A 123,233-nucleotide genomic window follows, 5' to 3' on the forward strand; every position below is an offset into this window, starting at 1 on the left:
GAGAGAAAGAAGAACGGAAAGCAAAACGTGCCTTTTGGTTAGAGCCCAGGGCAGACAGGCAGCTGTAAACAAGTCAGATACAATGATTTCAATGCTTGTGTTTGCTGGTTGGGGTTAAAGGAGAGGAGTGTGCAGAGGAAAAGACGGAAGAGGGGGCTGGCCAGTATGTGCTTGCAGGGAACTTGGCACAGATCTCTACAGCAGCCTGTTGTGCAGGGAACGGAGGGAGGCTGGAGACCTTAGGGGAAAAGAAATGACTAAGCAAGAAGATTGCTGCTTGTAGGACATTAGGGTCAATGGGCATTAAACATGAGGGCTACAGGAAGGAGCTGTAATGGATAAAAGTGCTGAACCCAGGTCCAAAAGTAATGTTTATCCACATGGAGCCTTCATACAAATGATAAACAAGTAAATCCTCTTGTAGATACTGTTTCTAAGTAATGACCAAGGTGATAAGAAATGTCTTGGGGTCCAGTAACAGAACTGTCTCCTGATGCCAGCGATGGAATAGTCAGGGCAGACATGGTCTGTTTTCCACCATGTCTTGGCCTGACCTTGGGAGAGAATAAAAACTGAGTCTCAGCTCCCAACACGGTCAATAAAGGACAATTCATTTCTGCCTGTATCCCTGCTGTTTGTGCATCTTCAGAAGCAAGGAAAAATGTACATGTCTCCAGAACTGGGCTGGTGGAATGAGGTTAACTGGCAATACAGACAGATGAAGTCAAATGCTGATAAATCTGTGACAGTGCTGACTGGAAGGAATTCCTTCAAGTACTCCTAAGGATAATAGATACCATCTTTACTGTACCCACTCAAGGAAAAGGCCAAGGCCTCACAGGAGACAGCTGACTGGAGACAGCTGTTCATTGCATGCTTGTATTCCAATGAACTAACGAAATACAGGACCTACAGAAGACCACCAAATAATATAATGATGATTCACTATTTAATAAGTAGTGTCTCACCATGCACAAAAAAACATAGGAAAACAAAAATAAGTGATTAAAATGTGAATGAAAAAAACACTGGGGGCTTATAAAAGCATCTAAAAAATTTGACTCTTCCACTTTAAATTGGGAAAATACAAAAGTAAAAAGGAAGAGACGTGTAACATAAAAAAGACACAACATGTGTTGTAAAGAAGACACAACAAAGATACATAACTAAAATCTTTATAACTGGAAGAGTCATTAGATTGGATATTAGGGAAGAGTCAGTTAAATCTGATATTAGGAGAAATTTCTTCACTAAAAGGGTGGTCAGGCATTGGAACAAGCTGCTCAGGAAAGGGGTGGAAAAACCATCCCCAGGAGTGTCCAGAAAATGGTGTGGATATGGGACTCAAGGATATGGTTTGGTAGTGGACATGGTGCTGGATTAATGGTTAGACTCAATGATTTTAGAGGTCTTTTTCAACATTAATGATTCTCTGATTCTTGGATTCTAAACAAACGGAAACATAATAGACTGCTAAGAGTAATTTTTTTTTATACAGACAACACATCTTGTTACCCAGACCCACTAATGACAATATATTAGCTTCTAAAATGTATCATCCTGCATCATAATGAAAAACAGAAAACTATTATGGGCATCAACACTAGTTAGAAGGGTTCTTAGAAAAAGATACAAAAAAATACAGAAAGAGATTGCCATTGTCATACTGTGCTAGTGTAATCACCTAACACTGCAATAATATTCTCCTTAAACAGTTATAACTTCCTGAGAAAAAACCAATTACTTTTAGTAATAATTTTTGTTATTGAGGAATCTAGTGTCTGCTTTCTTCTAAAAATACATGCACTCTCTTCCAAAATGAGAATTCAATGCTTTCATTTGTAGCTGTACACATCTAATGTAATTACACTCAGTTTATCGTTGTAGTACTGAAAGCAGAACTTAGCTGTGTATTTCCCCCTTATTTTTACACTTACGACATTGTAAAAATAGCATACACATCTCAGGAATTGATTCTGTGACATTTACCAAGTCCCACTGAGCTGGGAACCAAGCCTGCAAAATCATACTCATGAGAATACACTCCCCAAGTCAGGTCAGCGAATAAAAGCTCCTCACATGAGTAAGGCTACAAGAATAGACTACAGGAGATCAAGGTCAGTGGTGAGTTTTGGCTGAGTCAGGCTTGGAGCATAAGGCCCCTATGAATCCTATAAATAGTTCATTGTTAAAAGAGGTCAGACCTAATTCTGGAAGTATTTTGGGAGAAGAAACCACTGCGTGACTGATGACGTACACCTACCCAAGCCTTGCTGCTTATTAATGTGACATTTGTTTGGAACCAACATATAATAAATAAAAGATATTTTTAGGATGTGCCAGGGAAATGCATTCAGACTTTCAGAGAATAATTTGAGTGTATTAAAAGTGTTGCACAGTATCAAAGGAATGGTTTTTAGAGTATACAAATAAGGTATTAAAAACTAGTGGTTTCTATTGATCCTGATGGAAACAGAAAAGCAGGCCAAGGAGGCTAAAAGGTAGGATTTACTCACCTGACTTCGATCAGCTAAAAGCTCATACCTAGACTCCTTTTACTGTAAGTCAAGGGAAGTAGGTGCCCCTACTACCATTAACCACATCCTAAGGCTGTAGTTTGGCTGAAACTTAACTGACCTAAGTGAGCAGCAACATCAGGAAAAGCGGTTTCCCCAAGGTCTTTTGCCCAGAATGAGTGGTTTATTCCCAGTTCTGTAGAGTAACTTTGTTTTTGTTGACATAAGGGTTCAGTAACCTTGATAGATAGCTGACATTACTGAAACCATCCTCTTCCACATCCTTCTTTCTCCCCTCAAGGTTACTTTTCAGTTGGATCAGTTCTCTGGTCTGGAAACTATGCCAGCAGTAGCTGGGAAAAGGATCAGAGCAATGCTGGGCAAAAATGACCGCTTCTTTCAACTTGAACGTCAGAGGAAGGCATTTGGCAAAGGGTCTGAATGAGCCATGTGGGTCTAACACTTCACTGCTACCAGTACAGGGTGGTCTTCTATTCTGTTCCCCTCCCTGCTGCCAGCTGCACACAACCACCTCTTCCCTTTGCAATGGCTGTGGACTTGTAAAAGCCTTCTGGAGACACCTTCAAAACCTGGTAGAAAACTAAACCGTTAAAAAAAAGTAAATAGATTTTAGTGTGTTAGCCAGTACAGCTAGATCACAGAGGTGTTAGACAGACAGGAGAACTGGCAAAAAAAGAAAGAGACTGAGTGATCTGGGGATGAGGAAAGGAAAAGAAAACAAGAAGGGAACGAAATCTGGGTCCATCCTTTCAACAGTCATTTGCTGTTAGATCAGCTGCTCATCAAACTGCACCCTCAGGCTCCCTTCCATATTACATTGGATGTGATCTAATTGGAGGCAGACACGGGAAGGGACAGTCCCACTTTCCTCCAGGCCTTCAGCTGCACATTCCCAATAGGCATGTCAGCAGAGGCGAGGGGACAGGAGAACCAGCATCCACACTCACATAAAACGCACCTTAAATTAGCTGCTAAAACCAGGTGGTATCAATTATCCTCTGGAGTTCTTACATTTCCTCATTAACTAGAAGGAGCCTAGACAAAAAACCTCACACTAGAACCCTATTTTCAAAGCAGCTGAAGCTCAGTGAGACAAAATTCAGACTGATGTGTTCATCCTGTGCTGTCCCTGTCTACAGTCTCCACTCTACAGTGCTGCAACCTTACATTTTGAAGGAATGCTTTTGTGCTAAATATTTCTTTCATTTTACAATAAAAATGATAATGGAAAGGCATCTAAAAAGTGAAAGAAATTGAACTGATCTGTTAATTTATGCATCATTATACCAATTCCCAAGAGAGTTGCAACTCTGTTGCAAAGTATTGACACAGTCCTCTTGCAATTCAAATGAAGTCAAAACTGAAAGATCACAAAGGAAAAAAGGGCAAGTTTCTAAACCCTACTGATGAATCCCAATCAGGCTGGAGCTGGAAGAATAAACATAGAGCCAAGAGCTCCTCCAACAGCTGTTGAGACAGTGTGTGCTCACAGGGCTTTCATCAGCGCTAGCAGGGGTTAGTCTGTGGAAAGAACAAAGGAGCCTCAGAGCCTGGGCCATGGAGGGAGAAGCAGCGGAAACAAAAAGGCCACTTGGACGACAGTCAGAGACTTCCCTAAGTCCCATTCTCTTCCCCTCCCTTACTTTGAGGAATGCCTTAACTGTTTCACTCAGGTTACTGGCTTGAGCATGGTACTGACTTCAATGAAGCTATTTAAAAGAAGTTGCTGTTCAACATGAGCACGAATAGCAAGATGATTTTTTTTTTTTTTTTAGTAGTAGTTGAGAGACTCTTTCCTATGATGAATTATTAAACAAAGCATACAAAAGCACCTCCATGAAGCACTGGCTTCCATAGCAGATGCTGACTGATTTCACTGAAGTAACTCCAATCTATGCTGATATTCAGCGATTAAAGAGACTAAAAAAAGGTATTCTCACACACTGAAATAAAGGTATTTTACTCTACCAACTCTGAATTGCACACTTTAGTACTAAAACATTGATTTCAAATTGCATCTTATTTGTGTTGCCAAGAGGATTTAGTAAACATATTAAGCACCAACTTGAGGAAGAAAACTTATGCATATTTTTTGTGTTTGACTGGAGGAAAACATTCTTCAAGGAAACAACTGTCTAGACATGATGACAATAAACCCTCTATTACTGGAATGGCGGGAAAAGAGGTTGCCCTCAGTAAGCAGTACTTCCCAAAAATTCATGAACTGTTTGCCAGGCTGTCATGTGCTTAAATAATTATTTCAGACACTCATTCTTCATAAGAAGCCTTATGTATTATTTCCCAGTGTGGAACACATTGATGGTTTACGGGTTTTTTTCCATGAACAAAGCTTTGTTCTGTTGAGAGAGCTGAAAGGTACATTACACCCATCACTGCCATGGCAGGGGGCAATGCTTCATCACACTTGTGTCATGGTATAATTTTGTAATTCTTGCCATATGAACTGTGTGAAAAGGGATTATAGGCACACAGGAAATTAGCACAAAAATTGTTGTTAGCAGTAAAATAATGCTGATAATGGTTACAATGCAATCAGTAAGGCCATTACTGCTCTCTAATGATTTCCCTGTGGTCAAGACTCAATCCAGATAAAAATTCAAGGGAGATCCTCCCGTTACTAAGGCAGGAACAGATTTCTGATTAAAAAGAAAACAAAAACATTTAATTTGTCCCTTTTTTAATGAGAGCTTTAGTTTCACATCCGGGTCCTGGGAGGTGCTCCATCGGGATCACCTCCTGTGCCTGCACAGCTTCAGATTGGAACTAAAAAACCAAAACTAACCCAGTCAGATAATCAGAAAAGGAAACTGAGTATAAATTGAGAGCAAAATTCACAATTTGGTTTCATGATGCAAGCAAAAGTGACAAATGGGTTACAACATTAATTCCACCTGACAGAGATAAGAAATTGGGTAGTTTCTTTAAACCAAGAGCTTCTTTCTACATCTTAGAAAGTTGGGAGATGTTATCAAGAATACATCATGTTCCATCTTAATGCAAAGACTGCTGAAGAAAGACTAAGGGGTTTTTTAGATGCTTACAGCTTTTGCACCAACTTTTTAACTTTATGTATCAGTTTTAAGGTGGCCTGATACACCATACTGAGTTATTATTTGAGGATCTCTGAATGAGTCAGCTTTGTGGTTTCTGAGGAATGTGTTGTGCTTCTAGGAATTCAACCAGGAGCTCCTGGTCTGTAGATAAGGCCTCCAATGTGCATAGCCAGACTGATGGCTCAAGGAATATGGATAATAATATTTACATAATAAGGTCTAAATCTGTGAATTAGTATTTATGGTTGTGAAAGAATTAGGTATTAATTAATGGAGGAAGTGAAAAAAAACCCCAAAAAACAACAGATAAAAATTGAAACACAGGAAGAGAAAGAAGAAATACCATTTCACTTCAAAGCCTTAGGTGCTACTCAGATGACAGTAGCAGTAGCAAACACTTAGTAGTATCTTGAGGTAAAAGAACAGCAATGGATTAAGTTTTTTTCATAGTATTACAAATTCTTATGCAAGACCATTCATTTTTCCTTAAAAGTAGGACTGTAAAGACCCAAACCTGTGATTGTCTCTTTTTACTCAAAGATTGGCTTTGATAAGTAGGCATTTTGTTGAAGGCAAAGTTTAATGCTCACATCAACTGTGAGTGTTTTATGATGTTTCCTGTGATAATTTAAAATTAATCAAGTAAAATTAACCAATTTTGAGAAAGTACAGATAATTACACCATGGAATCATAATGACCTTCCCAGGGTATCAGTTGTTTTGGACCTTTAGGAGTCACAAGGAAACCTTTACATTTGAGCCAAAGAAATTTGCAGAAGTAATAACTGTCTGTTTATTGGATAAGCCACTGGAAACTAGTGATTTCAAATCAACTGCTGGACTACAGGAAAAATTAGGAATCCTTGCTGCAATTCTGGGAAGATTGACTTCAGTTCTATGTTGGTTATAAACCTTGGTCTCGTCTTTCCAGATTCCCTCGTCCTCATTCCCTTCTGTTCTGACTCCTTGCTCCCATCTATTCCTTCAGTTTCTGCTGGTATGCTGGTCTTTCCCAGATCTACATGGTTGCTCCTGTCATGTTTCTGTATCTCTACACCCTGATAGTAATCATTAATCACCTCATCCCTTTCTGTTTCTCAGATCTCTTCACCTGTCAAGCTACTACTTCCTTTTTCTCACTGAAAAGATGAGGAAACTTCTGTGAGAATTTCTCCTGCCTTAGTTTCAGGGACTAACATCAGAGAAGCTTCCAAGTTCCCAGGATGATGCACTGGAGATGAGGTGCCACTCTATGGCTTGAGTGAGGAGTGCCTAGGAGTGCCCAAGAGTCTTGAGAACCTTATGTGAAATAATGGAAACATATTTGGCTTACAAAAGTAATGAAGAGTCCTTTTTAGTGAAAGCACAGTCTGAGAAAAATTGTTAGCTACTTTCACAACAAGAAAAGCTTTTCCTACTACACACCTGACTGTGATGTCTTGCACAAACTCCTCCACCAACCTGTACAAATCCTTCCAGTTCTTTCCCAAACAATGACTGTAGGATGGATTTTACGCACAGGCCACAAGTGAATGGCTGTCCTCCACACCCAGTTGTCCCCACAGCTGCTTACCAGCTCACATCATGGCAGACCCAGCAGTCTGCTGGGTAAACTACATGTTAACAACATGCAGCTCCTATTGTCCCAAAGGCCTTTAACATCCTGTGTAAGATTCTCTAAGGGACTGTCATATGGTTCTTGATCTGTAAATATTAGAGAATAGTTCATCCATCAGTTCTGTTTGCTCTCTTTCAAGAACTATAACAAGTGGCATGGTTGACACTGAAACAAAAGAACAGTGACAGTTGTTTTGTTTGGGGTTTTTTGTTGTAATCCAGTACCATTGTACTAGTCAAACATACCTAATTTTCTTTCTCTTCCTTCTGCACTTGGAGTCCTTGGAGCTGTTAGAGGCAGACTCTTTATTACCCATTTCCATATTTATTTCTGTTTTGCTTTACAGCAGAAGAAAACTTCTGTCAGTTGACCTCATCTGGCCTTAAATGAACTCCAGATCTGGGTGCAGGAGACTTTCTCCATGTGTAAATCTCCCCTTTTGCATATACTTACAGAATCAGTCATTTCATCGGCTGTTTTTCACTCCTTTGCTTGCCTCTCCAGTTGTGTCATTCCCAAATACTCATGAATTAGCCCCATCTCATCTCTCCAAAATTACATCCATTTGGGAGCTCTTGTCTGTTTTCTACTTTTGCATCCAAAATAAATATTCCAGACACATTTTCAAGCTTTATTTCACAACGGTGAAAATATAAGCTGAAATTCTTGCCCAACCACTTGATCTAAGGAGCTTTAAGAAAAATGCTGATTACAAAACTTGTGGTAAAATTGTAAAAGTTGGCAATATGGAGATTGAGAAGCAAAGCATGTCTGCTTTCATTTTGATTATCAACCTGCTTTTCAGCCACGCTTTGCAGACATACCTGATTCTGATCTGGCCTTTTTATAGCTCCAGGACTTAGCAGTGGTGGGGAAAAAATTGGTACAGGATTAGCTCTTAGAACAGGCTCAAGCTGTTCTGTATTTGGGTACATCAAGCTTGGTGTGTGCCCTCACAGGCTCTCCACTCATATGCCACCTTTAGCTGGCTGATATCAGCCAGCACATTTCAGAAGGGAAATGGTAATTACAGGCAGGCTATAGATAACCATGGAGTAGTACCATATCAGTGCTACAAATACTTTCAACAGCTAAAATAACCCCAAGCAAACAAACCACAACCCCCCCCTAAGATTACACGAAGTTTTACCTTCTTTGCAGATGAAAAGCAGGATCAGGCCAGGCCTAGTCTGAGAGGACACCCCAACCCAAGTTCTGCCAGCAGTTTACAGACAGAGACTCCATCTATTCAACAAGCAACTTCAGAGTGCACAGCCTCAGAAAACAGGGATGCTACTTGAAGTTCTGGAAAACAGCTAATGCTGCCTGGGGGATCACAACCAGGGCAACCCATCAGGGGGCCTCCTGATCCTGGTGAGCACCAGGTGACTACAACTCCAGGCCTCACTGACAGGCTGCTGTCTGAGGCACTTGGATTCACTCCGTGATGAAGCTTCCAAAAGGATTGCCCCATCTTCTCTCTGGTGACCAGTGACAGTAAGGAATTACCTGCAGCCGTGTCAGGGAAGGTGTAGGTTGGATATTAGAAAGAGGTTTTTCGTTCAGAGGCTGGATGGGCACTGGAACAGGCTCCCCAGGGAAGCGGTCACAGCACCAAGAAGCGTTTGGACAATGCTCTCACGCACATGGTGTGATTCTTGAGGCTGACCCGCGCAGGGCCAGGAGCTGGACTTTGATGATGTTTGTGGATCCCTTTCAACTCAAAATATTTTGTGATTCCGTGATTCTTCCAGTGTGCCCGAGGGGGAGCCTGGGCGCCCGCTCCATGGGGAAAACGAGAGCCTCCGAGTCCCGCGGGTCACCTGCACGGCGGCCGGCCGCCGCGGGAGGCTCGGAGGCGCTGTCCCGCCGCGGCCGTGCCCGGTAGGAAGCGGAAGGGCCGGCGACGCCGGGAGCGGGCCGGGAACCGCCGGAACACCCGGTGGGCGTCCCCCCCCACGGGGCGGGCTGAGGGCGGCGGAGTCGGAGCGGCGCCGGGCCGGGGCGATGCTGCTGCGCCTGGCGCCCGAGTTCGAGCTGCGAAGGGACGTGGTGCCCTGGCTGGCAGAGCGGGGCTGCGCCGCGGCTCTAGGTAACGCTCCGGGAGGCCGAGGAGAGCCCCATCCCTCAGGCCGGCCGGCCCTTCCTCTCTCCGGCCGCCTCCGTGCCCGCCCGCCCGCGGAGGAGCCGGGCTGCGCGAGGCCCCGGGTGCGGGTCCCCAGCGGGACCTCCGGCCGCGGGGGCCGGGCGATGGCGGCGGGGGAGCGGCCGGGGCTTGAGGGAGCGACCCTCGGGTGCCGGGGGACTTGAGGCAGGCAAGTCTGGTGTCCTCAAGGAACTTCTCACATGCCGAAAACACTTCTAACACATCTGCTACACTCCACAACTTGTTTCTTCTTCCTGCTTCTTCACACGTTTGGGGCTTTCTCTTTTTTTCCTCCCCTCCTCCCCCTTAAAAAAAAAAAAGTTTTACCATTACTCCCTCTCCCACGCTACTCCCCTTTCTGGGAGGAAAAACCCCACAGCCTGAACACTTTCTTGTGTCTGGTAAATGAGTGCTAGTTTAAAATTAGATGCAGCGTCAGCACCGTCACAGCACCGTGCGATCGCCAGCATAGCGAGCGCTCGGGGTAGTGGTTGGAAAAAAGTGACCTCCCGTATTCTTGGCACTGTGGCTTTTTGCTTGTTATTAATCTGCAGAGCAGCTGGCTCAGTTCTGCTTTTCAGAAACCGATGAAAACCTTATTCTAATAAAATAATAACACTGTAATTGTTAGTGCTTCCATAGAAATATCATCATGCACAGTGTTGATGAGCTTAAAATGCCTTCAGTTGCTTTTACTTTACTCAAAATACTTAACTTACTTCCCACATTGAGGGTCTGTTATGAAATAAACTCCCAAGATTTTGTTTGGTGACAAATCAGAAAGTATCATCTTGGAAAATAAGAGAATTATTTACCAAGCCACCATTTACAAAATCTGTTAAAAAGTACTTTGCATTTTCTACATTTACTGAACAATTGTTGAAATGTGTACTGGAGGGATCTGAGGTACAATTCTGAAATTCTCCATGCATAACTGATTAATCTATGAATTTATTAGTTCATCAGTGATTCATTCAAAGATAAATCAACCTATATGTTAATGGCATAAAGGTCTCAAAATGCCACTTGACTTCTTTTTGGGAAGGGGAAAATTGTAATGAGTCTTTTAAAATGTAATTGAGTCTTCATTCAGTAATGTTCCTGGTGATACAGAATCATAAAAATCTAGTTTGGAAGGTGCATCTGATCAAATACCAGCACTGCTGTATTTCATTTTAACTCATCTCTGTATAGTGACTTCTTCCCCCTCATGCAATGCTGTCATATTAGGAATGTGAAGGTGGGAGGTAGGGATTTGAAAAGATTAATTTAAACATCAAAGAAATATCTAATCACAGAAAGCAAGTAATTTTAGGAGTCATGGTACTTTTGTGTCAGTTTTCAGATGTTAGGTATTCATATTTATTATTTTCTTTCCTAAGGACTTGAAAGCACTTGATAGCATGTGAGAACTGCAAATTGCATGAGAGCTGGGAGTAGCTGTGATGAGAGGAAGGGAGCGGCAAGTGAAGCAAACCAGCCTTGTTCTCTTTATTCCACTTACTTTCATATGAGCTGCATATAATGGCCTTCAGGAAATCAAACTCTGCACTCTCCTGATTATGTTGATAAAAGCTGGGTGCTGGGCAGGCAGGCTGGGTTGGTTCTTTTGCAGCCCTTCATCTGCTGGTCTCGGCTGTGGGCATGAGGAAGGAGTTGTAATTCTATGTGAAGGGTTTTACTGCAGGACTTTCCAAGGGCAGAGGCCATTTCCACTTCTTTGCCTCCATATTCCCACTGACTGTTCAGTGATGTGAAACTCTCTTCCAATTCAGAACTTTTTCAGCACCTTTAAAATGTCTGTGTCAGATGATAGGGAAATTTATTGACATAGAGATTGCTCATGGACCTTCTTCTCTACCAAAATTCTGTTCTGAAGAAGTATTGCATGAGGAAATATGGAGACTGTAGTACTCATCTTGAAAGTTTGAGGTGGTGGTTAAGTTCCAGGAAGCTTCTGATAATAAAAAAAAAAGAGTATATTGTTATCTTAGACTCTCCCAGCTGTCACCATCTAGCCCTAATGTAGTGGTATTGTAGTGTACTTCGAGTGATCTGAAACCAATAGAAAGTGATGTGTTGCTCAATGTACAGGAAGGATTTTCATTGTCATCCCACAACAAAATTGAAAATTTACTTCCTTCTGATAATACTTGAAAACAGTTTTTTCAAGTTTTATCACTGCAAACTGTACAAGCCAGTTTATAGTATCAGGCTTGTTAAAATAAGTTTCACTAAGTGTCTTCCTTCTAGCAACACTTTGTGATAACTGCCAAGTAAATAGTGTCAGACTTGACTAAATGCTTGCAGAGGGTTGTGGAGAGTTCTCTATATTGATGCTTACTGAACTCTAGGCCACTTTTATTATAAAATTAAGACCAGTCATACAGCTTCAACCTTACTAAGGGCAAAATCTCAGCTTTTAGTAAAAATTCCATCAGAGATGCATACATTTTTGATGGCTGAAGTGATTACAAAACAAAAGCAGTATCAGGAAAAGCATGCATTTTTGTCACCTTGAGTACAATATTTTATCCTTTTTTCTGGTGGTTTTCTTTTTATTTTGTACTGCTTTGTCTAGATAAGATCTTTTCTTTCTGTGTCCACCTTAGCTTCCAACTTGTTGCCATTTTAACTGTACTCTTTCATTCACATCCCATATATCCTTCATTGTTTAGTTCCCTGTACTTGTAGGTAGGTTGCCTATCTCTCTGTATAGTATTTAATGTTGTGGTTCTTTGGTTTTTGGTTGTTTTTTTTTCTTTACTTATTTCTTTTTGGAGGAGGAGGAGAGGCTAAGAATGACACAGAAATGTTGGTGTTGTAGAACTAATGTCTAAAGATGTAGTTTGTTTTCAGGTTTTTCTTTGAGATGCTGAAGGAGCAGGTGTGAGCAAATGATACGTTCCTCAGGCTAGCTCTGGCTTCCTGTAGTGTGTGAAGAACTGGAGTATGACTGGACTGTTTGAACCCCATGTTGTGTATAATGAATATATGCAAGGGGGTCTTTTGGTTTGTTTTTTTTTTTATTCTTTGAAAAAGCACATTCCATTTTCATAACAAAAGGTACTGGCCATTAGAATCACAATTATAATGAAGAGGTAGGAGTTTACAGAAATAATTTTATTTTTGCATGTTTTGAAATCCCGTAACTATTTGTGTTGTAGTTTATCAGGTTTAAATCATGATGTAAGAAGTACTCTCTTTTTCCAGAAGGGAGTAATTTTGGGAGTAATAAAATGCAAATAAGTATTTACATGTAAAAATATATTTAGCATATTTGCTTAAAATGTGCATAAATTATATGATGAACCATCTGAAATGAAAATCCGGTGCCTTTTTGTACTTCTTATTTCAGACACTTCTGAGAATTCATCAGCACTCTACATTGTAAATATTGAAAGAAATGGAAAAATTATTTATACCTGGAAGGTAAGTCCATCTTGGAACTTTATAAAAATATAGTTGAGAATAATACTGTATGTGAATTGAATTCAGTTCTTGTAGTTTAATTGGTTTTGCAGTGAGTGTTAGAACATGGAAACACAACTGATTACAACCTGGGGGGTTGGGCAATGGGAAAATACCCGTCTCCACTTCAGACAAAGGTTAAGAATGATGAAATGGAGAGTAAAGTACTTACCTGATTAAATCCATAGGGTTTTTGCCCTTGAGTTTTTGTTGGCCCAGAATCTCCCCATGAATGAAATGCAATTTTTTAAAATCACTTCATAAGCAGCACATAATTTCATCTTCAATTTCTCGGCAAAGCCTAGCTATTAAACTGTGAGCAGTGTTTTAGTTAAATATTTTGTCCTACTAAGATGTCTTAGGATACCATTTATCTAACCCTATTTCTGCACATACCTTTCTTTAAGATTCATCCATAACACTTTATTGCAAGTAGTCTGAGGTAGCCACTGTTTATTTGATGTCCTGAAGTATCTAGAGCTGACTTAACATAGGATTTTGCTCTCCATATATTTTTAGTTTTACTTCCAAGTGGGTTTTCTAATGGTTTCAGAAGGTGAAACTTCATCTCATTCCCATCATTTCCTTGATGAGACAAGCTGTGCTCCTTGACTGTGCAGCTCAGAGGAGTCTGTAGATCCAGCTGGATTCTGGAGGATCTTGTTTCTTGAGGAGTGCAGATATGAGGTGAACTCCAGTAGAGTAGGGCTGCTTTCATTCCCCTCTGGCTCAACAATGCTAAAACTCTCCAGCTTCCCTAGGGTTAAGGGAAGAGGTGAGGCCTTCATCAAGGTGTAATACACGTTAACTGTGGGTGGATGTTTCCTTTGGTACAGGCATAGGGAGGGGAGTCTGTACAAGACAATAGTAACCATAAAACCAATTCTAAAGTGTGTGTCAAATTTTGTGATTTTTTCATTGCTCAAAACTCTAGAAGACAATCCAACTAACCATCTAGCTCAGAAGAAGATCTGGTACTCTGTGTGTGTGATGTTGCTGCCTTTTGGTACCTGTGGAATCTCACACTAAGCTTTTCTGGGCCTCTGACAGTCTAACTGCCTTGTGTGCTCTTCAGGCTCTTGCAAATGGCACAAGGGATGAGTTGTAGCTCAAGGTTCACACATCTAAATGTAGGTGTCTGCCTGCATGCTGGGTGTCTAAGCTCCCACTGTAGTCTGTAGGGATCTGGTCAAAACAGTTGGTGGAGCTTAGGGAACTGGCCACTTGTTGCCTGTTCTTTGGGAAGAAGTGTATGCCACTCACACAGGATGTAAACTAGACTGAGCTGGCCTGGCTTGTTCCCCAATAGATACAAATAGAAAACAGCCTTTGTCTTCTAAGTGAGAGACAGTTAAGTGTATTCTGTGTGAAACCAGGAGAAGGTGGAGAATGAGTTTTATTTTCAAGCTTATTTTAGAGTATTATGTTGTACAGGGGCTTTGACGGTGTCTGTATTTTGTAACATTAATAGTGTAAAGGAAGATATTTTTAACAGAAGTGAATTCTATTTGCAAGATAATGCAAGAATCTTCAGAGTGCACATGAAAACAAGTATCCTAGTTTATGCATGGCCATGGCCATTGATGTAGTTCTGTTACCAGTTTTGTAAAGTGTATTTTTCAGTATCTAAGTACAGAAGGTGTTAACGTTTCAGACACACTTGAAAAAAAAAGTTATTTGTGAAAGCACTTGCCTAATCTTAAATTAGGAAGCCTGGAGCCTGTGTCTTAATATAAAGACATTTTGTTTTCCTTGTTTAAATCAGAAGTCAAAGACTTTTGTCATTGCCACAACAATAATGAGACACTCAGAAATAGACCCCTTAGGAAGCAAATACTCAGGCTTTTGTTTCAAATTCACAAAGACACCATAAATTTGTAAATAACCACAGATCTCTCCCCTCTCCCCCTAAGCAGTTGTTAAAAACAATGATGCTCACTGTGTAAGTAGAAGCCTGTGTGGCTGGATTTAATTTCAGCAGTTTAGCAATTTAGTGCCTATACCCAGAGTACATTAATAGACATCAGTTTAATTTGCTATCCAGTGTATGCTGCAAAGCAGAATTTTCTTTTTTAATATATTTTGAAAAATTAAGGCATGGTAAAAATGAAGAAGTAGTAAAGTTGTGATTTGTAATCCCAAACATTTGTAAGTGCCCCAAACAAAATCATCATATGTGAATTATCAATAAGCTAGAAAGGGTATGAATTATGTTACTCTTCAAAGGCAGAGGCTAATGGTGAACTTGTAAAATACTTAGCCTTCAAAAAATCACTTCCTAAGACAGACCTGAAATCCTTTTTCCAGGCTACAGCCAGATCACTGGGAGATGATTTTTGGTGATGTTTGATGTTTCTGTGCTCCATTTTGGAGCAATGACCCACCAAGTTGGTGAAGTTTGGAATACCAGCCTTAAGTCTTCAGGGGCCATAGCACCCCTCTTGATTCTTGTATAGACATCTCTTTTCCTGGCCTTACTGCCTATAACTAAAACCAGTTTAGAAGCAAAGTGAGAGAGAGGCACTTGGTTTATGCAATGGCTTGTGGGCTGTGGATTGGCCACATTTCAGCTTTATCCCATGGGTTAGTTCTAAAAGGAAAAAATAAATCTTTGTTCTCTTGGAATTAGAATTTGCTTTCTTGGAATTCGATAATTGACTGCCTGTTTATATGTAGGACAGGGAAGTGTGTGAGGATGTGTGACAAGGGGCAGGGAGAACAGGGGGAAAAAAAAGAGCTATGTTTAACTTTGTGTATATTTATATTGCTAGTGCTAATTTGTTCTCATCCATAGGGAAATCAGAGAAATACTCACATTGGATTGTACGATCTTCAAACTAAACAAAATGAGGTGAGAGCAATGCCAGGTTTCTCTCTGGTGAAAGTGCTGTAGTGTTTCAGATTTTGATGCTTTGCAACACAGTATGTTATGTCCTTAAGGAGTGTATCCTTGTTTGAAACAGAAAAGATACTGGAGAAGGTATTGGTACAATTCTCAATAGTATTAAAATGCACCACATTGCAGAACGTCTGAAAGGCTTGAGAGTAAACCATCATGTCTGCAATCTTTATTTCTAAACAACCTTCTAAACAACAAGTCCTTTCCACTCCTCTTCACATTACACACATGTGCCAAGAAGTAAATGCTTGGGGTTTTCTTTATATGTGCATTCTTGGTCTGTTTGATGCTACCATTTTTAAGAGATTATTTTATTCTAAAACTAAATATACTACAATTCAGTAACTAGAACCATGATAACAGGCCTTTGCAAGTGTCCCCATAATAGTATGAAATGAGTGAAATTTTGTATTTACATAAAAGTCTGCTGTACTGCTCAAGTGGCAACATAGAGCTTAAAAGAACTCATAAAAAACAAACATGAGAGAAAGGAGAGCTGTTACAACTGAGCCTTGAAATATGGTTCTTCTGGACATGAAAAGATTTGGTTTGAAGACAGAAGCTGTGTACTGGACAGCAACATTTTCCTAAGAAGTAATTAGATTATTTCCTTTATGGAGTTTAAAAAAGCACAGTTATTAACATTACCATGTTTCTCTGTAGCACCTCTATGTGTTTGACAAGGATCTTCACATAATCAGCTGCTCGGTCAACAATGAAAGGACGTTATTGGGTAAATATATGTTTTATCATTAAATTTTTTTGATAAAGATTTAGTTTAGTAGGATGATTCATTTGTGTCTAGAATTACTTATATCTATTTTGACCTATGTGTTGCCCGCAGCAGTTTATGAATTTCAGTGGATCCATCATCAGATAATGTAGGTAACAACATAAAGACACAGCTGTGACAATATTGCTGTTTTATTAAAACATCTAAGACACACTGACCCCTTGTTCACTTCCTCCTCCTGCATTCATGCATGCCTCCTACATCTAGAAGAGCTTCTGTTGTTCCTTTAACATATATGGTTTTGGTAAAAGAATTGTGATGCTCATTTTTCAAGGATGTTTAGTAATATTACTATCAAATATGAACACTCACTGTGGTTGTGTTGGTTTTTTCTCCTCCCACAGCAGTCAGCTTCTGTCAATATACAGAGGAAGAAAGAGCAAGTCAGCTCTTACAGTCAGGTACTGCAAGTGGATTGTATTATATTATTTGAAATATTCAACCCTTTTGCTCTCTTTGTCATGTAATTTCTGTTTGGAAAACAAACTTGTGTACATAAGAGACAGTTATCTAAAACATATTGTTTTTGCAGTATCCAAGTATTTAACCTTGCTAATTGAAGTTCATCCCATTAATAATGTGAGAGTCCTAAAGGCTGTGGATAGCTCTGTTCGAGTACAGGTAAGTTATTCACCTAATCTAAAGATAAGCCTTTTCTGATATGCTGTGCTAGGGAGAAAACATGGTTTAGTGCAGAAATACCTCATTTTATCTTGCATCTGTTACAGAGATAATGTTACCCTGTTTCTTCACAGAAATAAAAAAATGAATCTTAAAATGTTTGGTGTACAATATTTCTCCAACATGAAGGCTCCTTTTTTTTTCTCTTCAGTCTTCCACAGTTTGCAGTTATAGTGACTGATGACTATTAATATGTAATAATAGCTATTTTTATTAATTGAATATCATTAGTGTGTCTGATTTAACTTAAAAATACATAATTATCAGGAAAAAAAACCCAAAACATTTTAGATAAGGGTTCTGAACTACTTTGGTTTTTTACTTACTTTTGTGAAACTTTCTGTGTAGTTTCTTTATCCAGTTGAAGGCAGAAATTCTTCTACAGAAAGTCGTCTCTTGCTAGTTTCAGAAGATAAATGTGAGTTAATATTTTCAAAGTACATTGTTATTCTTTTCTTGAAGATGATTGTTATAGATTATGTTTTTGGCATACTTCAATTGGGGAAAAAAAACAGGAAAAAGAAGGGTGTGAGTTATTCTAGGTATTCCAAAGGTCTTTCAAAAACTGTATCATTTACTGGAATTTTTTCTATGTTAACAGAATGGCCATCTTTGTCTACAATTAGTTGCTTAGCTCATGCATTCATCAGTCATCTTTATTTCTAAAAAAGCTAAAATAGATTTGTTATAGCTGCCTATGTAAATTCAGAGCAAATTAATTGACTGAAAGATGGGCTGTCATTTAACATGTGAAGTGGGATAGGAATGGGACAATAGTTCCTTGTATTCAGCTAACATTGCGTGTTGAACCTAATCTAATGGCAGGGAATGGATAAAGATGGGCTCTTGGAAAAGGCTGGGTTTTTCCTTCTTATTGTAGAGTGAGGTTGCTTTTCCCATCCCCTTGGAGAGGCCCATCTTCCCTGAGCTAGACACCAACCCTGGGTAGACTGAAGTGGACAGAGCTAAACAGAAACACAAGATCTGCTGGGTGAATCTTGCACTTCTCATGCAGGCCAGCTGTGGATAACTTTAAGGAATTTTGTGTTGGAAAGGAATGTGAGGGGTATTCATGATAGGAAGTGAAACAGGTCAGGGATAGTCTCAGACATGGGCATGCAGCTCTGCAGACCCTTTCTTTCCGTGTGTGCTCCTTGGCTTGGTTGGGCACATTCCAGTCATTGCTCTTTGTGCCTGTGCTGTACTGATTTGGGCAGGGTACTGTGTCCACAGGGTGTTATGGCTGAGGCCACTCTCAGCTGAGGAAAGGAAGACAATCCAGGTCTCTGTCTAGGCACCTGTGCTCATGTATCACAGATTTCCTCTTACACTGAGTTGAACTTTCCTGGCCCTAAAGTGTTCTTACAGAATTCTCAGAGGTGGGCTTGTGTAATAAGCTGCATAAAAGCATTTGAAAATGTTTGTTTGTAATTATTTTTTTAATATTTTAAAGATATTGAACAATTTGACATTCATGTTGTTGCAGAAGAAGAACACAAAGTGGTAAGATTGAAAAATCATTGGGTATGAGGTTTTCTACTTGAATTAATTTAGCTGAAAGCTTTTGTAGTTTTATACTTGGGCAACACATAGTTTATAAAGAAAACATTGATTAGTATGGCAACTTATGCAGGTAACCACAAAGCTGATTGAAAAACTTTACACCTTGTAATCTATGAGGAAAGTTATTTATTTTATTGGTTTTTTTATGTGTTGCTGAATGCTTCTGTATGTTAGAAGTTGGGAGTAAACATAGTGTTTATTCATTTTTAAACCATTTAAAATATTTTCAGAGTCACCTTCCTAACCTTGTCTTTTGTGAGTCTGTGTGAACCCAGTAAAGAATTCACTTAAAAAAACAAATGAACAAAATATGTAAAACTTAGATACAGTCCAAGTACAGTGAATTTTCCAATCTCTTTTTCCCCTCATCTCTTTTTCTGTTTGTAACATGAATTTGTCATCAACTAATTGTGGATGCTCTGCTTGAAAGACTTACTATTAATAAACATTCATCTAATATAGTAAATAATTGTGTCCTGAAAGCCTATGTTTTGCATTATGGAGGTGAATGTAGGCTTTGAAGGAAAAGTTAAGGACCTGATTTTGGTCACTTTACAATCTTTCATGGTTTTCTCAGTTTATCATGACCTTTAAAGCAGATGGGTTTTATATGCTAGACTACAGTAGTGGAGTAAAGACTTAAGTATAACCAGAAAACAGATTGATCTGATGTCCTTCAGACAAACAGATTTGTTTTGGTTGAAATTAAACCTCCCTATATCATTCAAGTGTGCATGTATACAATTCCAACAGTTTTCCATAGTTCTAGTCATTTCCTTACTTCCAGTCCTCTCTCTCACATGGCTGAGACTTTGGATAGAAATCTCTTTTAGAGCTGATACATCTCCCTTCAGTAGTTAATGTAGCTGATTCTGAACTGTGGTATTTCCCTCCTCTCTGAGGAAGGGTGCCGCTGCTATTCTTCATTCACTTTGAGTAGTTTAAGTGGTGGATTTCTTGCAAGCAAGGAAGCCTGAAAGAAAAGATTTGTTAGTAGGTGTACCCTGAAAACTGTGCTTCTGATCTCTTTAAACTGAGCACCTTGCACACAACAAAGGTGGACTTCATGCTGCTGAGAAGGAGCCTGTTCCTTCCAAGCTCCTTACTATTTGTGCCTCTTCTCTGACTGCTTTTCTCTTTAATGCACAGACTGTGCATAATTTTTACAAAACCTTATTTGATGGTTTCTAATATTTTTATTCTTTCTCTCTAGGTGATTCAAAAGTCAGGTCAGCTTCCAAGAGTCAAAGTTGTAGATGACCTGGATATGATGGAACAAAGACTCTTCTACATTGTTCCAAAGGTGAGATGAAAGTCATTCTTGCAGATTTGTTCCTGCCTTTCTAGAGACAGTGAAGTTTTGAGTGTGTGGGGTAGGAAGTAGGAGTTTGTTTTCATTAGGATGGTCTGTCTTGTTCCTGCCTCAAATAACCCAAAGCAGAAGCCAAACTTGCCTTAGCTGCTATTGTGCTTAGTAAATTGCAAGAAGACTTCTGGTCTTAGTGCTTTCTATAAAAAAGGTGGGCTTGTAAAATTTTTTTGCTTTAGAAAAGTCTATTATTCAAAAGTATCTAAATCTATCTAAAACTGTTGTGAGTATAATGCTTCTGTTCTAGAGAATTCACATCTAGAAAGTATTTTGTATGCAGACTTACTGAGTGACCAAATGAGGACAGGTTCTTAGCAAGAAGCTCTGAAACTCTTAGGGTTTGGGTTTTTTATTTTGTCTGAGGGACTATTTGCACCTGATGCATTCTCTGTAAATAAAAAAGGGGTTTTATTTACTCTTCTTGGCCATGAAAAAAGTGAATGTTAGGAAATAACAGGAAGTGAACTGTGATGGAGAAATGTATTCATGTTTTTGTTTCAGAGATACCCTTTTTGAACTGACCAAAGTAAGATACAGTTCTTTTTGCCATATAGGTAGATATGGAAAATATTTTTTAAACTTTCTAAAATGTGTGAGACGTGTATTGCTGTGTTTCAAGTGAGAGCCCACGCAATTATATATGATTGGCAGATAATGATCTGGGACAGGAAGGAAGCATGTGATTGTGCTATTGTGAGGGATTATATGTGGTTTTTAAATTCTTTTGTCCCCTAGCTTCTGCATATCTGTTAGCAAAGCAGGTTGAGTGTGAAGAATGGTTCTGAGTATCCAACCACTTTTCAGTCTATACAATATGCTTTCTTACTTTAAAAACATGTCCTTTTTAATTCCAGGAATCAAAGAGTACTTTAAGGTGTGTCCAGTTTTATCCTGATGAAAATTTTAACTCAATAGTAAGTTATGAGTATTTTATTATATAATGGTTTTTAGTGGGATGTAATTATGTTTTCCAGGTACTGGTACAGAGATCTGTTTGCCTTTTTTATCATTGAAACTTTTTCATAGGAAAACCAGGGTTTGTTTTTCTGTTTGTTTTTGGGGATTTTTTGCATTAGTTTCTTATCAAGAATACATTCAGTCAGATTCAGATTTTGCCACAGTATGGTAACTTTAGTGGAATTGCACTTTTATTGACCTAGAAGGCAGTAAGTGACATTCATGACACTATTCTGATCTAATACTCATCTTTTGAAAAAGCAGACTTATCAAGTGCACTAGACAAAGAAACTATGTACTGATTTTTTGTCAGTTTTAAGTGACAGGAACGTTTGTTGCAGTTAAAATACAAAGAACAGAACATAAAAACTACAACATGTCATTGTTACTAGACCTTTGTCCCAGTGGCTGAAAATTCCTACAATGCAGTGATTTTTTTTCTCTTTTTAAAAGAGAATCTGTGTTATGGGGGTTTTTGAAGTGGCTGTAAGGATTAGAGGAGGATAAATAAACTTGTTAAAATGTTGAACCTGGTGAAATGTGACTATGACACATTTTACTGGTCTGAAATACTAAACAGAGTATATTGACCTCTGTAAAGAACAAGTTTGTTTTCTTTTTTGTTTAACAGCTGGAATCACACCTGGACATTGCTGTAAATGACACACAATTGAAGTAAGTTGTTTGGTTTTTTAATGTTTTGTTTTGCTTTCTTTTTAATATACATGGTAACATTTTACAAACCCATGTAAAATTTGTCCAAGCCACAATATCTTTGTTTACAGTTGCCTGAATGGTACTGGAACATAAGAATAACATGAAAACTGTGTCCAGACCTCCAGTTCTTATTTTCATCAGGGTCAACTGTAAAAAGTAATTTAACCCTTGACTGCTTCTTAGTGCCATTTTAAAAATTATTTGTCTGAAGAGCTATTTGTCTCTAGCTATAGGTTAAATATTCTGAGTATGCTACACCTATTTAAATGAATTTGTTTTAACCTTAGGCATGTTGTAATGGTGATGTCGAAATTTCTGTCAAGGGAAGCTCTGCATTTTTAATTGCTATTGCAAGTTTTATTGGGCAGTTAACCAAACCAGTAGCTCCTTTTTATAGCCTGTGAAGACACTGCCTGTATTCTGTTCTCCTCCAGCATGCTCTTTCCATCAGCCTGCACTTTTAAAGATGAAGATTTGTCTGATTCTGTGTCTGCCATGCACATGACTGCATCTGAGCTTGTCTCCTGAGGGCTCCCTTTTAATTGAGGGAAAAACCTAGTCAGGATGGTTTAACTCTGTCATAATCCTCATTGATCTTTACATTCCAAAAGGGCCTGTGTATTTTTGTGAATAAAAAGGGAGGCCAGAGCTGTTAGGTCAGGTATCAGTAGCTGAAGGTAGTTGAGTTTTACCCTGCCCAAGCTGTGGCTCTCAGAATTCCTCAGTGCTGTGCATGAGGTCCAGTGTGGTGCTCCTGCATGTGCAGGCTGCCCTATAAAAGGGCAGTGTATCCTCTTGCAGCTGGTGCTGAAAGAACACAGCTCCTGTAAGAGCTTCAGTGCTGTATTTTACTTTATTTTATTTTTTTCAAAATTACTGCAGAAGACCTAGGGGAAAATCCCTACAGGATCAAAATACTTTCTGGAAAAAAATACAACCAAACAAAAAACCCACCCAGCAACACAAAAACTAAAGTAGACTGACTACAATCTTCTGCTGTGTGTTCTGCAGGGTGGAAATAGGCCTTGTAAATTTAAAGATATGTAAGACCATTAAAGCACAGGCAGCATGAGACTGAAAATGTAATGGTATAACAAATTCCGTGTGAGTGTGATTTTGTGCTTTTCTTTTCAAGCATTTGCACTGAAAGTAGTGTCCCTATCACAGATTAAAATGTAGCTTTACAGACATGGGCTGTAGAGTTAGTCTGCAAAACCTTTGAGTTATCAGTGTCACAAGTATTTGGATTTACAGTATGTCATGAGAACTTGCTTTCACTTCAAAGTATGGGAATGGCTGGACAATGCAGTAAGTGAATATGAAGTTGTCAGGTATGTTATAAATTGTTGGATAACAGTGTGCAGTTTTGGGATTCTTGTTTCTAACAGCGTTGAGCAAATTGGTTAAAGCCTAATTTAACTTTCATTACAGAACATTTGATTATAATTTAATTAGTATATTTTGATTACATAGTGACTATTCTGGTGATATTTTTGTTGTGATAAATCTCTGTGGATGAAGTGATTTACTTAGTGATCTTTATTTGCTCACAGACTTGTGAATTTTGGATATGATTACTGTCAAGATCAAGATGTTGCATCTAAGTCTTTGAACCTTCAAGTTTTTACAAGTAAAGCAGGTAATGAACAAATACAAGTATGGTCAAAATTACCTCCACTAGTAATTATCATGCAGTATAGTCCTAATTGATTACTGAATTTCTTCATACAATATTGAAAAACACACAAAAATATAAACATTTATAATGTGAGTGTGAGATTTGTGTTCCTTTAGAGCATACTTGACAGATAACTGTGAGGAGAGGGAGAAGGCAACTGTGCTTTATTTGCCTTAATAAATTTTACCTTCTGAAAGCTGCAGTGAAGTTGAGCTGAAGTACCCAGGGTTTTATATATCAACACCAACAACAAAACAGTCACCATAAACTTTTTAGTAGCCCAGCTTCAAAGAGCTGGTACCATGCTCTCCTCTAGTGAAATATCTCAGTCTAAGAACACCGTAGCATTTTCCAGTCAGTTTCAGAACACCAAAGTATGGTGTTGTGTGTTACATTAAAGCAATCTAATGTTAAAGCTGACCAAAATTGTGTTAGAAAGTGAATTCAAGGAAGGTTTTGTCTGGGTTTCTGATCTAGTATACATTTGTGTTACAGAGTGGACATGTGCAGAGCATGTGCAATGCAGGCTTTAAGAGCTTCATATTGCTGTTAGTATGTGGTGTTTAGAGGGTCCAAGTATGTGATACTAAACTTGGTATGTGCTACTCAAGGATTTAGTATATATATATGATTCTTTAAACTTAAACCTAACAGGTTTGTTAAACCTTTAGGATTTTGGAGTTTCCCTCCATCCTAATGTATGCCATGAACTTTTTCGGATTAAAAACTGGTCTCCAGAGCTGTGTTCATCACAGCTTTTTCCAGCTTCTGAATTAGACCACACAGGCAGGCAGAGATGGTATCTGTTTAACCTTTGAATAGTCAGCAGAGTTGTACCGGGAAGTGTTGCAGGAGAGGCTTTACACGTCACTCCCCAAGGCCTGCTGTGCACACCAGTGAACTGCTGAGCTGTCACTTGCACTGAAATGACCATTAATGCAAATCAAGTGAAATACAGCTTCTGTACATGGGTTTTTCTCCTACCAAGGCAAACTGCACACTTATAAGAGTAGAGGAAAGGAATTAGAAGTAAGAGAAAGACAAGTTTCTATCTTTCAAATGTAGATTAGGCTTTTTCTCTCTTAGCAAGGCAATTTCTTATATAAACAGCCAGTCCAATAATGAAAAATATTATTGATTTGTGTATATGTTTCCTTTTAAACCTGAAGTCCTCTGGAGTTTATTCAGATTGAAGCACCTCCTTGAGTTTAGGATGAAATTCAGTCGTCCTCCAACAAGACTCTTATTTGGTTACTCTGAAATAAAATGTTTTTTTCTGTCTGGTGACACAATATTTAAAGTCTGTGTGGAACCTTTCACAGGTGCTTTTCACTGCACTTACTGTAAAACGCATAATTTGAAAATTGCACTGACTAAATGAGTTTACTCTATGTGGCTTTTCCTTGAATGTTGTTTGAAACTGAGGATTACCTTGCACATGTCATTTTGGGTAACTAACAGTTAGGAGCAAGTTATTTTGGTGCTAAAGCCATACCTAGTTGCTGAAGAACACTGTGGGTAATCACACTAAAGTTCCCTTTTGTGCCTCAGTGGTGATTTGCAAAACTGGACTGCAAGTTCTTTGTGGTGCAGACTGTACCTTCTGCAGGACTGCTAGCACACCTCTGATATTAATGCCAGTATCCCTCCTTGTACCACTCGGCCATCCCTGGCAAAGCATAATTGGCAAAACTTCAAACTGGAATATTCCATGCAATTTCCCACTTTTATGAAACTGTTATTGGCTCCTGTCAATCTGAACTCTGAATTAACTCACTTTTCCTTTCTCACTTCTCCGTTCCGCAGCAGAAAAGTAACTCTGTTCCTTACACTCAGCACAGATGAAATCTCTCCAGATAAATACCCCCATGTACTTCTTGAGTAGCTGAGATCAAGCAGCTCCAGTCTCAGAATTAACTTTGCATGTCCAGAATTCAGTGGTTGTTAAAGAAACACTGGGCTGTTATGTTTTCTCTTAGTGCTTTAAAAATATTTTTCTTTTAAATTTGCTCAGTATTAAAAAAAATGCAGGCAGTAAGAGGTTTGGATTAGCACTGGAATAGGCACTGGATTACCATCACCTAACTATCTGCCTGAAAGTTAGGCATCTGTACTATGTTTCTACAGAGAAATAGGCATCTCCAGAGGGTGATTGTTTCAATCCTTATTTCTTTGTTAGCTGTATAGGAGTCTAAATGAGAGATGTTTGGATGGCTGAAGTGAGGCAAGTCACTTCTAAGTCAGTACAACTAGACAAAATGCCCTGGGGCAATGTTGTATTTGAGTTGTGGCACTTGGATGCCCTGTTGAGATGCTGTTACAGCCTCATGTCTTGAGTTTTTGCTTGAACAGAAATGAAGAATTTAAAATTAAACTTTCCTCGGGAAAACTTAATGTCTGCATATCATAGGTGACTCTTAGAGTCCCAGTGGGGTGACTTTGTTGAGTGCCAGAGCTGTAACTGCCATTTCCTGAATAGGAGTAGAATTTAATTTTAAAATTCTTCCTTCTTTTCTTTTCTTTTCTTTTCTTTTCTTTTCTTTTCTTTTCTTTTCTTTTCTTTTCTTTTCTTTTCTTTTCTTTTCTTTTCTTTTCTTTTCTTTTCTTTTCTTTTCTTTTCTTTTCTTTTCTTTTCTTTTCTTTTCTTTTCTTTTCTTTTCTTTTCTTTTCTTTTCTTTTCTCTTCTCTTCTCTTCTCTTCTCTTCTCTTCTCTTCTCTTCTCTTCTTTCTTTTCTTTTCTTTTCTCTTCTCTTCTCTTCTCTTCTCTTCTCTTCTCTTCTCTTCTCTTCTCTTCTCTTCTCTTCTCTTCTCTTCTCTTCTCTTCTCTTCTCTTCTCTTCTCTTCTCTTCTCTTCTCTTCTCTTCTCTTCTCTTCTCTTCTCTTCTCTTCTCTTCTTTCTTTTCTTTTCTCTTCTTTTCTCTTCTTTTCTCTTCTTTTCTCTTCTCTTCTCTTCTTTTCTTTCCTCTCCTCTCCTCTCCTCTCCTCTCCTCTCCTCTCCTCTCCTCTCCTCTCCTCTCCTCTCCTCTCCTCTCCTCTCCTCTCCTCTCCTCTCCTCTCCTCTCCTCTCCTCTCCTCTCCTCTCCTCTCCTCTCCTCTCCTCTCCTCTCCTCTCCTCTCCTCTCCTCTCCTCTCCTCTCCTCTCCTCTCCTCTCCTCTCCTCTCCTCTCCTCTCCTCTCCTCTCCTCTCCTCTCCTCTCCTCTCCTCTCCTCTCCTCTCCTCTCCTCTCCTCTCCTCTCCTCTCTTTTGTTTTTTTTGGCCTTTAGCGTCAAGATCTTTTTTCCCTTTTATTTCTGGAAAGATAAATGTCCATCTAAGTATATTTTCACGTGTCTTCTCACCTCGAGACATTCAGCTACAGCTTTTACTGTTTGCAAGTGATTTTGAAATGGGTAGTGTGGAAGATCTGGCTTTTCACACTGAACACTTACCATACAGGTGCAACAGGCTAACAAGCTTTCCCTGCAGCAGCACAACCCAGCTCTAATTTGCACAGAGCACTGCTAAGGGTAGGAAATGAGTCTGTGGTGTATTCTCAGTTTCTGGCTGCTCTACTGGGATTGGCAGAAGTGTGTCAGGTGTAACAGAGCTTGGACACTTGCTGGTCTGAGGCTGCCGTGTTTCTGCCTGTACTAACGAAGCACCATTTGTTATTTCCGGTTGTTTGTAGTTCAGCTTGTTGACACATGAACCAATATTGTTGAGTTGAAAGATGCACATCCTGTTAATAATCCCCCATAGCTGCTGTTTCTGTGGTCAGCTTGCATGTTACCCACTGACACTTGAGTCTGAACACTCTCGCTTGCATGTTGTGCCATTTATAGAGCAGTGTACACAGTAGCCTCCAGCGTACAAGAAAGAAATGTACGGTGCTGGAAGGGAGCTGTTGATAATAAAACAGCCTTGTGGGTTGCTGGAGCTTTTCCAGTCTTCCTCATGAGTCCTGATGCTGCTACTTTAAAAATTATGCATGTTCTGAAAGAAGCCAAGTGCTCTGGCAAAATGCCCTGTCTGTTGTCTGAATGAATCAAATATCCAAGCAAAACTGTATCAAACAACATTCAGTCAGCTAAGAATAAGCAGAAAGAAAAATTTGGTCTCAAGAAAGTAGTTATGTTCCCCAGAAGGCAGAAGTGTGAAGTGTCTCAGCCATATCTGTATCACAGCTATGGTACAGCCTTGTGGTGTGAAATACCGAGGCATTTAATCAAATGATATAAGTTGGTAGCTGTGCTTTTTTTGTACTTGTGCTTTTTCTGTACTGTGTCATTTTCTGTATAGCTTCTATATGCATCCTTATTTTTTTACACCACAGTACCTGTATTTGTATTACTTTCTTTTCTTCTTTTAAATGATAAACTTTCAATAAAGGTAAAAGGTGAGTGGTCATATTTGCGGATGAGCTTTCCCAACTGTATTCAGATAATGTGGTTTGGAAGCTGCTTCTAACATGAATGCCAAAGCATCAGAGTAAGGGGATTAAAGTTTTTATAAGAGGTGAAGGCAGGTTTACCATCCAGTGGGGTCAAAACAGGATCAGTCTAATGTATAATTAGGCTGGGAGTGAGAAACATTCCTGTGTGCAGTACCCTGGCTGAAATAAACTTGTCCCAAGGACTGACTTCTCTCCTGAAAAAGGAACTAACAGTTCTTTGGGCTGGAAAGGGGAGAAGTGACTATCACTTCTGGTGTGAGAAAGCTCTAGTAGTGTATTCATGCTGCTGCCAATATGAGATTACTTGAAAAGCAAAGAAACTGTGCTTCACTATGTTGTTGAGCATATCTGACAGCTCATGAACAGAAGATATCTGGATTGAGGCAGTCTGTGGAGAAAAAGGCTTGATCAGTTTTCTGGCTGCAAGCACGATTTCTCCTGGGAAGGGCTAAAATGTACTTCCCCTAAAGGGAAGAACTGGCCATGTCAGGATGTCAGGACCCAGGTTTCCAGCATGCCAGACTGACTTCTCTGTTCTTTCTTGATTTTGCTTCATTAGCTAAATGATGTTTAGAGTCCATAACAGATATTCCTGTAATCTTTACCTTTTTTGAGAAATTATTTTTAGTTTCTAATTTGAAACAGTCTTGCTTTAGTTTTGTACAGTATAAAGATGTCTAGATATTCAGCTGGACAAATGAATTTTCTTTCCTTATTTTGTCTTTTTAGGAGGCCTGTGTGTGTGTTGTAGTCTAGCCTCTGATATTCCTCATGAGATCATATACTCCATATATTTTTTACATAAAGGTAAGACTAACTTGTTAACTTAGTGTGCTTTATTTTGGAGACTGTCAGTGTTCTGAAAGAGTCACAGAATGCCTTTCAAAACAAATAACTACCAAAGTCTGCAGACAATAAACTACTGTGGCTGGTGTTTAAAGACAGCAGCTGCCTTTAGCTGCAGACTTGACTTTCCTGCTGTAGACTTCCTGCCTGATGCTGAGTGAGTAGCTTCAAACCAGTGGCCTTGTAAATGGTTATTAATTTGGTCCCTTATTTCTAGCCAGACTTTCCGGCGTGCTGAGCACAGACATCAATGAAATCTGTGGGAGCTTGCAGGTGTGTTGTACTTATGCCATAAGGCATTTGTATGGGAAATAGAGCAAACAGCTCTTAGTTTGAATGTCTGTTTAGAATTCCAGTTCAACATGTCATTTTCACAGCAAGAGGTGCAACACCCAACTCTAAGAATAGTTGCTGTGTAAGTGGTGCTCCAGCTCTTAAAGTTAAGACCTTTGTTTTTGTTGTAAAATAATAAAGGACATTGTTTTATTCCAATCAGAATAACAATTCTCATTATCAAGATTTTCTTATTTGATACATGGACAAGAGAGGCAAATTATTCTCAGCTGAGAAGCTGCATAGTACAGAGTAACTGTGTTCAAGTGCACGATGTGTCTCTGTTCTACCTTAACTGTTTGCTTTCTTGTGCCAGGATGTTTCTCGTGTGTCAGAGCTGCACTAACATGTTGCTTTGCTGATGGAACATTGTGGGATTGAGTGAACTACCTTTTTGTGTTCTTGAAGGCATTAACAAATTGGAGAAGTCCTTTTTGGGTGTGACACACTGTGCATTGCACTGCTGTGAAGGGCTGATTTCCCCAGACGCACCTGATGTGTAGCCAAAGGGTTGTTCGATTGCTTGGAGCCAGCCATGGTTCTTGTACATCCTGATCTGTACTAGAAGGAAACTAGGATAAATATGGTGACATCTGAAATGACCTCTGTGGAATGGAGTTGTTTGTGGTTGCAGAGCTGTTTGTGGTTTCATGTAAGATTCATCAGTTGTACAAGAGAATTGTAATAATTGTTCTGCAGTGACCCACAGAAGTAGGGGTGTATTGGGTCCATAAGCCATATTTTGGAGACATGTAAGGAATTCCGTTTGTTCTGCAACCTCTGTAATCTCGACTGGAAGCTTCCCACCCCTGTTAAAACAGTCACTGCAGCATAAACAGAGAAGTCACGATGTTGCAGTTGAATTCTGCAGTGCTGGTTTTAGCTCGCATGTGCTCATGCTGGCAAGTAACAAAGTGATGATGGAGAGTATACTGACTCACTGCAAGCTAACTTCAGTCAGTATTTTGTATGAAAAGCTTTATCTTTTGACACCTCTTCATCTGTAGTGTTGCTGTTGGTGACTTTTTCCCTTGGTGGTCCTGGAAACCATGGATCTTATACTGAATTTCCACGCATTATTAAGTATGATGATCATGACATCATTAGTTACTTTAATCTCCAGCTTTTCTCAGAGACAGAGGAAGTTTGATGGCATTGTGTCATTCTTACTGAGTGCCAGAAGTGTGGTACAAGTCTAGATTAAAACAACAACTGTGCTGATGCAAAGCCCATGCAAACACAGCAGGTCTGAAATTGGCTGTTGTATAAACGGAGCTGAACTAAATTAGAGCAATAGGGCATGCAGATAAACAAAGTGGAAATTCTTTAAAGCAGTTGAAAGACCAAAATGTGAAACACAGCTATGTAAAGGATTTGTGTTTGGATTTTGTTTTTGGGGGGGGGAAAGGTATTTTTACACAAGCTTGCTCTGGGATGGAATGCTTCTTTAAACACAAACATAGGCTGTGCAGTGCATGGCTGGTTTTCACACACTAAAGAATGGCACTGTGTAGGTGCCAGTCTACTAAGTGTGCAGGAACTCTGTTTAGGATGATTAAATCTGTCCATGCAGATAACCCCATAAAACAGTGTAAAATATCCCCGTTGAGTCTATGGGCACTGCCGAAGTTTCTAGCTATAAAGTCATAGGTGGATTGTAACAAACGGTGTTTATTGTTAGAGGTTTTTAAAATATTTTTGTTTTTCCCCAGGTTACAACAAAACTTTTACAGTTTCTCTAGAAAGAACAGAATCTCATCAATTGAAGGAAGTGGCTTTTATGAATCTTGGTGGGTTACTTGTGTTACTTCCCTGTGTGATTGCCATTCTGTTTGCAGTAGGGAGACAAATGGCGAACTCTTCTCTGAAAGGAAAGGATTTTTTTTTCTTAACTTTAGGTAGCAGTGTTATTTTGCTGCTTTTCTTCTGCATGACTTCTGTATTTGGCATTTGATATTGCAATACCTCACTATTAGTAGGCAGCTTCCTCTGAAATTGCCTCAGAATCTGTGCTGGACACCAGCTGCTGAGTTCTTGAGTCTCCCAAGTCTCTTGAATCCTCGCCTGGAACCCCAAATGTACTGCTAGTGTTTCCTGTGTTAGTACAACAGCAGCTTGTAATTAACTCCTTTTATATTTCCTAGATATAATCAATTCCTCACAGAGAAGTGGGCCAGGATGAGAATCATGTGAAAGAGCCTCTTAAGGCAAATAAGGGATCAAGTGCTAAATTGACCACTGTTGTTTCTTTAAATAGACTATTATGTGGCTGCTTATTTGCCTGGCCAGTTCCTGCACCTCCTGAACATTCAACATCCTGACCTGCTGTGCTATAGTTTATTTCTGACAGGTATAGTAAAACTGCTTTAAGTAATTTCATTGTTGTGGAAACTTGTTCATATCTCTTTACATGAAAGTTGTATTTCTCAATGTTTCGTTATTGCACAGTGTTCTGACGAAGGAAGGATACTGAAAAAATAAGAATGACATTTTTGCTACTTTTCATTTTAGACAGAATCTGAACTGGCATTTCATACTTTATATATTTCATACTTCATGTATTTCATATTTCTTGCTTGTTATGAAATGGGAGAAGACCTTTCACTGAATTTGAAATTCTCTGCCCTGGTTTCATAGTTTCCCTTCCCCCAGCTTTGCACATGGTTTTTGGTCCTCCACTGTTTTCAAATTTCACATGGACATGTAAATTTGATTTTACATTTCCTTCCTCCAATTGAGTTGCTCAAAATGTGTGTGTTTGGAGGGTGTGGGGAAAGGAAATCTGTGTTTCCTTCACCTGATCAGGCTGATGCAATTTAATTTAGAGTCTCATCTGAGATGTGTGTTACTTCATTTCCAACAAACACATCTTTGTGGGAAGTGGTTTATTTTTGAAAGTGGGGTGCCTTTGTTTGGAAACAGAAATCTGTTGTCCTGATTGGGTGAAGGAGACATAAATTGTGGAAACTGGTGCAGGGGCAGCATCACAGGAAGCTAATACCTATTTTGTATGCATAATGAAATAGTGTCCTGCTAAAAATGAGTGGAAAGCATCACTAATGTATGGTGGGCCTGATTTCTGATGCAAACAGTCTGAAATACAGTATCTGTATTGTACCATGGTGGTGAAGAATAGTACTAGTATAAATGAAGTGGTTTTGGTCTGATGCTTCAGTGAGTAATCATAGAGCAGAACCTTCCTGTTCTGGCCATTGGGATTGATGGCAAGAGATCCACCAATAGAAGTTTGTATCATGATTCTACAGATGTACATGTACATTCTACATGTACAGACCTGTACAAGCTGTACCAGTAGGTGCTAATTCTGGTGTTGAGCTTGTGCTACTGTCCTTGTGCTCTGCTCTGTTCCATCACATGTACTCTGATTTGCCTTGGGGCAGCATTGTGAGCCTCAAATCTCTACACCTTCTCTGTGTCAGCAATAGGGAAGGAGAGCACTGAGTATGGACTGTGCTTCTTGTCTGCTTTCCTTGTCGAGTCAACACCATTCCTACTCCTCTTCAGCATAATACCAGGGCAGCTAGTGTAAGAGGCAGACTCTTTCTTACTGCTGGGGGTCTAGGAGTCTTAAGAGTAATACTGGTAGCAGGCAAATTTTATGTTCTTACTCCTTTTTGTTCTCAAACCAATGTTCTTCAGGTGAGGATGCAAGAATTGACACATTACAAAACTGTTCCATCCGATCCCCATGGGTGTCAACAGCCCTGGATTGTGAAGCAGGAAGTCTGTATGATGTGAGCATCAGTGACAGTGCCTTGCTGCAGTTCCTACAGAAGAGCAAACAAGACTATGAGAGATTGGCAGCTCTTCACTGTGCCCTGCTCTACTTCCAACACACAGAAGACTTGGAAATGCAGGTGGGAAAAGAATCTCCTCTAAATTATTTTCCAGTGACTGATGTCATATACAAAGCAGGGGCAGGGCATGAATGATATCAGCCAAAAAGAAGTCCTAGTTCACCTGGCAGTGCCAAAAGTCTCATAAGCTGGGCTGCCCTAAACCCCCTTATTGGTCCAGACTGTCCTGAAAACATTTGTGTCTCTATCACTACTCCATGCAAAGTGTTACTACTAAAACCAAAGTTTCTATACTCTCTTACAACGCTTGCTTAAACAAAGAGAAATGACAAGCTCCCTGTTCTCATTCTGACAGATTATTCGGTGGATTTCTGAGAACATGTCAACATGCCATTCTTTTGATCCCATTCAAGAATTTATCATAGGTAGGTATTTCTTTTCCTGCATACTGAGTTTTCCTGCTTACCCCAGTTGACACTGAGGAGAGACCATGGCAGTACAAACTGACCCTTACCTCTGAACTTTTTGGTTATGATTTATGTTAACTAATCTTCATTTTGTGGCATTGAGAGACAGTATCAGTAGTTTAGAAGATACATAGACATCTCAAAATCAGACTGGCAGTAAAACTTTTCAAATGCATTCTTCTGTCTAATGGAACAAATGGATTTATCATTATTTTAGGTCGCTGGAGACTGGTTCCTCAGCTCCATTCTCCCCTAGCTATAGCCCAAACCATTTTTTCAAAAGGATTTGGCTTATCATGATACTCTCTTCTAGTAGCTGATTCCTCAGTCTAGCCAGTGCACAGTCTTTGCACAAAGGACCCCTGCAGTGCTGAGCTGTAGCCAAGCAGCTGACCTGGCCCTGCAGCCATCTGGACTTCTCTTCCTCCTTTTGTGCACAGAATGGGACCAGTTCCACCATGGAGGAAGCTGTTTCAGAGACAGCAGCAGGATTTGTCCCTAAAAAAGTGTCAGATAAGGAACTGTGAAGCCTACTCTTGTTAACTGATAGTTTATACAATCTTGCCCTTATAAATCTTTTTACATTACATTCAGCCTCCCTGTACTGCAGAATGTGTCCAGAAACCCAGAACCTGGATAAACTCCTGCCCTACACATCACTGCATGACTGGACTGGGGTAAGATAACAGCTGGTACTTTAATTAATAGCTAGAGGGTCTGTTTTTTATCCCTTAGTACAGTCTATAGCTTGTGTGTTTTACCTTTTCATAGATATGCTCCAAATTGATACCTGTGCTTTATGCCTATTTTAGTTTGCCAAGTCTTACCCTCTGTGATGTTTTCCATGAGTCAAATTTTTTGTCAATAAATAAAAGCATTTACAAAACCAAGAACAGTTATTATAATTGAATGGATGGTTAAATATCTCAGTTTTCTTAATGAAGTATTCATTTATTCCTTATCATATGAGGTTTATAATGAATACAGAATACATTTAACCAAAAAAATCATGCAGTTATTTCCAGGACAAAACAGAACCAGTAGAGTTAGGATTTACAAGTAAGTTTGCAGAAGTAAAATAATTTCAAGCAAGACTTTACAATTAGAGCAAATAGTGTCTTTTAATTTCTCTGCTGTGACACTGTTCTATATAAATATTGGGGTGTTTTTAAAATGAGGGCACCGTTTTGGCTAGGTAGAGAGTTTCACAAAGGAAATGGGTGATGGGATTCATTTGGTTGCCCCATGTTCTCTGCTAAATTATAAGACTATAAATAATTTTTCTGTATTTATAGGTGGTCCCTGGAGTAATATGTGCCACGGACATTATTTCTCTACCTGTGTTAGAGGTAAGTTCCAGTATAAAACCACATTTGTATTTGGAGATTAGTAGCTGCTTTTTTTGTGGGTTGGGGATGTGCTAAATATTAATGATGCAGCCCTATCCAAAAATAGTTGTGAACAGAAAATTACCCTGTTGGAAATGTTTATGCATGTACTGAAATATCAGTTAATCAGACTCAAAGATGGTGGGTTTTTTTTCCCTTTCTGAAGACACCTCTATTCAAGAGGGAGGATTATACAGTAATTAATTATCGTTAATCAGATTGGTACCACTTCACTTTATGGCTTTGGTTGCTGAAGGCAGAGGTGGCATAACAGACAAGTAGGATTTCTACATATGTCTACATATGCCCACTTTGAGGCTATTTCATTGTGCTGCCATTAGTGTGGATGGTTCGTGACCCTCTCTTTTTTTTTTTTTTTGTCCAGAGCATCCTGTGATTGCACTTATGTCAGGGCTTTGGCTACTAAATCTAGACAAATTCCTGCACAGCCTGGAAAGGGCAGTGGGCTGTGTGGGGAGAGCACATGCTGTTTGGGTAGGAAATTGCACTTTCCGTTGAAAACAACATGAATGATTCTTCCCATCTTCCCATTCCACTCCCTCAGCTCCAGTTTAGAGAAATACTTGAAATTTTCCTAAGTACTCCCCTACAAAATCTGAAAGAGGATTTTAATAAGCAGTTTGTTGTGGAGAGCTAATGGGAAGAGTGAGGAGTTTAAACACACCAGCAACACATAGGATTAGACTCTGGATACATGACAATGTTGTTCCATATAGGTCTTTAAAGACGTGCTTATAATTAGTCATAAAGATTGAGTGTTCACAAAATCTTTTAAAATCAGTGGAATTGCCCACTGCTCTTTCACTCTGCAGCAGTGCTGCACACATTCATAGGGTTTCTGTCAAGGAATCGGGCTTTGCATTCTTTGTTTGGAAAGGCTGCCCTGGGACCTGGGACACCTGGGAAAATCAGACCTTGAGAAAATTTGTTGCTAGATGATCCTTGTAATTCACTAAGGTCAAAGTTAGCAGGCCTTTAATTTGTCTGAGATTGAACCTCAAGCCCCTGGGGGCACATGCCTTTAGCAGCTATACTTCCTGATTGTGGAACTCATTTCCTATTTCTGTCTGAAACCTAAACAGATTGAAAAGGTCAGAGTTGAGCTAAAGACAAATATTTCCTGCTACTTTTGATGGCAAATTGCTCTGACTCCTGCATGAGGACAAAGATGCTAATGCACAGGGTAAGGTTTAATGCTCTGGCTGTTTTGTACCACACCAGTGTCACAAACCCACCATAGCTTGAGTTTAAGTGGTCAGTTGGTGTTTCAGTTGGTGCATGTTATTGGAGTCAGACCCTGGTGACACATCTGGTCCTACAAGTAGTATTTCTTTTGCAAAGATTTTATGACATTTCACAATGCTATAAACAATGCTGAATTGTTACTTTGAGACACTTTTTTGGAGTTCTCAAGTCCATGAGGTTTTGAGAGCCTTTGTGGGGCCCATGTCTATATTCACAAAAAAAAATTGTGCTATTTGGGTATCAGGTGTTTTTATCACTAAATTCCTGGTCATCAAGATATACTGAGAAAGGCGGAACAGTTAGTCCAATTGTCCAAAAGCTCTACATAAGGATTGCAATAATATGTCTAATTTTTTTCCCCCTTTTTAAGCACAAACCAAACTTGCAGGGGCGCAAATAAGTTCAGTCAGAAAGGGAGAAGGCAGGAGGAAGAAGGGAAATAAAGAAAATAGGAGGAGGTCCAGGGGAAGAGTGAAAATATATAGTGCAAGAAGTTGTCAGAGAACAGGAGAAGAGCTTCTCCCTCATGCTGTGCTGAACCCCTGAGGTGCAGAGTGATGTTTTAAGGAGTAGCTGCCTGTGCAGCTGCCAGGTTGGTTACAGAGCTCTCTGAATGCCATCACTGCTGGGAAGACACAGCACTACAGTCCAGAGAGACATGGGCCTCTTGAAAGCAATTGTCACCCTACATCTTTTCAAAGGGTATAGCAGAGAGCCCTCTATCTTCAGTCAATAACCCACTACTTATGAAAGGCTTCATGGGAGCTTTTCATGGATTGCAAACTGATAAGGCCTGGCTTTGACTTCTGGTAGTGCAATGTCTTTTAGGTGTTCATGCTTAGGTGTTAATTTCTGACTCTCTAGAAATGTCTCCCGAATAAACACCTAAGATGAAGAAGCCTTCTCTTTCTAGTCCTTGTCCTGATGATCCTCAAGAAACAATATATGTAATTAAAAAAATCCTTTACTTCAAGCTTTTGACTTTTTAAATGAGATCTAGTACAACTCAGCTTTTTGGGATTAAAAGCAGACAACACTGAAATCTACCACTTCCTGTTAGACATTTCATATATGAAAGAAAATTGCTGTCTTGCTTCCCTCTGCCACATATCCAGGTCCGGTGTGGCCTGAACACAGTTTTGCGGTGGTGGTGCTGTTGCATGGATTGGTCACTAGATGATACCCTTATGCTGTATTTAATATTTCTCTGGTTTCATATTGGTAACATTCAGGCAACATTCTGCAGTAGTAGGTTGTAGATCTCATGAGTTAGGTCCAACAGAGTGAACATATGGTGCCATATGTGCTCCTAGTTTGCAGCTGCTAAATATAACTAACATGAAGCAAAACCCAAGCTGCAGCTACAATAATAAAGTGACAATAGGCACTGGCAGCAAGAGGAAAGTGGCTGGCAGGATTGAGTCTTGGAAATTTATTTTCCTTGACAAATTATAGTTTATAGTAGGAAGTGTTTTCCCCCTTTTGAGGTTTTCTTTTAAAGTTACTGTTCTTGTAGAATAGTTGAGAAGAGAGAGCAAAATTCAATATGTTAGTGCAAGGTGGAGGCATATTGTGAACTCAAACTTCTCTTTATTCAAATGTCATTACTGTAGTGTCTGTGTTGGGAGATATAGTATATTAAGAGGGGCAAGAACAGCTTGTACCATCTCTTCTTTTTTAAAACTGTCAAAATGAATTGCCTTAATTTCATCTCTTCCTCAGCAATGATCACATCTCACCCACCTTATAAACAGCAGCTTCAAATTTTATACCCAGTCCAAGAACTAGCTCGGGAAACTGGTGTGGTTTTGTTCGGATTTTGTTCCTCTTGCCTGTGCACAGCTGAGTTTAAATTAATTGTAGCATTAGAGTCAAATGCTTTAGAATTGCTGTGGAAATGTTTGGATTTTGTTTCTTTTCTAGGAGGAAGCAGTGTTACTTGAGGTTGGTAAATGGATGTTTGCAATCTAAGTATTAATGCAGCTTGAAAATGGTGGCAGCCTGCAGCTGTCATGGCCATGGTGGTATTCCTCTTTTTGGAGCTACTAGAAACCTGAAATGGGATTTATTTGACCAAATGTAAAAACATTTATATCTAAGTTAGTAGCCTAAGGCTCTTTTTACAGTCAGAGGAAGTCTAGACAATATGGCCAGTGTAGTCTGTGGTGCAGACTTCCCATCTCAAACGTGTAAATAGGTCAGATGAATTGTGACCCAGAAATACTCATTTCTTTCCAGGCACCAAATCTTGATCTCAAGTTTGAGTAAGTGCTACCACTGCCATGCCATCAAGAGAAATTAGCTGAAGCGCTTTGGTTTAACTTTTTTCACTTAGATTGTTTTGAAGCTACATTAATCACATATCTTTGCAGTCACTTAGTGGGAGGGTGATGAGGTATTTCTGTAAGAGATCAGGTTATATTCATGCTTCTTCTGCAACACTTTGCAGTTCCAAAACTCCAAAGGCTTCTGGGAGAAACTCAACTCAAACTTGGAGAGTGTGAAGTATGCAGAGCCACACTTACACTACCAGAGTAACGTGCTCAAGAGGGAATGGCGTAACCTTTCAGAAGAGGTGGGTGAGAGGCACTGGAACTGAAACACTGGAACTCTCCAGAGCTGCCTCTGAAATGGGTATTTTGAAGTCAAGCATGGATGAGTTGGCTTTTTTATTTTGAAGATAAATAAATGGGAATCTGATTATGAAAAGTGCAAAGATTTGCAGTAATTTCACCTAAGGTGATTGCCTGTAAATTTTGTTCTCTTAAAATAATGGAAGAAATTAAGCAAAAGCAGAGCTTGCACTGTATTATCAAGAGGTTTACACGTGTGTGAATGCCTATGAGCATGGGCACTTGGAAGACGGTTTGAGGCCCCACTGTGTATTATTTCCATTCAAAGGGAAAACCAACTTTATTTCTCATCTTCATTCTGTCAGAGAGTATTTTATTTGGTCTTCTGTTCAGTTCATTTTGTGATTTTTGTTTGTTTACAAACCAGAGAGAGGAGAGAAGAACCACAGTGTATTTGAGGAATATTTTTGAAAATGCCAAAAAGTATGTACTGGTTTCTATTATATTTACCCTATCTTATTTTGCACAAGTGTGTTGAAGGATTTAATGTGCCATTTAATTAGTTGATTAGGTATCTGATTGGATATCTTTAAAGAAGATTATCCTGGTGAAAACTGGTTATTGGAATCCTTGTTATCACTACAGCATGATCTGAAACATACACAGGGCTCTAGAACTAGGGAATTCATGGTAGATATGAAGTTATTCTCATGCAGTCTAGACAGATAGAATTTTTTTAATGCTATCGAGTATTTTTACTAAATTTAGTCATATGTACTGTTCTCAGATTTCTTTAGCTGTCTTTGAAAGATCAAAGGCTCATCTGAGTTTTTAATGATCTTATGAAAGCCTTTAGAGTATTGCATATGAAACACACTGATTCTTGTTTCAAACCCCAGGGTGCTTTCTCATCTGGACACTTGGGACTCTGGTAAGTAAAACTTTTCTTGATGTAGGCCTTAGCTGTAAGACTTTGGTTTATTAGAATATTTCCATCCAGCTGTTGTTTGCTAAAAATAAATTGCTATGTGTGTTTTCAGCACAGAAGAGTTTGAGGATTTAAGATGAGAAGAAAACTTTCACATAGTGACTAGGAAATGATTGAAAATAAAGCCCCTAGTTCATACTGGGTGTAACAACATAAGCAGTAAAACTTAGTCTGCTAAAGAATATCTTCTTCAGGATTTTTCTTGTGGAGCAGAGTATCAATGACACCATGTTACTGTTGAGTCTTGTCCACTTACAGCTGCCTTTGCAACATCAGATCTTCTGCAGGAGATTAGGGCTGGTGAAAAAACATGGTGTAGAGAGAGCAGGTGTAATGAATTTCCTTAGGCCAGAAACACTTGAGATTTTGTGATGCCCAGTTCCTCTGTCACAAATAAGTAAAACTGAATTTAGTAGTGTATTATGTTCCTGCTGTTCACACATCAGTGCCTTCTGTGTGCCTTGCCACTGTGTGCTGTGAAATGATGCTGATCTAAGTGCTGCTCGGTCCTTTATTACCAAGCATTTTCAGTGTACTCATTTGCAGCCCCTAACACCAGTCATCCGTGTCGCTGCTAGTTGTTGCAATGGGCTCTGACTTTCAGAGACTTTGTATCAACTTTGTGAACCTCAGCTTCATGTTTTCAAAGGTGCTTATTGATAAAGAAGTCAGATGTTTAACTGTTACTAGAGAATTTCTAAATAGCTTCCAGTCAGTAACAAGCATCAATGTAGTGTTTCCCTGTAGATCATCCGTGAGTCCTTTAAAATCAAGCAGTACAGGTCTCTGTGCTGCTAAGTGGGGGTGTAAATATATTTCAAGGTGAGCAAAACCAGGTGGAAATATTGTAAGAATTCAGCACTTGGTTCCATAAAGTGTTGAGTTGGTTTTATCTATATCATGAAATAGAAGATTGTTTTTCTTCCTTTGTTTTAGCAGACAAGAAGCACTGATTAGGAAATACAGGTTATTAATTCCAGTAGACACTACAATTTCCTTCCATTTAGTTAGAAAAGTTGTGTTCTTTTCATAGTGGTCTGCAAATCTGAGTTACAGAAGCAGCCAGACCATGGGAGAGAATCAGTGGGAGGTGATTCCCTGGACTATTTACTTTCTGTCTAGCCATTTCCTTGGAAAACTCATGCAGCTGCTATAGTTCATTTGTTTGTAAATTACAAGGTCTAAGTAGCACATGCTTTAGCACTGGTGTTACCAGAAGGTTCTCTGTGCCTCTTTACTCTCTTGAGTCACCACACTGTGATAGCTCTTACTTAAATATCAAAGAAAAGAAGTAGTGGATGGCAGATAAATGGTTATTTTCATTTCTCAGTTCTCTCATGCAGGCCATGGTTCTTCACTATCTTAGTTTTGTAGCTGAGTAGATCAAACCACAACTTCTGTTTGCTTGTTTGTTCCTAAGTACTTTTGAAGCTGGTTGAATTCTGGTGATGTTTCTGTAGTGCCATGTCCTTAAATGATTGTTGCTATGTTTATTTCAGAGGCGAGGCTGGCACCTCTCTTTGAAGAGGAGGATTATCAGCAGCAGTTGCTCATGGGACTGGTATGTGCTTTTGTCAGTATGCACCAGAGGACGCACACGCTCCACAGATGTGTGAAGAGTCACCGTCTAAGTTCCAGTGCTGAGTGGAAGCTCACTCAGAGTAGCTATGGGGCAAACATGGCATTTCCTAAGTTTTAGAGTTCATAGTCATTATATCATCTTAGCAGGTCATCATAAGGCATAGGGCAAAAACAGGAATAGAAAGTTGATTTGTCAAAATGCTTTTTCCCAGTATAACTTTGGCTAGAGACTGGGAGGTCATCTTAATCTGTCAGCTATTTTTGGACTACTTTATGCCTTTAAAACATATAAAAGTGAATTCCTCCCCCACACAGCTTTTCTCAATTTGATGAGCAGATATCTTCTTGCTCCTCGATTTAACACCTTTTTTACTGTTTCTTTTTCCTTCTGCCTCACTTCTGAGACAACTGTGGCCATTCTGATGTCCCTTCCTCTTTTGCACTGTTTTCACCAGTGATCTCCCTAAAGGATCTATCATCTATTTGCTTCTGGGCAATAAATCCTGTCTCAAATCTGTACCTGTCCTCCCTCTGTCTGAATACACATCTTGTCTTATCCCTTGTTCTCTTACCTTTAAAACCATCTAACTCTTCAGCATGCACTAGAAGGTCTCAGCAGTGAAGAGTAGATCAACACTGTCCTGTCTGTTCACATCTGAGGCAAACTTTCCTTCTTTGCAATCTTGTTTCCCTGTTTCCAAGTTTTGCCTCTCATTCTCTGAAGCTTCTCTACATTCCTTCCTCTGTTTATTCAGACAGATCCAAAAAGCAGGTCACTGCTGTCCTTTGTCTATGCCTTCCTCATACCTGTATTGCTGTCTTGACACACTGAGATTAATCTACGTGTAAGTTCCTTCAGACAGAGATTTTTATTTGCTCCAGTTTCACTCTGAGCTTCTTAGTAATTCTCAGCAAAGAGCCAACATGGACTTGAGTTGCAATCTGAAGCTGCATGAGGTCAGCGAATATTTCAGAAAGGAAAGAGTAGGGAGTGGCATGGAATACATGATAACAAACACCCAATTTTAATGACTTCACAATTAATGTTTAACCTGAAATTGCCATTAATCACTCTGATTCTCAGGTTCTTGGCAACTACAACAAATTGTACTTGTGCTAGTTTTCTCTATTATAAAATCTCAGGTTTATTTGTTTGTAACAAGTATTTCTGTTCTCAGGATTCAATATTTATATTTAAATCCTTCTTTCACCCTGTTCCCTTGGCTTTACAAAGAGGGGTGTGAGAGCTGTAAGCTTTTTCTCTTCAGTATCATTGAAAGCTCAACTTTGCGTTCATTTTGCTGAATTTACACCAAGTAACCATTTTGAATATTCACATCTGCTGCTGAGTTTAGCAAGATTGTACAGTAGCTTGGGATCTCACTCCAGAGTTTTGTAATGGGGAAATGTTTTGTTGAGCCAATGCCTATTGATCAGGCCCTGCACCTGCTGCAGCTTTTGTGTCTCTTGGAAGATGCCCAGGGATACTGAATTGTTGGGTTTTTTTTTAGATGGTTGCTCAGCTGAAGGATCATCTTATGAGACATCTACAATATGTCGGAAAAAAGAAGATTGACCAAATAGTTTTGGAGTATGTTGCAAACCTGGTTAGTTTGATTTCATAGTCACTATTCTGAGCAAGTGTGTATTTGTTGGATTGTAGATCCTTGGGTGTGCAGCAGTTGTATATAGCATATATTTGGTGGGAAAAAAAATTGTTTTTAAGATGTTTAAATATATTTTTCAGCCTAATATTGTATATATTGATAAAGGAAATTAATATTATTTAAATATTATTAAAAGAGTTGTACCAGTCACTCAGAATACAGAAGAAATTGTTCCCATTACAGCTTGTACAAATATGTTCTACTCCCAAAAATACAATGGGAGCTCATCCTGAAGGTTTAAAGCTGTAAGATCCATTTGATTTCCTGTAGAAAACATTGCTGCAGGTCTTGAATAATGAAAGTGCCACCAGGGGAAGTAACCAATGAACAGAAAAAGATGTCACTACAGTCTGACTTGTGGGTAAATCAGCACCACTCCTACACAGTGCCTTTGGTGGGCTTTGCATGTGACAGGAGACAGTTTTGTGTGAAGAAATCTTTGTAAACTACTGTGAAAATTTGCTTTCCAAATTCTTATTTTTCTGTCTTTTATCCTCCTAAGAGACCTTAAAAAAAAAAAAAAGCTACAAAAACCATAACTGTTGTATACAGAAGTTATGTACTTGGTTTTGTCTGTCTCAGTATCATGTCCTTTAAGTGCAGAATGCAGAGTTCCCAAAAGCTTGCACGACAACTGCAAATCCTGTTCTTTGTGCCATCCTTGACCCAGTATTCAGTAGAAACTCCCCACAGTGCTGTTTTCTAGGGATGAAAACCTTGTGAAACTTCCTTGAGGCTACTGATACCTGCATCACCTCCAAAGTCCTGTGTGAGTCAGTGGCACTGTCAATGTCACAGCGTTCTCTGAACCACTGCAGCCCCACTGCAGTTCCTGACTTTTTAGGCCTCACTCTAACAACTTCACAAGTTGTTTCACTGGTAATTGGCAGACTTTTATGTATCTGTGTAGGAAAGAAACTAAAACTGGTGGCTGATTAAAATAGGAACAGTATGTGAACCAAAGATTTGTACCTGAAAATGGTGCTGAAAAGAACACAAGTGGAACATTTATTCTCCTTTCATTTGATTTCTAATAACAGTTTGTTCATTTTTAGTAAAAACTAGGGTAAAAAATCTGAAAACATCTATTCAACCTTGATCTGCAAGGCTTAATTATTGTAGACTAAGTCTTGCAAAACAAATCTTAGTCCTCCCCGCAAGCAAACTCTCAGGACTAATTCTCTCAACTCAACTGACAGCTTATTCTTAGAAAAGCTACTGTAAACAAAGATAATGGGCCTCTCGAAATTGCTTCTGCTTTTGCTGGTGCACCTTAGATACTGTTTGGAAATCTTTAGAAATTATTTAATTTTTAAACTTAAAAAACTATTAAATTTTTAAACTCATCCTAATTAGAAACTCTTACATCTCAAACATTTCTATATCCTAAATGTTTCAGAGTTCTTCAGGGTAATTAACTGGTTTGAATCTTCCCACAGATCTCTGTACCATCAGTAGTGAGTAGCAGAGCTATTGAAACTAGTGAAACAGAAAGAGACTTGAAATTTGTCAGCTTTCATAAAATATTTTGCATTGCATTCAGGAGCCCAGGAGTGGCTGAGATTAGGCTCCGTGGTGTGTAGTCACTGTGTAAATCAATTGCAGCAAAAGTCAGAGAAGCCAAGACTTGGGAGCACTGAGTGTTTCTCATGAAACAACAGGCAAGGGCTGATTGCTTTCCCAGAACAGAGAAATAATGTGGGGAAGTGTGAATGACACATCTCGGTGGGACTTCCTTGTTTACTGAGGAGCTCTGCAGAGCTGGAGCGTGTCTGGTTCCCAATCCATGTGCCACCTCTCCTGCAGTGGTTGTTGTATGTCCACAGGCTCTCTCTCCTCTCCAATCAGTTTATTTTAGCTTTACTCCATATCTGTTTCTCTCACTCTTTTGATTTCAGTGAGGCAGGAAAGGGGAGAAGTAACTTACCGAAGTAGTGTGACATTTGCTGCCCTGGCAGCAAGTGGAAGGGGAGGCACGGTGAGCAGGCAGCCTTTGGCACGGGAAGGAGGCAGACCTGAATAAATTGCTGAAATGTCTCTGCAAGTCACTTCAGGAGCTGTACATTTTCCCCTGATGTCTGTGGCCAGCTGTCCTCTGATGTGGGCTCAGCTGCAGAGGAATAGAAGACAGACACCATTTGGATTTGAGTTTCCTCAGGAGGAAGAGGACTGTGTCATATTCCTGCACAGGAGGGGATCTGAAAGACAGCATTGTCTCACTCTCTTTTCTCCTTTGCTCCTGGTTCTTTTCTTTGACCGCTTCAAAGTCTTTCCTGTAGAAACAGCTATAGGAGCTGAGCACACAATTCCTTTAGTGGAACTTCAGTTTCCTTGGCACCATTGCCTGGAACTGCAGATGTTTGAAGACAAGGTGACAGCAGCATCAGCCAAGGCCCTCCTGCATGTGCTGTCTTGCTACTGGTCATGTGTTTTCTTATTAGTTTAGAGCACTCCAAGGGAAATGGCTTCATGTATGAGCCCCAAAAAACTTCATATTGTGTATCTGCTACTCAGTTACCTTGCCCGGTACGGGTGTAGCTCTTAACTTGGTTCCCCCAGACACCCACTGCTAACCTCGGACAGGATGCTGCCTGTGCCCCTTCTATCAGACAGATAATGTTGCCTTTCTCTCATGCACATTATCTTGTGTGTTACTTTCTGAAAAAAATGTTTGAGACACGGCTTATCTTTCTGTATGTATTTTCTGCAATGGCAAGGATAGATATTGACCTCCAAAGTGAGATGTGCTGTTAGTGAGGATGTCACATCACAAACATTCATGTATTTATGATTCAAGTATTTTGTGATAGCTTGGATGACTATGACTTAAGAAGCTGTTAGCTTTCTGTGCCCTGTGAAAGCTGTACAGTTTGCTGTGTTGTTAAGCAAAAAATATTCATTCTGGAGTAGCATACTCTTGAAAAATGTTTGTGTTGCACAAAGAGTAATTGGTGATTTTTGCAACTTGTAAGAACCTTCACTTCAACACTGATCCTTCAAATCCAGCTGCAGCCTGAGGCCTTAGCTGCACCCTCTGTGCTGGCCAGAGGTGAAATTCATTCCAGCAGCAGGTGTGGTTCTTGTGACCCTTCTCTGGAAACTGGAAATCACTAATTTCCTAGGAAACTTGCCATATTCCAGAAAGATTAAATTGGATCTTTCCACTGCATCTAGGAAGTGTGGAGATGGCAAGTATTAGGTAGTTATTTTGCATCAGGCAGCTGTGCAAGCCTGGCTCAAGTGCTGGTGGAGGGGAAAGGTGCTACCTTGTAGAGCTTTCTGGCCAAGGAACATTACTGAAGATTAATATTCCAGTTCTGGCCTTTGCATGTGGACCTCTCCTGCGTGTCCTGTTTCTCCCTTGCTCAGAGCCTGTGACAAGTCAGACACTGGACAGGGCAAAGCCTGTGAGGGGAAAAGAAAGTGGGGAAAAAACATTCCTGGATTCTGACCATCTGGAGGGAGAAAAAGGGTCCCTAACTTCTTGTGACACCTCTTTGCAGAACAGGGGTCAGACTCGTTTCCTGAGTTTCCTGGGATTGATTGATTGCTGTGCTTTGAAGGCCAGAGATAAAAGGTGCAGAGGAAGTGTCTCAGTTGTGTTACTGAGATGTGGAAGTGGTCACACATGACAACAATGAGGAAGTTATTTCAACTCTTTCATGTGTGGTTTCTCTTTCAGCTGCAGAAGCTGAGATGGCCTAAGTGAGAACAGGGCTTGTGGCTTTGGTATGTGCTGACTGTGTGTGGTGGCCGACAGTTTGGGAGCACGAAGAACAACCACATGGGCCAAGGGATTGTTTCACTTCACTGGGGACAAAAAGGAAACTCAATAGATGAGGAGAGGCATTTGCTTGTCTCATCTTTCCTCCTTGCCAGGACTAGATCTGTGATTCCTCCTGCCGACTTTTCTTAGCAAACTAAGCATTCTACTGTCTCCAACATTATCCACTTTTGCTGAGCCTTTGGGACTGTTCCTTGCCAAATGCTCCGCCACTTGGACATGCTGGTTTTGCTTTGATGGCAAAAAGATCTTTGAGAACTTGATGCAAGAGCATGAGACCAGTTATCTCCAAGAAGCAGAATGTGTTCAGTTGCTGTATGTCTTGCATGATGCTTTGATGAGCTGGAAGAACTTTAAACTTCTTTAAAGTTTGGGCAATTCCATTACAATTCAAATTTTAATAATTTTACATTTTAAGGTGCTAGGGGAAAAAAAAGTGAAGACTTAGTAGGAGTCCCATGAGAAGTTTTTAACAAACTGGTGTGTGGAATGAATGAAGGGCAAGGGCCTGCTGTACACAGGCTTCTGGACACTGTCTTCTCTTTTTTGTTTTAGCTGAATCTGGTGCATCGAATAATGAAAGAAGTTTGGAGGAGATACCAGCTTCACTCCTGTGTCTTCTGCTTGTGAGCAAGTGATTTGTTAAAGTTTTCAGCCTGCCTTTTAAAATATGGGCATAATGATTTTGGTCATCAACAGTAGTGCGCCTTTGAACAATCAGTGCCTGTGCTGCTGTCAGTGTCAATGTGACTGTCACCTGCTCTTCCTAAGGATCCTGCTGGCCCTCCCTAGGCCAGTGTGAATATTAACCATGCAGGCAGTGTTATGGCCGGAGTTCAAAGCTGCTGAGTTTGGAGTGGTCCTAAGCTGGATAGTGGGTGTTAAACACCTATAAAAGCCAAGTCACTTATACCAGCACCCTTTCACCTGTTGCTGCTGATTTGAGGTGCTGCTGAGAGCCTTGTAAATGTGCAGCAACGGGGGGAGGACACAGAGGCTTTGTGTGTCTGCAGCACTGGGCAGCTGGTGCTGGGTGAGACACCACAGTACACAAGTCAGCATCCCATGGCACTTCATCCTAAAGGCAGGCATTCAGTGCACACCCAGTATGGCAAATTGACGCTCTTTCCAGGACAATGTGGGCACCTTAGGTTCTTAATGTGTTGCTACTTTGTTAACTACAGTGATGAGAAGGGAAGTGCAGGAGAGTTTGCGGTGTTCCACATCATGAGTCGGATTCTGGAAGCAGCAAATGGCATGTGCATGCCTTTACCTCCTGGTAAGTTCTGTGTTTTACTGTTTTAATCATAAGTGAGGAGAGCAGTACTATAAATTCTTCCCAGCAGAGCACTGGTTGCAGCATATGTGTCAAGCTAGCTTTGGCAGTATTGACATCTATTCAAGTCAGTTATAGAGGGGAAGGCCCTTGATAAACCTGTACAAGTGAAATGAAGCAAAACTAAATAGTTACTAGAAACAGAGAAAACTAAACAGAGGTTCAGTGGAATGCTTGGGTGCAGTCTTATCTTAGAACTAAGATTTAGACTCTTTTCACATATATGTATTTTTAGACAACTGGACTTCAGTGTCAAGGGCTACAAGGGAAAATCCTATCCTGTAGCAAATAGAGTGTTTTTTCTCATGCTGTTGCCCTGCTAATAATTTTCAGTTTCATCCTGAAGGGATTACTTCCAGCCTTGATGGAAGAGCTGGTCTGATAGTAGACTCACTTCCTAGAGCTCCTCATAATTGTTTACAGCATTTTCAAAGCACTTGCTTATTTTCATTAGGGCAAGACATCTTGACATCTGAACATCTTAATGCTTTCCAATTCTGTTTGAATCTTTCTGGGTTTTATTTCCTGATCTGTCTTCAGTCTTAGAAACTGCTTTTGGTATGAGTTTGTCCCTCAGTCTGTGTGGGCACAAATGCTGCCACACAGTAGTGTTACCTGATAACAAGACCATCATCAGGCTGGTGTTAAAGGAGAAGCTGAAGTGTTAACACTGCCCGTGGGAGTGCCTGGGTGGCAGCGACATCTTGAGGGTGGTGAGGCCTCAGGTTTTGATTAATTAGGAGGAAAGAGGGAGATAAAAACCAAATTATTGGAATAATTCAGATATAAAACTTGGAGACATTTAGTGGCTGTACAACTTTAATGACTGTTTTCAGTCTCCTTAGCATTCTTCTTTCTGACAAGCTTGTGCTTGAGAGGACTTAGAAGATGTCTAAATAAGACTACATGACTCAATAAATTGATTTCCTCACCAACTAGAAACAATCAGAAAGTTAAGGGAAGTTATGGCTTTAGCTAGAGTAATGCCAGTCTCTAATAGAGAATTAGAAAAAAATATGTATTGTACTAACAAATTTGTCTCTTTCATAGGTTTTCACACTCTGCACCTGGGTCTTGGTGTTCGATGTCTCCCTCTGCACACCCTCCTGCACTATATTGACAATGGGGTCTTGCAATTGACAGAAACGTGTGTCAGGAAATTGCTGAAAGGTACAGTGAACATCGTGTTTCGTTTGTTACCAACAGCTAATTGGGAGTGTTGTCCTTGGAGCCGCTCCCCTTGGACACAGGTTTTACTGCCCAGGACACTCAGCTCTTCTTAGAGTGTTGTTTCAGTGAGGGCTGTAGCTGATGGTGTTGCCTACCTGAAAGGAGAAAGTTAGGGCTCAGGCTATGTGATTTGCCTTACCATAGTGCACAAAGAAATATCTCTGTAGAGAGAATTTGAGTTTGTAGTTTTTCCACTTGAGACTTCTTAGAAAAGCAAATGCTAAAGATCATCATAGGATTTGTTGGGGAATTTCTGTGACTCTATGAAATTGCACACCTGTGTGTGGGGAAGTGTCTTGGTTTGAAAGACAGATTCCTGCTAAGGAAGGGAGGAGTCTCCCTTGGAATGGCAGATGCAACCCCTCTTCCCTCCAAGTTATTCTAATTTTGAAATCAAGGGGCTTTTAGGCAAAGATGTAGAAAATAGGAATAACAGTTCTTTACTATTATATATCTATATGTGTATAACCAGTCAAACAAACACCACTAACTGTGGCAGTAACAGCAAACAATCACAAACCCAGTCCCAGCCTTCTCGGCTGTCGGGCCCTTTCCCCTCGGGTGCAGTTCCGCTCGCAGCCGGCAGGGGCGCTGGCGGCTCCCGGTGAGCAGGGCAGGTGCGATGGTTCCCCCGCGGCTGCAGGGGGCGCTCCGGAGCGAGCTCGGGGAGCACACGGCACTGGGGCCCTGGGATCCCGGGGAAGGGTGGAACAGAAGCTTCACAAACCCCTGGGCAGCCGATCCCGGTGTCCGGCCGGACCCTCGGGAACAGCAGGCTGGAAGGGCAGGGACAAGCACAAATCCCGGGTGGGAGATGAGGTGTATCCAAACAGGGAACCCCCCAGAGGTCGGGCAGGCAGGGCAAGCAGGCCTACAATGTAGCGAAGGCTCGAGGCAATGGCGGGGGCAGGGCGGCCACAGCTCGGCTCCCGGCGGGGCAGGGAAGTCGGGCTTGGGATCCCAGGGTTTCTCTGGCAGAAGGAAATAAAACAGCCCAAGAAGCAGCCTCCCTCTCCGTCCAAACGCCGGAACCGACTGTCCACACACCCAGGTGAAACAAAAGAGTAGCCAGATGCACCACACCTTAGTGGCCAGGTCTTTTGTTTTTCTTAAATAACCAGCAATTTGTCCCCCTAGCAACACATATGGGGAAAATTCCTTTAACAGAAAAAAACCCCAGGAAAACTCCTAAAACCCCAACAGGAAGTTAGTCTGCTATCTAGCCCTCAGCTTTTGCTTTATGTTTGGGACAAGAGGAACAGGCCTGTCATGCTGACCTCATGTCTGGGGAAGATTATGGAACAGATCACTTGAGTGCCATCTCATGGCATGTGCAGGACAACCAGGGGATCAGACCCAGCCAGCATGGGTTTGTGAAAGGCAGATCATCTTGCCCAACCTGATCTCCTTCTATGACCATGTGACCCACACAGTGGATGAGGGAAAGGCTTTGTTTGTTGTCTACCTGGACTTTACACCATTTGACACCATTTTCCACAGCACTCTCCTGGAGAAACTGGCTGATCATGGCCTGGATGGGAGCACTGTTCACTGGGGATAAAACTGGCTGGACAGCTGGGCCCAGAGAGTGGAGAGGAATGGAGTTACACCCAGCTGGTGGCGGGTCCCCAGTGGGGTTCCCCAGAACTCAGTATTGGGGCCAGTCTTGTTTAATATCTTCATCAGTAATCTGGACAAGGGGATCGAGTGCTTCCTCAGCCATTTTGCAGATGACACCAAGCTGGACAGGAGGGCAGGAGGGCTCTGCAGACAGGTGTGACCAGGCCACACTGATGGGCTGAGGTCAACTGCGTGAGGTTCACCAAGGCCGAGTGCCAGGTCCTGCCCTTTGGTCACAACAACCCCAGGCAGTGCCACAGGCTGGGGCAGAGCGGCTGCAAAGCTGCTTGGTAAAAAAAGACCTGGGGGTGCTGGTCAGTGGTGGCTGAACATCAGCCAGCTGTGCCCAGTGATGTGCTATTTCTCCAGTGTCCAAGAAAAGGGACAACAAAATATGCTGTATCAATCTGTGCCTGGTCTTTAGGAATGAAATATTATAAACTTGCGGAGTTGTATACTTAGTCAAAGTACATTTGAATTACTGTATAAATTTTTATATAAAATGGTGAAGTTATGTACAAATATACAGAAATACATTTGTATAAATTATATAAATGTAAATAACAGCCCTTATTTATGTAGTATAATGTAAATAATAGTCCTTACTTTAAATTGAAATTTTCATTTCACTACAGAGGTGATGTTTATTCAGAATGTCTTCAGTGAAAGTTGAAAGTTATGTGATTACTATTTGTTTGATATGGTTTTTTTGCCTCTTGCTTATAGATTTGGATGACACTGAACAGAATGAAAAGCTGAAGTTTAGTATTGTCATGAGGCTTCCTGAGGTAACTAATGGCTTTGGATATAATTTCTTGGATTTTGGAATTGATTGGAAATTCTTCCTTGTATATAGGGTCCAACCAATGAAAGATTCAGCTGTAATTCAAATAGAACCTGATTCAAATATAACCAGAACATCCATAGTTTCTTCATCTGCTGCTCCTGGCCTGTAGGATACCCTGATAACTTAAATTATAAATTTGTCCATAGTGTTTTACCAAACCTCCAGTACCCTACAGGAGTCAACAAGACTGACACTGTTCTGCTGAGTACTCATCTGCATAAAGCAATGAGGGTTTAAAAAGGGTTTATGGGAGTTTTGTGTGGGTTTTTAGCATCCACAGAGCCTTTCACACTTGTGGCCTCTGTGTTTGGTTCCATACACTTAAAAAAATATGTTCAAAAGCTGGTAGAGTAAAAGCTGTAAAATCGTACTGTACCACAGCTTTGTGGCAGGGATGAATTACAAGATCTCCCCTCAGCTAAACCTCACAGTCTCATCTATTCACAAGGTGACTTGTGTAGCCACAGGCTAGAGCTGATTACTGGTGCTTCATAAAATGTTCTAGCAGAATGGGAGATGCACTCCTCCTTCTCCCCTTTTGCTCTGAGTGCACAGCACGGGACTGCAGGGGAAACACAAGATGTCAGGGAGCAGAGGAACACCAGGGATTCCCCTCGGGGAATGCCTCGCTGCAGAACAGGCTTTTGTCCACATAAGTTGCCCATTGTTTGCTCGTTATTAAGCTCGTAAGCTGTCACTTAGAGTTCAAATGGCCAGAAGTGCCGCTGGCGTTTTCCTCCAACAAAGGCTTCTTTATTTGGCAGCCTTTCGAAAAAGGGTAGAGAAGGAGATCTCCACAGGATGTTCTTTGTCCTCTGTGTCTTGTTTTGGGCCAGGGCTGGTCAGCTGGGGTCAGCACAGGGCTCCTGAGCTGCCAGCCCCAGGCCTGGTGGGTGGGGAACTCCATTCCAACCACGCTCTGACGTGAAGGGCTGAGCTGGGAGAGATTTAGGGAACAACTACTGCTAGCTATGCACAGTAGACCAGTGCTTTATTGTATCTATTTACAGCGTTGGGAAAAAATGCTGGGAATAGTCTGTTTGCCAGAAAGGTCACTTTGGGGTGACTCAGACTATTTTGAGCAGGTTACATGCAGTGGATGATTTCAATTTCATCAGAAGCAAGGATTTAAGCACCATTAAACTGTACAGCATTTACTAAAATGAACAGCTGTCTGCATTGCGGTGCAGCTGAAGGGGAGGGACAGGGGAAGATCTACACAGGGAAAATAGCAGAAGGTGGAGCTAATTTCAGTGTGTTCCTATTCTTTTGCTTATTGGTTGGGATTGGAAGCTTTGGGAAACCTGGTTCTGAATCTCTTTTGGCTCTGGGAATGTAAGTCAATGTTATCAGTTTCCAGGATAACAGGATCGAAACTTCCATTCCCAGTATCTTTCCTTGTCAGCATTCGGCTTGTCTAAGCTTCCTTAGACTGAGCCTGAGAAGTCCTGTCCTGAATGAGCCTTGAGGAATGGGGCATCTACATTATTCTCTAGGGGAAGAATAGATTCAAATCAGTCACAGTAAAGGATAAGGATTCAATTAATACTTAAGTACACAAACAGTGGCACTGGGACAGACCAATTGAGGTGAGGACTGAGTGACGAGGTTTTGATTTCCCACATTTTGGGAGCATACTGTGATCTCTTAGTTACTGGCTACAAAAGGAAGGCTCCACGGCTTCCTTCCATCAGAGCATGATAACCTCTTTGTCACCAGGGTCTGAAAGCAAAGCACATCTGCATTACAGGGTGGATTTTGTGTCAGGTTTTTTCTCCATTTTCTTAAGTTTCCATTGTCTCGTGTTTATGTTCTCAGGTTTTTGGGGTTTCTTTTTGCTTACCAGGCTCTTGGTCAAAAGGTCCGCCAGTACTGGAATCATCCAATAAATGCAAATTTAATTGCACGGAAATATGTGAAACTTTTGCTTGAGAAGCTGGGAAACAGGCAGGTAAGGGCACAGAGGCCGTGTTTTTAAATCTTATGCTTTGACAGTGTTGAGATTCGTGAGCTTTCTGTGGACTATAACACACTAAACACTGAACCTTGGTACTGTGTGACTTTGTGAACTAACCTGAAATGGTTTCCCTTGTAGTGCAGCAGGCCTGTCCCTGAGAGACTCTCAGTCCCTGTGGAGTTTTTGCCACTGAACTACCTGGCTAATATGTTGACAGAGATAGAGAATCAAGGTAATGTTAATTCTGTACTTTGGAAGACCAGTGATCGTTACCCTCTGATGCTCACTCAGATGTGTTCTGCTATAGTGACATAATTGAGTTATTAGAACTCCAGTGATGTCTGAACACATAGGTTTTGTTGTCTTTCTACTGAAGGAAAGTGTCAGGGGCCAAGATTCTCCATGTATGGGGAGGATATGTTCTCCATGTATTCCTCCCCGTGCTATCTGGGGAGGAAAGAGAGTTAAACCATGTGGCAGTATATGAGCATATGTCCTGGGTCATTTAATGCACTACCACCAACACAGCCACTGTGCTTCAGTCTGGGTTTGGATCTCCAGTGTCGAATTGGTTTGGAAGTCCAGCCTCCAGAGAGTCTTCCCTCTGTGTTTGGTACAATTGACTTACCTCCCACTCATAGGACAGTTTTTGCCATGGATTAGCATCCAAAAGGCACCACTGAAAGCTGTAGGTATTTTGGGTACATGAAAACACCATCCTATTAGCCCTTATCTTTTGGTATTGTAGATGAAGCTGTTTAATAGACTGCAGGACTGCAAGTGTACAGGAGCATGTACAATTTTGTAAATACTTCCTCACCATGTTTCTCTAGGTGTGCATCCATGTGAAAAACAAGACCATGTAAATGCAAGATTTGTAGAGGAAACAGCACTCAAGCACACTATGACACTTCTGGGCCTCAAATATTCCTGAAATAACGTGCTGTTGAAGAAGGCTGTCAAACTGTGGTGCCTCCATAAAAGTATTCATTTAAATGCAACGTTGTTTCCCAAATAACCTGCAGTTTTGGGTAGTTGCCAGTACTGACATGAGCTACTCAAAATGGTGTTTGGTCCAACATATTGAGGTTGAAATTACTGACTTCTAGATAAATCCTAGAGAAATGCATTTGACATAACCTCAGGTTTGAAACTTATCTGTGGTTTCATTTTGAAGTGGTCAAAGAAGTGGAACAACAGCGGGTACCAAAACACTCTGTGAAAATTGGTATAAATGTCACTTCTTCTAACAAGACAATGCTAGAAAAGGCAGTCCAGTTGTACAGTAACAAGAACCAGTAACTGTTTACTTGGATTAATAAAAGGATTTCTTGGTGTGTTTGTGTAAAGCAGGTAAGAATAACAAATGACTTTTTATGTCAGGCATGAGTAAGGAGGTATTCATTCCTTGTGGTGGTGTCTGTTTCCTTATGGTACTTCTGCTTCTGGAGCTGCATTCTGATATTTTCACTTATGTAATTAGCACAAAATATAATCTCCTTAAAGTGCATGTGACAGATTTTGTTGGGAGTTTGTTTGTTTGTTTGTGGGGTTTTTTGTTGTTTTTTAAAGATATGTATAATATATTGTAAGCAATATAGGATAAGAAAAAAGCTTTAGAAATTTATTTTAACAGAGGCTTGGACAGAGTTTTACATAATTCTTTTTTACAACTTCTAGTGTTACAGTTCAAACCTCAGCTTCAGAAAGAAATTAGGTAGGCTGTTTTTCCTTTGTTTTCAACTTCTGTTCATATGTAACTGAGCCAGTGTTGTTTGTTCGTTTTAAATTCTGAACTGTGACATTAATTTAAAATGGTAATAGCAATTTGCTACGCAGAGAAAATTGCCAAGTTGTGCCATGCAGGATTTCTGCAGCCTTTATTGGATTTTACGAAAACTACAAAATTCCAGACTATTAAACTGGAGAAACTCATTAAATTGGATATATTTGGGAGGTTTTCAAAACAACCTCTGATATTCTCTTTGAGTAGTTTCCATTGATGCTCCCTGTTCCTTACCAGTGAAATAAAAAGATCCAGTTCCTAGGAGTGACTTGGCAAGTTCATGGTCACTCCCTTGTCATTGCCATCCATGAAGGTTTAGCTGTCTCAGTGACTGCAGAGTGGGAAGGAATATTTTTTTCAATATAATTAGAATTTCTCTGGGAATTGTAAATTCCAGTCCCAGACTGCAGAAAGCCATGTTGGTTGGTGTATGTGTATAAGTGGTGGTTACTTTGTATTATATTAATAACAAGAGAAGATTTTCTAGCCTGTTCTTTTTAATGAATGTATTACGACATATCTTCAAATGCAATAAAACTTCACCTAGAAAAAAAAAAGCAAGCATAGCATGAGGATCACTCACTTTTCTTAACACTTGGAAATACTGCACTGCATTTGGAATACCAGGAGAATGGACCCTGGATTGCCGACTAGTTAGCTCTGCTTTTGGCATGAACAAATACTTTGTTTTCAGTATGGAATTTGGCTGAACACCTACAGATCTCCCTTCAGTGCAGTGTAAATGCTGCTGACTCTTGTGATCCAGCAGCTGGTGCTGGTCTCCTGCTTCAGGTGCTGTCTATTCAGATTTCAGGTAGCTTTGCAGGAGGCTTTTTGAAATGTCTCGGACTCGAGCTGGGCTCACTTGGTCTGAGGGGAGCCACGTGGGGCTGCAGCAGCGGGAGCCTCCCCTCCTCCGGGATAGCGGGGCCATGGCGGGGTACTGCACCTTGTTCCTCCTCTGCAGGGTGCTGTCAGAGAAACACAGCTTGGTCACACAGGGGTTGTGTGCTTTAAAACTCCAGTGCTCTCCCGAGCCAATGTGCAGAAGCCATGAAAAAGGAAACACCATTAGTCTAATCCCTGGCAAGGCAGGAAAGCTGAAATGGTATTAAAAGGAAAGCATGAGGTTTTGACCTTGCAGATGTGAGTTTGTCCTTTTAAATAGTAGACAGTGTGAGCCTGTCATGCTTTTGTTATTTGTCAAGAAAACAGATGAGATGAGCTATTAAAAGCTGTAATAATTGTGCACAGAACATCTGAGGAACAATTCTGTTCTTGAACATAGTTACTGCAGTGAGCCTTTATCCACAGCACTGAAAGGAAACTTGAGTCACAGCATGAGAAGATGTTTCATGACAGAAGTTTCTTATTCTAAACCATTATTATTCTGTAGGAGCTCTCTGCTCTGGGATCACTGACCATCTCAAGGACAGAGGCAGTGTCCAGCCGGGTAGGGTTTGAAGCACTGTTTGCCGTGCTGCCCTGCCTACCCTCAGTGTCTTACCCAGCAATCCAATTTCTTGCTGCTTCTGATCTGATGCTCATTGCATCTTATATGTGGGAGACACTAAACTTACTTCTCCTGAGCCCTACACTCCACATTTTGCAGCTTTACCTTGAAATCCAATGAAAAGTAGTATTCCACTGATGGCTGTCCTGCCCTTCAGCCACAAGATAGTTACACAAACTACTTTTATAATCAAAGGTGAGGCTTTTAGTATATGATCTCCTCAAGATTCAATGACCAGCTCTAAGCAGTGTTGCCAGACTAGTGTTAAAACTCCACAAGCCCACAGCAGTAGTTGTCTCTGTCTGTACCGTCATCTGCACTGGCTCTTGGAGCTCTTGCAATGTATGACAAAAACTTACTTTAGCTCTGGCTTCAGCTGCTACTTTTTGCATCTTCTCACTGTGTACTATCTTCCACCATTTCTTTTCTGCTTCTTTAGGAGGGGGAAGGCCTTGACTTATTGTCAATGAAGCAGTCATCACAAATTGCTCTTTGTCTCTGATTTCCTGCTGGAGTTTAATGGCAAGTGCTTGCTTCATGGATAACTCTGCAAAAAGAGCCCTTATCTCCAGGGTTTTGTCATTTATCTTCTTCTGCAGTTCATTGGTCTGCAATGCAAAACATCTGCACTGTAGTTAGGGCTTCTCTTTAGGCACTCACTGGGCATGACACTTGGGGCAGCATTAGGCACGTGAAAATAAGTCCAACTTGACAAGGTTTTAAATAGTAGTTGAATACTTGAAAATGACTTAATTTTTGTGATCACTTAGAACCAAAGAAATTGGCTGCTCAAGAAGTCACATTTACTCCAATACAAGAAAAGCACATTTGTCTTTGCTTGACCTTTTCAGCTGGACAGTAAAGCTCCCCCAGCCCCCAAAGGCTTGGGATCCCAATTCTCTTTGAGTTTATGCATAATTAACTTTGTAATAAAGCTGGAATAAGCCAAATTACTATGAGATAATTGAGTAATAACGCTGATGCAGGGGCTGTGGGTTGTGACATTATCCTTGGAAGGGGGACAAACAGAAAAGGAATGTGACAAGAATCCTTGAGTCTCACTGAAGATGATTTTAAAAAACCAACAAAACTTAAATATCTTTAAGTGATTAATAGGGAACTGGGAGAGTCAAAGCACTTGTGAATGTAACTTTTGGCACACTGCCATTCTTACAGTAATTTATTAGCCCATGGCCATCATTTCACAAACACAGTTAACAACCATGATATTTCTGTGTGTGTTTAAAATTAGTTATAAAAAACTGTTTTGAGCTTTCATGTGTGCCAAACCTAACATCTAAGGAAAAAAAATTATACTCTAGCCTTGTTTTACATTAATTACTGAGCATTTTTTTTCTGCCTTTCCCTCAGCTCTGCTCAATTTGCAGCTTTTTCATTAGGAATATGGGGGCTGGGAGCATTTTTGGTCTTTCCCAAACAATATTACTGGCAGTTAAAAGCAAATAGCTATAATTATATTTTTAAAACTGTATTGGAAACCATGTTTCCTGTGTGATTCTCCCTACCTGAACAACAAAAGTACTTTGAACAACAAAAGTACTTTGAGCCAAATACCAAGTTCATCTTTTTGTATGTTGGAGTAGAATTTACCTGGCCTTCCTTTATTTTTTTTCCCTTTATTTTCTTTTAGCCTTTGACATGTTTTTGTAGAAAAGCTGTTAAGTATATTTGCAAAAGGAGGATCCTACAAAGTTTCTAAGCATCTACTTCAGAAAGTACTAATCCTATATTTGGTGAAAGGTGCAACTTTCTTTTTAAAAGCAAGGACATTCACTATTCATGTCTGTAATTTCTGAAGACTAATTTATGATTTGCCTATCAACATTGCCAGCCACTTTAGTAATTTGCAAGTGAATCACCTCTGCCCAGATACTGTTTCATTCTGTACAGGCTGGCAAGCAGAGCGTGCAGTGCCCTTCTTACCCTCCTGGTGAACAGCAGCATGTCCTGCTTGCCGTTCTCCACCATGGCACGGATTCTGTCCGTCAGATCAGAAATGTTCTCGCAGAGAAAATCTATCTTCAGCAGTCTCTGCTCCTTCTGCAGCAGCTCTGCCTCAATCTGCAGCAAGAACAACGATACAGTGTAAGGAAAGGACAGGGGAAGGGGCAGCACAAAGTGTTCTGTGATTGCCTTGAGCTGCCGAAATAATACCAGTGAACAGCCATAAAAAGACACCTTCACCATTAGTTTTCTCAAAACTTATGCCCTCCCTGCCAAGTAGCAGGCCCAGATTGGTTCAGTTGGTTACTGTCAGTCATACAATTCTTCCATATCAGACCGTGCCCTTTTGGGGGCAGAGGTTTATACCATTGTCACTGCCTTGCTGTGCTTTTCTTGAAAGCAATGGAGCTTTTGTCTAGTCTTCTTTTTTTTTTTAATCTTCTGGTTCCTTGAGTCACACCATAATGGAAGGTTTCAGCTCTTGCTTTAAATACTTTTTCCCTCCTCATGTTAAAAAAAAATATGGGCTCCATAAACAAATTACAACTACAATGATTTTAAATCTCAAGGAGATTGAAGTAGACATTTAAAGTTATCATGACTCCAAGAAATGTTTCTTTTTAATGTGCAGGTTGGTGATAGCAGGCTGTGTTGTGGCCTGCTTGGCTATGCAGAGCTCCCTCCTGTCAAGTAATATGGGAAAGTAAAGCAAAAAGCTCAGGTAATTCAAGCAGCTATGCTCAGGGTCTGTCTTTACAAACTGGATTTCAAAAGAAGGACTCTGAGGTGTGCTCAGAGCTTGCTGCTACTGCCCTCACACCTTCAGAACCTTTTGCGAATCCCCTCCAAACACTGAACGCAGCGGGAGGAGTTTTGTGCTTATATAAATGGGACAGACAAAACTATAAAAGAAAATGCTGTTCCTTTACCTTCTTCCCCTCCATACCAAGGGCTCTGAAACTGGCTTTCCATTGAACCTAATGCTTCCCTTTGAAGTCTCTCAGGGCAGTCACCAGCAGTGCTGCAGTCAGGTGTCAGCTGCTGGGCTGGCCTGGCTGCTGCTTCCACCAAGCTCTGTTCGGTGGTTCCTTCTTCATCAGGGAAGCAAAGCAGTAGAGCCCAGCCCTGGCAAGGGGGCAGTGTCTGATTCTGTGCCACACAGGCAGACTTTGTTAAGAGGCTGGCAGGTCTGCCTCCTGCTCACAGCCCATGGATAGTGCTAGAACAGCTCACTGCCAATTACCAAAGACTGTTAGCAGTTTATTATTCTGCATTTATCTCCCTCTGCTGCCTTTTCTGTGCCTTCCCCTAGTGAGGTGGGCCTGCACTGAAGTGCCAATGATGTGAATGGAGTCAGCAGAGGATGCTGCAGAGTCAGGGGCACCTGACAGACCCCCGCCCTCCTCAGCCTCTCCTGGAAGAAGTCAAAATGTCCCATGTCCAGTTGACCTGGAAAGCAGACACTGGGATGGAGTTCCAAATAGCCAATCATGACTTTAATTCCTCTCATAGAAAATTTATTTTGAAAATAAAAGACACTATTTGCGTTTTGTAAGAGGTCAAGCACAGCACGAGAGCTCAGGATGTGAGAAGTGACATTACCTGTTCGATCCTTTTTAGCAGCTCAGGTGGAGATGGGTCTTTCCCTCCCATTTCTTGCTTTCTGCTCTCATTTGTGGCATCACCATGGTTTTCCTCCAGCCGTTTAATCTTGTCCTTGCACTGGGAATACTAGCAAACAAAGAGCCTCAACAGTTATTTATTCCCACCAAACTCATCATCAGACCTTGGTTTAGAGACTTCAACAGACAAGGTTTTCTTGTACTGGGAAGGAGGGCAGGTAACACAGAAAATTATGAATCATTTTTACATTTTCTTTTAAAAGGGAACTACAGTGTGACAATTGCAGGACAGAGGAAACCCTGCTGTTTGACAGAAATTGAGTTCCACCTGTTTCTTGGTCCTCGGGCTACTTTTGTTTTTTATCCTCAGGAATACAATAGAAGGCCCTGCTTCCCTGCTGGTTAGCACTGAAAGTCTCATCCCTACAGGCATCCAAGTTTTCTCCACTAACATTCCCAGGCATTCATCCTGAAGTGACTCAGTGGTGACACTGAGCAGTGTGGTACCCCCGGGACTCACAGCGGCAGGTGTTGCCTGACCTTTCTCGTGTGAGACCTTCCCATGGAATAACACTTCCCAGGACATGCTAGAGGGACATCCAGGGTCAGCATAAATACTCGCTGAAGGAGTCACTGGGGCCATTTTTTCATGTTTGGACTTGCAAGACTGACAGTGGCAGGGCTGTGTGCTCTGATGTGCACCTGGCTGTCTGTCAGTGAGCTGACATAACACTACCCAAGTGTAAATGTTAACCATACACTGCAGGTGATGATTGATTATGGAAATAAGCAGTCACAGGCTCTCAAAGTTATGAAGAGTCACCAAAATATAAAGTAAATGTTTAGATGTTGCCAGGATGAGGTTTGTCACTGGAAGCTAACAAGTCATATTTAACTACAAAAGAGAAAACTGACAGATATATTCTCAGGTGGCAGTGGAACATTACCAGAACTCTTAAATATTTCTTTTCCTAGTAAAAAAGCACCACACAACTCACCCCTGTACACTTTGTCTAAAAGCAGCTAAAGTAAAAACCTTAGATGAGTGTAATGAACAATTTCCTCAGCAAACCATGATTCTGAACATAGCTAGGTACTGAAAGTTATATTTTGCTAACAAATAGCTAAAACTCAAGCCCAAAAATACACAGAGTGGAAGAATGTAAAAGCAGGGCCAGTACAAACAGCAGGATGCAGTTATGTTTCCAGTGATCTTTTCTATCTGGGTCCAAATTTTTCAACCACTAACTCAGGGGAAAATGCCTTGTTGGAGGCAGTGGTATCTTAATGAGATTAGGGGCAGCTCACCAAGGAAAATTTTTCAGGACTGAATAGTTAATTTAGAGAAGGACTATTGCAGCAAAGCCACTGCCCAAAAAGCCACAAAAAAATTTCATGTTAAATGTAAGTACTAGCCTTACTTTTAAATGCAATATGAATTGGAACTGATCAGATGAAAGCCAATCCAAAAGTATCAAAGTGGATTTAGAGATAACCATGTTATTCTCTGTCTGCTTAAGTAACATGACTACAGTACAGGCCTCTTTCTTTATATTTTTCCTAATTTGTAGTGTTTTCCTTGGGCAAGACTTTATCTAAGTTATAAGAGACTCTAAGTCTTAAATTTTTAAAAAATCCTTTCTTTCTTTTCTTCCTTCCTTTCTTTCTTTCTTTCTTTGAGTGGATTTGATACAGGAAAAGGCTCTAGAAGAGAGGCTACTTGGATTGTAATCAGTCAGGAGGAATTGTTGAAGGATGAACACACAGGAGAGAACACTTGTCTAGATAAAGCAACTGGTCTGAAAAAGTGGACATTGGGTGTTTTTTTTTAAAATCTCAGAGAAGGTAGGTGAGGTATGTACAGCACTAGAAAAGGGCAAATACAAGACCTATTTTTAAAAAGGGCAGGGATGGAGCTATGAAACCATAGATCACTTTCTGAAGAATAAATCTGGAACACATAATTAAGTTTTCGTTGTAGATATTGAGAAGAGAAAAAAGGTAGGGATAACAGCCAACATGGATGTGTTGAGTCATGCCAAACCAGACCAATGTCTACTATGATAATTTCACAGGTGTACGAATGACAAATAGTCATTCTGATTTTTATACAGCTTCAATATTTCATATTATATTCTCATAAACAAGAAAATAAATGGATTCTTGATGAAAATATGCAGTAAATACCTCATCAGTAGAATGAGGTTAAGCTCAGAGAGGTTGCAAGTATTTTTTGAAAAGATTAAAATTCAAAATTACCTTGGTCTTAAAAAAGGTCTGAACCAAAAAGATAATAGTAAATAAAAAATGTAAGTTGCTACATGTAGGCAGGAAATATTGCCTGTACAAACACAGAATCAAAGTCAACTGGTTGGATGCTCTTTCTTTAAAAAAGGGTCTGGTTGTTACATACATTTACGTGAAGATGAATCACTGTGTTGTGTCAAGAAAGGTGCCACCATACCTGGATGCATAAGCAGGAAGGTAACCTGCAAGATGCCTGCATGAATCCTTTCACTGTCAGCCACAGGTACCAGGTACTGCACCTCTAGACAAATAAAGACCATATTGCCAAAAATAAAAGAAATGCAGGACAAGAATGAGCTAAGGAAAATCTCTGAGAGCTGATTGAAAGAAACAAGGTTGTGTAGCCTAGCAAAAGGATGGGAGAGGAACATGATTAACATCCTTCCGGAAAATGAAATGTTGCAGGAAGGAAAAGAATGGCCCGTTTGTCATGTCCCTGGAGGACAGAATACAAACCAATATTCTTCCACCACAGCAAGAAAGATCCAGGCTAAAGGTCAAGAAAATCTTTCCACTGTTAAGTGGAAAGACTGGGATAGCTTGCTGGGGAAACTGGTTTGCCAGTCTTGGCTTGAAAGCAGAGCTTAGCCCTCTCAGGAATGACAGGCAATCCAATGCTGGTGTCGGCGCAGATTGCGTAGACAAACTCTTTACCTCTCTATTAGTCCCATTATTCTATTATGATGATGATGTAGTCTGGAGATTTTCATGGGATCGTGTTAAAACCTGGACAAATGTTGTTGCCAAATGCCTCAAATAAACTGACAGTCCTTGTACATTGCCTGAACTCTAAGGCATGAAAGTTCCTATCTACGGCACTGTGACAGCTCAGCAGGTCTACGTGTTGGACTAATTAATGATTAATGCTAAGTATTTCCCATTGATGGATGAAGGCAGATTAGTTTTTATGGGTCACTTCAGTCAGCAGGACCAGTCCCTTGATTTGCAGTCCCAATTAAAAGTTACATACTTTTATGCCCAGTCAAAACCACCTTACAGTCTCACCAGGTACTTTTTGTGTAAAGAAGTGCCTGTAAATATTCCTATTTTTAAATCTTTACACTGATGGTAACAAACCTACCTAGTCCATGTTACTAGCTCTTGCTTAGAAGAGGTCTGGTCCTGCTTCAGACGATGGTATATTTTTAGCTACACTATTCACCAATGTTTTGTGGAAATAGGCAGCTTCTGATGAAAAGCATACAAGTGGAACATATATCACTTTGATGATTAAGCAGCTCATATGGAATATAGGAGACCCAGGTGAAGTGTTTGTTCTTGCTGAATTGGCACACAGCCCTGATCTGGGCTTTTCCCTTTCTCAGTGGGCACTACAGCTGCTAAGATTATGGGTCAGTTTTTGCAGTCTGTAAATATTTCTGATTTCAATTTTTTCATTGATATTAATGAAAATACCTAGTCCATGTTACTAGCACTTGCTTCAAAGAGGTCTGGTATTGCTGAAGATTGAAGGAGGCAGGAAGGGTAGGAAAAGGGGAGGAGAAAAGAGGCACAGGTACAGGATTCAGCCTGCCTAATCCAGATGGTCTGTGGCTGTGATAACTGAACAGAAGCTGAGTCAGATTTCAACATGGGGTCAAGTCTGTAATCAGAACAGGAACTAGCAATTTGAATTTGGCAACCAACACCAGAATTCAGATTCGGGCTCATGGTTTATTTAAATCATGGAGATAAAGCCAAACAATTTGAAACTTCTCATTGGACTTAATTCCTGTTGGCAGTGGGAGTATTAATACTGGAATGGTTGAGCATAAGGACATGAATGAGTTAACAGCCAGTTTGAACCATGTAATATTTAGTAATCACAGCATCTAGTTAAATTTTAAAGGTTGATAACCGATTATTTGCCATTGTTCACTGGAAAATCCCTGACTTGGGAACATTTATTAAGACTACTGCATGTACAATATCACACCACCCTGTATTTTCCTACTTTTTACTTTTATGTCAACATTGCAAGAAGATTTAAAGCACCTGCAACAATAGCGTCCCTTTAACAGTGATTTTAGGTTTCACATGAACTATCATCATGAAGGAGAAAGTTGCAGGAATTCAGAACAGAAAAAGCAAAGTTTCATGATTGACCCTGTCAGTTCACAAAAATCATCTGTATTTTGCTACTACTGTATTTGACGCTGTGACCCTCAGTCTCGTTTTAAACCTTACCTGAAAACTCTGGTGGTTTTTGGATTTTTTTTTCCTTTAGTCTTCTTTTTTTTTTTTTTTTAATACTGCCTTGATTCATTGTTTAAAGCTGTGATGGCCCTGTAAAGTCCTTTGGGGCATGAATTGCATGAGGTATTGGACTATGTTTTATTCTTGTAGCAGAGCATAACATTTCTTCAAAAGGCCAGAAGTAAGAGAATAGTGCAAGCACTATTAAACAGTGAGTCACAGCTCCCATTGATGTGAGTTTGAAAGGCAATGGTACACCCTAATTTGTGATTTTGTGCAGGCACTAACAGAGTATGTATGGGAAAAATTACCATCTGGAGATAAGGTCAAAAGTAAATGAGCCATTTCAGAAAGCAAGGAAAGAATGTCCCAAGCACTGCAGTTTGTTAGCTGTTTAATGCTATTTTGTAACTAGAACTAAAACTTACACTGTTTTTGTGTAGAAGAAAATATATGTGGATTATATCATTGTAGGCAGCAGAGTTTCCAGAGTAGGCTCAGGGTCAAGTGTGAATTGAGTTATTATTTTAGAAATTTGATGGTCTAAGTATATCTCCCACCCCTCCACCTACTCCATCAATACAGTATTAACAAATTTTATCTACAGTCCCATTTATCCCCCATGACTCCCATTCTCCAGCTTAGTCACACTGACATTTCAGACTATGGGGTGGGTTAGCTGGGATTCCATACCCAGGAAACATTTGGCATGTGTGAAACAAAGAGCATGAGCCTCTTTAAATGTAGAAACTCACATATGTGAAGTTAAAAACATCTATCAGTGTTTTGCTAGACGGGTGTATTGTTAAACTTGCTGTTTTAATAAACCTTGTACATCCAGATACATCTTTTTCTATGAAATCACCTTAAATTTTAAAATACAGAATGATAGTAAAAAAAGGCTTCCTTTAACACCAACCTGTATCTGAAGTCTCACCAGATGTGCATCCAGGGCATTCCTCACTGGGAGCTCTTTAAAAAACAATTTAATCTCTCTTTTTTTCTCAGCTAACTTCAGCTTCAGAAAACTGATCTTTTCATCCATAACTTGCATCTTAATATCTCCATTTCTACACAACATCTCTTGCCTCTTTATTTTCTCATATAAAAAGCCTAGTTCTTCTTCTCGTTCTCTGAGCAAAAGACCACTGAAATAAGGCCAAAATTAAAACATAATTTAAAAAAATTACTCATATTCAGTGTATTCCATTCAAGAACACAAAACGTGACCTTAAAAGACAGTAATAATCTGTGAAAATATATGCAGCTTTCACAAATATTATTTTAATCTAATGACAGCATTTTAAATAAGTAACAAAATAATTGCAATGCTAAAATCAGGAAACAAACTCTTGGAAAGGGTACTCTTTTCTCTCACATAATTTTTAAGGTCTTCTGGCCTTCCACAACATTTAAAAATGGATTAAGATCAGACAGATTTAGATAATCTGCATTTTTGCAGATACCTAATCTGTGCATAATGCACAAACAGAGCAGGAGGCTACAAGTTCTCAAGGCATTCAGTAGCCAAGTTACAGTATTTTTTGAATAATAGTTATAAAGAATGAGCATGGTCACCAGTGGAGAAACATCCACATAATGCAAAGCAGCACCGGCAGTGCAGTGAGGGGGACTGGTCAGAAAACATTGCAGTGCCACAGACATTTAGCATTCCTAATGAGGAGTTCTCATAAGCTGAAAAATATTGTTGCTTCATGGATGTCAAAATTAAACACTACCTTAGATCAAATTTACAAATGTACCTCTCATTTTGTTGCTGAATAGCCCTTTCGCATTTTTTGCGTAGTTGCAAAATTTCCTCTTCCATGTGTGTGGCTATAGTGGTAAGTCTGTCAACATTCAAATACTTTTCCTTTTCTTTATTCTCTAGCATCTCTTGTTCAACTTTGCAATAATCCTTTTTGATCAACTCTGTCATTCTCTCGTTCTTTTTAATCTTCACATACTCTTCCTGCAATTTTCTTTAACATAACAGAAATGTGGGAATGTTTTTAGTCCTTTCAATTTGAAACCAATTTCAGCAATTAATAGCAGAGCTTAAATTTATTTCTCAAGCACACAAGTGCTCCTCTATATCTCTGTTTCACAGAAGCTTTACAACAAGAAGAAAGGCTCTCCGAGAGCAATTTTTCTTTGCAAGTTTTTCCAGCTTGAAAAGAACTAGATTCTGGCTTAAGAAAAAAAATGCTATATAGGGAGCACTGCACTACAGCTCTTTTCTTCTCTACTAGGTAGCCCAAGTAGCCATAAAAATAAAGTTCCAGAGCATAGGCATAAACTGTGATGAAGTCTTAATGTGTAGAAATCCTGCCCTTCTATTTAAAGAACAATATTTAAATTATTTTGTGGTTGCAATTCAAAGTTCTCCAAATCTACTGTTTATAAAACAATGTGTCACAGCATTAACACAAGAAAGAAAATTATCAGATTGCCCATTTGACAGATGAAAAAAAAATCATAGTGGAAGATAAGTGACAAAATCACATAAAAAAAGAACAGATCTCATTATTTCCATCATCCACTGGATGATGGTCCTTCACTTAAAAGACAGATTCTTGTCACCAAATGGACTATTCACTATCTCACAACACAGAATTTAGAGTTATTGCATTTGATCTGTGGTATCACATCTGGGTCGAGACACAACATTTTCTAAACCAGGAAGATATTTGTGTCAACATACAAAAGAGGTAGTGAAAGGAGAAGCACAGTCTCCTGATAAAAAACAAAACAGACCTGCAGATGAAATATCCTTCCCTCATGAGCTCCATCATTAAATTGCTGAATCGCTGCGTACAGGGCAGGGAGCTGCTTCCTTTCATTTCCCCCACATGTAGAACACTTTGAGTACCACAGCGTATTACTGAATTGAATTAAACTTCTGTAAGTCAAGTTTCAGACTGAAAGTATGACAGTATTTCAGAAAGGCAATATGTTTTAAATATTTTCTGAAAAATACTTGTCTTACTTGGACTGATACTCTGTCCTCCAGACTGTATAGGTTGCAGTGAAGTCAGTGGTAGTGATACTAAAATGTACTACTGGGATTAAAAATATTTTTCATAGGAAAGAGAGTTACTGAAAATTCAATACCTCGGACTAGTTTTAAATCTAGGTTTGCAGAACTCAAAATATTTGTTGGATCTGTACTGAGTAGGGACATCAATAATAATTGTATATTTCTGATATCTATATAATATTTATGTCTTATTAGCCTTTCCCCCCTTCTTTCATCACCTGGGAAGGCCTCAAAAATTTTGCCACGAAATGTCAGCTTGTACATCTTGACAAAAGCACTTCAATCACTGAAGTTTCACTTCTTTTTTAGGTATCTCTAGCACGACTTTGAAATAAAACTGCTAGGAGATTCACAATAAACACTTAGTGTATTCTTTCTCTGAGCAATTTTTTGGCACCAAATAATGAAGTTTGGGGAAAATCAAGTTATTTTTATCTACTCAGTTTTGGTTTTCCTATTCTGCTCACACAGTTGGCTATTCACTGTCTCCATATTTGCCCAAGTACGGATTTCCAAGACATTGTAATTCTGTCTATATTGCAGAATTTCATCACTAAGATGACAGAAATATGGCAAAAAGAGAGTCACACGCACCAAGTATTCTGCCTCATTATCCTTGTTGTGAATGTAACCTTTCTTTTTGTCTATGATTGCTTGGAAATTGAAACCACATTTTATCTGAAATAAATGTTATCTAATAAACTTCAATGTGAGTTTGAACCAAAGTCCCTAATTTGTTCTAATTTCATGATTAGACAGCCACATTCCTAGCTGGTGACTCCTTTAATAGTCCCATGCACGACTTCATTGGGGAATCAAATATGTCAGACCTCTTTTTCTCTAAGGACAGCAAATATGAGTGCAACGGTGTTGCTCATATTGAATGAAACAGCATGATAATGCTAAACCTGAGAGGTGCAAGAACTGTGATATAAAGGATGGGAAAGTGAGAGAGTAGCCAGACAAACTTCAAAACTAGTTTCTGCCAAGTAGTGATGCCCAAGCTAGTTGTGGAGTGTTATAAGGGATAAGAAATTGGAACAGGTTATGGAGGGATGTTTCTAAGTGCCTTTGTTTTAATCAGATTTTAAAAATCAGGATAATAACTATCAAGGATGATATGGACATAATTGAAGATGGAATAGATTCTCTCCTAAGATTTTTCCCAATCTTACATTTCTATAATTGTGAACTACAGTGTACTGTAAACTCACCTTTCCTTGTTTGCAACAGCATTCCTTAAATTTTCTATTCTATTTTCTAGCAATTTTACCCGGTTTTCAGCTTCCCTCGCTTTCCACTGAGCAGTACGCATCAATTGTATACAGTTTTCCTTTTCAATTTGCATAAGGTCATACATTGTAGCAAATCCTTGGAGTCTGAAGAAATGAGATGTGTGAAAGAAATAATTGTTAGTATTTTATGCATACATTACCTGGATAAAAGTTGCTTTAGAAGACTTTTTTTAGATCATGTATTGTTATTATTTTCTTACTCTTTTTGGTTTTCTTTTTTCATCTTTTTACAGGTGATTAGTTCACGATCCTTTCTTTTTAGTTCCTTAACAACACTTTGGAGTTGAATCTGAAATTTAAATAATATTTAGTGAGCACTTTAGATATATTAAAGAAATGTCTTCAAAGAAATTACCCAGGACAACTCTTAGATAAGAAAAAGATCATCAGGGGACATCATAAGAACTTTTTCTTATTATAATGAGATGTTTTTATTACATAAAAAACAACATTAAAAAGCACAGTTTTTCCATGTATATTAAGCTTACAATTACTATTAGCAATGTAGATAATCTGATGCTGCATCTTAAATGCTTAGTTCCCTGTATCTGGAGTTCCACTGTTTCTACTGATCAGCCTGTCAATTCCACCACGATATAATTATTTGGCGTATGAACCATTGAAACTGCACCTTTACAAATAAAATTTCTTTTTAATCAATTCTGACTTTTAAGCAATCACTGATGTTTGAGCAGAATTGGGTTCTGTTAAGTCTCTGGATCTTTTGATTCCAGTTGTGTTCAGTCCTCATAGCATGGGCAATCAATCTTAGATGGACAGGCCTTTTCTTCCCTCCCAGTGGTATCAGGAGGAGGAGCTTGGTATTAGGGAAAGCTGGCGGATGATGGGTTGCAACTTTTGGCTTGTCTGTGTGTTCCTAAATTTGTATTATTTTAGTTGTTTTATTTGTTTATGGACTGATTTTTATTGAAGGTACAAAGCCTGACGTTTATTTTTATAGACAGTCAGAGTTTCCCAAGATGGTAGAACAGTTGTTTATATAATTTATCTGAATACAGACATACATTTTGGAAACATAAATACCTTGTTCCCATATAGAAATTTGGTATTTAGTAAATTCTATGTGACATCACAGCACATGTCATGCCAGCAAAATGCAGGTAGCAAATATGACTAGTCATAGGAAAAGTTTTCTTTCCCTCTTTCTCTAAATCAATATAATTATTTATGCCTTGAAATGTAACAGGAAAATAGAAATTTCTGCCTCTCCTGGGAATGAGTAGTAGTTCAGTTTATCTTCTAATGTTCATATATTTGTAAAATAAACCACACAGTTTTACTTCTGAGAATCTCAGGTGAGGTTATCTGCTTTTCTGCCTCTTTCTTTCAAATTGTTCATTTTATTCTACAAGCTTGAAAGAAAAATCACAGAATCTCAGAATCACAGAATGTGCTCATTTGGAAGGAACCCACCAGGATTATCAAGACCAGCTCCCAGCCCTGCACAGCACCATCCCCAAGAGTCACCCCATGTGCCCAAGAGCATTGTCCAAACGCTTCTTGAACTCTGTCAGGCTGGTGCTGTGACCGCTGCCCTGGGGAGCTGTTCCAGTGCCCAACCACCCTCTGGGGGAAGAACCTTTTTCTAGTATCCAACCTAAACCTCCCCTGACACAACTTCAGGCCATTCCCTTGGGTCCTGTCACTGGTCACCACAGAGAAGAGATCAGTGTCTGCCCCTCTGCTGCTACTCACAAGGAAGTTGTAACTGCAATGAGGTCTCTCCTCACTCTCCTCTTCTCCAGGCTGAACAGACCAAGTGCCCTCAGCTGCTCCTCACCCAGCTTCCCCTCAAGGCCCTTTACCATCTTTGTTGCCCTCCTTTGGACACTCTCTAAATGTCCTTTCAATACCTTGTTTCAATTATGGAGTGATATTTTAACATACTGAACTGCACCACAAATTGCCAATAAAACACCACAGTATTGTGAGCTTCCAGTGTTCTGATGGAACTTCAAACCTAGGGTGGGAAATGAGTCCACAGGGCTCCCCTCACTAGTAGTTTAATTTCTCCCTATACCAGCTTATACTTTTGAACAGCCTTCCAAATATGCAATTTTTTACCTTGGCTTTCTGAACATTCCTGCATTTCAGTTGCTTCTCATCAGCTCTGAGCCAAGTCAGATGTGTAAGTGTGGATAACTCATTTCTGCATTTTTCCTGCTCTTTAAAAAGCAAGCGTTCTTCAGCAATGCATTCTTCCAACACACAGGCATCCATATCTGATATCATTTCCTAAAGAACATGAAATTTAAATCCTAATGCAACAATGCATCAGTGTTGGCAAACCCAAAGCTGGAAATACTTTGGGTTTATCTGCAATGTAAACAGACTACATAGATTTAAAAACATAATAAATTATTGCTTTAAAACACCATGCACAATCCCTATAATAACATTTCAAAATACATTATCACCTAGGAGCATTTCTGTTCTTCAGTCTAACATCTTTCAGCTGTGGTCCATTGACACAATGGGTCTTTATAGCTATATAATCTTTAGGTAAGTTCAGTGTCAGATCCTCAGGAGGAGGTGAATGGAAGCTTCCTAGGCTCCACTGACTATGGAACACAACTTATGTATCCCAAAGAGTGACACGTAGGTACTGGAAAGCATATGTATCCAAATAGAAGCTGATTCCCACCTGATAATGTTAATGAATTCAAACAAAACACACAAAGAAAATGGATATAAGGGTAAGAAGACAAGGAGGTTTGATCTTAAGAATGTATGCCTGAGATAGATTGCTTCTTATAAAGTCATTTATGTAGTGGCAAGTACTAATGCTCTCATAATGCAGACATCTGCATTTCCACACTCCATATGGCCGTCCTGAGTACAGACAGACATCCACAAATGACAGAACTGTGAAGATGAAAAATCATAATGTACAAATGCTGAATTTTTGTTGTTGCAACAAGACACGGTTCCATATCCAAAGGAAATACATAACAATATATTTCTAGCTGCAGTGTCATTAACAACATTCAGAAAGACTTAAACTAGAAAGTAGATTTGCTTTCTACCTTCTAGTATATGGCCAGTAACACCAAAAATGTTTTTTAAAATGAAAGACGACTGTTCTTTAAAATTGAGCAAATACTACTGCATTTTCTCACCAGAAAGCTGCAGCTAGAAACTCCCTTTCCTTTTTTCCTTTATTCTCATGATAGAAAACCAACTGTTAAAATGAAAAAATATGAGAAAGCAGGACTCAGCACCTGTTCAGCTAAACCTCTCTTGATCGTTTCAATTTCCTTCTGCAGTTCTTGTCGTCTTTCTAATAATACTGCATTTTTTTTGGAGTTAATTTCTGCCTACAAAAATAAACCAAGCACAGAGTGATGCAAACAAAAAATGAGGAAAATATAAACTGCAGATACTCTATTAGAAGTAGCTACTCAAATTAAGAAATTAATTTCCTTTCCTATTGTAATAGCTAGCACAAGAATCCTTCATTGAGTAGAGTTCCTCTGCCACTTATTGGAGTTTCTAGAATTTTTCTTTCAAGAACTAGGAACACTAAACTTCACAAATTTAGAAGGGTTATGGTTTTCAGCAACTAAACTGTCATTAAAAAACCAGTAATCACAAAGAGAGTATATGAAACTGTCACCTTCTAAATTCACAGAGGATATTCAGAGTGAAATTTTGAATTTACTAAAGGAAAAAGAATAGTTCGCATCTACGTAGAATGGATATCACATTTTTTTCTTTTTGCCACTACAGTAGGATTTTCATTAGGCTCTAGAAAGCCAAATCTAACAACACAAACATTTATGTATTATTTTTCATTATGGGAAAATTAGTTTATTCAATCAGATTTTAACATTAATTATGTGAAGAAATACATATTAAAATATATCTGATCAATCTCACTACAACTACTTACATGATATAATTTCTAAGACAAAAAGTTGTTTTGGTCTCACTGTGACTAAATTCACTTAAAAATTCTTAATGGCTATAAGCAAATAAGAAATAAATGCATTAGGCTAATTATGCAGGTGTATATTGCCTCTCTGTAATTGATGGGGACAAATATTTTACCAGGATCTGTTGTGATAGGACAAGGGGAATTAATTTTAAAATAGAAGAGGGATGATTAGATATAAGGAAGAATTTTGTTCAACAAGGGAAGTGAAACACTGGCACAAGTTGCCCAGAGGGGTGGTTGATGCCCCATCGCTGGAAACATTTAAGGCCAGGTTGGACAGAGGTGTGACTAACCTGATCTAGATTAAGGTGTCCCTGCCTATAGCAGGGGTTTGGATAAAATGACCTTTAAAAGTCCCTTCCAATCCAAATGATTCTAATTCTAATCTGTAATTCATATGGGTGGGGAAAAATTACATTTAACAACACCTGGAAGATATTCAAAGATAATACACCCAACCCTGTGATATTTTGCTCAGATCTCAATCAGATGTTAGAGTTCAAAACACTATAAATCAATACTGAGAAATAAATGTTTTGCAGTTGTGATTTTCAATTCTGTGATAATATTGTAAAATTAAATGCTGTTCATTTGCATTAAAGGAAAGGGGAACAAGAGACACAGTAAATGTCTAAGTGTGGAGTTACTTTGGTTGCAGCTCCCAGCTCTGAGATTTGATTTGACTTAGGTTTACTAAAAGATCAGTAAAGCTTGTCCTAAGAAAGTAACTTTTGCTCTTGTGGTGGGAGCAAAAATAGCTTTTATGTGGAGCATATATTAGTTACCACTTTTCCGGTGTAAAAGTAAAAAGCTCATATAAACATCTTTAATCCATTAAGGACTTTTGTTCATGTAAGACAGGGTTCAACTTAGGCACTTTTGGCTGTCTCTGTGTTGGCCTGCCCGAGGAGAAGGCCCTCATGGAGAGGAGCAGCAGTTCTGCTCCAGGCTGGAGACAGCAGGAGCAGCAGTTCTCTTTCACACACAACGTCGGCATTTAGCAATAGCTGACCTTTCACAACTTACTAACAGGAAAAACACATTTGAAGGAAGTGTTCCTGTAATTTCCTTATTCTACAAATCAGTCATTCTGCACTTAGCATATGATTCAAAAGAAGAACCACACTGATGTACTGCTGCTTCTGCAAACACATATTTATACAAACAATTAATTCTTGTGATTTTTTCACTTTGAATCACAATGAATAAATGTAAATCTGGGGGTTTAAGTAGTTAAAGAAATTTTATCTACTTAAAATACTGTTTTTTAACTTTTTCTAGGTGTGCTCCCAAGTCTTACAAATTAAAATTGTCCCAATATAGCAAAAGCCAAGCAGAATCAAGCTTGCCACTTGACTCTGCCTTACTGCAGTGCTGCACTTGAATTTGCCACGCTGCATAGGAGCAGTGATTTCACATCTGCTCTTCCAACAGAGCCCGGAAAGGAATCAGAGAAAACACTGAGAATGGGAGGATGGGCTAAAACAACTCTATTGCTGTGGCCTGTTTGCATTAGAGTAGTATCCTGCAGCTGCTGGAGTAAAATCCTGATTAGAATGCCACTTCTGTATCCCGTGGCATTCCCTTTCCCCTACTCCTCATGATGATACTATTTGTAAGACACATACAAGGTCTTGTCCTTCCACAGGGTGAAGGACTTGGGCTGAGAAGGGTTTGGATCTCACCCCAGACTGTGGACTCTAACCACAGCTGTTGGTGCGTTATGGCATTTGATTTTAGCATTACATGTTTTTGAACAATTGTGGTTCTTCATCCAGAAACAGCTCCTCAATGGGAACACAAGAAAAAATACCATCTCCCAGGTTCTCTTAGCTGATACTGAACAGAAACTCTTTAAGCTTTAAGATCAAAGTCTGGAATACGAGTCAGCCCTTTAATCATTATTTCAGGAAATTCAATCCAAAACTCTGTTGTGTAGTTATAGAGCTTTCCTCCCACCTCCCAGGTGAGCTTATATTACTAGGTAATACACACATGAATTGAGAAGGAATTTCAAGGGAGACAAAAAAAAGTATTTAATAATATTAAATATTATCAAGTAATATTTGGAGTTGTTTAAATAGAAAAGCTAAGTATATATGAGTTTTGATACATACAGTTATTTTTTAAAACTTTGAAATTATGTAAGACTCTTTTCTGCCCTGAATTGCTCAGAAGGACCAAGAAAAATTTCAATGACAGTGTCAAGGTGGGAAACAACAAGTTCTGTGAAAAAATATTCACCTGACTAAACAAGATTAATTTTATATGACTCAGAATCTAGACTAAACACGGAGCAAGTACAGGAGAAAATATATATAAGAAAGAGAGAATGGAAGAACTAGTGATGAGAGGAAGAAAATATAAAACATTTATAGACAAAGTAAATTTTTAAGAAAGAATTGGAAGCAGAAAAGAAAGAAGATGCTTTGAATACACAAGCAGAATGATACTTCCCTTTAAACTACTATAGTCAAAAGACTAAGTAAAACAGAAAAGAGTAAAGCATTATTGAAAGAGGAATGGGTAAAATACTAAAGCAAGAGGAAAATGAGGAAGGTGAAACAGCAGTCTTCCCCCCTTTCCCCTATTAGGACTGTCAAGAGATTTCATAGAAGTATTTCTTACAAGAACACTTACAGTCTTTATGATCAATGCATTCATACAGACCTCTGATTTGAGTCTTTTATGCTTTGCCTTATCTCGTTCCAAGGAATCACAAATCCCTTTCAGTTGTAACTCCAACTTTTTTAAATGTTTCAATTCTCTGTCTTTCTGTGTTTGATGGTGACTGAGAATATCTTGTTGCTTTTTGTTCTCCAAGATACATTTATTTAAATTATTGTCCAGAATTTGTCTATATAGATAGACACAGAATTTTAGAAACAGGTAACCTAATTAAGACATATATGTAAACAGGCACTACTATTTTAATGGGTTTTGAGTACCTCATCACTATGGCTCAGCAGCGAGACAAACTTGTAAACTACTGACAAAAATCACACTAAAAAGTTGCATTTTTATAACTATAATCAATTATAATACCCTAATTATGTCCACGAGGTCTCACAGTCTGTTCTAAATGTGTTAAAAATTCCAGGGAAACTAATACATATAGGAAGAAGAAAACACATTTTTTAGTCTGATGGAACATTTCCAAATAAGATGCCATGGGCCTTTAATACAAAGCTTGAAAGGCAAAAGCATTGTTGCTGAGCATATGGCCAGAATTACAACTATACATCCCCCTCTGCAAAGGAGGAATTATTTGATGCTTGCCTTCAAACTAACAGTTTATTTTACTTTACCAAGTAAATATAAAATCATAATTGAAGGGATTATTAAAGAGATGATTAACCAATCCCCACTGAAATTCAGGAGTACGTGAGCACAGACATCTATCTCATTTGAAAATGAAGATACTGACATATTTTTTCTTCTTCAATTTGCTTTCAGTGGGTTATGCAGGAAAGAAACCATGTGCACTAAAGAGAGAAACCCTCTAAAATATTTCACTTTAAGAGCAAAATCTCACAGCATTTTATCAAATGCTTATGCTTTTTCATGTTCTTCTTCAAGCCAGACCCTAGATTCCAGATTCCAAATTTTTATGTAAACATTCCTGAAGTCAATACCAAGCCTGATCATTTCTGATTTGCACTGGTTGCAGCATAAAGCTTGAAAATAGAAGCAATAAAACAGAAAAAAGAAATAGACTTTTGAGAACAGAAAATCATTCACTCTTTCCATGTGGCTCATGTCTCTTACTCTAACCTGTCTGATAGGACAGCTAATTCCTTCTCTGTGCTCATTTCTAGTAATTTTGTCAAAGTAATGCATTCTCGTTCACTGTTTTCTATCAAAGTTTGTCTCTCATCCAATTCCTTCATTACATCTTCTCTTTCTTGCAAAATCTCTTCAATCCTTCTTTCAGTGGCTTTCAGGGTTCTGTTCAATTCTTCTATTTGGTCATTTAGGCCTTCATTCTTCTTCTCTGCATCGCTGTGGATATATTTTAACAAAGCAGTAAGGGTTAACTTTTCCACATGCATATTTAGAAGACAAAATGTAAGTTGCCAGTTTCTGTGGACACACAAAATAATTTCACAACAATATATGTTTAAAAGCAGACAGTGAAAACCTTCAAATTCCAATATAGTCCAAAAATAAAATTGCAGCTAAGCCATAGGGTTAACTGACAGCTTAGCACCATGAAAGTGTTAAAAAGAGTTCTAGTAAGCTGATTTCTGTCAACATTACTAGGTACATGGGTGTGACACCTCTAAATAGTCTTCCTGAGACTGGGAAATCTGGTTAGTCTATTCTGCAATGTGACACAAATATAAAGACTCATTTAAATATTTCATTAATAGCCACCTGCACAATGTAGGTTTTAGAAATTGCTTCTCTGTAACACAATAGGGCAAACTTCTTAGATTTATGATGGCAGAGTTGCATTAAGCAGAGTAGCGAGGAAAATGTAGAAGAAAACCATCACACAAGTTTTAAACCTGAGAAATTTAACACAGTTGAGCAGTTTCTGTATTACAAATAGGGATTGGAAGCAGGAGATACAAAAACTTCAGTGTAACCCTGTGCACAAATGGTACAAACCCCATAATTCCTCTGGATGGCAACTGGGCTGCTGGGATCTGTGAGTGATGCGGCTGAAACTGCACAGCGCTAATTTGATTTTACACTTACAGAAAACAGCACACGCCATGCTTCAGAGGAGAAGAACCCCAGCTTCACAAGAGACAAAAAGAAAAGGCTTTCTGCTGGCTTACATTTTCCCTGATGAAGTGTTAGAGACTGCAATTCATGTCAGGACCTTACAGCAAAGCACCTGTGACTCAACAGCAGGTACAGAAGGACCAAGGGAGAAAGGGCTTGTAGCTCAGGCCACACTGGCAGCTGTGGAAGTGTTAGTTTAAATGTTGATCCTAACTTTAATCAACAACTATCCTCAATCTTTTCTATAACCAAGGGATGAGAAGAAGTCATACATATATATATTAATATATATAGAATTATTTATTAAAAACATACATTTTTTTCTGATTCAACTTCTCAGTTTCTTTTGCAAGTTGCTTTGGAACACCAAGGATCCTAACTAGCTCAGCCTAGTGATAAAACAGAAAGGTTTGATTAATAGCCTCAAAACCTGATGAGTTTTCATAGCAGTAATATTCACTTAGAACTGCTGTGAAAATAGGTAGGAAATATGTTTTTGAATTACTTAGTTTGTCCCAGAGAAGTGTAGCTGCTACTTTTGAAAGTAAACATCGATATTTACAGTTTTAGTATGTCTTCAAGACAGAAATTATGCTTGAATATTATGAATACATCTTACAATGCTATTTATATCATGGAAAGAAGTAGACCCAAGTATGTTTTTAATTCCCAGCATAAATCTGTACAAACTGTAATCTGAGCAGCCTACAATAACACAACATAGCTAAGATGTCTTTATGGAAACCACTTTTTAATCAAAACCATGACTATTATTATTTCCTAAAGGAGTAATAAGGATATGGCACAGCAGCATGTTTCATGCCTATTGAAAAATGGTCTGATATTTAATGTAAGGACATAATGAACTTGGAATGACAAACAACATCAAGAAGATTCACTGCTCCTTTGGACAAAACATGTACCCATATACACACACAGGCACTCACAGATATATAGGCACAATTAATTTTGTGTTACTTTTAAATAAGTCTGCGTCTCCTGAAGCTTTTCCATTTCTTCCTCATCTGTTAGTATCAGCTTTTCCTTGGATGAAACAGCTTCTTTTAGTGAATCAATTTCTGCTTTCCTCTGGATTACTTCTTTGCTGAGCTCATCACAATTTTCTTTCAACTGTTTAATTCTATCGTCTTTCTTTAAAAATCAAGTAAAAGTCCAGATTAATTGTATTTTCCCTTTTACATTTTGCAGGCTTCTGACAACACAGACTCACTAACATTGAGTGATGATAACATTTTTAGTGACAAGATATGAAATGTATTTTTTTTACCAGATGTGTGTTTCTTCTATCAATACTATCAGAATGTTATTTCCAACAAAGCCACAAATATTCCTCAGGATTTATGACTGCAAAGGTATTTTTCATGTTCACATTTTAGAACCAAAAACCTGCAGCTATCTTTACATGGAGTATCCATTTGCTGAATATAGTAAATATTTTCTTGAGTAAACAAAAAAAATTCCAGATCTTTTCTGAATCAGTTATTTATTGCTTGCCCTAGAGTTATCAAAACAGAATGATATAATATAGCCTATAAAATCTGCTTCTTTTAAAATCTATTTTTCTATGTATTCTATTTTAAATAAACTCTAAAAATACACCCTGTGAAAACATTTTCAGTGATGTTTTTATATGTTAGATGACATAACAAAAAACATTGCTTTTCTCATGTTTTGTACTTACCTTTTCTTTTAACATTCTTTCATATTCATTTTCCAGAAGATTTTTTTCTTCTCGCAAGCTACAGTAAAAATCAAAGCAGAACTAAATGTATTAGTAATATAATAACCATTACTGTAATATAGTAAATGGTAAGAAAGTATGAAAGCCTATCCTGTGTTAGACTAAAACACACAGTGAATTATCATGAAAGGTGCTCAGATTTAAAGGAAGTTTGCTGACTGGTAGCTGAAGGGGTCCTGAAGGACTGAGTGCATGTATGGAGGTACACACATCTTTTTCTACAGTGCACACATCTAAACATTTGAACCTGATTTTTCTTAGTCTGACCACCTGCAGGGGTGCATTCATTCCTCACTCACCCTTGCCTTTTACTAGTGGCACCCTACACCCACAGTTCCTCCCAACCTCAAAACAAAATATTAACAGAGAAATGTGGCAAAAGGAAAGAGGAGTCGGGTAATAAATAGCCACAAAGACATCACATATCAAAGAAAGTGCAGTTGTTATGAGAAACCTTCTTCCTATGAATGTTTTCACATACACATTTACTCTTCAGACAACTGTAAGTGAAGCTCCTCACATCTGGACTGGATCCTGTGAAAAAAAATCCTGAAAAGCGGCATCGGTTATAGGCTAAGTCAAAGGAGTATGGTAGAAAACTAAATTGAATAGCCACAGTGATCTTAACCTATATCCAAAACTAAATTGCAATTTAATTTCAGGCAACAATAGGGATAGATGCTAAAGAAGTGAAGAAGGAGGAAAGGAAAAAATAGGAAAGCTCTTAGAGCTTGTGGATGTTTAATAACACTGCCCTGAGAAGGATGAAGGAATGATTAAAAAAAGGGAGTTATACCAACAACCTTGTTGGATTTACAGTAGGGAACTTCTTGGTAGCAGGTAGGTAAATACTGCCAAATACAAAAGATTATCCATACTGAAGGTACATCTGTACATCCCCAGTGCATGCACAGGACAGGTCTACACCTATAGTAGGTAAAGGGGCTACAGCAGTCTGTATGCCATCACAACCAAACTGAACTGAGTCACTCTGCTATTCACTGGGAACAAGGAGGCAGGTTCCTGCAATGTAATTGGTACCCACAGTGACATTTCAGAGTCTCAGTCTATAAAGAAGTAAAGATTGCAGCTAAGAAATAGGTGGAACAGACAAATCCTCTGTCCCAGGTATAGCAAAGAACTAACTTCAGTGCTTAAATTTGTGTTTATAACTCCAGTGGGAGGATGTGCTGGTCAAGTTTTGTTGAGATCCAAGGCAGTCTGGTAGAATAAATACCTCTTTAAATTAGGGAAACATTAAGAGAAGGGGACAAACTTCCGTAAGACAGTTGTGTCACTTGGAGCTGAAAACAGTGGTAAGGGACTCCTGGGCAGCCCCACCCACCCAAAGCAGCTATTACAGTTACCTCATAATGTGGCTGATACAGAAAAGAGGCAGCTAATTGTTATTTCTTTTTTTTCTTCTGAAACCTTCCAGCAGCAGTGTAAGATTTTGCATGGTGGTGGTGGTTCAGGTTTCAGAAAGTGTGTGGTCATGGGAAGAGAGATCAGTCTCCCAGCAGCCAACCTCATGGAGGACCATCCCTAGGACCTTATGCTCAACCCTTTAGCAGTGCTGATTTAAGGTTCTCTCCCCTACTCCACCACCCCCACCCTCTCAATAAACTCCTTCTTACATTTGAATCCTCCAACAAAAGGAGTGAAGCTTATACCTGGAAGTCTTAGGCAACATACTTCCAGTTAAGGAAAGGAAACAATTTTAGAAAAAGAGAACTGGGTTGGTGGCGTTGCAATATAAACAAAACAAAACAAAATCTATCCCATGAATAAGAAGCTCTGGCTCAGATGAAGAGCAAAGAGAAAAGAGATGCAGAGTAGATGATGTTGATATACAGCATGCATGATATTTGTATGGGCAGAGTACAAGTATGCCTCTACAGGGACTGGTAAAGTCTAAAAACTAATTTGAATGCCAGTGTTTGAACACTCACAGAGTGAACGAGTTTGCAAAACAAAATCTTTTAAAGAAAAAAGTTGAATTTAAATCAATTGTCCACCAAAACTGATAAAATTGATTTTAAAAAAAATTCCAAAATCATATTCCAAACCCATTTGGCAGTACTCCAAGTTGAATTCCTTGGGACTGGCATAATCACACTAAGGATAATGGACATCTACTTTGTACAAATACCTGTAACTGACTGCTACAAAATATTATTAAATAAGTCCTGTGAAAATGATTAAAGAGGTACTACTACATGGCTTGTGGTTAGTCCATGCTGTGCCCTCTTTCATCTCACGCTGGATGATCAAAAGAGCAATACCAAAGATGAGGAAGGAGAGCAAAGTTGACACTGTTTTCATTTTGTCACATTCCTCACTCATGAGGACAGATTCCTGTGGAACCATTCCAGTTTCACAACAAAGACTTCTCCATCCAGCAAAAGCAAAATGATTTGAACACCTCATTTTCTGTGACATAAACAAAGGCAACAGTGAACTGCAAGGACCAAGCTACCTAAATAGCCAGCTGACCAACTGTTTCCACACAAAAACCAGTGGAAGTGTGAAAAGAAAAAATGGGTAAAAAGAAAGAAGTTAAATCTCTCTCTTTTGAGCAATGAGTTTGATCCAGTTGCGCATACCCAGAAGTCAGACAGGCAGCCCTAAGCTAACATCCTGGGCTTCCTTACTGTCAGGGATAAAAACCCAAAGGCCAGGTCATCTGGCATCCCAGGTGACTGTTTTAGGATGACATAAATTACCAGTTGAAGATAACCTACATCTCTCTGTGGACTCTAAAGGGGAGGCAGGATTATTAACACACATTTTGAAATCAAATTAGATTCTTCAAAGAATTTAAGTTTAGTCTCTGATTTAATAGATGAACACAGAAACATAATGTAAGATAAGCAGAGAAATTTTGGTCTTTCAATTTAGCATTTGAATCTTTTAATCTGTGTTATATGGATAACAACCCCATGACTGTTTTACTTAGACATGAATCACAACAACAAACGAAACAGCTGCAACTGGCATTAGGCATTTAAATTTCCCATTATTTTATAGCTCTTCCCTGATGGATGTATTTTTCAACATCATGTGGATTTTATTATTATCATTATTATACCTCTAAGAACACACACAATGGAAAGAAGATAAACCTCTTAAGTTTAAGCATTAATGTGTGCAAATGTTTCTAACATCGCTCTCTTCTTGTTTTCATGAAGCCTAATAACAGCATTGTACATGAAAAGTTATCATGGATGCAGATGTAATGAGTTAAAAAAAGGCAGTTGGAAAACTGGGCCATTAATAAAAAATACATTCCAGATTTTTCCCTGAGAGACATTTACAGCTGCAAGCTGACACAGAAATAAAAAAATTAAGACAGAGAGATTAAGAAATGCAGTGGCAGGTGTGAACAGAGGTCCATTTCACTTCCTCAGCTCACGAAATAACCACAATGCTATTATCATTCAAAGTCCCATCAGGCAAGAAAGTGAACTCCTTCAGCTACTCTGTCTCACAGCTGGGATTGCTTGGAAAACCATAGAAGGTGTTTGGCACCTCACAACTAAAAACTAGTGACCACAGGTAGAAGTTATCACAGCTGACAAGCTGCCAGCATGAGCTTCCTGTAAGGCTCTGAGCTGTAATTAGTTTGTAGGTACCAGGGAATGCAGTCACAAGACCAGCTGATAACAACTTCAGCTGTGACTCTATTTATTTTACTTATGGCATGAAATTCTTTATGAGAGAAGCTATGGACAAAAGCTTAAATTTTCAGTTTTTAATTATTGAGTGACTAATACAGAAATAATTACAAGCATTGAAATAGTTTTCCTTATTTGCAATGCTTCTACAAGGACAAAGTCAGTTTTGCAATCCTGACTTCCATGCAGTTGCACAGAGTACTTCAGTGACAAGCCATTTTGCTACCTGCACAAATCATTGTGAGAGCTGGAGATTGGACCTAGGCTTTCAAACAAAATTGTTTTCAAGCATAAGGGACCTTTAATCTCACAAACTCTTGTTATAGATAAATTTAGTACAAATTAATTGCTTTATTTTAAATGAATTGTTTAGATGATAGATTTAGATTTAATATTTATTATTTCTCAACAATAAACTACTGTTGATATCATTGTGTAATAAAGAAAAGCAGTTCTTCTTTCTGTTGTCTCCTAAACCAGAACTCCAAGCCTCACATGAACATTAAAATGAAATGTCTCCTCGAGCCGGAACAAATCCTTGCTGATCACTGATTCTTTCTCTCTTGTTCTGCTAATTTGCTTTTTTGCTCTATATTCTTACTTACTGGGGCTTCTTATCAATTATATGAAGACATTTCATGGCTCTGAATGCAATTTTAGCAGAACTGAGTGGAGATGACTGGTTTTCCTTTTACTTTATTACCCTTGCCAAGTAGTTATTGACAGGAAGAATACTCCCAGAGTCAGCTCTGACTTTGGGATAGTGGCCCAAGCTTGATAAGCTCAGTAAAATCCTCCCAACCCTTGTTCTCCCTGTGTGCTGAGCTCTCAGGCAGACACACCAGCAGTGAGCCCAGTACATCCATTTGGCAGAACAGGGCACAAACTGGAAGAGGAGGCACATATCTACAGTGGGAACACACCCCATCCATGCAGTCACCCTCAGGGTGACTTCCCTGACAGCTGAAGTGTGTCAGAGAGGCTTCTGAATACCTCATGTACCTATTCAAACTATGAAAAAAGTCACAAGATTCCTGAAACCCTGATGATACTACAATGCTGAAAGCAATTTAAATTTATTCTGGGAATGTTGACTATTCATTGGAACAATAAAGAATTAAAACAGAAGGTGAAATATCACCTTCAGCTGTTAAAAATGTCTGGTAAAAATTGTTTACAGAGGCAAGCAAATAAGAAAATAAATAGGGATAGAAGAGTATGGAATAGTAAGAGACCTTGACACGTTTAGTAATGTTATGGCATATCTGCTGTATGACTCCACAAGAGAGAAATGTCATTGTTGTCAGATTTGAATCTGAGTGCAAAAAAGGTGCTAAGTACTCATAGCTATCAGAGAAAGTGAATTAAAGCAGGAAACAAAGGTATCAGAGATAAGGGGGATGCTTCAGAGGAAGAAAGGTTTACAGAAACAGGGGAACAGGGGAACAGAGATCTGCAGAACCAGGGAAAGAAGATTAGATTTCTCACTTACAGCTGAGCAGTAGGTCTGAGTAGACATTCTAAAAAAAGGATAAAGCCGTAGATAAGAGACACAGATAATTCCTTCAAAACCTTTCCCCCTCCATTTTCCCTGCCTGCTATACATACAAAGGTAAATAAACAACATGTTTGTTTTCAGACTGAACAGGCATTAGTCATAATTCCCAAGGCAAAATTCACTTGTAAGTGCCAAGTACAGCTGGGACTGTATTAACACAGTTGGACAACAAGGGAAACTCTGTTCCAGAGAGATCAAGGGCCAAGAGAGGTTGGACCATGACTTTTTATCCTGAGAAATGAAGGAAACCAAGCAGCGACCTAACAGTAAACTGCTAATATCCTTCCATGCAGCTTCCCTCCCCTCTGTCTGTGACATTGTCCATGCACACAGATACTTCAGAAAATGTTGCTTTATTCTTTGGATAAAACCACAAGCATACAGATCTTCATTTTATATCAGTGTGACTATTAGATCACCTGCTACTCACAACCCTATTCTGGACATTAATTTTCACTGTCTTTCACAGGCGCCAAACTCATCCCTTCATTACAAACATATTCATACCCACTATCTGGTTTTCTTCACAGTCCATTTCTCCACTACATTCACTCAACCATTCCTCACACATATTGTGCTAATCCTGTCCATTCTACACTAGCCCAACTCAAAATCTGTATAATTTCTTGAATATTTCTGGAATTTCTCTCCCAGTAAGCAAATCCTCACATAACTAAGGCACATCCTTCTCACTTCACACCCACAACACGCATAAGACCCAATACTGCCATCAGGCATGAAACAGATTCCAAACAAGGAACAATTAAATAATCTGTAGCTCCCAAGTTTGAAAAATCAACAAATTAAAGGGGGAAGGGGTTGCACAAAAGAGATCTATCAAACCATTCTACAACAGTGAAAATTAGGACAGGATCAGATGTTCATTGTCTCATCCAATACAAGAACTACAGGGCACTAAATGAAGCTGTAGGAGTTGGGTTAAGAAAAGCAAGGAGGTGGCAGCTCTTACATAGTTAATCTGTGGAACTCATCGCCCAGCATGTTGCAATGTCAGAAGTTTGTTCTGGAGGAGATGGGAGAAGTTCAAAGGAACAGGGGTCAACTGAGGATTCCTAAACACAGAGGACTGTATTTGGCTCATGAAATCCCCACATCATGAGTGGTTGGGGCTGCACTTTTGGTGTCCATTAGATAATGCACCTCATGTACCTCTGGTCAGACTGTACAGCTGGGTTTGATCCCAGGCAATACATAAGACATAAGTTTCTTACTACAGTGAAGGAACATTTTTTACAGCATGACTGACCCAAAAAGTGGGTTTTTTATCTTCAAAACATTCAGTTCGCATATAAAGATTAATCCAGTAAATGTTCAAGGGTAATTGAAATAATACCTACACTTCATTTTGTATAGAATAGAATTCTACTTTTGACTAGAGGTAGAAAATAGAGAATGGGAAAATATTCCCTAAACATACAATTTTTTTGAAAATTGATGCAAAATCAGTAAAAAATGTTCATAAGATATGAGGGCAAACAGTTAAAAAGCATAATACTTTTGAAGACCTCATTTCTGGACTTCTTGGAAATTGCAATAAATTCTGTATTTAATAATTATTTCAGGAAATTTCATGTTTCTTAGTTATCTCATAGCAAATAATTTTTTCCAGATGCTTTCCATGTTTCTTTCCCACTCCCAATTTGCTTCATTCTCAAGTTTCTTTTTCTCTTAGAGCAAACACTTGGCTCTAAAAAACCAGAAAAAAAATCAAGAAAGAATTGCCAGAAAAATCTGTTCCATGCAGTGTGTACAGTGTTCCTGATTCCCTTGCAGAATAATAACCTTAACTGCTGAGATGCTGACATTGTGTGTTTGTATTATACACACACCAATGACACTACAGATGGATTGAAGATGGGTAAAAATAGAAAGCCCCCCACAAAATAAAAATCTGATTTCATCTGCCTAGGTACATATATTTTTACAAATACAATACTTCTGCTTGTAATTTTGCTATAAAATATGAAGATAATTGAAATGTATACAATACCAAGCTAATTCTGGACTGTTGTCCTTACAAAGAAATGTTAAGATTTCACTCCTCTCACAGCAAATTTATCATTTTTCTGACATTAGAATATACAAGTATTTCTTCCCCTTTGAATACCTGAACAGAAAAACTTGAATGCACTGTGCTACTGATGTTAAAAATAGCACTGGGTCTATTTATGATATCGTTCCATAAAATCCAAGCCAACGGGTCTCTGAGACGCTTTAAACACTGGTATTGAAGGTGTCCTAGACTAGAATTGTTCATGTTAATTTTGCCTCCCTAAATATTATTCATGCAATGTAGTAAATTTTAAACAGCATTTTAAAGGACACCATACCATGTTCTAAATTTAAAACTATCTACAAATCTCTCACCATGGTAAATTTATTCATTGCTGACATGTTGCTGTTACTGGGGAAACTTTGTGGCAATTCGTTTAACAACAGCCATCAAGAAATGTGGCCATGTAAAATGTAAAGGAGATTGAATTTTATTCCATGTTAACATCTTTCTAGATTAGCTATGATGAAATTAGCAGCATTTGACCACTTTCACCTACCATTCCACCTTCAACCGATTTTCATACACTCTTCCTTTAACAACATTGTATTCACTTCTGCAGCTAAGAAGTTGTTGCCTCATTTGGGAAGCTTCTCTGGAAGCTTCACTGGGGAACTGTTCTGCTCTTTCCAGTTCACATTGTTCCAGTTCTGCACTCAGGCGTTCGGCTTCCTGCAACAGCTGGGTCTCAGATTCCTGTAAACTACATTAAATAGACAAACTTAGAATGAGTCAATGAGAAGCACAAGTTTTGTATTTATATTTCTTTACATACCTACAATATTTAATTCAAGATTTTCAAGATGAGATGGAATTAAGATCTGAATAAGCTTGTCTGACCTCCCAGGTGACCCTGCTTTGGACAGGAGGTTGGACCTCCTAAGTTCTGCTCGAACCTGAATCATCCTATGGTGCCATGAGAGCAGTGGACTCTGGTCTCAGGGGTTTTTCTCCACATACCTAGAGCTGGAGTGAGATTCATCTCATCTAATTTTAACCAGATGACAGATGGTTACTTAGTCTAATTTATCTTTCTAGCACTTCCTAGACACAAATTAAGAGACAGGGAATCCATTTTATCCTAAGAAGTGCCAAAGGCTAGATCTGATTCAGTGTGGAGACCTATAATGGTGAAGTATTCACCAGGACAAAGCCCAGTCTGGCCTATATGACAACTTTCTTAATAAACACTGAGACATCTACCCAGTGATGAATTACATCTTGCTACTGCTGTAGTGCTACCAAGATCTGAAATAACTCATGTAATGATACACAAGCCAAAAATACATTTGTGGACATCTGTGGAAGCCTGTAGATCAATGATCAGTGATCTGATCTGACTTGTATTACCAAAGTGTAGCTCCACAGAAACAACAAACTAGCTCCAGTCAGTGTCAGGAAACTGGTATTCAGAATATACTTATGAACCTGTGTGGTGACAGCTGAAAAATATCCTAAAGACTGTTAGTAAAATACATAGATTATTATGGAAAACTCTTAAAGGGAACTACAGTATGAAAATTCATATACAATGCACCACACATAAGCCTATACTTTATGCCATAGAAATCATTGTGCATGCCTCCTCAGTATTACTACGTTATGATTTTTATATAATGGCATGCTAAAATTAGTCACAATTATGTAGAAGAATAAAGAACTCTATCACTTGCCTTTTACTAATTAAAAATATAGTGCAATTTAATTTCTTTTTAAAAACAAAGGAACTTAGAATTTCCCATATTGAGAAACTCCAGACATAAATTTTGGCTCAAATTTGACATTTATGGCTTAGACAGAAAAACAAAATTACATATCATATAAAGAATAGAGATGGTAAAATGGTGATAAAAATACAAAATATAAAACTGACTACACAGCAAAAAATAATGTAGCCGAAAAGGTTTTGATTCATGCAACATTTCTCCCCAGATAACCACTTCCTTTTTCTAAACTAGAAAATAAGAAAACCACAGACTTCAACAGAAAACAGTGTGTACCTTTATAATGAACAAATAATTTCATGTGTGATGTATTTACACCCATACACTAAGGGAAAAATAAACTGAGTTATTAACACTTCATTCTGTATGATATTTAAATCTTCTTTAAATCTAACAGAATTTATGCAGTTGTAGGAGAAAATACAATTGGTTGTAGTAATACACAGTTTCAAACAGTTCTTTCTTAACACATACATTTTATATGCAATTACATGAACACATAAGCAAATTAATAAAAACAAAATTCTAAGCATTGATTTTTTTCAAGATAATTAAAAAAAAGAAAAACAGAAACAAGAATTGAGTGTTGAATCTAGATTTTGCTCTCTACAGATGCCAATGGTATCTGCCAATTTTTTCATGTGTTGATTTAAATTTAATTGATGACAATGAAGAAATAACTGCACATCTACACAATGTACACATATAGAATGACATGACTGCAAAAGTAGGTTTGTGCAGTCTGATGTGGCAGCTTTTGAATTTGTGAAATAATTATTAATTTAGCAGAGGCTTAAGAAAATAAGATTCTCAATCTGCCAATGATTCTTCATTATTACCTGAGTATATTCTAGTTTGGGTTATCAGAAATTCATACTAGGTTCCTAAATTGAGATAATATAAATAAAATCTACAGCAAGGCCACATAATTGAGTGACTAAAAGGGTCTCCAGGGGCCAAATACAAGCTCAGATACTTCAACTTTAGATGCAGACTTATTGCAAAGCAGATGGTTGAGACAGCACCACAGTGGGATGACAGCCTGTTTCAGCAAACGTAAATTCAAAAGCACTTAAGACTTTGAAGAAAAGTATCAAAGATGTTATTTGCCAAGTGACATCTTTCAGCATTTCAGAATGCCAGATTATGCCAAACTGAAAGCAAGAAATAAAGGACTATTTGCCACTAAACAGAGGACTGCACTATACACTTACAGCTCTGTGTACACTGGCAACAGCCTTGGAAACTACCTGCACAGAGACTAATTGCATTCATCATATTAGACAAATTTGTATTGTGTATCAGAGAGATCAGTTGCAATAGTTTGGCACGGATGTCACAGGGAACTGTGCTGCTTAAGATGTATAAGGCTTTCTCCTTGAGATTTTTATATGCTAACAAAGGAAAGAAGAAAACACACATAGCTTGAAGACCTCATCCTGTGTCATTTGTCTTAACATGGCATTGCAACAACAATAGGACAGATGGGCATTAATTAGGAAAGGAATTGAATTTGGAAGGGTGAAAAAAATAAGTTCTTGATCCACAGAACTGTACTGCACATGTTAGGGTGAAGAACTAACCGTTAAAAACAGTATTGATTCTGTGAAGGGTTCTTTGCAGAAGGAGAACATACACACATACTGCACTTCCCACCAGGACAGTGCTTACAGCTGATGGAGAAAACCAGACCCTTGCAGATGTCTGTATAAGGAGGAAGTGTGTGGTCCCTATCTCTTTCTATTGACTGTTAAGGGACCCTTGGTACCTCGTTCAGATGAGCATGTCTACTGATTTTAACATATGGACAAGTGAATCTCACTTTTGATGTCTGAACCCCACTTTTGATGTCCTTAAAATATACTAGAAATCATGATAGATTTTGGGTAATTGATTTCACTTGCTTTCTTTTAGCAGAAGGAGAAATATATCCATGGGAATTAGTGCATGTTCACACATTGGTGTTTTGCTTTGACACACGACTACATCTAATAAAGAATGTGACACAATTCTCTCTGATCCACTCTCTTACAGAAGGCCATTTCATACTCCTGTGAGAATGATGGAAAGAATGAGAGATGTAATCTACCATCTAATATTTTCATGCTTTTGGTGCATGCTGTTAAGGGTAGTTTTAAGTGTGACAGAAAAGACAGCTGAGTCCTGCTTACACTGAGGCCATATTCCACTTGCTATACACACAAAGAGATTGCCTTTACAAAAATAAATGTCCCATATAAAAGAATATTGTATAAATACATAAAACATGTAGCAATATGTTTGCATTTTTCCAATGAAAGACAATTTTCAAACTAACATTGGCTAAAAATCAACTAATTAGCAGCTACTGGATTTCTGCTTCAGCTCAGTGAACACCAGTATGGTAGAAACCTTAGCAATCAATTAATCCAAACCCCACATAGTATGTTTGATCTGAGCAGTTAGAAAAGTATTTTTGTATTTTCTAGGAACCTGGACTGATTTAGTAATGCTGTTTTTAATTTGTCTTCTCAGAAAGATTTGCTATCTCAGTAATCTGAAATAAAGTCAGATGACATTTCCCAGAGTCAGAGCCATATTCCAATTCCCCATTTTATTAAGACAAAATTAGAAGACTCAGATATCCTCAAGAAATATTATTATTTCAGTATTTTGGGAACCCTTTTTAAATTACTTTACATTACTTAGAACTTGTTGCTATTCAGATTGCCAGGACGCACAGCAAATCCCAAATAAGCAGGTATAACCTGAATTAGGTTTAGAATACTTAAATTAGGCTTTAGCTTCAATGACAGAATTGCCATAAAGGTTTAGATGTGGAGTGTCAGTGAAAGTGGGATAAAATATTGTTAATACAGTGGATATTATGGTATGTATCACAAAAATGGGACAGGATTATCATGATGCTGATTTTACTGATTACAGGTATGCTGTAATATAAAAATTATTATTCATAAATACTACGGTAGTATTGCCATATTTTCAGTAGGACTGCTCTGTTCTGGGACACCCTGTTCACCTGGTACAGCTGTAGTACTGTGTCCCACTTTGTCCCTCTCTATTTCTCTCCTTCCACCCACAAATGCCCTGCCCAAGACTGGCATCGGGCCACGAGCATGATCTCTTCTCTCTTTCCAGGATGTACTGGTGCAGGGCAGACTCACAACTGCTACACCTAATTTCCAAATTTCATTTAGACTTTGAAGCTTAAGCTTTTAATCAAAATCTATTATCTGTCTAATGTGACTGTCAATATTCTCAGAGGGTAAATTCACACCTATTTAGGAATGACAGTTTCATTTTCCTTCTTAGAAATGAGCCTTTAGCTTCTTCAGTTGCTCTCTATGATGTCAGCTCAGCAAGTCAGTCTTTTCATATATTAAAATTCTGGCTACATGATCTTCAAATACATATTTATTTTAAACTTGAAAATTGTCTGTTGCAGTCTGTATGTCCATTCCCAATATTATTATGTTTGTATTAAAAACAAAGATGTTGTTCAAACAAGTATTTAAGTGTCCCAAATTACCTTGAAATTTCCTCTTAAACAATACTGGTTTTCAGCCTTGTGTTCTGGCTTCCTGTTTATGAACTCTAACTGTAAGAAAGCCTTAAATGATAATTAGGCTTCAGCACAAGCAGAAAATTACTTTAAAACCATAATGCTTTGGCTACTGAATGTTTAGAAAGGACTATTATACCTTATCACAGCCTTATGCAGCCGGGTGTACTGTTCCTTCAGCTCGGCTACTCTGGTGTCTGTAATTTTTCCAGCAGAAAATAGCTACGGAAGGCAAACAGACAGTTATGAAATCTCCTAAGCACTAACATTTTCATTCTGCTGCAACTTTTATAACTGTAATTGGCAGGCTTTCAGTTTATACAGACTTTGGTAACATAAAAAATTAATTACACAACCAAATCAAATGCACAGAAAAAACCCGCTTATTTACATAAAAATTCAAAGCATAAATATAAGAACATAAAGAATGTGACTGTCACAACTACAGTGCCCCCTGTGCTGTACCATTTCTTCTCTGACTTTCTGTCTGTATTAATATTTCATGATAATTCTGTCTTGACTTTGAACTCAGGCTCTAAGCAACCTCTTTTCCACATTGCTTAACTGAATCAGTTTTGGTATAAACCCTCAGTTTGGTCTGCACAGGCAAAACTGAGGCTTAAAGTGTCTCCGTAGGCAGTAGGGTTGTAAAAAAAAGGAGCTGGGCTAAAGCTGGATTATCCTCAGGCAACAGAACACATTACCTTACATGCCTGTGCAGGTCTTCAGCAAGCACCAAGATCGAACAGGTCTTTTAAATACCTCCAGGGAGAGTGACTCAAACACTTCCTTAAGCAGTCTGTCCCAATGCTTGACCACGCTTTCAGTGAAGAAATTTTTCCTGATATCCAATCTAAACCACCCCTGGTGCAACTTGAGGCCATTTCCTTCTGCCCTATCCCTTGGTACCTGGGAGAAGACACTGACTTCCACCGGGCTACAACTCCTTTCAGGCAGCTGTAGAGAACAGTAAGTTCTATCCTGAGCCTCCTTTTCTCCAGGCTGAACACCCCCAGCTCCCTCAGCTGCTCCTCATCAGACTTGTGCTCCAGACCCTTCCCCAGCTCCGTTGCCCTTCTCTGGACATGCTCCAGCACCTCAATGTCTTTCTTGTAGTGCAAGGCTCAAAACTGAATGTGGGATTTGAAGTGTGGTTTCACCATTGCTGAGTGCAGAGGGACCACCCTGATCCTGCTGGCCACACTATTCCTCTGTGATATTTCTTTAGAAAACCTTTCTTCCCCTCCTTTGGTCACAAGTAAGGAGAACCAGGTTAAATCCAATTAAAAAATGTAAGGTGATCCAGTCCATGGCTAGCCTTGTGCAGCAGCAAGTCAAATCTGCAACTTCTATGGGACCCTGCCAAGAAATGTGATTATGCAGATCTCCTGGAATAAGAAGTGAAATTACCACAGCACCAAGAAAATCCCAGAAGTTATAATTCAACCTTTAGAATATTCACAAGAAACCATCTAGAACTAATCCTATGATCAAGATGCAGAATACAAGTTAATATCTCAAAGGAAGTATATATTTTCTTTACAACTGTTTAAGTATTTTTGAAGATCTGTTTCAAAATATTTCATGGTAGCAAAGAGAATCTTTGTTCCGAGATGCTGAGAAAAGAACAGAAGGTCTGCCTTTCATTTGCTTGCATGAGAGTAAAGATAAGCAGCTCTCAAATATTTATTTTGGCATTCTCTATGAACAAAGATATTGTCCACTTAAGTTCAAAATACTATCTGGGTCTTCTGTGAGAAAGAAAATATTTCCCTTTCTCAACCCATTTATTTCTTAGCTTCATATGTAGATATAGTTGTCCTATTTGTGTGGTATCTTACTAAAGTGCTTTCTCCATACTCCTCTGATCTGTACCTGTGAGTTACAATTTTTTTTTAACTGCTTAGGTTCTCACTGCAGATCTATGCCATGTTTTCCAACACTTCCATAGAAATAAACTCTTGGCCTGGAGGCTGTGTCTTCTTCTTTACATCCATAAACTTTTTACAGATTTGACACCTAATTTCTCAGTTCAGTTCTGCGATAAGAGCTCTATTTCAGGAAGGTTGGTCCTCCACAATGTGAAGACTTGCAGCATTGAGGACTATGCAAGACAGACTGTATGGATAGCATACCAGCATGTCAAAGGCAGTGAGACCTCCTGGAGACTTTCATCACCAGATAGTTCCCATTACCACAGCATTATTGGGAAAGCCATCAGAGAAACAGCACTGCGCCACTCTGGCCCCAGGATTTGCAATTAAAGCCTGTTTTCTCCAAGATTCTTGGGAGGGCAGAAGGGAAAGATGCAACTGTTTGAGGGGTAGAAATAGTTTGTGGAAGAAGGGAGGAAACATGTGATCCTACTCTAGAAAAATAGTATTAATTGTAATGATAAATTACAGACAAGAGATGATGCCCCTGATATACAGATGTGTAAATCTTTCAAGGTGGCCTGTCCCACATTAATGATAAAGTAACCAACAGTATTTATGCACTCATAGTTCACTTAATTGCTCAGAAGGTCTCGCATTGCTGGGTTAAGTGAAATGTAGGTCTCCTCAGTGTAACTAATTACCCTGCTACACTGAAAAATAAAAGAGTGAGTGAAAAGATGGAGTAGTGAGGAAAAAAAAGGGCTTGTAAATGACAATTGAGGATGACTTTTTTTTCAGTCCTGTGTTAACCATACTGCCCTGGAAAGAACTGAGGTAATTATACTGTACTGGTGATCTCAGATCTAGAGTCTGGAATATAGTTGGATAAATATTCTTGTTGAGTCTTCCAGTCCCATTCCATGTCAGTTGTACTTAGCTGTATATTGCTTTTCTCAGATTTTCTCTCTCATTATATAATGAACTGGGACCCCATACATGTTCAAACACACTCAACATTGATAGATCATCTGGATAAACCAAAATAATTTTTTGTTATCTAAATGCAGAATTACTGGAAAGTTGGATGAAGATTTGTCTTTTAACAGATGGTTGCCTGGAAACTTCATGCTTTCCATTACCCCATACTCCCATAAATGCAATTACATTGAAAATAGGGAAGTCTGTGTCTTATTCTTGCATTTACTTGCATCTTTTCCTTTTAATTTAAAATTTCTGTTATGTTTATTTTACCCTATTAAGTTATCCTTAAGTCCCCCTATTAAGTCACACTTTTGATTTTCTAACTTTGTTACAATTTTTTATATTGCTTTGCGATTTGAAGTCTGGCTTTTCTACCAGAAAAACAAAACAAAACCAAATCCAAACCCAAGTTCTGAAGCAAATTTGTTTCCTTCAATCAGTGAAAAGTCACATGAAGTAAAGTGCTGGGTAATTCTGTCTTATTGCAAAAAATGTGGAGGAAAATTTAGCTGAAAAGGTGAAAGGGAAGGACATATCCTTGATATTTTTCTAGCAGGAAAAGGTAGATTTTCTGGTTCTGAGCAGGAATCCTTTAAATATAGGAGTCCATGAGAAAAAGAGAACATACTTATGCTCAAATAGCTGTACTTACACCTGAACAACTTTTCTCTCTACCCATACAAGTAATAAGTTCATATTCACTTGCTACAAACAGTTCCCCACCAGACCTGTCTTCAAAATCCCCTCATGAAACTTCCAAGAAAAAGTGAGAACTATGTGAGGTTACACACTGTCTGAGGGACCTCTTTTATATCCTTCCAGCTTGACTTCAGGCACACTAGCCCCTGGATCTAAGACCACAATATTTTCTCCAAGGTTGGAAGATGGATATAGATAGATACTTGTAAGGAAGAGAACATGTCAGAATATGAATGGGCATTAAAACCACAGAAGGGAGAGGACCCACCTGATAAATGAGGTACTCATCCATGTGAGCAAAACTAGTGAAATCTGGCCCTAACTTTATCAACGCCTCCTCATTCTGCATTAAGTACAGTGGGCATTCCCCCTTTTACCAGATTATATTCAATTCTTTCTGACAGTCAGCTCAAAACAATGCAGCAAGGAACTCATCTAAAATTCCAAAACAAGTTTTCTGTAACTCAAATGTGATATAAATAAGAACTCCAGGAACATTTCCCATTTCAAAGCTCCTAAAGTTCTTTTGGGACTCTCCAGAAATGAATAAAATTCAGCCAAATCTTAAACATAAATAGATGATGGAATCTTAATATTAGTCTAACTCTTCACAGTCTTTTGATGAAAAAACCCACACAAAATAAGCACAGAAAATAAATAAAGTCACCGCCAAGTAATTACCAATTAACATCAATTACTTACAATCATTATTAAAGTGAATCACGTGAGGCTTCTTAGGAAAATCTCAATTTCAGCAGTGCCCAGGATCTCTGCATTTTGGAGAAATGATGTAGCCAACACGTGTTTCTAATTATGTTTGCAGTTACTGCAAAACAACTAAAATGTATTCTAAGCTCAAATTGAATAATAACACTTTCCCCTTCTTCATGCTAAGTTGTAGGTTTTGTAACTGTAACAAGACATTATGACTAAACTTAATGTTACTTTAACAGATAGAATGTCTAACATTTTATATTCACTGGCTATTTCAAACATCTGAAAGGTCTTGTCAAACAACGCTTTTGCCTCCTAATAGTCGACTAGAGAAAAATATCAAGGGATTAATACATTTTACAGTTTGTATACACTCAGGATTTCAGTACAGTATTAGCCCCTTGGCATATGGCTCTTCTGGGCCAGTCTGCTATGACAGCTTTGGAATTTTCTTTCTGCGCTGTTTATTTGAAGAGCTTTTCTTACCTCTTTCATATAATATTTAAAAGTTTTAAGCATTCAGGGAAGAGATAGGGTAAGTGCTCCTCTTTGAAAAGAGAGCTCTGCATCCTCTGTCAAAATCCTCACAAAGCCACATAGTTTGGACACTTAGCACAGAGCTCAGGTGTTCCTTATTCTGGGGAGAAGGCAATGCTGCCTTCTCAGAGGTTGTTTCAACATGGTAGCGGGGCACTCGCTACAAGCTCACTGAACCCATGCTATAGCTCCTGCATTTCTATCCATATTGCTGGATACCAATCTCCACAGAATCATAGTGCTAGGGATATCTCCTGGTGTTTGGCTTGCCTGTGCCTCGTATCTCCAAATTATCTAGGCAAAATCTTGGACCCATGATAATGGAATAAGGGAACTGGAGATTCCTCCTTAAGCTCAGCCCATGGCTCAGAAAAAGTTCATAACTATAACTTCTCACTAATTCTGAAGATCATGTCCTGGTTGCTTCAAGATGGAGCATTCAAAAATGAAGGAAAAACAATGAAAAGGTTGTGCTTCTAACCTCTCTGTCAATCTTAAAAAAAGCCAAAACACAATATAAGAAAACTGCTTCAAAAAATTACCAGTCCTGATGCCAGGGAATTTAACAGGGCTTCTGAGGCAATTTCAATACATAGGACAATTTTTACCATCTTCACCATTTTCTTAGAGGGCTTAAGGCATGCACTTCATTTTCCAGAATGCTATATTTACATAATTGTTATTACAACAAAATGTAAAGCAAAATATAAACTCCATGTCATACAAGAGAGGAATAAAGTCAGAAAAATTAAGGCAGAAAGGAACCTCTAGATGCCATTTAGTCCAGCCTCCTGCTCAAAGCAGGGATAGCTTCAAACTTAGACCAGGTCAGGTGAGGGGCCTGTCCTGTGTAATTTTGAAAAAGCAGTGACTGAATAAGGATACAGTGGCTGAATATTTATTGCACCCGTTATAAGATAGTCCCTGTATTCTGCTGATGTACTATCAGCTCTCTCTAATTTTTACCCAAAAGAAGATACTGACTTGTCCTGAAGTATATTGTATCTAAACATTGACTACCTTACTTTGTCTCATTTGCATATTTTTCCCAAACTGTGCAGTTAAAGACTGAAATACATTGCCTTTAGACTTTAGGAAGTATAAGGAAGGCAAAAAACCCCAAAAAACACACATTCAAAACCAGAATAGAGACTAATATTTAAGCTTTTAATTATTTTTAATAATAGAATTTAACTAATTAAATTATTTCAGACTGCTTTCCAGCATTTATAAGTAGTAAGAAGCATTCTCAGTGAGGCTCTTAGTTGCTTTTGACTACAGCAAGACCCAAAGATGACTACCTAGCTCAGCCCAAACATCAGGCTTTTAGATCACCTAAACTCTGATTTTAATGTAAAGTGTTACATCATAATTTATATATGCCCAGAAAAAATACAATCTTTACACTTTTTATTCAGTCATCATTTTCAATATGTCTCAAATATTCATACAGAGTTATGGAAGACTAACACAAAATTATCTATAATTTCTCTACTCAACAATATTTCAGGCTTCAGCACATATTTCAAAGTATTTTAAAACAAGAAGATAAAAATCACTAATTTAAGACTGTAAACATTTAGTTACACAATAAATTGTAGCCATTGGTATGCAATTCTGCATTCCATTTTGGAGATTGGGAAACATCGAAAGTACACACAGAAATAGCTATATTGCAGATATTTAGGGAATGATACGTCTTGCTTAAGTCATTATTCTAGAGAAAGGTTATGTTGGTAGAAAGTAAAGAAAAATGCAGTGAGGTTTTTAAATTGATACTGTAATTAGAGTTTAAAAATAAGGTGTAATCCCTCTCACCTGTTACTACATACATTTATTACAGGAAGGAGACTTTAGAATAAGTATGGGAAGTCCATAGAAAAAGCCCATTTATTAGCTTTTCAAGTAGAAAAATATTTGTCACTGAGTTTCCTAAGCATTTAATTTAGGTGATAAACAACAATACTTGAAGCTATGAGGTTATTGGTTGCACAAACGCAGTCAGGTGGGGGTAAAGGCATACACAAAAATCATAAATACACGTACAGTAGATACACTGTACTGCCTTACACTGAAATTCTACAATTCTACTTTTTTAATTACAGAGGGATGAACCAGGCATCCTTCAATGAAAAATAAACTGCTGAAGAGCCTTCTAAAACTAACAAATAATGACTAGGAAAAACGATATCCTGAATTGTTTCCCAAGGCATGGTTCGTAACAGTTGTTTTGTCCCCCAGTTCATGGGAAAAAGCAATCCCTACATGGAAAATATAAATATCAGCTACAATCAAGGTGGTGCAGTGGGTGAGAAAATACTGGTGACCAATTGAGTCTTGCATGGCTCAGTAAAAAAAGGGCATAGGAGGGTAAGACAGGCATTTTGGGAAAGGACATGGCTTTCCTACTGTCACCTGTTTGGCTACGAAGCTTGAAACCAGGATACTAAATAACCAGCACAGTCTTGGAGCAGGTTTGCAGGAATCAGAAAGGAATTTTTCTGTAAAGACACAGGAAGGAGAGGCTTTTGTATTTGGTATATCATCACTCTGAAAGTGCATTTGGGTTTATTCTCTTCATATATTAAACCAACTACAGCATCTTCTATGGCTACAGATAAAGGAAATAGCAGTAAACTGTAGATTTAGAGCAGGCAGATCAGATGTCATGGGAGAAATAGAATTAATAAGAACATAGTTTTGTGGATCTCCTTCTTCACAAATAGGGTCCTCAACAGAAGCAGTGATTTTCTTTGACCACATGAATTTTTTAACATGTATTATATTTACAGTTGCTGATATAAATATCGTATCTACTACTTACATGCTCTATGTCAGTGCTGCCTTTCTGCCTGCTGTCAGAATTTATAGATAAAGCAATGAACAGTTTAAGCTGGTAGGAAGGCATGCAGCCACTAGTTCTATGTAATCTGTATCTGAATAAGAATATTAACAATCAATATCAAATGGAATAGGACTTTCCTTTTGTCTTCTGATGTGTTCTCATAGACACACAAGGAAGCTGAATAGGTAGTCCCACAATCCAGTAGACAACAAAAGGACTGTTTGCCTGAAGAATGACTACTGAGTTAAAAAAGAAAACAATTCAGTTAATCAGAAAGAATTCTAAATCAGAATTTGTTTCTAGTATGGAATTTTGGTATATTTGCCACATTTTGGAAAAACCTGAAAATTAATCTAATTACTTGTCATCCTCTTTCTCAGCCAAAATGTATCACAGAATCACTGAAGTCTACAAAAAAATCAGAAATATTACTGCAGCAGTTGAATCTTAACACATTCCACCTCTGCCACCAAAATGTTTCATTATGAATAAGCCCCAAAGTACTTCAGGTTTGTTCATACCAATCATGTGAACTGCTTAGACAAACCTGGATATTTTGCAGCAATTCTTCTGCAGGAGATGTTGACTCCCAGAACAAAGCCAGAAATCAAACAGATGCCAGGCTATTGTGTTTTAAATTGCCATAGTCACTAGTTAAATTAACATCTGCCTACAGTCATAACTTTGTTGTTTTCTATTTGACCTACATTCCAGAAAAAAACCTTACTGTAAAAATTCATGGGAAACGGTTCACGCTGGTTTTGATAAACTTTGGATAAACAATCCTCAGACAAGTCTGATAAAACAAAATATATTGCTTCTTTAACCTTGTAATCACTGCATAGCTCCGTGAACAGAATTAAAATCTTCAGTAGAATTTAAGAGCATCTTGAGCTGTCAGTTATTTTCTTTACCTTTAGGAAGATGTCTATATGATAAAGATATCTCTTCAGTCCACAGTCCTAAAAAGTAGACTAGAAGAGATTAAAAGCTACAAGAAAGTGAGCTTCAAGTAAAAAGCAAAGACCTTAGCAGAAAAGTCTCAGTTACAGCCATCAGCTGTTATTAAGTTAGATCCTTTCACAGTTGAAAAAGACTGGCTTTTGGGTTTTGTGACTGATAACTAATTTCAAGTTTTAAGTACTGTAGGAACCCAGAGTGCCGAGAATATTTCTCTGCCTGTTTTTAAGGGTTCTTACCCCCCTGAACAACACTGTTTTAACCTCCAACCTTGGAAAAAATTACCAACGATCAGACAAGAACTAGAAAATACAGTGGTGTGAATTAGGTGATGGACTACTATGTAAGATTGTCACAGGGTGAAAAATTTAGAGGTTTTGGGCTTCTCTTTGTAGTAAATAGATAAGAGCAAAAAATATCAAAATGGAGGATTGTTGTTGTTCTCTAAACCTTCTTCTCCTTCTTCTACTACTCCATGTTCTGCAGTAAAAGTGGTTTGGAATGATTGGATAGAGAATTCTGCAGTTCCTGCCCGTGTTACTGAATAATTGGTAGGAAAGTGAAAATAATATACATTTTTAGTAACTATTGGTTAAATTATCTTTAAAAGGCTGTGTAAATTTTGATAGAGAGCCTCCACTCCTGCTTCCTGTGCTCTATGCTGTACCTGGGTCACACTAGTGGCTCTGTTCCTCTGATAAGACTTAATAAACAACTATCCAGCAGCACTGAAACTCAAGGAAAAGTCTCAGTTTATCTTTGAAACTCCTTGCAAGGACTTGTAGAAAATTCTCTCCCATCAGGAGGAATTTGATTTATGGCATGGTTCAGTGTCATTGTATTCTGCAGAACACTCTAGATCTAGAGAAGTCCTATCTGGGAAGAAACTTTGTTTATCAACAAACTGCAGGTCTCAGTTTAAATCTGGTCCAATATTTCTGTCATTAGTTAAACTGCATCAGCATCTCACAGCTTAAGACTACTTAGTGTCCTTTCTAAGGGCAAAGAATGCTGAAAATCTCAGATTTGACAGTTTGCTTCATTTATTCCCAGAAGGATAAGAGACATGAAACATGAAAAAGGCTGTGTCATACTATTTTGGGTTCCTGAAGAAAGAAGAGAGGTGTGACAAGTTGTTGGGAATGGACATTCCCTGACAGAACAGGAAGAAAGACCAGTACTCAATTACAAGAGTGCTCCAGGTAGGGGAAGCATACAGACTGGTGGAGAAACGTATCTTTTGGACTCCAAGCAGACTGGTGACAGTTTAGCAGCAGATCATCAGACCAGTAATGAAATCAGGAGGATAATAGAGCAACTCAATATTACAGAAGTCTCATCCAAGGGAGGAAGCAAATATCCCAAAAGGAAGATATATACATAGGACTAAAGAATGGATGTCTCAAGACATGATGTTTGTCTTCAAACAGAGATGTTTGAAAAGTTCAGATACCTCACCTCACTATCTGAACTTCCTTTTTTTTACCTTCAGCATTAGCAGAAATTTCTGCCTTTCTAGATGTTACAATATTCTAAAGATAGTTTAGGTTTTCAATGCAGCACAGCAATCACAAATTACAACAATATTTGTTATACATTCAAATATTTCAAGGCAAATCATAGAATGTCATCTATCAAGGATAATTATTATTCATTTTACAGATACAGAAGAGTTTGTCCAGTTCAAAGTCAAAAAGCAGATAGCAGAGTTAATTGTAAACTGAACAAACAACAGTGGGGGGGATTGTGGCTTCCCAAATAACAAGGATTTAAGAATTCTATTCTATTTCTAAACCCTCTCAAAAGAGGCTGGTATGGCTTTCCTCCATTTGACAGTAGCAGCCACACACAAGAACAAGGCTCTGAAAATACCTGATTTTAGACTAATACAATGAAAAATTAGCATCCTGTTAATCAAATAAAAAATTTAAAAATTTTACTTGCAAATTAAAATAATACACTTTATCTTTTACAAACATTTCATTTTTTATGCATTTTAAACAAAACCAGACTGATGTCAGTATCTTACACCTGAATGGTGAGGGGTTCCTTTCACCTCACTGCTGGGGAACTATTGCGATCTGAAAGGGGGAGACACAGTTTTGCCACATAACTAAAAGCACCACAGCAGGTTCTGGGATGTTCCTTTAGAAAATGGGGAAGGTAAAAAAAAAAAACATTCAAGACCCATCTCCCAAGAAAGTGCCCAAACTTTTGTGCTATCCAGGAATCTGAAGGAATTCTTGCAGCAGGTTAGACAAGTAAGTTTTTTTACCAAGCCTCCTCCCTCTACTATCAATATAAGCATGTGGTGTGTATAAAGCTAGTAACATTACAGAGAACATAAACTTGTGGATTATATGTGTGACTAATGTCTGCTTAATGTTTAATCTGTGCTATGAGTAATTTCAAATAAGGTTTAAGGAAATAAATGGTTCAGATTGGACTAATTTAACAAGAACTGGTGTAAATACCATTTACTCATGCAAATTATTTGACTCTTGACTGACCTGTGAATGCATAAAGACATATCCACGTAGCCTTGTTCTGAGGCACAGGAAAAATGATACAGATCATGAAAACTGCATAGGCACACATGACAATGGCAAAGGTGTCTGTGGAATGAGAATGAGGGAGTACATGGCAATTGTCACCTCTAGAAGTATTTCATTTGGTACGATCAGCAGTAAAATACATGACTAACTCTGAAAGTTGATATAAGGCACAATAAAAAGAAGAGCAATACCTCAAACTGATGAGAGTTCTTTCCCTAGGTCTCTGCCTCACTTTATATTTAGAATTTGGGACACTAACCAGAAGATCAGGATTTTCTTTGGTTTCCCATACAATTAGTCTAACAGGTAGGATCTCATACATCAAAGGGGAAACCTTCACTTAAAAAGGCTCAATAAGAAGTACCCCATATCAGATAATAGTGAATTTTAACTGTGATGTGCCATACAAATTATGAATATTCCAGATAACTATTTTAAGGTGGACTAGGCAAAATAGTAAGAAGAAAGTGCTTTTCATCCTCCTGAATTTGTGACTGTGTACTGAAAAATGTTTGTAACCAAAACTCCATGTGTGTTTCAACATGTTTTCAGTTTTAAGTGATTTATATGAATATATGCATTAAATTTGAAAAAGTTTTAGGAAGAAGGGGACTGACTGTCAGTAAAGCTATTGTTGTGATAAACTTCAAACTGAGAAAAGGGCTGGGTTTCATTTTCTCCACCTGCTGTGCTAAAATCATGGTCTGCTTTAGAAAATAAGTTTTAGACCATTCAAGTGTTAAGAAATAGATGTTAGAAGACCGTTATAATAAAGCTAGGTGATTTTTTTCCAAAAAAAAGAAAATCCATGTACAACAAGGAATGAAATTAAACTGCATAACATGCATTTCATCATCTTGCTTACAGAAACTAGCTCTGAGTCAGGAATACTCACTGAAATGTGGTACTCTTGCAAGCACTACCTAACTTTGCTCTGCTATTAATCACTCGTGATGCAAGCACTCCCACCCATTTCTGAGAACAGTGTAGGCTGTCTGATAAGTCACAGGCTTCAAGCTGCCCTTATAAAGTTGTTCCACTTCTGCATACTTCCTCATACTGCTAGTTTCTCAGTGAAGATGAAGCTCCTCATTTACATAGTCCTGCTGAAGTTAACTCTCCTTGCTTTAACAAATGTCTTTGCAGTTGTTTTAGAAGAGGAAGAGAATGCTAAAGAAGCAAAAGTTACTGAGACTTGTCCTATAAAGCTCAAAACTAATCGGAAATGTGATGAAGGAGAGGATTGCCCTTATCAGATAAATCTGCCTCCGATGACCATCCAGATACCCAAAGAATTCAAACTGCTTGAGAAGACTCTCAAAGAAGTACAGTCCCTTAAAGAATCAGTAAACAAGCTAAAGAAATGCTGCCAAGATTGCAAGCTGCAAGCAGATGACAACCAAGAAAGAGAAAGAAGTAATGAATTCCTGCTACCTAACACTGCAGAAAACACCGAAAGCCAAGATAACAGAGTAAAGGAACTGCAGAGCAAAGTTAACAGAATGGCAACCAGCTTAAAAAATGCAAAGAGCCAGATTCAGACACTGCAGGGTCGTTTAGAGAAGCTGAGCCTCATAAATATGAACAATGTGGAACATTATGTTGACAGCAAAGTTGCAAATTTGACATTTGCTGTGAACAACCTGGATAACAAATGCTCTTCTAAGTGTCCAGCAATGCAAGCAAAACCTGGTACGTAATCTGTTAATTCTTACTGCTTGTATAAACTTTCTGTGCATTTTACTAGTATTTAAAACATATATTTTACCCAAATAGCTGTGTTATTACCTTCACAAGTATCTGCTCTTTTAGTGTTTATTTATACTCCTGTAAAACATTTCAGCAGCCACTAGAGGGTTACTGAGAGCTGCAGGTGTTCAGTCCCTCCTAGAATTGGACTTCATTAGAGGGATTCAAAACATTAATTTTTAAAGGACAATTTTTTTGCAATTTAATAAGTAAACATGAAACATTATTTTACACCATAATACCCTTCATTAGAGACATTAAACATCAGTGACATACACATATTTTCTCCTTGGATGAAAACGGGTAAATTTTCTCTAGGTGTGCCTTAGAAAACAGTATTTTTATTTTTTCCCACTGCAAAACTGCAGATACTCTGAAAAGGGGTGCAAGACATCATCAATCATTAAGTGAACCTAGCACAATGCTTCGTTTTTAACAGATGGATAATAAAATAATTTTCCTATAATCACAGCAAACATCTGAAAGGCTGAGCTAAAAAAGCTTACTAACAGCTCTTCTTGACTGGGTAACACATGTACCAGCATTTTAACACTAAACCCTTTGCATTTATTTAATATAAGAGCAGTATAAAACAGAAAACAGGTGTTATCACTGACAAACAATTTTTCTTTTACCATTTAATTCTCCTAATTAAAATAAAGGAATTGAACTAATACTCTCTTTCTAATGTTTACTGTTATTCAGGCAAGATCAAGGGGTTTTCTAAAAGTCATAAAGTTTTTATCTTACATATAAGAATCCTTGAAAACAAGAAATGTTCCCTAGACTGGCAATGTATTCTATCACATCAAACATAGGAAGATTAAGCTTTCAAGAGACAAAACAGAGAAAGATCAGGCTGCATTACAATCTTTAAGTCTCTAGCTTAGCATCCAAGATTAAAATAAAACTGTTCTTCTGTCTACACATATCGAAAACAGAAGGATCTGCAAGTGTCCAGTGTATGTACCACTGAAATTCTTGAAAGTGTGAAAAGAGCAAATAAGTAATAATAAAGGTAATGCTTTTACTATATCAGCAATCAGCTAAATCAGACAAAAATCTCTACAGATCAATTATGTTCATTCAGATACAAAACATTCACAAAAAGAATGAGTAATTTTTTCGTTATATTAATAATGGGCAGTGAATCACATTCAAGTACTGTATTTCATAACAGACTAAATTAATTTTAGATATTCCTTACACTGATTGAAACAATCAGTAGCATTCATAGCACATGATCATGTAGATATTCCTTTTCTTTTACAGCAACATGCCAAAAGCACTTGTAGCAGCAATATATCCATTATGAAAGCCAGCAAGGAAAACAGCTACAACTTTTTCCTATCCAGGAGCTACTCCTGCACCCACTGAAAGTAATAGTAAAACTTTATTTAAATAGGAGTTGAATTAGATTATAGAAGCATTTTATCTTTAACGTATATTCTTTGACAATATCTGCTCTGAAATTTAGTCCACCAAAGATCTTACACAAAGTTCAGTGAAATAAATGAGAATGTATTGCAAATTTAGACTTGGCTTTAAAGCCTTTGACTCATATACTTTGTGGTTGCATAAATGTCCAGTTTTCTGGCAAACAAGAAGTCCTGAATCTTATTCCCTGCTGCAGCCTGAGATCAATCCTCACTTTCAAGAAGTAGTTCCTTTAAATTTTCTAGGAAAAATTACAATTTTTCCTAGACACCTACAAATGAACACGCCCATACATTCAAATCTGCAATGGGAATGAACATTATGGTTTTGACTCTTAACACAGAACTTCTGAGAGCTCTCCATATCCCTTAAGAATGGATTTTCCCTCTGAAGAAAAAAATGGGGGATATTTTTCTTCTGAGTAAAGCACATCACCCATCGGTGGAAAAAAGGTACTGTTAGTAGTAGATGTTAACATTCGTCCTTTCTCTAAAGCCAGAGATGCCACATACACAGGAAAGCACCATCACTTTTCCACCTTCATCTTTCTAGGAATCACACAATTACTACAACAGATGTGACATTTTTATTACTTTTTTCCTGCTTCCTAAAGTACAGTCAACATTAACACAAAAAGCATTCCTAATGATGTTATGTTCTCTATCAAATAACATTAGCTTAACTATAGCCAGGTTAACATCATTCCCACACGGACAAAGTTCTTCCTCTAACATATTGCCAGAAGGAGCTATAAATTATAGACAGGGTGTGAAGCTAAACATTTAAATACAAAAAGCAGCAAGTGTGCAAACACAAAGCATTAGAAATATGGACTGAAGAAATCAGTCTATATTTGTAATATGGAAAATTCTAATATGGAAAATATTATTTCAGAAATCAGAATTTACATGAGATAATGAAATGATAGAGAAAATGAGAAAATGGAAAGCAAACAATCAAAATGTCCTTATATTAGGCATTTTGATGAAAAAATGTAGTTTAGATGGGTTTTTTTGGACAGCTATCTGATGCAGAGATCCTACGTGGCATCTGTTATAAAGGAAATCTGATGGAAAACGTGTTTGCCTTAGAACTGAAATTGCTGCAACACTATTTCCAAAGTAAAAGTCTCTCCAATGCAAGTTCTGTATGCCACATCAGTGTGGGTAAATTTTTTTTATATTTTCAAATTGAAATTATGTTTATTCTAACACTATCTGTTCTTTCACTAGTTATACAAATAATGCAGAGAGACTGTGCTGACCATTACACAGCAGGGAGAAGGAGTAATGGAATCTACAGGATTAGCCCTGACCCCAGAAATGAGAGCTTTGAAGCTTACTGTGACATGCAAACACAAGGAGGCGGCTGGACAGTGTTGCAACGACGTCAGGATGGCAGCACTAACTTCAACAGAACCTGGAATGACTACAAACATGGCTTTGGAAACCTCAGCAGGGAGTTTTGGCTAGGCAATGACAAAATTCATCTCCTGACAAGGAGCCAGGAAATGCAACTGAGAATTGATCTTGAAGATTTCAATGGAATCAGAGAGTATGCAAAATACGACCACTTCTACGTGGCCAACGAGTACCTCAAGTACCGTCTAAGTGTCCACGGCTACAGCGGCACTGCAGGAGATGCCCTCCACTACAGCAGGCACTACAACCACGACCAAAAGTTCTTTACAACCCCAGACAAGGACAATGACAGGTATCCCTCAGGGAACTGTGGGGAGTACTACAGCTCTGGCTGGTGGTTTGATGCCTGCTTGTCAGCCAATCTCAATGGCAAGTACTACCACAAGAAATACAAAGGTGTTCGCAATGGCATTTTCTGGGGTACATGGCATGGTATTTCTGATGATATTCCCACTGGATATAGGCAACCCTTTAAATCAGTAAAGATCATGATCAGACCCAAAAGTTTTGTGCAGTAATTCTACACATTTGTCTTAACTAGTTTGCATTGGATTGCACTCAAAATCATACCTACTCAGTATTATACTCAGAAATCAAGTATTCAGTAATGTTTGGCAAAAGATTGTTCTAGACAAAACAATATATTTCCACATAATTTTTTTAGAGACCATTTGACCCATAAAAAGTATTAAAACCAGCATTAAAATACCTGAATAGTTATCACTAAGACTTAACACCAGTTAAGTCTTGGTTTCGTTATGTAAATATTCTAAACATTGCTTTTGGTGCTTTTACTGACTGTGATATACCACATTTCATGATCTAAAACTTTTATATGGTCTTCCACAAATTGTGTCTGAACGACTCCTACATTTTAACCTGGAAATAATTCAGAGGTGTAACTAATATAAATTTGTCAACTCTTTAAAAAAAAAAACAACTAGTCTCTCTAAAACAGCCTTTTTCTATCATCTATCCTTCACAACTTCCAAGTTATACCATGGCAATATCAATATAACTTAGGAAAATTAATAAAAATTATTATTTTTGAAGAACTAGAAAACAGAGGACCACATGGTTTGCCCAAAGACCCCAAACAAGGCCTTGAAGAAAACAGAAAATGAAGATGATTCCTCAAATTTCTTCCCTTTATCAAAGATTTTTCAAACAAGTTAGTGGAAGAATTGAATAAAAGCAGAGGAACTAATTATAAAATCATAGAATCATTTAGTTTGGAAAAGACCTTTAAGATCATTGAGTACAAGTTTTAACACAGAACTGCCAAGTCCACACTAAGCCATGTCCTGAAGTGTCACATCTACACATGGAGAGAGCATGTAATGAACAACATTCTTGCTCTTTTTGGTTCCTCCATTCAAGCTCAAGGTCCTATTTGTCATTTGTAGGAGAAAGGAGCCATTATGTAGATTATTGCACATTTATAGAGGCAGGTAGACAGGTAGGAGGAAGACATCAATAAGAATCCATATCCTTTGCTTTAATGCCTCTAAATACACACAAAGAGTTTCCAGTGCCATTTTGCTTTCTCCTGAATCCTTTAGGTAAGTCAAATGTTACAAGATGCTCTTGTAGAGAGTCAAGCTCTCATTCAAATACTTCTCAATCTAGGTATCATTGGACCCTAAAATTAAAAAAAAAATTACAAATGTTTTGTGACATAAGACTGTTCTCCCCATTTTTAGACTATATGTTTCATAGTCACAGAAACATAAAAATCTACTGTCAATTTTAAGCAAAAAAAGAGAATATATGATGAAAGATTTTTTTCTAAAATATAACAAATAAAAAAATCTAATTTTCAAATAGTTCAGGAAGCTCAAATTAGAGATACTGTTATTAACTCTCATGTTGTAGATAGTGAGCACAAGTTTGACTGCAGATATCTATGCCATGTCTCTATAGACAGTGACCAACAGTGAGTGGAGACGCAATTTATCTCAGCAAGAGGCTATTCTACTGTCTTGCTTATACCAATCCTGAGATGCAGAAAAACTACACTAAGGCTCTATTTCTTTATCAATTAAAGTGTGGTCATTGCTGGCATAGCTTTTTTGATTAAAAGAGACATAAAAAAAAGAATATAAGTATACATCTGACCTAATACTTTATAAATATGATCTCTACTGTTTTTTTAAGATGATATAAAACTATTACAGTTATAAGTTATGCAAACGAAAAACACTGGCAATTGCTAAACTGTAAAATATTAATATATATTTTAAAGAAGTAAATACTTTGAAGGATAATTCAAGCATAATTTGGTTTATTATATTTCAATTTTAAAGAGCAATGAAAACTTTTAATTGCAAGATGTATCATCTTTCCTTGAGAGTATGTTTTGAAGCAATAGAATATTTATTTTGGGATAAAAAATAGTTGTCGAAACAAAACAAAAAAAGCACCTTGCTTAGAAGAGCAAATATCTAATTGCATATGATTATAATTAATCATTTTGCATGAAATGCACAATTTGCTCCTATTCATTATATGGTAACTAGCTAAGTATGACTTAGAGTATCTACAAACTTCTACTTGAAAATGTCTTTTTACTCCTAAGTTGTTAGAAAAGAAACTGTCCTTTTAAAATCTTGCTTAAAGGAAACTTTGTAAAACACAGAAATTTTAACAGAATAGGAAAATGTGTCTAAAATCACCTGCAGAAGCTTTGTCTCATGTCTTTAAAAACAGAAAGTGAAAAAAAAAGAAAGTGTAATGCTGTTACAGAAATCTGATTATTACCTGTCTGGAACTGTTGTAGCTGAATCTCTGTCAATCTGTACTAGTTTTAAAAAGTGTAACTTCATCTACTTGTTGCAAACATTATTTTTGTTTTTTCTTGGTGTAATAAAATTATGTCACACTGTTAAAGCAGTACTACTGTAAGAGATGTATATGAGGACTATAAAAAATTTTTCATAAATAATTTTATTGATTTTCTGTAAAAATTGAAGCAGTAAGAAAACACTAATAACCACCACAGATGACTATGTGACATATGTATTGATAGTTCCTTAGAGATCTGTTTTGTGACCCTTCAATTGCCAGATAATACCAAGGGCTGAAATCTCAGACATTTTTTTGAAACTATTCATATTTTGGAAGAGAAAAAGTAATTGCCCAATCAAGAGTCTACACAACCTTTATCTTTAACATGAAAAAGTAGAAGCAAACCAAAGTTTTGACCTTTCAGATCACATAGAAGAGTCATCAAAGCACATGAATACAAATACCACCCCAAATTAAATTATACAATTTTTTTATACAAAGAAAAAACCCTTGATTTCTGCCTAAGGCTTAATAATTCAAAACATGTCTTTCAATCTGTGGAAAACATCTATGTAACACTAATTATCATATGAAAACACTTGTGGTTTTAATCCTGCTAATATTTAAATTGTGAATTTTAGTGGAAAAAATTACTAACAGTGGGTTTCCTAGCAAAATTCCTATGGCTTGTTTCCAAAATATAAAGACACAAGCCCATCTGTTCAATGTGATCAGCCAAGCACACTGTCATGTCTTGGCTTTCTATGCATTGCTTAAACAAAACCAAACTAAAACCAGAAAAAACCCCAAACAAACCAGAGAAGAAAGGAAAAGAAGGCTTGAAAGCACTGGTGCTTTTTCCTTCCCTTTTTAATGCAAATACCTGTTTCCTTACTGGTGTTTATTGGGAAAGACTGCAGTCAAAGTGAGTTGAGAACAACAGGTAGCTTGATAAATTGGTGAGAAAAACCCTTACTTTTACGTGTTTATTTGGAAAATAACTTAAGATGGTTGCCAATCCCTACCCAGACCCCTGCTAACAAATTAAACCAAAATCAAACAAAAGTGCCAAGTTTACTTAGCTTCTATGATTTACATGTCATGGAAAAACCAAAGCAGGAAGTATGAGACTTTGAATTTTCATAGAGAAAAAAAAAAGGAGAAAATAATTAAATACTGGCCCACAAAGAAAGAGGATTTAAATATATTCAATATAGTTTTAGATTTTTTGTGTGTGTGTTCTTTTTCTTCCAGGAAAGAAAGAGAAAATAGTACATGTAGGCCTGAAGACATTGACATAAGTTTTAAAGAAAAATGGCTAGGTCCTGCTAAATGCAAACATTTCACATACTAAATCGATCTCTTTCATTCACTGCTTTAATTAAACTTTTATGGAGCTATAGTTCTTCTGCCAGAAGTTAATTTGGCTGTCACCCTCAATGGTAACCAGAAACAGAAAACAATGTTTTAAGATGGTATGTCAAATCTAACCCTCACACAAGTCATGAGAACATGGAAATTATGAAAGTAATATTATTTTTTAAGTCCTCATTCATCAGTTTTTTATGATCTCAGTAAAAGAATAATCCATTTGGAAAATAATAATGGGAAAAAATAACCAAAATTAACTGATTATGTTCATATAATCAAGATGAACTGAAGTTTAATTAAGATTGCATTTCAGCAGGAATAGTATGCCCTCATTTAAAATTACACAGTACAAAACAATAGTAGGCTTTACACACTTTTAAGCAATTACATGGAGTGAATAATTTTTATGGAGAAGCAGGATCCACTTTGAGAAACAGAAATTCTCATGCCTTTCTTCAGACAGAGTACAAAAGCCTCTCAGTTTAACCTCCATATGATAAATCCAAATACAAGGATTCTTTCTCATGCAGATCTCTAAGGCTCTGTTTATTCAGGAGTATTTGGACGCAGGTGCTTTGAATAAGTAAACCAGGAATCACCTTTTTAACATTTAAAGTAACCTCATGTGTGTAACAGATGATTCTCCAGCTCTAATGTTTTTATTGAATGTAAGATTGGTTAACATTTCTCTGGCTTCCTCATCACATGGCTGGTAGACCCAATTTTAGTACAGATTTGCCTTGTCTCAAATACATATTTTAGGTGAGAAAACAGGAAGAGGGAGATAGCTTTGGAAAACAATACAGCAATATACTTGTCTTGTCAAGTCTCATGAGTTTCAGAAAGGGCTCAGAAAAGGCCAAAATGCAAGATGTTACAGTTAAAGGTTATTCCTTTCACTAGTCTCACAGCCTTAGAGAGCTCTAGCTCCTCTGTATGGTATGAAATCTGCACACTTGACTTTATAACAGCACAGAAAAACAAGACATCATAAATACTTTCCAACACCCTTTTCAGAAATGAACAGAAATACCACCTGCTTTGTGATAGTTCAAACACACCCAACCACTTCCTGGCCTTGTTTCCTCCCAATGTCACCTGCTAGTGGTAAAAAGAACCTCTCTGTAGAATGAGCATGTTACACCAGCTCTGTTCCCATTCCTGCTGTTTGAAGGCACCTGTAAATTTGCCCAACTCCTCTACAGCTTTTTTAAGAACAATCAACTTTCCTTTGGCAACAACCAGTTGCTTTAACATTCACAATACAAAGATTTCCTACCAGCTGAAAGCTGGTGCAAAAAACCATACTCTAGCTTACAGACACATTTTCATTCCTAGCTGACTTTCCAAGTGACCACACTAATACAATCAAAAAAGATTTATTTAATTAGCAGTCAGATTCCTGTGCGTGGAGGTGGAGACAGTATCTTAGCTGTCTGTGTCAACATATTTATATGCTTTTTTGTTGGGCCAGGAGCCTTTGAAGCTTGTAGTGTGGAGTGTGCCAGGATCAGCTTAAGTTTAAAAATGTTGTTTGCATTCAACATTCAAAGCTGTGTCAAGATTTTTATATCTTTGATAGAGGACAGACATATTTGGTGAGTACTAAAACAAATTATGCACTGTTATAGTTACCATGCAAAAATACAGTGATGATCATACTTTGTAATGGCAGAAGCACATTACAGTATGTGTAGGGAGACAGAAATGAAAATGGTGCTTATATTAAAAAAAAAAAAAAAATCCTAATCTACCAAGGCAGTTTTTCTAGAAAACTTTTCATTTAAAGAAAAATAAAATTTTTTTTAAAGGAAAGTTGTTTACAAACACCATGTAACCTGAGTTAGGAGAGAATTAAAAACCAGTTTGTTAGCAAAAGAAATTGGAAACAACTGTAATTTCTAGAGTAGTGTAGTGGTTTGGTCCAAGATACTCATTACTGTTTATTAGATATACTGTTGTTAGATGTCATTACGCCACTGAAGAACTATATGAAATATTGATTCCTAGTATTTATATTTGAAAGCTGTAGCCAACCTTTATGTGACTTCCTCTTCTTTCCTGCAGCACAAATGAGAAAAAAGAGAAAAATGGGAAGTACCTTTCACTCCTTAAACAACATTCAAACACTGAACATATGCATCATTCTATGACCTTAAAGCTCTTCCAGATAGCAGATAGACATGAATCAGGATCAGATAATCAGAAACAAATTTTGCTTGAGAAGTCTTTGTTGATTTTTGGTAAACATGGAGATTTTGCTCTGTGTTTCCACTAGAATCAAGATTTGGTTAGCATTTTTATTAGCAGTTCAACCACTTTTGGCAGCCAGGAGTATAAATTCACTAATCTCAAAAAGACTCTGAGTTTCAAAATAGTAATGAAAAATATTTGTGAAAGGTTCCTTCTGCTTCCTGATGGCAATAGGACACTTGGACATCAGTGATGAAGATATGTAGCATGATAGTGACAATTTCCATCAAAAAAAGCAGCACAAATGAAAGATTTGGTGCTGGTATCACATAGGGGGCACTGACCATTTTACAGGATACAGAATGTAACGATTTGCAATAGACCAGTCAGGAAAGTCTTGCAAAGGAGTTTATTCTTTTGCAGGTTTAGATTTAGCAAATAAATGGATGATATTTGTTAGCAGAAAGGGATTATTGTGGTACCTTCCAAACAAGGTATCCGCTCACTGGATCTGGTAAATAGTAAAGCACTTTTCATTGACAAGTACTCTGCTCTGCAGACTTAATAGCTGCCTCAGAGCATCCACTGCAAAGACATGCAAGATAAATGTTGCAGAATCATTTTTCTGGTATGGTTTTAAAAATGGACGTATACATTTGACTGAACTATCTTTCTAGCATAAGAACATGCCAACAAAAGGAAGAGAAAGAAAAAGCACAAGACATTGCCTTAAGTAAAAAGAGCTCAAACTGGGAGAAGATACTCACCATTTGATTTCTCTTCAGGGTTTTTTTGTTTGATTCACTATAAGACTGGGAAGATGCATAGAGTAGGGGTCTTTTTTTACATCTGGGATTGGGATTTGGGCAACAAAACAAAAATTAAGCAACAGAAGAGGATTTGAAAACTGTAATAGATCACAAACTAAACATCAACAATACCATTATGACAAATGATGTTTTATTTATGTTGCCATTAAAAGTGGATCAGGTGGAGGAAAGTAAAACACAACTTGAGTGGCCAGTGGGGAAAAAATGTTACTGTGCAATCTGGTGAAGAGCAAAAATTATGGGAACAAAAATGAATAGAAGGGGCAGGAGGCAATTCATAAATTGGTCTTTTTCAATTTTCATCCTGCATAATCTTGTCATTTTGAGCATTTAATCGAGTTTCATGTCATGTTTTGTTGCTTTTTCTATTCAAATGACAATTTCAGTTTGTTCTCTGCTGCTTTTGCAGTAATAGTATTGTTGTAGCAAGAATGATGTAAGGATAAAGGGAGAAGTTAAGTGTATTATATTACCATCTGTTGCAAAAAATTATAAATTTGCAGCAAAGGGTGAAAACAAATTTAGATAATTTTGTTGAAGCTAACTACTACAAAATATCCATTTAATAAAATTATGGGTCTTTAAATTTAGACAATGTACACGTATGACAAAATTCAATACATTTTTTGCTGCCTTTTAAGAATAAGATTACATATATATGGCCTATAATATACTAAAATCAAAATAAAACCAGCATGATTTATTGCATCTTAACGTAGCATTTATTCAAGTAATATATTTATTTCATCTCATAGGTACTAGACTACGTAGTTTTCCATGAAAGTTATTAACATAATGCAAATTGATTTATTTCCAACACTAGAAGAAAACAGGGTATGAGAAAAGATTCACAAGTCAAGAAATTAAATTAGAAGTGTTAGAGCAAAGATCTTTATTTCAAGGACACAACAACAAAGGCTAAAAGAAGTAGAAAGTTCATTTTGTGAATGTATGGCAGTACTCAACAGAACAGGACAATGTCAACTTGGTAATAAATAAAAACACTTGGTGAAAAGAAGTCATGATGTAGTGGGTGGCTTTTGTTCAAACTCTGTCAAGTTTTTAGTATTTCTACCTAACCCACAAAGCTAAATAATGTCACTATGTTTTATTAAAAATAAAGGAGAGAGAGTTTGCATGTTTGACTTCTTGCTCTTTGTATGTTTGAATACCTGCTGCTTGCTTACATGAGAAAAATGAGACTGGCTTGACTGGAAGAGGGCATATATCTGTTTTTAAAGAAATCCTATAATAACAAAAGATGTCCCTTCTGATAAGTACATGCTGTGCAGGCATAAATGACCGGTCAGTGAAACTGAGATAATACACAGAATTCTGCTTCTGCGGTAAAATCCTGAAAGCGATTCCAAGAAGTTGAAGCCAGCATCAATGCAATAACCTCTATGGTGACTGAAGTCATCTATTTATCCCAGAATTATGTATAAAGTTCAACAAAAGAAAACAAATACGTCAGTGGAAGAGAAGAAACGTAAATAAGTGATGAAAAGCCAAACTCACCCATAAAGTAAAAGTGCAAACTGTTAAAAATTTTGGTAAAATAAACGAGCCATAGTGCCCTTCTAGAAATTGACAAAAAGACGGGAAGACCTCATTTATGAAATATTATGCAAATTGCTTACTTTGGTTTTCCACAGCATGTTTTCTCCTGAGTTGGGAACAGCTCTAAATACTAAGGTTATCCTGTATTTGCCATTAATGGTTTACAGTGTCATCAGTGTTAAACAAGTTAGCCTTAAATTTGATATGCAGAATAACCACTTTGGAAAGACTTTTTTTTGAGAAAAAAAATCAGGCAAATGATCTAATAATTTTCTAGAATAAATCTAGAAAAATAAGTTTTCACCATGTTTAAAAATAAGGAAAACAAAGCTGAAATGCAGAATACATTTTAGAAGGGGTGTGGGGGCGCTTTCGCCGCTGCCTTGGACTGAGAAGAAAGGGGGTTTGTGCTACAACAATACTGGAAGCTGTGGACTCCCCATACACTGGCATTGGACTGAAAGCAGCAGCTTCATGCTATGTTCAGTATGATCTCATAGCAGGATAGGAAAGGGCCAGTCCTATTTTCCCCTTCACTCCAAATTCTTGCCCTGTCCTTTCTCCTGACTTTAGGTTGTAGGCAGAGAATAAGAGCCGGGCTAGCAAACTGATCTGACAGATCCAAGATGGAAACAGGCCAAGGTAAAGCAACTTCAGGTAAGAACTTTGAGAAAAACATGAAATATGAACAAATCCTGGTAAGGATACAAGAGAGATGTACATTTTTATTATAAAAAGGGCAGAAATTGGCTGGTCTCCATTTTTAATGTGGGAAGTGCATTACTCACTACAAAGGAAACTTGAACTGGGATATAGGGAAAACGTTTTATGAAACTCTGGCAATGATGACATGCTGGAAAAGCATACCCAAAGAGCTATCTCCATTAACTAAAGATTTAAAGAACAAACTAAATAAATTTCTGTAGAGAATCCACTTCAGTGCAAACTTTGGATTGGATTATCTCTTAATGGCTCTTCTGGCTTACATTTTTAAGGATTCCATTTGATCTGTATTTGATAGCTTAAATTTTAAAATATTTCTAGTAATCTGAAAGATTTCTTAACACAAAAAAATCTGCAAAAGAAATTGAGTTCCAAAAGGTTTCTTCTATCACCATCATCCGTTAATAGTGCCTCAGGAGCCACTTACCTGCGATTTTTCCTGCAGCCATGGAGCCTTTCTAAAAATCATGATGCAACTACCTCTACAGATAGAATACTACAAGACCAAAACCAAGACCTCTCTATTCTCATTCCCCTTAAGGTCATGATCACTGAAAAAAATAACATGGTTGTCTATCAAGCACAGCATTCCCAGCAAGAACATGATACTGCTTCACAAAATTTTCTTATCACTTAGAAAAAAATCAAAGAAATAGGGAAGATATAGATAGTCTATGGTAACGACCTCCAATTATTAACAACAAAAGATACACTTCAGAACAACTACTTTGCACTGTTACAGACAGAGAAAGCTGGGGCACATAGTACCTCATCTAAACACTGAAATGCAGGACTTGCTGTTATGTCAGTGGGTGCCTCCTCCTGGCTATGAGCTATTGAAGTCGGTGCATGGGTAGGTGACTCATTCTCAGTTGCCAATTCTGTGTCAGTGGGACTTCCTTCACCAGCCTGACTCATTGTTTAAAGCTCTAGAAAGTAACAAAAATACCAATACAGTTCATTAGATCCAGGATATACATGATTGTGAAAGATAAACGTGTAGTGTAAAAACTACATAAAAACATCAACATGTCAGACCCATGTTCAAATCACAGAAGTCACCATGTGAGCAAACTAGGTAAGTCTATAGTTACAACTTCATGAAAGACTTCATGCAAGGGGCTGCACTATCACTCTACCATCCTTTTGAGTATTTTTAAAATATCCTAAAGAAAGCTCTTATTCCAGTTAGGTAACACAGTCTTTTAATAAATGCACAGAGAAATAAAATAAAGAAAGCTGGAATAAGTAAGGGTATGGGAAAAGATAATTTTGCTACACTTATATTTGAGAAAATCCCCTATTCATGGCTGTCATTTTGGAATAGAAATCTCTAAGATACTTGCATTAGAAAAAGTTAGACTAAGGACATTTAGTAATTACTTCTCATCAAGATGAGACTTAATGCCATAAAGTTTCTATAATTTCATGTAACTCTGTGTTTACTACCTTGGTCCAGCACTTCAGAATTTTGTTCCCAAGTTCATCAGAACTCTCAGAGGTGTGTGAAAATGCCAATGTGGATGAGAGAAATGGGAGGTGGAATACAAGGGGATACAATGCTCCTGACCATGGTAAGACAGCAGTGTCCATCAGGTTGGTCCTCATCATTGTATCAAATGTGAATTAACATCTGACAAACCCATCTTCCGGCATAATAACATCTTAAGCGTTTTGCATATCCAAAGAGTTTTAAAATACCAACCTTTTGCATGAAGAAGCATGAAAGATGACAAAAACATTTCAGGAAAAAGATACAAGAGACATAGGATGATCAAACAGAGGCAATAAGCATCTTATAGAGGGAAGAGAAGGGAAGAGGGACTTGTGAGGCACACAGAAATCTTGCCATGACATGGTGAGATAAGGGAAGGCATAGAGCATTTATAGAGCAAAGCACAGTGCAAAGAGGTGATGGAGCTCGGATGGAGGAATTCAAGAACTCCTTCACAAGTTCCCTGAAGTTGTCTGTAGATGACAGGAATGGACAGATCAGTATCACAGCATTTTAGTGCAAAATTTTGGGAGAGAGATCATCAACTTCTGCAAATGTTCACCTGACACCAGAATTAACTATTATGCAGAAGACATTGTGTTCTGCTATGGAACCATATCATTATAAAACCCATATTGGCTGCCAAAGATGCAGAATCCTCTTCAAATTAGGCAGTCTTGACATCATTCAGCCTTTCACATAACATATGGGAGACCTTTCTCTTTTTTTAAAAGAGAACATCTTATTATAAATCAAGGACAACCAAAACTGAAACAGTAATAAAATTAGGAAGAAATTTTGACAATATTTCAAGAATATATACCAGATCTCTCCAATGAAACAGCCAGAGAAATTTGGCATTCCACAGCCAGAAAGCTGACAGTTAAGAAAAATATAATCTCTTTTTATAATTATGGTGGAAAAATGGATACAAAAATGCTGTCTTGTTTGTATTCACCTTTTGAAAAGTCACTTGTCTATAAAGGTATTGAAAGTTAAACTGGCAAGTTTATTTCTTTCTTCAGTGCTGCTTGGAATTCCTTCAGGAACATTTTGACTTTTAGAGAGATTTCAGTGTCTGTATTTGCTTACAGAAAGAAAAAGCAATTTCATGATCCCTCCTGGAGGAGTCAAAACATTGTGAAATAACTGTAAATATCATAGAGGCCAAGAAATAAACGGAAATACTGTACATAAACATGTATACACATTTATAAATAGCAAGCAATTTTTCATCTGTAAAGAACTGCTGAATATTTTAGCATATACATTTTATGCTTATGGCTACTGTAGTTTTATTTGTTCCTCCCAACTTACTGAAACAATTTAGACAGAGGAAAAAGCACTGTGGCAGAAACTCTAAGTAGAACAATGCCAAAATGTGAGAGTTTCATGGGTGTAGGCATATTTGTTGATACTTGTATGTGAAACACACAGTTGACATCAGCCAAAAATATACTTCCTCCCTGTAGAATAGTACAAAAGAGTCCTTACCAAGACTCCAGTTTGCTGGGCAGGGAGAGACCAAAAAAAATCTGAACCTGAAAAGTTTATATTATGTTAAGACACAACTACAGAAATCTGAGACAGAGAAAAACCATTAGACTGCCTCAGCTGGTGTAACAAGCCCTTGTCTCCATGCAATTTTAAGAGGGGGCAGACTGTAACAAAACATACATATGTTTATGGGACATTGAAATAGGTTTAGCATTCTTCCATTACCTACTATGTTACTAAATATATAATTCAGCTTATATAAAATTGTATCTATAAATCTCAACAAAGTGGCAAATTTGTGTCTGCAGTATCTGGTAAATAAACTCTCTAATTGAAATAGTACTGAAAGGTGGCATGATTTCTAACTTCACGGAATAGCCCAACAAGTATGGATGTTTTCAAACTGTAAAACTGCAAAAATTATCACAGCCTTGATCCAAGACACAGAATTGCAGAGAACAGGAATTATAAGGCTGTTTTGGAACCCAGGTGAAATCAGGCTGAGAATTGTCTTGTGAACAGTTTCAGGGCAGCAACAATAATAAAAGTCTGAACTCAGATTCCCCAAACTAATTTCAGCATCTTTACTTCTGTCTATCTAGCAAACAGCAATGTTGATTCACAAATCAGTGCAGAATCCAGGTAGGTGACACTTAGCTGCACTGACTCTTTTCAGAGTGACAGATGCAAAAAGTAGTAAAATTTTATTCTTAGCATAAAGAGATGCAGCTCCATGTATAAAGATGCATCAACTATCTCTGCACACTTCCAGCCTACACTGGATGCCTGGGGAGGGACAGAAGTACCCACCAGTCATGGTGTGGTGATGATTCCCTGAACCCATCCCCTTTCTCCTTGAACTCATACAAAACTTTCAGTATTGATAAAATCCAGGGGAATGGAGATTTTCATTTTACCTGGGCATGACATGAGTAACCAGTGCTTCTTGTTGCTTTTGAATCTGGCTCCTTGATGTCACCTACTTCTTTTACTGGATAATCACAACTTTTCTATGCCACTAGGTTTATTCCTAATGTTCAATCTTCATTTGACAATCCTTTCTCTAGGCTGAAGCAGCCAACCTACCTGCTGTCACTGGCATGAAAGCCCTTCTCTGCCTTCCACTGTCCTTATCATCCTTTTCCAAAACTTTTTCAGTTCTACCATATCCTCTTCAAAGAGAGGGGATGAGACCTACAGATAATATTAATAGCAGGAGCTCCATAGATTTATTTGATCACACAGTGATCCTCTTTCCACCCCCTAAAGTTTTATTTTCTTGGGCTTTTTCCCTTATGTTAAAGAAACAGACCTTCTGTTTTAACTGGGCAGAGCCTGTGCTTCAGCATGAAGGGATGTGTCTTTAAACAACAAGATCATGCCAACATTAAATGATAATTAAATTTAAAACTACATCATGTACAATAGGACATTATAATACACGTGAATCAGAATAAATTGTTTGATTAGCCTGTACAATCTCACTACTTTGGGGAAATGAGAGCACACCACACACCTAAACTGCTCAACAATCTCTGTCATAAGTTCCACTGTTCTCCCTTGTTTTCAAGTCTCTGCTATTTGGGATAGAATCACCCTGAGCCACACACAGGCTTTTTCTGCTGGAGTTCTAATTAGATATGGCTGAGATAAGGAGAATTTGAATGGTAAGATTTGCCACTTCCTATTTCACATGGTTTCCATGAGGAACTTAATTTCCTCAGAAAATTTCTGGTAGCGTGACAAACAAAAAATCCCTGAAATCCAAACCATTGTGTGCTTTGCAACACTAAAGTACAGAGGAGAAAACAAACAAAACATAATTTGCCTACCCACTGAACCCTAGATACACCTTGAGAATTAAGAAGATTCAAGGAAGCAGTTCAGAAATACACCACTAAAAAAAATCAAAATACAAATAAAGATGGTCCTGTTTTCCTAAGAAGTGAAGTCACATTATTTCTTCATTAGAATTATAGCAAATGGGTAAAATTAACCCTACCCAGGCAGACTAAGTTTATAACCTGTGGGTACCTGCAGCAGTTTGTGATTGTTTGTGATAAATTTCAAATACAAAAGTTAGAAAAATGCATTCCTTCTACAGCCTCTCCTGTAAATATTTTTTATTTAATTCCTCTTTCCTTGAAATCTCTCTCTCACCTTAGCCTAAAAGTATGTCTGATAATGCTTTGGCTTAAAATCTATTTTATATCACTTTATAAGTTCTAGGGTTTTTTTACCTTTTGCATTAAATACTGAATATTCTTTGGCATACAACACCACCAATATCTGGTAAAATGGCAAAAAAGCATTGTAGTTCACTAAGAAATCATGCAGCTATCAAAAGTGGAGCTCTAATTAAATCTTCACTTATAAATTTGATATAGCTTTCTATTCCTGCAAATGACAAGCCAGAAAACAAAAGAAGAAAACAAACAAACAAATAAATAAATACTCTTTCACTGTTGGAGTCTGCTACATGCCATACCAGCTGATCCAAACAAGAGCATGAAAGTTAAACAGAATCAATATAGCAAAAATACAGACGACGTAAGCAAAACATTAAACACATGAGGTTTCATATGTATGGAG

General features: G+C 38.3%; 3 protein-coding genes across 5 annotated transcripts; 2 read left to right on the top strand and 1 right to left on the bottom strand.

Annotated features, from left to right (window-relative positions):
• The first annotated feature begins 8,999 nt into the window (after nt 1-8,999).
• On the top strand, nt 9,000-55,964 carry GSAP (gamma-secretase activating protein). Of its 3 annotated transcripts, XM_069035958.1 has the most exons (31): nt 9,000-9,321; nt 12,734-12,807; nt 15,641-15,697; nt 16,409-16,478; nt 16,883-16,939; nt 17,071-17,159; nt 17,568-17,637; nt 18,673-18,722; nt 19,996-20,085; nt 21,006-21,065; nt 21,740-21,783; nt 23,379-23,464; nt 28,666-28,743; nt 30,828-30,905; nt 31,373-31,465; nt 32,776-32,993; nt 33,289-33,358; nt 33,995-34,077; nt 34,696-34,749; nt 38,504-38,629; nt 39,055-39,110; nt 39,527-39,558; nt 41,115-41,176; nt 42,708-42,803; nt 47,203-47,273; nt 47,832-47,926; nt 49,034-49,153; nt 51,560-51,621; nt 53,527-53,631; nt 53,776-53,869; nt 54,471-55,964. In XM_069035958.1, exons 1-31 carry the CDS (start codon nt 9,237-9,239, stop codon nt 54,569-54,571), a joined length of 2,526 nt encoding a protein of 841 aa, XP_068892059.1. In that variant the 5' UTR covers nt 9,000-9,236; the 3' UTR covers nt 54,572-55,964. The 3 variants fall into 3 exon arrangements, with proteins under 3 accessions (XP_068892059.1, XP_068892054.1, XP_068892046.1); XM_069035953.1 differs by lacking the exon at nt 54,471-55,964 and having other exon boundaries at nt 9,151-9,321; nt 53,499-53,631; nt 53,776-53,863; XM_069035945.1 differs by lacking the exon at nt 42,708-42,803 and having other exon boundaries at nt 9,153-9,321.
• Nucleotides 55,965-56,093: 129 nt separating this feature from the next.
• Nucleotides 56,094-96,394, bottom strand: CCDC146 (coiled-coil domain containing 146). Its single transcript, XM_069035971.1, has 18 exons — nt 96,236-96,394; nt 92,550-92,632; nt 87,624-87,827; nt 79,756-79,813; nt 79,032-79,205; nt 78,369-78,442; nt 77,094-77,321; nt 75,990-76,176; nt 72,604-72,699; nt 71,447-71,617; nt 69,562-69,650; nt 69,281-69,445; nt 66,790-67,008; nt 65,946-66,174; nt 60,504-60,632; nt 58,881-59,018; nt 57,296-57,544; nt 56,094-56,394 (listed from the first exon to the last, which is right to left on the bottom strand). The coding sequence occupies exons 1-18, from the start codon at nt 96,314-96,316 to the stop codon at nt 56,227-56,229; spliced, it is 2,742 nt and encodes a 913-aa protein (XP_068892072.1). The 5' UTR covers nt 96,317-96,394; the 3' UTR covers nt 56,094-56,226.
• An 8,137-nt stretch (nt 96,395-104,531) lies between these two features.
• FGL2 (fibrinogen like 2) lies at nt 104,532-111,074 on the top strand. The gene is made up of 2 exons (XM_069035932.1): nt 104,532-105,270; nt 107,997-111,074. Exons 1-2 carry the CDS (start codon nt 104,532-104,534, stop codon nt 108,701-108,703), a joined length of 1,446 nt encoding a protein of 481 aa, XP_068892033.1. The 3' UTR covers nt 108,704-111,074.
• Nucleotides 111,075-123,233: the final 12,159 nt, after the last annotated feature.

Source organism: Aphelocoma coerulescens, chromosome 1A (genome assembly GCF_041296385.1).
Source record: "Aphelocoma coerulescens isolate FSJ_1873_10779 chromosome 1A, UR_Acoe_1.0, whole genome shotgun sequence".
Classification (NCBI taxonomy): Eukaryota; Metazoa; Chordata; class Aves; order Passeriformes; family Corvidae; genus Aphelocoma; species Aphelocoma coerulescens.

Bases quoted from the DNA above. Each gene is read 5' to 3' on its own strand.
- GSAP (XM_069035958.1), top strand. From the start codon at position 9,237: ATGCTGCTGCGCCTGGCGCCCGAGTTCGAGCTGCGAAGGGACGTGGTG. The intron at 39,559-41,114 runs GTAAGTAAAACT...TGTTTATTTCAG, and splicing joins TCTGGACACTTGGGACTCTG to AGGCGAGGCTGGCACCTCTC. The intron at 53,870-54,470 runs GTAATGTTAATT...ATGTTTCTCTAG, and splicing joins GACAGAGATAGAGAATCAAG to GTGTGCATCCATGTGAAAAA.
- CCDC146 (XM_069035971.1), bottom strand. From the start codon at position 96,316: ATGCAGAATGAGGAGGCGTTGATAAAGTTAGGGCCAGATTTCACTAGT. The intron at 87,828-92,549 runs GTATAATAGTCC...TATTTAATGTAG, and splicing joins CTGCATAAGGCTGTGATAAG to TTTACAGGAATCTGAGACCC. The intron at 78,443-79,031 runs GTAACACAAAAT...TTTTATCACTAG, and splicing joins AGACGCAGACTTATTTAAAA to GCTGAGCTAGTTAGGATCCT.
- FGL2 (XM_069035932.1), top strand. From the start codon at position 104,532: ATGCAAGCACTCCCACCCATTTCTGAGAACAGTGTAGGCTGTCTGATA. The intron at 105,271-107,996 runs GTACGTAATCTG...TTCTTTCACTAG, and splicing joins AGCAATGCAAGCAAAACCTG to TTATACAAATAATGCAGAGA.